General features: G+C 46.2%; 4 protein-coding genes across 5 annotated transcripts; all 4 read right to left on the reverse strand.

Moving 5' to 3' along the window:
- Positions 1–248: 248 nt before the first annotated feature.
- LOC146234271 (kinesin heavy chain-like) lies at positions 249–18771 on the reverse strand. The gene is made up of 24 exons (XM_084688782.1): positions 18646–18771; positions 12044–12131; positions 11634–11707; positions 10337–10441; positions 9079–9127; positions 8729–8872; positions 8514–8638; positions 8181–8285; positions 7840–7988; positions 7547–7695; positions 6061–6224; positions 5191–5259; positions 4211–4417; positions 3755–3901; positions 3417–3605; positions 3117–3234; positions 2922–2998; positions 2726–2835; positions 2076–2177; positions 1771–1831; positions 1613–1684; positions 1017–1121; positions 678–894; positions 249–388 (listed from the first exon to the last, which is right to left on the reverse strand). The coding sequence occupies exons 1-24, from the start codon at positions 18769–18771 to the stop codon at positions 249–251; spliced, it is 2892 nt and encodes a 963-aa protein (XP_084544908.1).
- Positions 18772–19698: 927 nt separating this feature from the next.
- epc2 (enhancer of polycomb 2) lies at positions 19699–28670 on the reverse strand. The gene is made up of 14 exons (XM_084689592.1): positions 28253–28670; positions 27460–27619; positions 27111–27256; positions 26711–26917; positions 26339–26487; positions 26002–26131; positions 25555–25764; positions 24212–24295; positions 23871–24019; positions 23101–23429; positions 22659–22789; positions 21909–22050; positions 21443–21701; positions 19699–20985 (listed from the first exon to the last, which is right to left on the reverse strand). The coding sequence occupies exons 1-14, from the start codon at positions 28403–28405 to the stop codon at positions 20913–20915; spliced, it is 2322 nt and encodes a 773-aa protein (XP_084545718.1). The 5' UTR covers positions 28406–28670; the 3' UTR covers positions 19699–20912.
- Positions 28671–29902: 1232 nt separating this feature from the next.
- Positions 29903–45308, reverse strand: LOC146234273 (methyl-CpG-binding domain protein 5-like). 2 transcript variants are annotated; one of them, XM_084689337.1, is made up of 12 exons: positions 45261–45308; positions 44926–45053; positions 41795–41947; positions 41185–41563; positions 40319–40421; positions 40030–40192; positions 37291–39438; positions 35006–35193; positions 33877–34887; positions 32678–32751; positions 32486–32561; positions 29903–32212 (listed from the first exon to the last, which is right to left on the reverse strand). In XM_084689337.1, exons 4-12 carry the CDS (start codon positions 41307–41309, stop codon positions 32150–32152), a joined length of 3951 nt encoding a protein of 1316 aa, XP_084545463.1. In that variant the 5' UTR covers positions 41310–41563; positions 41795–41947; positions 44926–45053; positions 45261–45308; the 3' UTR covers positions 29903–32149. The 2 variants fall into 2 exon arrangements, with proteins under 2 accessions (XP_084545463.1, XP_084545462.1); XM_084689336.1 differs by having other exon boundaries at positions 44926–45308.
- An 835-nt stretch (positions 45309–46143) lies between these two features.
- On the reverse strand, positions 46144–76309 carry acvr2aa (activin A receptor type 2Aa). The gene is made up of 11 exons (XM_084688648.1): positions 75091–76309; positions 66434–66650; positions 65095–65204; positions 60660–60814; positions 54047–54190; positions 53343–53486; positions 52783–52928; positions 52172–52286; positions 51502–51640; positions 50470–50600; positions 46144–49665 (listed from the first exon to the last, which is right to left on the reverse strand). The coding sequence occupies exons 1-11, from the start codon at positions 75143–75145 to the stop codon at positions 49471–49473; spliced, it is 1551 nt and encodes a 516-aa protein (XP_084544774.1). The 5' UTR covers positions 75146–76309; the 3' UTR covers positions 46144–49470.
- Between the last annotated feature and the right edge of the window lie 67870 nt (positions 76310–144179).

Here is a 144179-nt window from a genome sequence, read left to right on the forward strand (position 1 = left end):
ACAAGGACAAAATCTGAGTTTTGCTGGCAGCTGAGAGTAGGGGCTGGCTGGCTTTCCTCTGCAAACACAAAAACATTCCCAGACTTTCTTCAGAACTGATTACAGCTTGAAAGGCCTTGACATCTGAATTAGGCTTGAAGGATTTGAATGCCATTATGGGTATCCTGGCTAGCATTAATAACCTTATACTGGACCCAGAATTCATGCATGTTGTTGCTGGGTGGTGGGCGGAGCTACTGACCTGGTGGCTACTTGGTGCGCTGCTGCTGTGGCTGGCGCGGGCGGTGGTGGTGGGGACTGGACCCCCCCGCACCACCCCGCAGGGCGTGGCCCGTGGAGGAGGAGGATGAAGGCTGCTGCTGGTGATGTCCAGCACGGATGGGCTTGGCTGCAAACACAAAGGGGAAGCAAACATGGTTTAAAATCCTAGCAGCACTTTTTTTTTTTTTTTATCAACATTCCTGCACAATGAACTAACTCCAGTGTGAGCGATTCAAGGTCTTCTAGAAATAAGGAAACATGGTGAAACTCAGTACTGAGGTTTGTCTCTGTTCCCGCCACTCGTTGAGGTCATTTCACAGGACGGGAGAGCTCCTCCTCCTCCACAAGTGACCGAAGGGCACTTAAATCCCTCCCTCGCCAGCCCCCCACCCCTCTCCCACCGCCCTCAGCCCCACCTATTTGAGCAGTGTGGCTCCTCCTGGCTACGTTCTTGGCCCTCACGACCTCCTTGATGCGGTCCACCTCCTGCTGGTAGCGCTTGCGGTCCCTCATGGCGTTCTCCTTGGCCTCCCTCAGGGCGCTCTCCAGGGCCTTGACCCGCTCCGCCGTGGCCCGCAGGCGTTTCTCCAGCTTGGGCAGCTCGCAGCGCAGGTCGGCATTGTCACGCACCAGCTGTGTTCATACAGGAGGGGTGGTCAACATGAGTATGTGTGTTTGTATGTGGGTGTGTGTGTGTGTCACAGTTTTTTCAACAGTGTTCTTGTCTGTGTGTGGTTCAGTGTGAGAGGACCTACCTGCTTGTGGACCTTAGTGAGCTGCTCCAGGTTGTTCTCCAGGAAAGTGATCCTCTGTCTCTGGGCCAGGCTGCCTCCAGCCTCGTCAACATCCATCTCTGCACTCTGATTGGATGGACAGGATGTTCAAATCAATATAATGGAACTTGGACATGCATATACAAAAAAAACCTCAAGTGGCATCTATGAAGGAAATAGCAGTCAGCAGCCATGGTTCTGACAGAGTCTGAGATGCACATAGGCATGCGATGTCCTTACCCAGAAGATAGCTTATTTTCAGGCTCTGCTTAATGTTTGGCTTTGGATATGAATAAGGTTGAACGAACACACTAGCAACAATCTGGTGGGCAGCAAGGCCTGGGTGATTACACGTACACCCACAAATAAGACAGTATGTGACAGCGGAAATGTTACATTGGACACTAAAGGACCTTCCTCATAAAGACCTTGCGTGTCCAGGGACATACGGTACAGTTCTGATGGGTGGAAAGGGTGTGGAGTTAGGGTTCTGGGGTGGAAGGGGTGTGGGGTGAGGGTTAGGGTTCATGAGGGGTGGAAGGGGTGTTGGGTTAGGGTTTGGTGTGGAACCAGCTTACCATATTCACTCGTGAGGTCAGGTCCTGGATGAAGAGCGTGCGCAGGTTGTGCAGAGTCTGGAGCTCCTTGACCTATTTGAAAGAAAAATGAGCTCTCTGGATCTTCTCCAGGGGTATGTATCACGTCCAGGAGAAGGTCTGTGTCTGTCTTCACTCACCACAGTCTCCTCCAAACCCTTCAGGTCCTCCTTGGCCTGCTCCCTCTTCTCAGTCAGCAAACTGACATGGAAAGACCCACAGACTTAATGCACACTAGTTTATGCTACTAACACCAAATATGTGTTATGACATTACAGTAGCATCCTGAAACATACTGAAGAACTAGTACCTACAGGAACTGTACTGCCTGGTTACCTTATGGACATGGTTCTATATGGACTAAGTGATGTATGGACAAGGTTCTAAATGGACTATGTTCTGTTCTGTATAGGTCAAATACAGTACATGCAATAGCTTGTCTTACAGCAGTTTCTGCAGCTTGTTGTCCTTCTCCATCTCCTCAGTCTTCAATTTGTCATAGTCAGACTGTAGCTTGCTGTGTTCCAACCGCTGGGCCTGGTTCAGACTGGGGGTGGGGGGGTGGGGGGGTGGGTGGGAAGGGGTGTCAACACAACTGTATAGGCTGGTCCAGACTGGGAAATCAACACTACTGTATACAGGGAACAACACTGTGGATTTACAGTGGACATGCAGTGCTTATACACACTAAATATATAGCACTAGTTCTGGAGCAGGTTTACTAGTGTCTCTAGGGTGCATGGTTTAGAGTACTAGAGCAGGTCTACTAGTGTCTATAGGATGCATGGTTTAGGGTACTAGAGCAGGTCTACTAGTGTCTCTAGGGTGCATGGTTTAGGGTATTAGAGCAGGTGTACTAGTGTCTATAGGATGCATGGTTTAGGGTATTAGAGCAGGTCTACTAGTGTCTATAGGATGCATGGTTTAGGGTACTAGAGCAGGTGTACTAGTGTCTATAGGATGCATGGTTTAGGGTATTAGAGCAGGTGTACTAGTGTCTATAGGATGCATGGTTTAGGGTATTAGAGCAGGTCTACTAGTGTCTATAGGATGCATGGTTTAGGGTATTAGAGCAGGTGTACTAGTGTCTCTTACTCCCTGAGCTCGTCCAGGACTCTCTGTTTGAGGTCGATGTCGTCTCTCAGACGGGTCAGCTGCTTCTGGTGCACCTCTCTGTGGTTCTCCATCTGCTCCTCCAGAGTTTTCTACAGGGAGACAGAGGGAGGGATCAGGGAGGGTGGGGACAGAAAGAGAGATGATGAAAGAGGGTGTGAGCGAAGAGTGTGCATACCTTCATCTCCACAGCATCCAGCAGTCTGTTCATGTGCTCCTTCTCCTTGTCCATCACTGACACCTCTTGCATCTTCCCTGGAGACACAGCAAACATGTAGAATTGTCATTAAAAAATGACAGTGTGTCTCTGCGTGAGTGCCGCTTGATTTGTGTGTGTGTGCATATACAGTATGTCTGTGTGCTCTCCAGTCACCTTGAGCATTGAGCTTGGCCAGCTCCTCCATAAGAGAGTCCTGACTTTCCTCCAGCTGTCTCTTCTTCTGCTCCATACTCTGCATATAGTCAGTCAGAGACCTGATCTTAGCCTGGTGCTGGAGGGCAGACGAGAGAGGGAAAGGGAGAGAGGGAGGAGGGAAAGGAGAGAGAGAGTGAGAGAGAGAGGTTAATTACAGCATGGTAAACCAATAGCTAGGTTCGTCGTCATGGTCAAGCAACCTTTATTTGACTGACTTTAACAAAACCTGTGAGACGGTGCTTCTTCCTGTGTGGTTACCTGGGAGATGAGCATCTGACAGGAAGCCAGCTCCTTCTCGTTGGCCTGCATCTTGCGGCTCGTCTCTGACAGGTTGCTCTCCAGCTGCTTACTGCGGCTCACCAGGGTCTTGACCTCAGACTTCATCTTACTGATGTACAGACGAGCCATGGTGAACTCCTCCTCCATCACCCCACTGCCCTCCGCCATCTGACCACACACAGGACGACTGGGTCGGGGGGGGGCATGTGTATATTTATGTTTCAGTAAGTGTGTATGAGCATGTGTCTGTGTGTATGAGCATGTGTGTGTGTGTGTGTGTGAGCGAGTGTGTGTGTGTGTGTTTGTGTGTGTCTTACAGCCTTCAGGTCACTGGTGCCGAGGATGCCTCCGATGTCACTGAGGTCCCTGAGCAGCAGGCTGAGGATCTCTGCTGCCCTCCTCCTGTGGTGGCTACTGAGCTCCTGCAGGCTGGACAGCTCCCTCTGAACGCCCTCCAGAGAGGTCTGCACACACACACACACGCGCGCACACACAACCAGGCAAACAGTCAGACACACACACAAACACACACACACACAAGGACATATACACACGCACACACATATAAAGTAAAAATCACAATATTCTCCAAGTTCTCTTCTATGCCCTGGGTTGAGTGTTCCAAAATCCTGGACTGGGTGTCCTACTCTTGAGTGCACAGCATCATCTCCACCAGGTGGCGCTATCCTAAGGCAAGGGTCTTAGTACAAGCGAACATGGTATGTGTGTAAGACGGTTCAGCCCAGCCCCAGCCTCCCCCAACCCCCTCACACCGTCTTCTGGCTGAGCTCATCGCTGAGCTGCAGGTTGTGGCGGGTCTTGTTCTCGGCCTCCTGGCTCTTGTGGTCGTAGTTGACAGCCAGCTCCTCCAGGGCCTGCAGCACCTCCTTCACCTCCTCCTTGGACGCCCTGCTCTCCCTCTGCAGCTGGGACAGCTCCTCCTGCGCACGCTCCAGGTCCCGGCGCACGGATGACAGCAGCTGGGCAGAGGACAGGGAGAGATAGAAAGGCAGACAGACAGACAGACAGACAGACAGACAGACAGACAAGGCAGACAGATGGACGGACAGAAAAGATGTTTGCACTTTAGTTAAAATATTGTTATTGTTGTACTCTGTGCCTGGTAGCCAACATGTGGTTATTTTGCTCTGTGCCTGGCAAACCACAGCCATTCTTTGACCAAAAAACGAAACTTGATTTCCCACTGTATTTTCTGTATGCACCATTTGTACATCGGTTTGGATAAAGGTGTCTGCTAAACTAAGTCTAAATGCAGTATATGTAGCCAATGACATGTAGTTTACATTACAAAATCTTGTCCTCTTCTAGACTGAGACACTGTATTATAGAGAGAAAACATGAGGGTTTAACAGCAGCCCCAGTGTCTCTTTAATAGAGGACTGGAGCTGCCTTTGAATGCACCACAGAGAGGGAAATTGATTTGTTACCATGGCAATGGCATTTTCAATCGAAATCACTCTGGGTAACTGCCGCAATTGTCAGGTAATCTTTTGCCATACAAGGCGTTAGGAAGCTAAACTTCTGTCTTCCGGGACTCACCTAGTAAGCAAGGAAAGTCACTACTGTGATGGTCCATTGAACATGACACAAAGGACCCACTGGTAACCACCTTTAGTGCAGCCTACTGCTTATTCGCCACTAGATGGCAATACACACAAACTCAATTCCAGCAAACACGAAAAAAACGTGTGTCTGGTCAGTGACAGCTGTTTCCTAGGGGACGGCACCTCACCTCTTCCTGGTCCATCATCTGATCCTTCAGACTCTCCACCAACTGACTGCTCTGGTTGATCTCATCGTCCTGGAAACAGTTCAAAGGTCATACACACTGTCTGATTCAACATATCTTTATTTAATGGTTTTTTTTTCAGATTTTTGGGGACATTTTTCCTTAATTATTTATCCAGTGACATTATAGAGACAGGAAAGGCAGGGGAGAGAGAGGGGATGACATGAAGAGTGCCCATGGTCGGCACTCTTCTCCAGTGAGCAACCAGGGCAATCCATATCTTAGTTATTATTTATTGAACTATTAGCTGTTCATGTTATTAGAGCCTTTATCCACCTATATTATTAACATGTAACTTCTTACAAACCAACTTTTTTGGTAAAAATCCATAGTAATCCATTGCTAAACTAATGCCTTATAGAAAACGTTGCATTACAAATGTTTACTGTACTGTCTTATTGTCACGGTTGGTTGAGGACAGAGCTGGTGTAGTGCACTGGTCCAGTGACAGTCACACGCTGTCCCAGAGGTCATGCTGGGCAGAACAGGGAACTTGGCTGCCTGCCAAATTTGTTCTTTTTTTCCCAGCAGCTAATTGGGGAGATTCTAATGACCTTGGAAAATTAGCCTAATCACCCATCATTACGGACATTGGCACCGATTACGTACCATAATCTTTCAGAATGAGCTATTCATGTTTGGGTATTTACACATGATTAGTCAAATTAAGGGCTTGGTTACAGTATCTTAGGATCTATCGATGAATTAACAATTATATACACAAATGTAATATCTGCCAACCAATCACAACTCCCACAGCCCCACCTTCCCTCAGCCTATCATCCTAAACCCTTTCCCTTCGGCCCCGCCCACCTTGTCATCCAGCTGCTGGTATAGATCAGTGATGAGTCCCTCGTACCGGGTCTTCTCCTCGTCCAATAGCGGGGCAGAGGGCGGGGCAAGGGTCTCGATGACGGGCGTGGCCTCGCTGGTCTTCTCCTTACTGTTGAGCTGCTCCTCCACAGGCACCGCCTCTCCTGGGAGAGGCAAGAGGAGAGGAAGAGAGATAGAGAGAGACACAGATAGAGAAAGATGTAGAGAGAGTAAAAGACAAGTAGGGTTTAGTGAGAAAAATGTAAATGGGGAAAGAGAGAGTCAAGGAGAAAGAGAGATGAGGGGGAGAGGGATGGGTTAGAAGTGTGAATACAGCGACAGCAGGTATTTTCAGATTGAAACTTTTTTCCGCATACAAGTTAACTAAACTAGAAAACTCATATTAGCTGATGACCCCCTCCGCCCCAGGAAGCTCACAAAACACTTTTTGAAGCCATATTTCCATAGATAACTGTGTGTGTGTGTTTAAGGGGGGGGGGGGTCTCTATGGACAATCTGCCCACCCCCCTGGTGATAGACGTCTGAGCACCTCCAGATGAGGGTTCCTCAGGGGAGATGAGCTGAGCCTCTGTAGGATGGACCTCATGCAGACTGGGATAAGGCTTATGAAAGGACTACTTCAGAGGGCCAGACAGTGGTATCCTCAAGGACTGTCTAGGTGTTTGTAGCTGTAGATTATCTACTGTGCTGTGTTGGAGAGAGGGGGGGGGTAAAGGAGAGGGGGAGGCAAGGAAAGAGCATGAGGGACAGAGAGAGAGGGAGGCAGAACAAATTAGGAGTAACAGAGAGAGAGAGAGAGAGAGAGAGAGAGAGAGAGAGAGAGAGAGAGAGAGAGAGAGAGAGAGAGAGAGAGAGAGAGAGAGAGAGAGAGAAGAAGACAGAGACTACAGAGCATCTAACGACGTATCAGTCAAATGCACCAGGACAAAGTGAACATGCCTGAGTGTCCTTCGAGAAACTGTAAGGAAAGGACAACATAAGATGGAGGTTGTTTGTTTGTACACCCCTCCATCCAGGTCAACCAGAGAAGTCCACTTTGTGACATTAAAATTGAACCATTGCATTCGGACATAACGAGAGCGGTGAGGCTGGGATAAGCTGAGTTCACATAAGAGTCAGGGATGGCTCGATATACCCCCCTTATCTCTTCCTATTAGAGTTCTCCAGGGGTGTGTGTATGTGCATGTGTGTATGTGCATGTCCCCATGTTTTAGTGTGCATGCACCTCCCTTCTATTTGTAAAAACTTGTTGGTTTGTTTGTGTGTGTTTGTTTGTGAGCACGTGCGTATCTGTGAGTGTATGCGAGTGTGCGTGCGTAGGTCAGGGTTTGTGTGTGTGCCTTCCCGTTGAGATGTTCTCATCAGGATTCAGGTCTTGTTTCACCATGACGGCTACTGCTTGACAGCTTGTCTGTCGTGTCTTGGAAATCTTTATTATTATTTCCCTCCCTCCCTGCATCTCTACCTTTCCTCCAGCGTTTTAGTTCGTTCTCTAGTTTCTGGATCCTGATCTTCAGTCCTCTGCTCCTCTCCTTCTCCAGTTCATACTTCTTCTTCCACTCCTCAGCAGTCAACTCCAGGTTCACCGACACCGTGTTCTTGATGGTCTTAGCTCTGCGACACACACACACACGCAGCACCATCACACACACAGCAGCACGTTCACAAACACACAGAAGACCACCATCACAGGCACACACACACAGTTCAGTCTCGTGGGTTGCATTGCAGTATGATTGTAAGACCAGGGAGGCCCACCTCTGTCCGAACATGAGTGTGGACTTGGTCTCGGCCTCGTTGTAGACGGAGGGGGAGCAGCAGATGACGATGGTGGTCCTGCAGTTCCCCCCCAAGGAGTCCTGCAGGATGCGGGTCATCTTGCTGTCCCTGTACGGCACGTGAGTTTTCTACACAGAAGACAAGGACTGACTGAGGGAGAGAGGTACATGGCAATCCACTGGTTACACACATCTATAAACGTAAATGTGGGAGGATGAGAGAGCGAGACAAGAGGGGAGGTAGGAAGAGGAGGCTTTGAGAGCGAGAGGGACAGGGAGGGTGAGAGTGAAAATGAGAGAGAGGAGACAGAGATAACTTACAGTTCCCTCGGCCAGCGCTGAGATGACGTTCCCCAGGGCTGACAGAGACTTGTTGATGTTCTTAGCCTCGTCCAACACTGAGCCCTCTGCCCCAGTTTTACTGACCTGAGGGGGGAGGGAGGGGAGTATATACCATTGCTCAGGAAACCTCTCAGTGGAACCTTCAATTCAATTGATTAAAAACATCTGTGTACTCATAAGTCTTTGACAAGGGGGGGAGAAAGAAATAGAAGGAAAGAGAGAGATAAAGGTACAGAGAGATGGACAGAGAGATTGAAAGAGACAGAGAGACAGCGAAAGACAGAGACAGACAGCGCGCAAATGAGGTCAGACCTTCTCACTGCCAGCCAGGTCCACCAGGTAGAGCTTCCCTGACAGCTTCAGCTCTGTCTCCACGTTCTCCTGCTTGATGCTGATCAGGAAGATGCTGTGGCTGCGAGAGCTGTGCTCGTTCATGTCTGGAGGAGAGACAGGCTCACCGTTACCCAACACTCCATGCAGTTACCTGAACACTGGGTAGATGTAGAACAGGCTTTGAGGAGACACACTTGTGACAGCGACGTGACGATTGGTCTTCCCGTCGTCGATAACGTCCATCACCTCCTCTGGGCTGGAGACGAAGCGCTCAGTGCAGCCCTTCACGTACGGAACCCTGTTCTTGTCCTCGTGGACTGCCAAGTTGGTCTTGGATACTGGAGCAGGGAAACAGGTTTGTCTTAGATACTGAAGTTGGGAGACACATAGGTATTAGGGACTGGACCTGCGAGACAGACAGGCCTTAGACACTGGAGCAGGGAGACATTGAAGGCAGCAATCCAAAAAATGGGCTGCACTTAAAACCATAGACCAATGACAGATTTATTTGACATTTTGAAAGTAAGATTCGTAGTTGGCTCACCATCTAGCAGGTCTCTGATCTTATCTAAGTAAATTTCAAAGTAGGAGACCTGCAGAGAGAGAGAGAGAGGAGACACAGGAGACTGTGATTCTAAAGAAGGATGTGAACACTCAGCTGACTGAGCTGAGGGCTGGCAAATGTGCTGTACTTGGTGACTATCTGATCCACATGATAAGTAGTCAAACTCTTAAAAGCTTATTTAGTCTGACATTTGTTGGAGGCCAGACTACAGCTGGCCGATTTGGCCCAAAATGTTATCATGGTATGTTTTCTTTATATTGATATATGTCAATAATAATGCTCAATTTGCCGTTAAAGAGTATTCTTGTAAAGACAGAACATTAATAAAACCATATGGTTAATGCTTGCTACCTGCATCTCATTTCTTGTGTATTAGCAAGGCACACTATAATAGTAGTATTATCTAACAAACACTGTGTGTATTTATTACTATCATAGTCAGCACAAATCCTTTTTCCGTTTTTTGCAGTAGACTATGTAGACATAAAAGAAGCCAACGTGCGTTTTGTTGCCGTTTTTTCCCCCAAAGTTTTTGTGGCGAAATATGTGCATGCCACATCTGCAGCTATAGCCATGTTCATGTGCTGCCAAGTCCTGTTGACACCTGGCATCTTCAGCTATGATGTTGTAAGACGTCAGAAAACAACAATTGAGTCTTGAGGAACATTGGAGCTGGCAAGCTAATTGTGTGTGTTACTACACATACGAGTTAACCAGCTAGCTGTGTGTTGTCCAGTAGTAAGAGTTAGCTGGCTACAGCATCAGCTGTGAGTGTGTCAACTTCATTTGAAAGTGAGGTGAGTGGGGGAGGCCAGAAACATGCATCAACCACATGCACTTGTTTGTTTGCTAAACAATTAGCTGTTTGTGTAGTGTTTTTGTAGGTAGAGGAAAACAGATTCAAAGATAAATCGGAAATAAATCTCATGACTGTTATTGTGGAAGATTTTTTTTATGATAAAGTGTCCAGATGGCCGTGGGCCAGATACACACACACACACACACACACACACACACACACACGGTGGAGGCCCATATGGCAGCATTGGTCCATCCTGGATCTGGACCTCTGTGGGTTGCTGTCACAGGCCCAGATCGCACTACTCTATAGGGTCTTTTTTCACTCACTTTAACACCCTGGTAGCTTCATGCCTATAAGTATGGTCAGTGGTTGGCAAATTGTATTCCCTTTTAACAGCAACCTGATCCAAACAGACTGGCATGTGTGTTATGTTACCTTGATGTGGAACTCCAGGTTCTCATCCATGGAGTAGATGTGGTCAAAGATGTCCCTGGCTATACGAGGAATGATACCCATCAGCTGGGGGTCATGGAGCTTGCCCTGGAGGACACACACATTTCATCTTTGACAATCTGCTTGGCGCATGCGTCGTACACCTGCTCCTGGGCAGAGTTGGGCTGCAGGATGCGATCAAACACATAGGGCTTACCCTGCAGAGATAGTCACACTGTTATACTCAGCAAATATCCAATACATACCTAGCATACACCTAACACATACCCAAAACATACGCGCCCATACACACACATTGTTTAATGTAGGAATTACAAAGGATTGCAATAAAGAAACCAAAATCCACTTGTGAGGTATTTGGAACAAGTGCATCTAATAAGATACCCTGTTGTCTGCCAGCTTTAAAAACATTGGAAAGACAAAAGTTGGTACAATAATATTTTATAGAGGAGTGATAACAGGAGTGATGACAGTGATGTGATGACAGGGGGTCAGATGGCTGAGCGGAATAGGGCTATTAATCAAAAGGTTGCTGGTTCGATTCCTGGCCGTGCAAAATGACATTGTGTCCTTGGGCTAGGCACATTACCCTACTTGCCTCGGGGGGAATGTCCCTGTACTTACTGTAAGTCGCTCTGGATAAGAGCGTCTGCTAAATGACTAAATGTAAATAACATTTTTCCTTTCTTTTTGCAGAAGGGATATCATTACTGATCAACTTTGTGGAGATGTCGGCCTCCTAAAAGACACGTACAGTAAATCCCTGGAGCTTCCATCTCTGCTCTTCTCATCCTCATCAATCCCACCATCATGATCTCCACCCTTCACCTCATCAAGAATGCTCTACCCGTCATCATCTTCACTCTAATAACAAGAGACCCTAACCCTGACACTGGTGTAATAAATTCTCCTCAGGGCTGTGCCATCACTACACTGGTAGTGAATACTTTTTATCTGGGTGGGGAAAAAGAGTCTAGCCAAGAGCTCACTCCTCTCTCAAACCCTCCTCACCCTCTTTCTCCCCCCAATTCCGTCCTTCCTCCTCTCTCCTTCCACCTCCCCCTGCCTCATCACCCACTCTCCTCCCACCTGCCTAATCACCCCCTCCCACCTCAGTCCTCACCCCTTCCACCCCTCTCTCCTCACTACCCTAGGGTTTTGGGAATAAATTAGAAATGTACTTGAATATACATGCACAGGTTTAGCACAAATGGTATTTAATTGTATTGACTTCCCAGTGTTGTGTACAAATATAAGGTCAAATGTGTTGCTGTCCTACCTCCATGGTATGGGTCTTCCCTGAGGAAGTCTGGCCGTAGGCGAAGATGGTCCCATTGTATCCGCCCAGCACATCTGCAATCAACCAATCAGATCTTTGCAACAGTGTGGTTTTGAAAATGTGTCACATAATCAGAATCAGTTCACCTTATGTTCATGTCATGCTGAGTCAGAACCATCTGCTTCTTGGAGGAATAATAATAACAACATTCATCCTCTTGTAATAATCATCATCATGTGGTGTTTCTAAACCAAAAACTATAGACTGAGAAGTGTCATTTGAATGTGAGAATGTCCCAATAAATAGCATAATAAGTCAAGTCACTCCCTATCAGTCTCTCCTCCTCTCTCTCTCCCTCTATCACTCGGCCCCTTTTCATCTCTCTCCCCCCTCCGAGACAGAACACTCACCTTTGACAATCTGCTTGGCGCATGCGTCGTACACCTGCTCCTGGGCAGAGTTGGGCTGCAGGACCCGATCAAACACATAGGGCTTACCCTGCAGAGATAGTCACACTGTTATACTCAGCACATATCCAATACATACCTAGCATACACCTAACACATACCCAACACATACCTAACACATATAATAACACATAGGGCTTCTACTGGAAAATCAATAGAAGAGAAGAAAGCTCTTTATTACATAAATCCCCGGGCACGGACATTTGGGTGTTACAGCAGCAGGAAAAGGAATATAGAGATACTGTAATGAAGCCATGAATTACATTTTTGAATCCAAAATAAAAAACAATGGTCAACAACAAGAAGATAGACTTCTGAACAACATAGAACAACAACAAATGGAAACATAAGTACTGTCTTCCTCCCCCAAGTATACAACTAGCCTATGGATTTACTCTAGCTACCAGCTTCAGGAACAATAGATCCAATTACTGCTCAAAAATAGAAAAGATTTAATAAAACAGAAATGTGTTAATCTTGTAGGCAGATGCAGCAATCCTACTCTTACTTGTGTGTGAGAAAAGGCCTTTGGGAAACCAAGACTAAAATTCCAAGCAGTCCTGTGTAGCGGTGTGAAGCTTACATTACAGTAAACCCAGAATAGTAAATCCACAGGGAGTAGAGAGAGAGGGCAAGAGAAGGACAGAGAATAAGAGAGAGAGAGAGGGAGAGAGAGAGAAAGAAAGTGAGAGAGGAGGGAGATCTGGAGCAGACCCATGTCGATTCTTCTTGCTTTCCTTGCACGCTCACGCACGCATTGCATGCATGCATGAATGCACACAAAAGTCTTGAAGGTAAAGTCCTTTACTAAGACTCCATACAGACATGCATGTGAACAGGCCATGATCAGATAACCATGATCAGATAACACAGGACAAGAAAACATGCACAACTTCTGTTTTTCTAACATGTCTTGTTAACCATTTTGTTGTTGTCATACCCTGGGCAGCTGACTGGGCGGCTGGCCACTAACCAACAATACAGGGTTAGCATAGGACCGTCTGACTAATGAGCACACAAACATCAGACTGATACACACAGGCATACACACACAGCTTGACTCAGCCCTATCTTAAACTGGCCATTATCAGGCTTGTTTCGTTTTTTTCTCATTGTCCCAGTCAGCTTCTTACATGTCTTTGTTGAGCAGGCAGCGTTCAGAGAGACATACTTAAGGGAGTTCAGGGTTCAGAGGGGGCAGGGTTCCAGAGCACAGGCAGCGGGAGACAAAAAGCTGCTGCTGATGCAGCCACACGGTCGCCACGGAAACTGCATCTTACTGTGAGAGGCCTGCTCTGATTGGATGTCCGCTTGTTGCAGGTGTCCCTCGACAAATCAACGGGTACGGAAACAGGATGGCTGTCATGTGAGACAGGGTTTTTCCACTCCATTTATCTCTATCTCTCTCTCTCTCTCTGTCTGTCTGTCTGTCTGTCTGTCTGTCTGTCTGTCTGTCTCTGTCTCTGTCTCTGTCTCTGTCTCTGTCTCTGTCTCTGTCTCTGTCTCTGTCTCTGTCTCTTTCCGTCTCTCTCTTCATCTCTGTCTCTCTCCATTTCTCATTCCTCATTCTCTCTCACGGGTAATATAGCAGAATGGGGGGCAAGGTAAACACTGGCCTGCTTCTCACACAGCCAAGTCCAGAGCAGCCTGGGTGGTTCAGGAGCGAACACCCACACACACACAGACACACACAGCGAACATACACGCGGACCTCCCCCACATACACACACATGCACCCACACATGCAGACCCACTACTCAAGCAGACCCCAAGCACACGTGTAAACGCTACAGTGGTCCTTTCAATAATGGATGGGCCCTCCTTTGGGAGAATAAAACCGGCTCCTGCCTCTCTCAGTGTGAGCGCGGTCTATGTGTTCATGTCTCTTCCTGTCAACCATGGGAGGGATCAAGGCACTCACACACATATACCACACTCACATACTTTTCGTCTGTGCTTGTTCCCTCTTCAAGATAGAAACACAAGAGCAACTGCAGCAGAGAGAGAGAGAGAGAGAGAGAGAGAGAGAGAGAGAGAGAGAGAGAGAGAGAGAGAGAGAGAGAGAGAGAGAGAGAGAGGATTCTGGACAGTTCCAGAACAGTTCAGTTCCCCTGTCAATCATGTCTAACGACTGACAGCCATCGTCATGGAGACCACAAGACCCTAGAGACAGCAACCCCCCCACATACACACAAACATATACAGGCCTGGAACAAGGCAGAACCTGTCTGTTTACCAAACCAGATACTCACAGATGTACATTAACATAAACACGACTGCACGACAGCATTACACATACACAAAGGATCAATTCAATGACTTAATTCCCAACAAACCATATGAACACAATATCAAACTAAGTATGTTTAATATGTAGCTGTAGTTGTATTGTGTGCAGTCCAGCCCAGTTAAAACAAGGGGATTATGAAAGGGGCTGCTATTGGACCATGCAGCTTCACTGCAGTGCACCTGTAGGAACAGATGATACCTCCAACATGCTGTCCAGCACCACTAATGGCATTATGGAATTTCAGCTTGTGGTCTGACAACTAAAGATAGACCTCAGGAAAATAGATTTTTCAGGAATATAGACCTCAGAAAAATTGTCACCAGGGGAGGTTTTGCAATGCAGCTTTTGTCTTGTGTCTCGTTGTTAAAGCCTAGTAGCACCCCGGTCACTTGTCTGTCCCTTTCCCACAAGGTGACACTGTGTGGCAGAACCCTCAAAACAGGCCAGCCATACTGAATGGAAGCCTGCTAACACAACCAGGCATTAACAACATCCAGCGGGAGAGTTAATAACTCTTTTCTTTTTCCCTATGCAAAATTTCACAGTTGATTTTTTTTTTTCACTGAACACCCAAATAAATGTTCCTGCAGTTGAGCCCCAGTGTCTTGAAATGCCACGCTTCACAGATTTACATCAGAATGTTAGGAGTCTTTAGTTGATTCATAATATTAAATAATAATAATAATATTCATTTTAATAATAAATATAATTATTATTTAATAATGATATTTTTTATTTTTTTATTTAGTTTAATTTATTTTAGACTTCAGTTCCAATTGAATTAAAAATTAAACTTTAGGCTCTACTGTCAAAAGGGAGTGACCAGTCACAGACTCTCTGCTGTCAGACATTGTTGCAGATCAATATGCATTAAATGTCAGGCCGGGATCCAGAGGATCACATTCTGGATCCCTCTAACACACGTACATAGATCTGATGATCAGCTAATCTTTTATCTTTTTATTTAATCTGCTGTAACAATGAGAAAATATATCAGGGTGTGCACGTTGGTGCCTGTGTGTGGGTGTGTAAATTAATTGCCCTTCCACCATCCCCCACACTAATAACAAACGATCCAGGAATTCATTTTCGTCCATCTGGCCATATATAATCATTCCTGCCCCCCCCAACACACACACACACACCTCCCTCCCCCAGACAAACACTACTAAGCAACAGGACAGCACAAAGACAGGGTTACAAACTAATTCATTATTTAACAGCTCATAATAAGGGGAAGTTAAACTCAGGCACACTGCCAGATTGTCAGGCTCAAATTATGTGCATAATATAAATATATATACATACTGTGTCCCCAGATCAAGCCTGTGGCTCTGGGGCCTCAAATAGACCTTGGAGATAAAGCTGGTGATGACAGAACTACCCCAATAATGTGCTAATTAAACACTCCAGAAAAATGTTTTATATGGTGAGTTGTGGGTTGTTAAAGTACAGTTAAATGACTACACAACCCCTCACTCAATAGTTACACAAATCAGGTGTTGTAGGCTACAACCCATAACTCAGGACATGCACAGTGGACCTGAGAGATACCAGCAGTAACACTCAGACCCACAGTAACACTCAGTGATACCAGCAATAATACTCATAGATACCAGCAGTACACTCAGAGATACCAGCAGTAACACTCAGAGATACCAGCAGTAACACTCAAGGTAGGGTTGCCTCAACAGAAAACCATCCAGTCTCTACCTCAACTCCATAGCATAACATTTTATTACGTTAGCAGATACTTCTATCCAAAGCGATGCACAGGGGGATTTGAACCTGGGGCTTCTTGATCTGCAGTCCAATGTTCTACCCAATTCTCTGCCACTGAGCTTTATCCGTAGCTTTTGGCTGTACAGACAAAGATGGAGAATCTGATCCCTGATCCAGGTACGCAGCTCCCTCAGGATGTTGCCTCTCTGGGGGACAGGGAGGACACTGGGGATGGGACATATGGCAGAGGAGTGGCTTGACCGGAGGGTTACTGAACAATGCTATAGCACATAGCGCATGGGTTAGCATGGGTAGAGGACTCTGTCATCTGCTTTTTGTATACAGACAAGATGGCTGCCCTCTACATACAGTGGGACAGGCAGGAGAGGTAGTTCAACTTCGCTGCAGGTGTATGGATGCTATAACTGGGAAATCTGAGACACACAGATGCACACTGACAAACACGCTAAGTTTCAGTCTGTCTCTAATCAAGGTAAGTAGGTTCCTGTCTTCCTGTCACAATCATGACATCATCCGCCGCTTGTCCTGGGGTCGGGTCGCGGGGGCAGCAACCTAAGCAGGGAGGCCCAAACTTCCCTCTCCCCGGCCACTTCCACCAGCTCTTCCTGGGGGACCCCGAGGCGTTCCCAGGCCAGCCGAGAGACATAGTCCCTCCAGCGTGTCCTGGGTGTTTTCCGGGGCCTCTTCCCAGTGGGACGTGCCCGGAACACCTCACCAGGGAGGCGTCCAGGAGGCATCCTGATCAGATGCCCGAGCCAACTCAGCTGGCTCCTCTCGACGCGGAGGAGCAGCGGTTCTACTCTGAGCCCCTCCCGGATGACCGAGCTTCTCACCCTATCTCTAAGGGAGAGCCCGGACACCCTGGGAAGAAAGCTCATTTTGGCCGCTTGTATTCGCAATCTTGTTCTTTTGGTCACTACCCATAGTTCGTGACCATAGGTGAGGGTGGGAACGTAGATCGACTGGTAAATAGAGAGCTTCGCCTTTCGACTGAGCTCCTTCTTCACCACGAAGTGGGATGCAAATCAGCACCTCCAAATCTGAGACCATAGTTATCGACTGGAAAAGGGTGGATTGCCATCTCCAAGTCGGCGAGGAGATCTTGACCCAAGCGGAGGAGTTCAAGTATCTTGGGGTCTTGCTCACGAGTGAGGGAAGAATGGAGCGCGAGATCAACAGGCGGATCGGTGCGGCATCCGCAGTGATGCGGGCTCTGTATCGGTCCGTCGTGGTGAAGGAGCCTGTCTCCCTGTTATTGCTGAAAACAAGCCTTGTTTGTTCCACAGAAACATAGTCTGACGGACACTGATGGGCATGTTCTGCTGCACCCACTCTTCCTCAAAGACCATTTAAATCATCATTCAAGCATCAGTGATGTCTTCATGGGTTCAGCCATTTCAGACCAGGACAAGCAGGCCTATTCCCTTGCTAATGGTCTCCACTCAGGCAGAGCCCAGCTGCGAACCTCCTGCTGAGGTACATCACTCTGAAACACTGCTCTTGCTGGGGAAGGGGGAGGTGGAGGGAGGAAGGGAGAGTCTGATGTTAGACATATGGCAGTTTATTCTGCTGTGATGGAGTGACAATACAAAGACTACTTTCATGCCAGAGCTTCTTTTTATGGCAATTGACAAATGCATGTAAACCTGTGGATTATGTGCTTCATTCAGTATGACAGCAGCTACCTGACTGAAAGACAGCTGCTATTCAGCATTCACTGCATGCTGCCATTGACAGGGGACATTTTGTTTAGTTGTGTTATGATGTATAATGTGCCAATACACATACCATAGATCCAAATGTCTCAATTTACCATTTGAGACATTTGGAAAGACAAAGATGTGTACTGCAATGTGAAAAGCATTTTCAGTGTTATATATAATTGATATATCCATCAGTGTCCATCATCAACTGGGTGACTAATGCAAGGTGATGCTGTATTGTGCTTTTGAGTAGGCTACTAAGAACATTTCAGTAAGAAAGAGATTCATTTTCTCCAACAATCAATTATGATTATATTCAAATTTCCTCGGTAAAGTGATTACGAAGCTGATGTGATATCCTTAGTAGGCTACAGCATGTCTCGACTGCACGCCAGTCAGGGAAGATAGACGTTCTACTTCCAACACCATGACAGCACGGTCGGCTGTGCTATAGTGGTGTGCGGATAAGAGCTCGCTCATAGGCTATCCATTCTCGACCGTTTAATAGCTGGACAACATTAAATCAAGGTATGACCCCGAGAAGCAGGAACGTTGACAACTGACATTATGTCCAGCTGAGTACCAAAATGAAACGGGAAAAACATAACAAAGCCTCATGACTGCAAGATTGCCAAATTAAAGCAAATGTTAATAGCCTATCATAGGCATCTGAATTATTCACGATGTCTGTTGTCCAGACATTGTGGTCCAGACATTGTGGAGATGCAACTTATTCATGTTTGATTCAAATGTATCAAAAATAGAGACAACGCCGATTTTAAGTTGACTTCTGAAAAAAAACGACTTACCGTTATCACAACAGTATCTTCCCCCTTAAATTTTGGTATGTATTTGTCTCCTCTTGATTGTTCCGATTCATTTAAAGGCCTGAACCTACACATTACTTTTACTCCGCACTCAGACGCGTCCGCCATGACAAAAATATTGTATCCCCAAAAATATATAAATTTATTTTTTAGTTTTCTTTGTCAACACCAGCAAGCAAAAATATTAAGACTTGGCCGAAGTGGCATTCATTCTTTATTGTGCTTCGTTGAAGATTGAATGTCAATGTTCCATTAAGCCAATTAAAAAAGTGAATACCTTAATTGATGTTTATTTGCGAAAAGTCAAAACACAAATCAAGGATACAGCATCTGGGTGTGGTTGTGGTAACCGAGAGCGTGAATCAGAAATGTCCTCTTATGAAAAACAATCGTGTCGTCAAATCTTTGCTTCGGAATCTGTATTTCCCAGCGAGCGTCTGGCCATTCTTCACCTCAGACACCGACTAGTCAGCAGCTCGTTGCGCTGATGCTCGGTCCCACCTAGGTTCACACAGGATGCTGAGCCTGCGGTCACGTGCCCTATGCATCACCGAGCAAGCGCAAAAAGGCTAGTCTATCTTATCGATGAAATTCCCTGCCTGTCATACCTGGCTCTATAATCATCATACATCTGAATCTTGGTCATTAGGATCCAGGGAAAGACCATTAGAGAGAACAGTGAAATATTGATATAAGTTTAACCGTCTTTTGTTTTTTTCTCCTGTTTTTTTGTTTTACTTATTATGTTGCTGATTATTTTGTCATCCTACCCAGTTCAATGTGGATTTACCAAGCCCACACAAAACAATTGTGTAACTCGTTGATATTGTCTCTGCTGCTGACTCATGTGCTGCTCCACCTGCTGGTGAATACTGAAACTCCAGCTTGACCTCCGCCTCTCTTCCCGAATCTGATTAGTCCGAAAGATGCAGGAAACCCATGTACGCTTGTGCTGGATTGTCGGTACAGTGTACGGGGTAGTTTAATACATACCGGAATTACCAAGCGAGTCACACACGAGTCAGCACACTAATGTATAGATATATATTTTTTATTTCCCAGCATTTTTTTTTCAGAAACACTCCAAGAACAAGTAACAGGGAAAAATGTATGTCTGAAGAAATAGTGCATGAACACTATCACTGCGACTAATCTAAACACGTTTCTAATGCCCTGTACAGGAATCACTACAACTACACATAACTACAAGTGAGGCTTAGCACTGATCTCAGACACTCTTTCAACATGTTACTTGGCCCTTGACTAAAGGAGAAAAAAAATATACCAAAAATTATTTATTTATGCAACCCCCCCCCCCCTTCGGTCTAAAGGGGTAGACGTTCAGTTGGCCAGTATTCTGAAAGATTACATACATCACATGAAACATGGTCTGGTGCCATGTACCTTTTTACTGGCTCACACTCCCTACCCGTTTAAAAAGGCAAATATATTATAAAAACATTTTCCTGGTTTACATTTGCGGATTGATTCAAGGATGCATTTATTTGTTATTTCAATGTGAATTTAAATAAATATGTTCCTGTGGAGACAATGGCTCATTCTTCAATGTATTGGGAAAAAAATATGCATTGAATGAAATGTTTTCATCAAAAAGGAAATAAAAAATTAAAAAGACAAAATTCCTGTTGCACCTAACAAAGCAACAGGAAAACTTGTCTGTATGGAAAAAAATGCCACCAATCTAATTACAAAACATCAATATCTATTTAATTTGTGAAACCAAATCAAATTGGGCTAATTTTTCTAATTAGAAAAGAAAAAAGCACATAAGCGAATATGCTAGCAAGACCGATGTCCATCCCTGCAGACATATTTTGCTGATTTGTTTTCTGTGAGATACAAAAATGTAAACATTGCAAAATAAATAATGAAAAACGAGTGATGTAGGATCCATGCTCATGATCCCTAACACAAATGGGTGCATTGTTTTGTGTATACTAGTTGTTTGCATTTTCAAGTGCAAAAGCATGATGACAAAATCGCTTGAATTCAAGTAACAGAAAAAAGGAACACACTAATGATACAAATATACTATATTACACGGTAGTGATATTCCCAATTTACAAAATGTACATTTATAATATTGACAAATCTCTTATAATATTTTGATATGCCGGATTAAAGCACAGGTCCTTGTATTCTACCCCCTGGTGGCTGGGGCGTGCACTTGTCCTCTGGGAGGTTTCTGTTTGTCACATTCACCCGTCTGAGCTGGCGGGGTGAGAGGGTTATGTCACCTCCATGGCCACTGTGGTCTCTGATATACCGTTCAATGCTAGTCTCTCTGGTTCATGATTATCCCTGGGGGCACAAGGAGACAGCCAGTCAATTAACAATTACATTCAGAATACAAAACATTCAGAACACAAACATTCTTCACTTCACAGCATCAAAATCAAGATGATCTATCCATCTTATAATAAGCGGAAGACTGCAATTCACAAATAACCAAAGAGAAGACGATCAGTCAGAGGCAGCAGACACTGCTCGTGCATACTGTGTAGAACTAGTTAAGTCGTTTCGGATTCAGAACGTGTTTGTTGAGCCATCTGACACCAGTCACTAACATAAGCTATGTAGTGCATAGTACAGATGTTGGCTAGTTCAGCCAATGGTCAAACCTAAACCTGGACCGTTCCAAATGTGGTGTTCCCTTCACTACCCCCCCCCCCCCATCCCCTCTCCCCCCCCCTCATCCCCTCCCCCTCCACTGCCCCCCCCCCCCCCCCCCCCCCCCCCAATCCTCTCTCCAGCTCACCTGGCTATACTGCCCACAGGGCTGCCTGGAGTGACCCTGGGCCCGCGGTCCCTGCCGCTGGCTACGCTGGCCAGCTTCAAGGCGGAGGGCGAGGGGGCGGAGAGCCGGGCGCCGTGGTGGAGGTGCGCGGGGGACACCGCGCTGACGCTGCCCGGGTGGGCGTGCGCGTGTGACCTGTGGTTGGGCAGAGAGTGAGGCCTGACTGGCGAGCCTGTGTTGCTGTGGGATGTGCTGGTGGAGTGAGGAGGTCTGGGAGGTCCTGAGAAAGAAGCCATGTGACAGTGTTACTACACCCGCTACGACACAATTACAACGCAACCATTCAGATATAATATGACTGTTCTAACACAATCATTCAACTGTATAACCATTCAGACAGTGGATATGGCACATTCCACAGTATGACCGCTGTCCTGTGACTATGACGGTAGCCACTCGGGTACATATCACCCCGTGACTTCCTCACCTGGAGGGTGGACCAGGCCGTTGACGCTGGTCTTGTGGGGCTTGTTCTCGTTGTTCACTGGGGCGCTGACCACAGCGGAGGCAGCAAAGTGTGCGGTCGCCGAGTCCAGAGTCTTGGACATGCAGTCGGTGGTGTTGGCAGTCTGAAACCAAAAGGACAGTTTCTCAAAACACACAGCGGTTGAAGACCGAGGGTGTCGTGAGAGTGTGTATCTGTGTGCCTGTGTAGAGGGTGTTGTGAGAGTGTGTGCCTGTGTGCTTGTGTAGAGGGTGTCGTGAGAGTGTGTGCCTGTGTGCTTGTGTAGAGGGTGTCGTGAGAGTGTGTGCCTGTGTGCTTGTGTACAGGGTGTCGTGAGAGTGTGTGCCTGTGTGCTTGTGTAGAGGGTGTCGTGAGAGTGTGTGCCTGTGTGCTTGTGTACAGGGTGTCGTGAGAGTGTGTGCCTGTGTGCTTGTGTACAGGGTGTCGTGAGAGTGTGTGCCTGTGTAGAGGGTGTCGTGAGAGTGTGTGCCTGTGTGCTTGTGTAGAGGGTGTCGTGAGAGTGTGTACCTGTGTGCTTGTGTACAGGGTGTCGTGAGAGTGTGTGCCTGTGTAGAGGGTGTCGTGAGAGTGTGTATCTGTGTGCTTGTGTAGAGGGTGTCGTGAGAGTGTGTACCTGTGTGCTTGTGTACAGGGTGTCGTGAGAGTGTGTGCCTGTGTAGAGGGTGTCGTGAGAGTGTGTGCTTGTGTAGAGGGTGTCGTGAGAGTGTGTACCTGTGTGCTTTGGTGCTCGGGCAGTGAGGGATGTTGGGAGGGAGGGGTGTGCAGGAGTTGAGCCAGCTGCTGTTTCTGCATGTGGGCCAGCTGCTGCTGGTGAGTCTGATACTGCTGCTCTGTGATGCCAACTGCAGGAGACAGAGAGGGGTGCAGACATAGACAGGTCAAATGGGGTTTGGGGGAGGGAGCTGTACCCACATTAGAGGGCAGAGTGCAGTTCTCTTCTAACATTTAGAAATCACATCCGAGCTGTATATTGTAAACTATCTAATCTCAGTGTAAATATATACACTGTCTAATCCCAGTTGAGATACATGAAATATATTATGCTAGTTGATGTATATGCACCATGTACTCCCAGTTGAGATACACACAGAAAATAGTCCCTGCTGAATTCAAAGCACTGCTAGTTCCTGTTGAGGTGTGGATGGTGTCTGACCTGAGCTTTTGTTCTTGGTACTGAGTGCCAGTCCCCCAGCCAGCCTGCTGCAGAGGGAGTCTGTGCCCGGCCGGGCCCCCGCTCCAGACTCTTCCGGTCGGGGCCGCGGTGCGAAGCAACGCCACCTGAGGGTCTGGATGTTGCTGAGGATGTCAGCCAGGGAGGAGGCAGCGACGGAGCCCGCCGAGGGGGCATGTCTGTGGGACTGCGTGGTGGTGAGGCTGTCTGGAGGAGGTGGAGCCCCGGGCCTTGGTAGGGAGGTCAGGACGTGTTGGTCTAGCTGCTGCAGAACGCCGTCCATGTCTGATGACATGCGGTCCAACAACACCCTGAGGAAGGATGAGGGGGAGGGATGAAGGGGGGGGGGGGGGGGGTGAGAGGTAGAAACGGGGATGGGGGGGTGGGGTGCAGAGAGCGATGAGGGGTAGAGAGAAAGAGGAGCGGTGGAGAGAGAGAAGAGGGATGTAGAGAGATGAGGGGTGGAGAGAAAGAGGGATGTAGAGAGATGAGGGGTGGAGAGAAAGAGGGATGTAGAGAGATGAGGGGTGGAGAGAAAGGTGGAGAGAGAAAGTAGAGGGGAGAGACAGAAAAGAAGCAGGTAGACATCACAGGTTAGGGTGTGTTCACACATCTCAGTTGTATCAGAGACAGACTGACATTTGACATTTAAAATTTAAGAAAATCATGGTTTTTGGGGTGGAAGGGTGTGGGAGTGGAGGGGTATGGGGGTGAAGGGGTGTGGGGGTGGAGGGGTGTGGGGGCTGGCGTACCTGCCACCCCGGCCCAGCCTGCGACGAGCCAGACCCACACAGCGGGGGAATATGGAGAGGGCTGTGAGGGAGTGGCGATGCTGCAGGGTGTCCAGTCCAGCCAGCTCTGGGTGCTCCCACAACATCCCTCCACGCTGGTCCACAGGGGGCTGGGAGAGAGATGGGAGGCAGACAGGGGAAGAAGGGAGTGAGGGAGAGCAAGACAGATTGACAATGAGGGAGAGAATGATAGAGAAAAGGAGTGTGAAAGGTTATTTAGCAGCTACAGATGAAGCCCAAGTAACACAATACAGATCGTTAGAGAGGCTATTCCTGTTAGCAGCTGTGTGGTAGAGACTTACAGCCAGGTACTGACACCCTGCTTTCCTCCTGAAGGCAAACACCCCGTCTGGGTCATTCTCCTCGTCTGGCTCTGAGGGAGGAGACTGGACACACACACACACACACACACACACACAGATATCACCTGTAAATACAACCATCACGACACATCTGTAATGGCAGTATAGAACCCCCCCGCCCCTCCCAAATCCAGGAGGAAATACCTTTGTCTCATCAGCCATGTTGCCCTAGTATACCTACTCCCACCACCTAGAGCACACTAACCCGGCTACAACAACCACCACCAGGCTAGAGCAGGCTAACCTTGGGCTGTGCAATTCATCAAATTTTGATGGCGATTTCGATTTTTGGGTCAAACGATCTCCAAACTCCAGTTATAACCAGTTATTTTGGCATTTTTCGTTTTACAGTAGGCCTACTGTAAAACGCACGTGCAATTCGATCCTTCCCCCAAAAGCATTCAACGCAGCGAGAGGGAGTTCAATCTTTAACCTGCATGTGGCATCAGGAAGTATATGCCATTGGCAGGAGGAGGGACATGCCAGTGAGCCGCCAATCAGCAGCATCGACCGTTGACAGCCAATTGCACGAACGAATACAGAGCGTTTCGTTGTTAAAATGTAATTGATCTACAAGCTAATAAAAGTTGTAGTAGACCTACCGTGTGGAACAGACGTGTTATTAGTCTAATATGTAGACCTATAAATAAATATCAAGTGTTTAAAGACCTTGTGGCAGACCTACCATGTGTTGAATATAAAAATTTCAGTAACATTACAGTTTGATACTCAAGTCATTCGTCAGTATGTGTATTTTTTAAAGGGGAAATTTTAAAGTTCTCAGTAAAATAAATGCATGTTTTCAAACAAAAAAATTATGGTTTGAATAATCGTGATTTCAATATTGACCAAAATAATCGTGATTATGATTTTTCCCATAATCAAGCAGCCCTAGGCTAACCCAACTCCAACACACTATGCTATACCTACAACCACCACCGCGCTACACCTACTGGCAATACGCTACACCTACTACCACCATGCTACATCTCCTACTACCATCATGTAACCCTACGCTAAACAACCTTTACACCACCCTGACACTACATATTACTGAATGCAGCACCACCCCAGCCACCTCAGGGTTTCCCGCAGCACTTTTCAGTTAAGGCGGCCGCCTTAACAACGTTGTCAAAAACGTTGTCGTTTTTTTTTTCGATAATTGCGATATCCGCCGTATTACTCTGTCCTGTTTTCTCCCTTCCATTCCAAAACGCCAGTCACCCTTCTCTGCAGAATGCATTAGTCTATCGCACGAAATAGACCCCCCAGGAGCTACTGACCAGTGGGGGGTAGTCCTCCTCCCCGGAGCTGTGGAAGTCGTACTGCTTGATGTCGGCCTTGTTGATGGTATACTGGCTGGAAGGGCGTCCGGGCCTGCGCGGCGGGCAGAGCAGCTTCTCCCTCCTGGCGTACTTCTTCTTGGGTCGGACAAAGTCGAAGGGAGCCTCGTCCTTGACTGACACCTGGTAGGGGAGGGCGGACTTGTGTGTCTGAGAGGGAGACAGAGAGGAAGAGGGGCTTGAAAATCCCTCAGTCAAGTCTGGTTCCGATAGTGCTGCCCCTTAGCATTACACGCAGAATTCATGTTGGAACTGTGCACTTTGGGACCTCGATTATATACATGCACTATTTCTATGTCAGTTTCATAAAAATGTAATACATGGAAATGTGAACGTCACGTAATATAAAGTCATGAACCGATAGTGGAGGTCAGCACAGGCTCTTACCTTGGTCTTGATGTCAGCTTTGTGACGGTTGCCGTTGGTGAGGATGATGGGAGCTGTGTACAAGGGCTTCTCAGGCAGAGGGACCGTCACCTCGCTGAGCACTTCTCCTGTGTAGTCACCCATCTGATGCCTACACACACACACACACACAACAGGAACGTCAGAACAAAACACAGATTCATCATCACTCTGACCACTGTTAACGCTCCGGGGGGGGGACGGGGGTTAGGGTTAACGCTCCGGGGGGGGGGGGGGACGGACGCTGGAACAGCCCAGTCAGGAGAGGGGCTTGGTGAGGATATGTGTTTGCGCTCTGAGGAAGCGCGGCCCTTCTCACCGTTTCTCCACCACCTCCAGGGTGAGGTGCAGCATCTCCCTCTTGCTCTTCTCTCGCCTCTTGATCATCTCCAGGATGGTGACGGTGCGGCTGAACTCCCTCCGCAGCTTCAGCATCCTCTCGTACGACGCCTCGTCGTTCTTGCGGTTCTGGGTGGAGGAGCAGAGAGAACAGTCCGAATATGAGCACAAACTCTAACGCTGTGATGGGCTGTGATGGCTGATTTAGAGAAGGGGAGGGGGGTGATTCGAAGAGGGGAGGGGGCATGTTTGGGTTGCCATGTTTGGGGGGGGGGGGGAGGGGGAGTATGAGCTGTGTCAGTGTGTGTGTGTGTGTGTGCGTGTGGGGGGGCCAGCCAAGATGGTGTCTCACCTTCCTGGTCTGCATCTTCTCCGTGCGGCGTCTGAAGGCCACGTAGGCGTCGTTGTTGGTGGAGCCATCCCTCTTCTCCTGCTTGATGTGCGGGACGAGGCAGGGGCCACGGCAGTTCTTCCTCTTCCTCACCCAGTAGTCGTACACGGACTTGAGGAGGTAGTCATCCTCATTGAGCAGCAGCTTCGCCTCGGGGAGAGTGACCAGCTGAACATGACAACACACACACACACACACATTTGTCATTGGGATGGTGCCTCGGTTGAAATGCAACGTGTAAACATGTTTGTTAACCACCGATTAAAAGTCGTATGGTTCTATCTGGTTTAACAGCAACCTGAAAGTTGGAGGCAATATGGGCCTACAGTGTGCTACGCTGCTATTCTAGCTGTACGTGTACCTGGTTTGCACTGGCCTTCTCCAGCCGGTCCACCATGGTCTCAAACTGTATGGGCTTGATCTCCATCTTGCGGTTGAGCCTGTTGAGGAGGGTCTCGTCCTCGGAGTCCATGTCGTAGTCCGGCTGCTCATTGTCCAGGCCCAGGGCTGAGGGAGAGAACAGCTGGTCAGCACCAAACGCCTGCCACCACACAGACAGGCGGTCGCAGGAGGACTGCACTTGTGAATGTATGATCTCTGTGGTCCTTCGCATAGCATTTGATTTGTGTCTTTATTTGACTCTGTGTGTCTATGTGTCTATGTGAAGAGAATGAGCAGCACCAAGCGCAGAGAGAGGAGGTGCTACTCACACTGTATGTGGAAGAGCTGCTTGGGGATTTTCAGGTCTCCCTTGTAGAGGCGGTCGTAGTAGGTGATGTTGCTCTCTGCTTCAGGAACAGGGATAACCATGTTTTCCTTCTTCTCCCGAAACACCTGCTGTGCTGAGATGGCCCTCTGGAGATGGTGCTCCTGTTGGGAAAGGGGCAAGGAAGAGTTACTATATAGGAACTTTGAGTTGTGGTATGTGTGTGTAGGCAAATATGAATACATGTCAGAATACAGACCACAGACACATTTTGGTTCAACACTGTTGAAACATTAAATTGAACAAATTATTTTAAATATGTACAAATGATGTGAATCTCACGCATGGGTTTGACACATACTATTGACTAATGTGACAACTTATGTGCTGGCCACCACTATTAGATACATTTATCTGTGTTTAGAATACGTCACTTGCTAGTGTGTTCGCTACATAGCCTTATTATTTGCAGCATGCAGAAGCAATCTAGCTTGCTAGCGATGCCTCATACGCAACGACATGTTGCAAATCCGCAAACAATGTACGTAAAATTACCCACGTCACAAACTCAAACCCTTTGGGTAAAATCCTACGTAGAGCACATTTTTTACGTTATAGGAGTAGAAATAATCGTAAAACCCTCTATTTACTACGCAAGCTGCGTAACTAACGACACATAGCGTAAGCACAGCACACGCTACGCAGAAAGTAGTGCGTAAACACTTCTTGAATACCAGTGTACTCCAGCGGACCCGAGATACTTTTTAAGATTTCTTTATTTTAAATTATATACATACCGATTCTTCTTCTTTTTCCATCCCCGTTGGCATCTGTGGTACAGCCCGGTTGATTGATACGCAGTCATTTAAGTCTGGAAGGTCTCTGTTGCGGTATATTGGGAGAGGTTTGGCGGCGTCTAGCGCTCGCGCTCGGAACGATAATTTACTCATTGTTTGCGCCTATTACAATCACATAGACTGTAAAGGAAACATGAATCCCGCCAGAATTCGATCAAAAATTTGGTATTAATCCAAACGGGACTCGATTGTTTCCACAATAACAGAACTCATTAGTTTCCATTTGATTGAAATCCAGTGCGATAAGCCATTTCTGGTCGAGTTTAACTGGATTTAAAAGCTATTTTCCTCGGCTGATCCGCTCTCTGCGCCATGAAAAACATGGCGGACATGTCCACACAGCGGCTGAGCAATCCCGGCAGCCAGTGCGAGACATCTGAAAAACATGGGCCGTGGTGTTGCGTGCGCATCTCATACAACATGCATGAAGAACCCATGCAACGCTTTTTATCACTTTCTGTACAAATAAAGTGAAAACTAAAGTTGTACACGTTGAAATATGTCCACTGTCTCAGGTCCCACTGTCGTTCATGTAGAGTTCTCCTGAGTATTAATTGTAAGAAACCAGCTTTTCTCCCCATCATTTAAACCTGCGGCCACAAAAGCAACCAATTAACTTCCAAATAGGTCATTATCTTCAAAGTATTTATTTTAGTGTTAGTAATATGGAAATAATCTAAAGCAAGTTATAAATACAAATACCAAACAATTCATCCATCCTATAGGCCTATAGGTCTGATATCTACAATTTAAAAGAAACAATGAAACTGAAAGTCTGCCAGAATACTTAATTAGCCTACTAATACTAGGTGAACACTACTGTTCAGATTCGGATGGATTTAGTTAAAGGGACTGTAAGTTTTTCCCATTTTAAATTGCCATGTTGTATGAAGTGAAACAGACCAGTTGGAGAGAGTCAACAGCTATGAGTATGCCCTGTCTTTTCTATAGATTTGTCAAAATATAAAAATACCAGCTAATCATAATCCATGGCTGTTTAGGCCTATCATTTGGAATCTGTGCATCATGCCCTACTTCAGTGTTGTTTGAGGGAACAGGAGATATAATGGGTGAGCTTGAGAGGTCATGGCATTTCAGGACTGACAGTGAAGGCTTTGGTGCAGAGTTCAGCTAACTGAGCACACACATATTCCTTGTTCTAAAGGTAACCGGACTGATTGGGAGGGTTTAGACCCATCTCTGGCCCTGTGACTCACTCTATTGGATGCCAACCACCATTGACCTTCCAAATAGATGTGAGTCCTGTCCCTCATCTATCGTGAATGTGTACAGCCCCTCTCACAGTTTTGTTGCAAGACATTTTATTTGTATTTTATAAAAAACAAAAAACAAAGTACAGCTGTAAATTGTCAGCAAGTGCCTAGCACAGGGTTGTTGATTCTCATCACGTGGAAAACAGGACGGTTACTATCTACTTACTGTACTTTCTAGCTATTGAAATAGCGGTTAGCTCATTAAGACGTATAATGGGGGGCTGTTGCTATAATTTGACAAAATGTCAAAGTGAAAGTGTCTATGGCACCTTTAAGCATCTCAATTTAAAGAGAGAAGACCATTCAGCTCCACATCTTTGTTTGAATATTTTATTACAAAATTACCGGAATACTTTGATTTGAAATCCCTTTGGAATAGACATGAAAGCAACCCTTCACTGCCTGTTAGTTCAGGCATCGTTTGGAAATTATGCCAAGTAGAAACAGACCAATTAAATTCTACAACACATTTGATATTGTAGACTGTAGAGATGGACAAAAGAAGATGTTACCATACTGCTGTAACATTTCATAGATGTTACACTACCAAATTACTTACAAAGCATAACACATATTTCTTTACAAATAACAACCTCCAAATGCAAGTCTTTTTGAGATGAGAAAAAAAAGGTAATTCAACAAAAATATAAGTTATCATATATAATTTACAATTACTGAATATGTATATAGGCTGATATTGGTTACAGTTTGTCACTGTATGGGAAATGTTTATTAAGTCATGATCACCGCAATGAGACAAGAGGTCAGAGGGAAACATAAGACATTCATAACAGACATTTAATACAACAAACTGCTTTTTCATGATAAATACTTGATACTTTAGAGTAATGTGAGATTCTTATGTTACCTCAATTTAAATCCTGGAGTTTGTCATCATGACAGTGGGAGGTTTTTCACTCAAAATCCAACAAAACTAGCATTTTGCTTACAGCGTGTTGTAATGACCTCGGCAGTGTTCATGATTAAATCAATACCAAAACCAAATATACGTTCATAATGACAATTGTTAACACTGGACACTAGTATATAATCTTAAATTAGCATTTATTTTTATGTAGAAATATATTTAAATCAACACTAATCCAAATGGTCAAATGGACAAGTATAAAAAATGAAAAGAAGATTGACCATCTATTACTATGTAAAAATCAAATAAAACATATAAACAAACATCACAGATGTCCATAAATGTACACTTCCTATAAACACAATTGATTTAATATTACATTTACAGAATATACATTTTACTGTCCGTTTCTGTGTCCAGGAGAAAAATATAATACTCTAAGGCTTTTCAGAGTGTTAAACTCTTGTTAGTATTATTGCTAAACATCATTTCTCCAAATAAATATGGGATTCATTTATAAATAAATTACAAATGCAAAAAAAAAAGAAACTAACACCAAAACATTTTAAATAAGAAAAATAAGGCCACTAAAATAGACTCTAGAGATAATATAAACTAAAATGCCAAATCTGTGACACTGAGTAGCTTTGGCAGATATGAGTTTTGATATTGGCTGTAAGGCTCAAATCAAACTAAATTGTAATACTTTCTTGGGTCACTGAAACTCTGAAGAAGCAGAAAGCAAAGGTTTCACTGATGTCACTTTCTGCACCTACTGTATACGTGCAGGATATAATACTGTTAAGGCTTTTTGACCCGTCAAGTTACAAATAGTGTTTAACTATGTTTTTCAACATTATCGATTACATATTGAAAGCTTTCATACTTGTTCGTCTCATCATAACACTTTTGGCAAAACATGTATTTATTTAAGGGTTTGTTGAATTACTAATTTGAGAATGCTTTAACACCATAACACAGAGTTTTACATTAAGCTTTTTTTTGTTAGTTCGTTTTTTTGCAGATGTAACAGGAAATCTGTTTTATCAAAAATATTCTGAGAAAATAAATATTATTTTGGGAATACAAATAATTCCTTAATTTAATTTAAGAGGCATATTTTTGGCCCCTTCCCAAAATGGCTTTTTCTTTTCTTCAACAAAGTAGTTTTACAGTACATACATTCAAAATCAGCAAAGAAAACATGCAGGTTGAGTGGTTGGAGGTATTTGCATGCCTAATGCACAAAAGCAGTGAATGGGACAAGCCCAGGTCTTTCAACTTTACTTGGGATTTCATAGGCAGGGAGTGATGAAACACCCAGTCACACGGTTGACTGAAACCAAAGAACGGACCGTGTTGATATGTACATTGGACAATCCAACTGACTCACCGATGACAACACTGAACAATAATCACAATTAATTCAAGAATATGATAATGGATAAATTCCTATGTACACCAGTCTGAAACAGACGATTCTCATAAAAAGTTTTTTTTTTTTTTGAGAACTTTCCGATCCTAGTCTAAGAAGTATGTGAATACAATAACAGTTTTAAAGACAGGAACCCCGATTCTTGTTCTCTGACTGTCGTGCCGTGGGGATGGTGGCGGTGAAGGAGTGTTGTGTCAGGATCAGGAACTGCCAGAGCCAAGACAGGAACCGGCTGGAGGACCAGGCCCCAACATTCACTGTCATCTGGAGATTTTCCTCCTCTTGGGTTTGGGGGTTTTAGCCTGTCTGTCTCTCTGAGACAACTGGGGAAGGGAGGACAAGAGAACATCACTAGTTATATCACATACCTTTATACAAGTTGCTGATGCTAGTTATATGACATAACTTTACACATATAGCTGACGCTAGTAATATCACAGACTTAGTTAGTGAGAAGGGACCTCTCTAGAAAGTTCCATTTGACAGATATATCGGTATGTAATGCTGCATCCAAAAGAAATGACGACATCTAATGACATCTAGAAATGTAATAACTGAAATAATAAACACATGAATATAGATATTAGATTACTAACATTGCCCGTTAATTTGTCCAGCTCAGTCATTGCGTCTTGTATAGCAGCTTCTAGATGGTTGTTCAGTTCCATGCCACTGGGAGAAAAATGAATATAAATATAAATACCATAACCATGTCTCAGGGTATGTCTGGAAGATGCGGCAAATGTGACAATTTGAACAATAACTGTATCCCTTAAAAGGTTGCCTACTTCCTGTGCATCTTAGCTTTATGTAGGGCTTCAAGGTCTTCTGCCAGTGTCCTGTGGAACCTCTCTGCCTCTACCTGTGTTGGGTTAAACAACGCCAAAGCACAGGGAAGGTAGTAAGAATCTTCAACTAGAAGCATCACTACCCCCACATAGCACACCAGTGGAAGAGACAGCCACTTGGAAAAGTTTCCCATTAAACATTACATAGTGCAAACATAAGCAATATGGGGGGAGGTGAGGGAGATTTGAACCTGGAACCTTTTGATTTATTACAAACCTACACCTAATTGACATACATGTGCTGTATTTGGACTATATACAAATTGACAATTTAGCCTCCCTGAGCAGTGCAGGGGTAAAGCATAGACCTAAAAGGCGTGATTCTGGTTAGCCTAGCATGCTCGTGAAAACGTCTTATCAGAGGTTTACACAATGACTCAGGCCAATGTACACACTGACTCAGGTCAACACGACTACATTTCACTCTTCATAGTCCTTATAGCCTGACCAAATTTAAGTATACTTTAATTAACAGAAAAGAGGAGACTAAGAAATGTGCCTCAACTGCATATAATTCATTTCTAAATTTAAAGAGCAGCATCTTATGCTGCCCTTTTGACTTACTTCGAATCCCTCATTTACAGAAATCACTCCACCTCTTCATCACAGCCCATAGCAAAGCACCAAGCCGTAGCCAAATAAAACCTGGCCCAAAAGATGACTGTTATCTATTTATGTGGTGTTAGGAGGTAAAAAATGCACTCCTATCCTCTCAACATTTTAATTGCCTTGAGGATACCAGTGGACAAAAATAAGCACAAACTCAGTCAGCAGTGAATACATTTATCCAAGGGCTTTAGACACACAGGTGAAAGCAGAGTTGGATTGACCTCTGAGATGGTGTCAAATCCATTATACTGTTGCCCCAATGTTTTTTCTTCGGGGTATCTCTGAGGCCTTTGACAGTGCAGCCGAGCAAAATGTTGTTTTTGAAAGCAGAACACCGTGCATGTTTCTTCTCTGGTCCCTGCATTTTGTAATGAATGCCTTTCAAAAACGTACACAGCCTCAGCCATTTAAAACTCATTTCTTGTAAACATTATCTTTCCATCAGTGGAGCAGTGCATGACGCAAGAAGAAAAGTACAAAAACCAAATATCCAACCAAGGCTGATGTGAGAAGAAAGACGCAAGCCTCACCTTGTCCTGTATACTGTTCAGCACACCAGGGAGATAGATGTGGCCCTCCTCCCTGGGCTTCCCTGGCCAGGGAGGGAAGCCCTTGCCCTGGCCCCAGAGCAGGTCCCCAGCCGGGTGGCTCCTAGGCTTCTGGTGAAGCCCCCTGGTGGAGAAAAGAGGGTCAACAGGCCCTGGGTCCTCCTCGCTGCCACTACTCTGTATTCCTGGAGCACTGAGTGCACAGTGACCGTTTAGTTGGCCATTATAATGCCCATTGTAGTGTCCGTTCGGATGGCCATTCAAGTGACCGTTGTAGTGACTGTAGTCCTTGACAAAGTGGCCCTCTGGAGAAGAGAATCCTCTTGGGGGCTGGATGTGTTTGGGTTGGGCCCTTCCAGGGGACATGGCTCCACCATTCATGTGGGTCACCAGGCCGGGTCTGGAATACATGCCGTTGAACTGGGACAGGGCAGGGTCCCCGGGGTTGGGATAGCCCTTGGGCCTCTCCAAGTAGGAGCCGTTCCTGTGAAGGTCCAGGGAGCTCTGCTGGAGGAGCTCCTCGCTACACCACAGACCCTGACGGGCCTCAGCCTCCCGGGCCGCTGGCTTCCGCTGGGTGCCACGCCGGGGGGCTCGGAGCCGCACCGGGGCTCCCACAGCGGCCGGGGAGGTGCTGGTCTTGTCGGGGTTCTTGCGGGGCCGACCCACCCTGGATGGGCGTCGCTCGGCTTCCTGAGGGTAGGAGCGGAGCGGGCCGTGGATGACTGAGTGAGTAGCGCCCTGGGAAAGGTTGACGGGCTCGCCGGGAACAGAATCTGTGTACACACCGACGCGGGCCATCGACGTGATGACGCTGGAGGTGGTCTTGCTGGCCATGCCCGCTGGTGCCCGGTAGTTAGCCTCACTGCTAAGGAGACCCTGGGCAGACTGGTACTCCTGCTGGCTGTTCATTGGGGCGCCGGTGGAAAACATGACCCCAGGACGACTGATTACTGTTCTGTTGGGGAGCGGGACCCTCTCAGGCAAACCCACCTTGAAAAGACAATTAACAACAATTTCAATACACAGGAATTTTTTTTTATTATGAAGTTATTCCATGAACATATAAGATCATTCTTTATGAGATCTTTACTGAAGGTCAATGCCTGACCTGGAAGTTCTGAAGGAGGCTGTCCATAGGGTTAGAGGGATGGCCCTGAGCTGCAGACTGGCCCTGTGCTACAGGCTGGCCCTGTGCTGCAGGCTGGCCGAGCTGCAGTGTGTGGCTGGTCCTGAGGAGAGACTGCAGACTGTCCTCTTGAGCCTGTCTTAGATCACAGCTTAGAGAACGGGCCTCACCTGGGAGCAGGGAGAGGGGGATGGAAAGGAAACACAAACGGGAGGATTATCCAACGCTAGAATGGAGGAATAAGTAAGGGAAAAGAGAACGAGATCTTATCTGAGAACAATCTTCCTCCCAACTAAGAGTTTCTTAAGACACTGCTAATCATTAAAACCAGGTTTGCGTGGTTGGGAAAATCACCTAAAAGCATGTGAAATTTTCAAATAAGGCAATTATCAGTGCAAATAACAGGTTTATAGTTATGACTAGGGACAAGGTGGGTTGTGTGGGTGTAACTTAATGCAGTTTGTGAGGTGGTGTTGATTGGAAGAATGATGCATGGAAAAGACAATGTGAAATATGAAAAAAAACTAAAACTGCTTTAAAATAAGAAACTAACTGATTTGGGTTCTCCTGGTCCTCCCAGATACAGAGTCTGACACTAATAGTACAACTCTACCAACAAATAGCTCAGGATGGTGGACACTTCAAATTAAGAGAACTCAATGGGGAATAAAGCTTGAAACACCCCTAACAATACCAGTCGTAAAGGGGAAAACCGTGGCTTACCGTGACTCAATACAGTGGATGCCGGGGGACAAGAGTGAGGCAAGAACAAGAAGGGACAAGTTGCCGACAAAAGAGACAAAACAGAAGGGTGGACTAGCTCTAGTAAACAAAAAAAAAAAGGTTCATTTACAAAGCAGATGACAAACCTCGAACAAAGTAGCCACCATGATCCGCTAACTTGGTTTCGAAGGACATTTGCTGAATCCACAGAGCTTGGACACGAAGTGAATGTGATCATTTGTGTGGAGCTCCTGTATTGAAACAGAAATGCATCCCATGTTTATGAATGTGTGGTATATGTCTGTCATGTTGAGGGAACTGCATGTCCATACAGTTCAACCGGCCCTGACCAACTACCAATTGATACTAGATTTCAGCTGTGAAAACAAAAATTAGAGGAAAATCTCAGTTTCCATTATATCTTAGATATATACATACCAGTCAACCACTGATACATGCGTGTCAGACAATAATAATAGTAATCCAATGATGTTTTAGTTGGTTTTAATCCACGGAAAAAGGTTAAATCCCTGTCATGTTCCCTACTGTACCACCATAAAATGTTAGTCTTAAACCATCACCTCATTCCCTGGATCACTACAGCATGCCAGCTTGTTTACCAAAGCCAGTGCCTTGTCATTGTGTGTGACCCCTTTGCAACCCCATCTCTCCAGTCTCTTGCTTTCTGAGAACATGGAATGTAGGTTACTAGAGGCTAGCTCGAGGACACAGGGACAGCGACGTCAGCCAAGAGGACGCTGCCGTCTGACACATGAACCAGTGACGCGTGCCTAGTGGCTCCCTGGTTCTCCGTCACAGACTGTCACCCTTGGCAAAGCAGAGGCATGCAGACTTCAGAGGACATACCAAGGGTCTGCTTTCTCCAACACGGAATTCTCCTCACTCTCCACAATATAGATAGAAGCAGATATTGCGTCAGGCAGAAAAGCCATGGAACCATGGAACATATTTCTGATGTCTGATGCTTGGGCTATCATGTGATGAGTCTACTTTTCTAAAATCAGAATAAAATAAGATGGGGGGGGAAATAAATACTAAAAGTAAAAGAAAACATCACTCATTAATTTATAAAAGAGCAGAGACAAAAGGGTTAAAATGTCCAAGTATGATATTGTTCTTAAAAGCTACTTTTTGGCAAAAGCGTGTCAGAGATGAAAATGTAAAAAGATGATTACAATAAGCAAATGTAATCATATTTTAAAAAGATGTTAAAAAAGGTATTTTACGGGTTTAAAATATCTCAAATCGTTTATGCCACGTCTGGACACGGCCTTGCCTGATTGCTGCAGTGTTACGGATGATACTGGGAAAGCACAGAACCAGTAAAAGGATGTTGATAAAATGAACAAGAAATACAATAGTGAGATATGCACAGCAATGCAAAAATGATGATTATGTTAAGATGCAACCAAATGTAACTGGGGCCACATTTGTACCTAAAAAATTGAAGGGAACAAAACAAAAACAACAACCAACATACATTCTTTAGCTTTTTCATGTATCCTGAGGAAACACCAGCTTACCTGACTCAGGGAAGGTTTGGCCTCCATTGGACATCATGGGAGGCAGCCCTGTCCTGTCTCTGAAGTGGAGGTTGCCCTGGGACGGTTTCTGGAAATGTCCAAACTGCTGACGGTGAGGGACTGAACTGCCCACAGAGCTTACAGCCTCGTGTCCTCCGTACCCCAACGGCCCAAAGCTCCCAGCCATCGCAGGGTCGTGTATTTGGTTGATCAGGCCTGGGAAGTGTTCCATACCGGGATCCTGGCCTCCACTGTAACCTTCACTATTGAAGTTCTGACAGCTGGATATCTCAGTTCTGCCCTGGAGCTGATTAGGTCTCTGCAGCATTTGCAAAGCCGACATCTGAGGCACACTCTCCTCCATGAAGGGGGACTTGCCAGACCTGGCAGGGTGGTGCCCCACATGGTTGGCCCCTTTGTGGGCATTCTGGTTGCTCATAGACTGAAGCAGTTGGGCCATGGAGGTGTTAGGTGCCAGTCCTCCCGGCTGCAGAGCTCTCCTCATGGGCTCCGAGTAGCCAGAGGCACTGGAGCCAGCGCCACTCATCGGATGCTTTAACATGTTAAAAGACACGTCTTCGCCGCTGTCACTAGGCTGCTTCCGCTTGCGATGTGCCTCTCTCTGCTGGGCCATGAGTTTGTCTCTGAGAGCTGCTCTCCCACTTTGGACTTCGGTTGAAAGAGGGCCGGTGTTGGGTACATATCTAGGGTTTAAAGTGCCGTGTCCATCATGATTTCCCCCTCGCCCTCCACCAACCAGCCCCGGATGTCCCAAACCGCTGGGCCGCACCTCTGCCCCTGCCGTGCCGTCCGTGAGTTTGTTTTGATTTACTAGCTGTGCTTTGGCTGCTGCTGACAGTAGGCTGCTGGCTGGGAAGGAGGAGGGATTCTGCTGCTCGAGGAGCTGGTTGAGGGGCATTCCTCCTTGGTGGTTACTGTGAAGGGCACCTTCGGATCCAGACACCGGAGGGCACATGGAGCCAGGGTGTCTGCTTAGACTACTGTTCATCCCTCCCAGCAGCTGATTTGCACCGTCTTTCAAGTGATGGAGTTGGTCTTGCTTGTACGCAGAGCTCGGGGGCAAGGAAGGCCGAGGGGACCGGGGAGGAAGTTTAGAGCCTCCGCAAGACGCCTGGAGCCCCGAGGACAGGGCATAACCCCCGTGCTCAGAAGAAGCTGAGGAGCACCGTGACCGGTGAGGGGACTCCTCCACCCTCGCCAGGCCAGGCCCTGCCATGTGCACCGGAGACACGATGGGGGACGAAGACACCGAAGAGGCGGGTGGATGCTGGACCCTCTGACCGTGCACGACAGGTCCAGACTTTGCAGTAGGCAAAGGGAGGTTGCTTGGCAGAGGGACGATGGAAGGGGGGATGTTTACATTCATTGATGGTACCTGAGGTTGGGCACTGTGGACGCCAGGTGGGTTCAGCAGTGAGGGATCCCGGCTGGGGGCCTTGCTTGGAATGGGATCCAGAATACCCAGAGGGTCTTTCTCAGAGGTCACCTGATTCTTCTGTAGGATGCAGGGAGGGAGCTGAGACAAGGAGGGATGTGACTGGGGCTGATGCTGATAGTCCATGTTATGAGAGAAGCTGCAAGGTGACCTCTGCATATTAGGACTTTTGGCATTGATAGTAGGAGACAGGGGACCATTAGTCCTTCCAGCCATGGCGCACGAAGGCTGGACGGCTGAAGGTGAGCCGTGGAGCAGGATGCCGGGGGGTGAGAGAGGGGTGAAGCGCTCGCCATTCACGTGGGCAGAGCCTGGGCTCAGCGTGCCGTGGAAACCAAGTATGGATCGGTCGGGGCTCCTTAGAGAGTCAGTCCTCGGAGAGGGAGTCCCGTCTCCGTAATGCTGCGAGCCACATGAGGTGGAGGACGGAGGGCTCAGCAGCACACCCTGGCGGCTGCGGTAGGGGGACCTCTGGCTATTGTGGTCGCCGCCACCGCCGCCCAGCCTTGCCCTGCTATGGCACAAGTATGGATCCCTCTGAGGTGAAGAACCCAGTTCATGTTGATAGTACCGCTGACTAGACATCGACATTTTATAAGGATTCTTACTGTCCGCTGCTACAGAATTGGGTGGACCATTGTGCATATTATTCCTTATTGCTTGGTGGCTCATGGGACCCATGGGAGCAGTGCCTGGAAATCAGAGAAAAGAGATGCAGATAAAGACGTGTCGGATGGAAACCAGAAACCCTGCCCTTAGAAACCACAGGGGAAAAATCTGAAAATTTTGGGACAGAAGGGAAAGGAACAGAAAATCCAAAATATTAAAATATCTTAAATTTTTTCCAGATATGTGTGTTTGATAAGCATGTCTTTTTTCTGTGGTGTCAGATTTTTCACTTCTGTTATGAATGCATACAGAATGCTGACAGGGCAGAAAACCCAGCAGCAATACACAGTGAACACTCTACACCGACCACAACACTTCTGAGCTGGTCTCAATCTGTCATAAGGATACTGTCTATCAGTTTCATTTCTACATGGCATTGGAAAAACAAAAGGGAGAAAAGTGCTGAGGTTTCACAAGTCGTCGACACATCATCATTTATGGTCGTGTATACTAGAATTCCAGAAAGACATGGCTTCATGACCCCAAAATTGTTCAACAACATAAAAAATGAAAACTAGGCCTGTTATTTGAACTTATATGGATATTTCAAAATAACTTCAATGTCATAACTCGATAGGCTGTTGTATGGGTTGAATCATATAGTGTACACATACCAGTGCCACCACTGACAAGGTGAGGGGACTCCATGCTTCTGTGCAGGGTTGCCACGGCAATGATCTTCCTCTTGTGGATGCACAGCTTGGTGACGTCAGCGTCGGCTCTGGCGTCCTCTGCCGTTCTCTGCTTGACTGCAGCCCCAGGGTCAAAGTTGAAAATCTAACCGAGCCAAAGAGAGCCGTTAGCATCCGAGGAACACGTGTTAAACCTCTGGGTCACGTTTGAACTTTGAGAAGTTCCCGTCGCCAAGTATAATCCCTGTGGCATGAAAACAACAGGCCTCACCTTATGAATAATAAGAGGGCACTCCAGCCCACACTTGCAGGTGCCATCTGTCAACAGGTAGCTCTTCACTTGCTCCAGGCAGGCTAGCACTGAGCCACTGGGACTGAGAGGGAGGAATGGGAGAGACCTCTGTGAAGTCACATCACACCATATGACATGGCTTCTGTTGTCTTTCAATTCATTGTGAACTTTGAGGCCCAACTTAGCTGCCACACATGAACACCGCTGTGACTTTGGGGCTGACCTTCATGTGGGCAACAACCGTGTCGTTAGGTTACCAGGCGCATTAACGGGAGGAAATATCTAACATACTTCACAGAACAATCCTGTGGGGAAAGCAAGGTAGAGAGGTGGTGTCTGGTGGTGGCGAATTATAGCTCCATAAAACACAGGGCCCGGACAGACTTCCCCGGCTAAGCGGCAAAGACACGAATATTCCCCGTACGAGCTGGTCACCAACACATTCCTCCTCAAGGCCATGCTAGCCAGACCTGCCTAGCAGAGACGAATATACTTCATATAACAGGAATGTAATATTAGACTCCCTAGAAGGGGCTATGCCTGACTGATCTGGGTATTGTGCTTTTTTACAGCACACTTTTCATCCGTTCCTGCAGACGGAAAATGAACTGCTTTATGACTTGAAATAAAGGTCACCGTGATCTCAAACCCATCTGACTTACAAGTAAAAAGGCCAATTAAAGGGTAAAATGCTTTGGAAATGCTGTAAAAAGAGGAACCTTATGACAGTGTCATTTGGAAGCCATTGCAAGGATCTACAAAGAAATGGATAAAACGGGCACAGAGTGAAAATAAGAATCGTATTCCCGCCGAGCAGAAAAAGAAATATAGAAAGGAGTCTTTACCTTATGTAGACAACTCCATTGTGGTGGGTCTTCCGTTGCCAACCTATGGGGACTTGAGCTGGAGGTCGCCTTCCCTCGCCACACAGCCCCTCGTACTGGCCCTCGTACTTCATTGTTCTGTCCATTGTCCTTCGGCCCACACACAACCACACCTGCGTGAGGTTCTCACCAGGCGGTCGGACCGCTGGGGCCGCACGTCATCCTGGCGGTCTCGGAGGAGTGAACTGACCGACCAAGAGAGGATGTGCATCAGCCTTGCTGGAGGAAGCACAGCGCCCTGCGATCCGCTGCGGCCGCCCTCGTTCCTCTTGTCGCTCCGGGGTGGGTCGGTGGGCGGGTTCACTGTAGGATCAGACCTCGGAAGTCCATCATCTCCATCCTGCTGAGTGCGGTCATCATTTCAAAACACAGGCTGCACCAGTGTCCTTTGGAGGCCATGGTAGGATTTGGGGAGGGTGACTTGGGGAGGGGGGGAAGGGGGGGAGCTTCGGGGGTTGGATGTGGTGTGTGTGTGTGAGGTGGAGAGGGGGGAGGGGTGGGTGGGGGTGAGGTGAGGTGAACGAAGCACCAATGAGAGACTTGTGCAGTGGACAGGCCCAGGATATCGTACCTCTCTGCCGGATGTGTGGTCAGTTCTCAGACACTGCAGTTAAAACTGGTGGCCGTCATCACTGCATCACTACTCTCCTCATCCCTTCAGACAGGGTCAGTGTAACATCGTCCAGATACACTGAGCGTCACCTCAGGGTCGAAACACTGCCACCTGTACAAACATGAAGCGGGACGTGGTCTAACAACAGCAATCCATATCCTGCATCATAAGGAGTCTTGGTTCATATTCATTATCAAGCAAATGTTGAATAAGTGGAATGAAAGACTGAGAAAGCAACTGATCCTTTAAAAACCCATTTCCATTAGGCATTTTAAAATACCATATTTTGGAGCTGCAGTTCCCACTATCTAATGAGAGGAAGAGAGCACAGCATTCTGCTTCGGAGATTTCTACTGATGAGAGATCATACGATGGCAGATCTCACCGTCCAGATGGCAAAACACACGTTGTGTTGTTTAAATTGGACAATAAAAAGGAAAATATCTGAAAAAAATTCTCATATGTGCCCTTCAAATCCATCCACCCAGAGATTGCAGTAGCGAGGAGCAAACTAATAAAGAATACACAGGGGGAATATTACCATCTTGTTGCCACTGGTGATCTCATCGTAAGGTATTGGCCAGGGGCTTGATTAAAATGGGGGAGGGGGGGATATAGACAGGCCTTTTGCCGTGATGACTAACTATGTGCAAGCCCTATATATCTGTATTACAAATAACATGAGTGCGTTGCATATCGTTTCATTGCAGTCTCACTGCCACAAGTTCAGCATAACCTATATTATGAAACAGGCACTTCACAGTTAGAGAAGACAGATCTATGTGACTACCGACTGACTGACCTCCAGAAATGCACAAAACTAGCATTTTCTACAGTATGTGTTGGTTCAGAATCCCCACAATCAAGACTGTTTCATTCGAGCGTAGTCGGACCCATCCCTTCCCCTTCATGTTGAGATAGTGCGCCACCCAGCATGCTGGAACCCTCCCTCAGCTCTGTCTCTTTCCTGGACATTGTGTTGCTCGTCCCCAGTGCCTGTCAAACTACTTGTCCATAAACACGGGCACTCTGATATTGCATTTCAGAGTGTGAATCATGCTCGATGCTGTGCATTTCCTGTGACGGATGAGTCATCCAGGGCCAAGCGTGCACAGAAAATGCTGGGAATTAAAGCTAGGCGTCTTCCCTGAGGTATCGAATGTCCCGGTGTTAAATCACAGCAAAAGCATCCAAACAGGATTGTTGAATGAGAGGATCAGATCACAAATTTCAAGAAGCTCAACCAAGAAACATCTCCTGCGTACTGGCCAAGGCTTCTCCAAACAGCAGAGAGGCCTAGCGTGACTGAACTGAGGCACATTTGCAGAATAATTCCTTGTTACCTACACATGATCAACCGAGTCAGGAAGAAGAGCATGGGGTTCTCTCGTGTCTCTTCACTCACTGCTCTATAGCTTGGAGGGGAAACGAGTTGAAAAATAGGGCAGTCTGCCTTACATGCAAGGTAAAAAAAATCCTCCCAAAGGAGGATGGGAGGTTCACAGATTCAACGGCACTCCAAAATGTTGGCACAGTGGGCCACACTGATTCACAGGCAGCATAACTCTACTTGTGACACAGAACAAACAATCAACTGTGCCAGATGAAAGGACGGGAAAAAACATTCATGAATATGCTGTGCAATTAGGCTAAATGACAAAACAGTTCGCAAGACAGGTACAGACAGCACCTACTGAGAATCAAAATGACTACAAATTGATTCAACTGTACGCTCAGGATACACTAACAATAGCCTACAACAAGTCTACGGAGAGGCCTGTTCAATTGGGAGAACAGGTGAAATCAATCTTTTACCTAGATTAAGATGGGGCATACGTTTGGTCATTCCCAGAAGGGCATGTTTCATTGGGGACTGGTGTCCATACAGAAACATGGAGCTTGGAACATTGAGGAAAATAGAATTTTGAATGTAGGGAGACATAGAACTCTCCGTTCATCCTGCCATGTTGTAATTTGAATAGACTCTATCCAATGTACGACCTATTGAATTTTCATTTTGACAAACTAAATGCTTGCCATCTTCTCCAATCTACAATGAGACAACGGCCTGGCAACCCATTCCCTCCCGTCTCTCTCTCTCTCTTTTGAAAAAGAACGACTGCAGCAATGTCCTGTTGACTACATTCATAAATCTCTACTCAGATATAATTTGCTGTCAGGGAGCAATTTGCTGCTAGTGGGCTACATGCTGCAGGTAGGCAGGTAGGTGACCATTACAAAAAAGCCCTAGAGACCCATATCTGCTATTGAAGAGATACTGCAGGCTAGGAGGGAAATCAGAGTGACGTTCCATACAATATCATCACTAGCGCCAGGAGTCTACTGCCATCAGGAACCATAACATAATTATCTCAAGGAAACCTGCTGGGTAGCAACAGTTGCACAATTTTTGCAAACCTGCAGAATTTTACTGAATAAGAAATTACATTATTTCATGAACATCGTTTGACATGACACATTCAGGTGGTTTCCTTGACAACTGGGTAACAGGAACACATAATGTCAGGCCTAATTCATGGGTACAGGCAGGAAAGCCAAAGAGCTCCTCGCTCTATGCCTGACGCCAGGATACACCAGCTGACTTGTACTGTACGTAGACGGACACAACCTTCGCCACAAAAAAATGCTGGCTAAGTATGTGGGCAACATTTGTTGATACTTGGGGCCTCAAATTAGAAAGTGCTAACCTTACCTAGATAATAACTGCCAACTGTTTTGAAATCTCAGATTTCGTCTGTGTGCAAGGGTTCAGGACTAGCTACCCAGTTCAATAGCTATCAATAGCCTAGTACAGTAGCCAGCCGCTTGACAAATGTTGCACGAGCCAAAATATAATTCAATACAGTTTGATTTGAGATGACTGTCCGCTCTCAGAAGCTAATTAGCTAAGTAACTGCTAAAACATATTGGCTAGCAATTGTAAGGCTTCACTAAGCAACATGGCAAGCTGTAGCTTGTTAGCTAGCTAAGTGGCTAAACAGTTAGTTAGCTAGTTAGCTAGCTAACGTTAGTTAGCAAGCTAACGGTTCACATTTTTCTATCCTAAACATGGAAACTCGCCCTCTTACCTCTTTGCCCTTCCTTGCTGCAACACAGCAATGGAAAATCCTCGACACACAGTGCCGTTCGCTTCGTTTACGACAACCCTAACGATGCACCCCTCAAAATTGACAGTCGAGTCGAGCCAGGGCCAAAGCTGAGACAGACAGACCAAACAAGTCTGTTGAAACAGGCAGCAAAGAATGGCAATTCACGTCTGCTACCAGTAATATTACAATTAGTATCTTCTATGTCACATAGTCCATAGTAAAATGCGTGCGAGAGATTCTGCATGGAGAAATGCTTTAAATATAAATATTCCCAAATATATTCCTGGAAAATAATGCCGATTATGAGCTCCTACGTGATGCCTTGCTAGCCTGAAGGCTCTGCTACATTTCTCTTCTTGGCTGGGCGGTGGGATAGAACGATGGGAGAAGCGAATTGCGCCTGCGCAACAGCTGGAGCCTGGACAAGAGAACCCCAGAACCAAGGAGATTGACTGATTATGTTCCAGAGCACCAAATGAGCCATTATTTGCAATGTTCAGGACACAGGAGTAAGACTCCAAAGTTTAACTCGGAATATTATATAAAACATTTTCAATTCGATTGCATGCAATTAAATACATAATTTTGACTATATGAGAGATGTTCTGTGCACATTTAGTTAGCCCACTCAGAAATAATACTGGCCACCCCCCAAAAAACTAAAAAGATCCAGATTTAGTTAGAACCTCATTTTTGAAGCTGAAACGGATAGCGAATTGTTTGGAATAGCCAGTCATAGTAACCATTTCCAAAATGCCTATAGGGAAAATAATCGTATGTGATATGTAATGTAATTAATTATATAATTTGTGATAATAACAATACCTTGAAATATAGCTGTCTAGGTCAGCGGCATAGCTAGAATTTTATTTTTGAGGGTTCCCATCTTAAAATGATGGGGTCACAAAGAAAATAATTATTGTGAGCAATCAGAAATCTATACATGCATATGAGGGGGCCCAGGCCCCTTGTGGCTACACGACTGGTCCAGGCACAGGATGATATTGACGAGAAAAATGGTACATCTTTTCAAAATGCTTTGCCGCCATCTAGTGGTACACGAACAGTCATCCAGGTAATTGCTGGGATGAAAGCATACATAACAGATTTACTGGATAAATAAAAACCTGAGTTAAAATGATTCTAACTACTTAAAGAGAAGAAAAAATACACTCAATAAACAAAAACATGGGACACTTCAGCAGTCACTATACTTTATTTAGGGGGAGAAATAGCATACATAATTTCTTCTGTACAATATTCAACAATCACTTCCGACCAAGCCCTGAAACAGTTTGTTAAATTCTTGCAAAACAAAGGAACATGTGTCAGGTTTTAATAAGGGTGGTAGGATGCCTCGAATGAATATATCCGCAACATGTAACTCGCCTCAGTTTACAGAAACGTTCTACTGTGATGAAATATTGTGTCAGCATAGAGTGAAAATGAAAAGAAAAACCCGTTGCTGGTCTTATATCACAGGTGATGGTCACAGCGTCGTAATAACGTTGCGAGATCACTTGCCTGGAACACAGACCAATTTTGTGAGAATGACGTAGAGCACCAACAGAGATGTCTGAGGTAACGCATAAGCTGATCCTGGGAGTTTTGACTAGTGTAAAGACTTTCTCTTTCAAAGAGGAATTTTAGTGTTGCTTGGGCCTTGACATAAATTACTATTAAAACCATTTTTAAAATACAATTATATATAAAATAAACAACATAAAATCATTCTTTTTAAATATTAACATTATAAAGGATTTTTTTTTCTTTTATGTCTTGAGACCATAAAAAAACAACCTCATGCTAAGATCACAATCTAAAACAACATTCATATGTACATACTGTGCATCTTCCATCCAGTCGTCTGCAATTGTCATTGAAGGGGGTTTGGCTTTTTGTTAAAGGGGTAAATAAGCAGGCTAGATTTAACCCGCGCCTCTTAGAAGTACCGTGGAGCAGAAAGAACAGACAACTCTTGGCTCCACATGCTAAAAGACCTGGGCCTGTTTTGGTCAGAGACATCCCTCTCTCCGGGCACAGACCATCTGCACAGCAGCTGTTAAAACAACATCCTGCAAGGGTGGAACATGGAAATGAATGCCTGAGCTGACCTATGACCCCCCCTCAGCATCAGTGCTACACGCAATACAGGTGAGAAGTGTCAGAATGGCAGCCGTTGCATCAGTCAGCCAGTCTACTGGTTGTGGTCTTCTTGGCTAGCTGTGCCTCGTGTACAGTCATCGTCCAGACCTTCACAGCCTGGCTGAGGTTGTGTTGCTACAGTATGGACACCAATAACGCAAAGGAGAGACCCCGGGCGCTCAGGCTGCTACTGTGCATTAGACGGCCCCTTAAAAAAAAAAAAAACAGAAGCCTACAAGGTTGTGTTGCAGTCGTTATGAATCTAAAAACATACGTCCTTGCACCGTTGAGTTGGCAACCGTACGTGTTGTACTTTACCATGGCCAGAGGATTTCCTGGTTTTTAACAAGACATCAGATTCTTTTTTTTATAGCTAAAAACAAAACAAATAAACGCTACACTGAAATGTCAGTTGAGGCAATGGCGAACCAGTGTTTGCTCCAACGTGGATTGCATACAGTTAGCTGAGTAGAAACATAGTGTTATATCCCTGAATGTCTTTGTTGGTGAAGAGGCAGAAGCACAGACTGAAGCCACCAGTGTAGCATCCCCTCTCGAGAGAGGGCGTGCCAGAATACTGAACACATCACTGTGTTAAGATGCCAAAGCTACTCGTTGCTTCCCGCCTTGCCATCTCAATCAACCTACAAGATTCCATTAGCCTTTTGAGTTTATATTTATGTGTTTGCCATCTGAAAATAGGACGTATATCCAAAGAAGGGAACTTGTCTGTTGATGGCGGACAGGGTGACAAAGAAAGGACAAGGTTCGACTCCACGATGGCTACATTGTGAAACCTGTTGTCAGCCGCGATGATATCCACTACCTCATGATGTTCTCTCCCCTACATCGCAGTGCCATCTTCTACCTCGCGAAGTAGACTAAGTAGGCTCGAGCAGAACATGGCCTGCTTTCGAGACCTAACATTTGCATACGACCCTCCACTGAGACGTCACCACACAATGGCAGGAGGAAGTGACAGCCTGCAGACAGAGGGGTCCATAGATAGAGATGTGTTTCCTGAGCTATGGTGATACTGGGTACAAGTAGCAGACTATAATCAGAAAAAGAACACAGAGGGAAGGTAGAACTTGCAACTCCATATCAGAAAAAATTCTATATAAATCATAATCATCATTATCGGGGGGGGGGGGGGGGGGAGAAATTCCACAACCGACACCAGCGTCACTTTTAAACAAAGGCTTAAAACTTACAAAGGACAAAAAAAGAAAAATGAGGACAGGATGAAAACCAAACAGAAGGCATGCGCTTATGTGTGACACCGCAAACCTAACAAGGGAAGTGCTTTTAAATATTCTTTTCTTTGAACTCTGATATTCATATTTTCAGGGATATTCTTCTCAAAAAAGGTCTAGCATTTTCAGTAAAACAACAACGCTCACAGTCACATTTGAATCGCAGGGGCAACATAGGAACACAGAAGCTTACAAGGCAGAGACACTGGTTTTTGAATGGCCATTTTACGTTGGCATACTTAAAAGTCCCCCCCCCCCCACCCCCCACTTAAAAATGCTTCAATACCAAACACGGTCGTCTGAATATTCTGCAGTGGTCTTAGTGTTGCCATAGAAACTCACTATTTGTAGAATGTGAAACTGAGGTATACCTTGTTGAGAGGTTGATGGTAATTCTGAAGAAACGCTGCGGTGCAGGTCTGGATAAACAACCTTGATTACGCTGTTCTCTCCCTCTCACACACTCTCTCTGTTGATATATGTACAGCAGCAATACACAGACATTCAGAAGCTGTTTCTTATTGGCATTACAATAGTCATTCATAGAAACACAAAAACAGCAAATCGTGTTTTTAAAAACCAAGTTGCCCTTTTTTATACTGAAATGAAGTGAACTGTTTGTGTGGGCTCTATCCACGCCTGCTTTTCTTAAAAACAAAAAAAAAGAAGTCCAGGAAGTAATTTTCCTCATCTTTAATAAAAAATGAAAAAGAAAGAAGAAAAAAGAGAGAAAGATATCAGTCAAAGGGTCAACCTTAAAATGACTGAGTCATTGTCAAGGTCCTGGGCACCAGTTTGTCCAGATAGAAGTCTAGATGATTGCTTTTCTCCTGGCTTTGTTTCTCCCCCCACCTCCTGGATCCAAGGGGGGGAGAGGGGGGGGGAGGCAGTCTTCAGGCACACGTGTTGCTAACCGTCACACAACGCAGTCTAAACCGGGAATCCCCACATGTGAATCCAGATCCTCTCCGTGATTGGCTGACAACTCGTGGACAATCAGAGACGGGCACAGGCAAGAGTCACTGTAGCTCGTTGGCTGAGCCCATGCAGGGTCCGGCCCACCGGCCCCACCCTGACTGGTCCTCAGCCCAGTCAGCCCTGCTCTGACTGGTCCTCAGCCTAGTCATAGGCTGGACTCCTTTGGGGGGTAGTCCACGTTGGTGACCATGGTGACCACCGTGACGATCTCCTCAGGCGCGGTGACGTTGTTGAGACGCTGCATCTGAATGACGCGCTCCTCCACGCAGCCGGCCGACAGGCGCGCCTCCGCCTCGTGATCCCAGCACTCCTCTATGGTCTCACACAGCATGGTCAGACCCTGGGGGACACAGACGGGTTACTGCACAGTACACACACTAACTCAGGGACACACACACACACACACACAGGGACGCACACACACAGGGACGCACACTCAGGGACGAACACACACAGACACACACACAGACACACAGACACAGACACACACACACACACACACACAGGGATGCACACACAGGGACACATGCACACATACTCAGGGACACACACACTCAGGGACACACACACACACACACACACAGACAGGCACAGGCACAGACACACACACACACACAAACATGCCCTGGCAGCATTGTGGAGGTCTGACAGAGACTAGACTCCATCAGCTAGCTAGCTAAGCTAATCTCCAGCTCCAGAGAACAGGAGGCTGAGTGGCTGGAACAGATATGATAGCAGACACTGATAGGGCAGCGAGTAGCAGCAGCATGTTCAGACAAGAAAGGCCACTATCTTCCAGACTCGAGGGAGAGAAATCTGGCCACAAAGACACTATCGTTCTCCAAGCGATGGCGGTCTGGTATGGGGTCTGGTCTGCTCTAGGTGAACGTGGTGTAGCAGCCAGTGCTTGGGGAACGGGGTTAGGGGGATTTTGAGTTGGGTGGAGCATGAACAGGTGAGACTGGGCGTGGCCTACTGTGTCGGGGATGTAGCTGTGGAGATGTGCTCACAGACATTACCAACACAGTCTGATCCCAACTCCTCCTAAAAGCCTCATGATGAATTAATGTCCCCCCCATTTCCCCCTGTCACCTGACCACTGGGACTGCAAGGGATGATGGGATTCGTGGTGCGTGCCACTCACCGGGTGTTTCTGCCAGCACTCCCTGAGTGTGGGCCTGAGCTTCTTGTGGACGACCACGTCCTGCATGTCCTCCAGGGACGGGTGCTGGCCCACCTCCTCCTCGAAGGGCAGCATGTACTCATCCAGAGGGCCTGCATCGAGGACGACACACATTCCATGATCAAGCCCTGCCAAAGTATAGGAGGCGTGTGTGGTCTAGAGGCAAGGAGGCGTGTTTGGTCTAGAGGCGAGGAGGCGTGTGTGGTCGAGGAGGCGTGTGTGGTCTCCAGTCTAGGAGACGTGTGTGTGGTGTACAGTCTAGGAGGCGTGTGTGTGGTGTACAGTCTAGGAGGCGTGTGTGGTCTAGAGGCGAGGAGGCGTGTGTGGTCGAGGAGGCGTGTGTGGTCTCCAGTCTAGGAGACGTGTGTGTGGTCTCCAGTCTAGGAGACGTGTGTGTGGTGTACAGTCTAGGAGGCGTGTGTGTGGTGTACAGTCTAGGAGGCGTGTGTGGTCGACAGTCGAGGAGGCGTGTGTGGTCTACGGTCGAGGAGACGTGTGTGGTCAACAGTCTAAGAGGCGTGTGTGGTCTACTACAGTACAGGATGTGTGAAGGGGTTTGAGTGGTCTACAGTGCGAGGTATGTGCGGTCTACAGTAATAACCACTGAGGTCATCCAGAACGTTCTGCCTGATGAGACTTGTCACAATAACCCCGGGCCAGACCAGGTCAATACTGCGGCCAGACCAGACACAATCTATAGCTGTGTGGACAGGCTGGGAGGGTAGGACTCTGTGGACCAGGACCAGGACATGGCCTGCTGCAGGCCACCTCCTACACTGTGGGGGTGTGTCGGGGGGGATGGGCGTGTGTGTATGGGTGTTTGGGTGTGTGTGTAGGGGGGGATGGGTGTGTGTGTGTAGGGGGGGATGGGCGGGTGTGTAGGGGGATGGGCGTGTGTGTGTGTAGGGGGGGGATGGGCGTGTGTGTGTGTGTGTAGGGGGGGGATGGGCGCGTGTGTGCTTGTGTGTAGAAGTGTCTGGTGTGTGTGCTCACCGTCAGCTGCCTTGCAGCGCGAGGCCAGCTCCCAGAGCACCAGGCCCACAGCATACATGTCTATCCTCAGGAAGGAGTCTCTCTGGAAGTTGATGGCCCCCTCCAGGACCTCCGGAGCCATGTACCTACGGGTGCCCACCTGAGGCAGGGGGGGACACACGAGACGTATAAACACACGTACACAAATATAAATACATCCTGCTGTGTTGTTAGCTTCTAGACAGTCTCAGTAGATGATGCTTGCAGAGACCATGCCATTGCAATATACCAGTATTATGGATAGCTGTCCAAGTACGACTACCCCTGAATGCCTGGTCTACAGACACTCCCAGTATGCTCTACAGACAGCTTGGTCTACAGAGACACTCCCAGTATGCCCTACAGACAGCCTGGTCTACAGACACTCCCAGTATGCCCTACAGACAGCCTGGTCTACAGACACTCCCAGTATGCCCTACAGACAGCCTGGTCTACAGACACTCCCAGTATGCTCTACAGACAGCCTGGTCTACAGACACTCCCAGTATGCTCTACAGACAGCCTGGTCTACAGAGACACTCCCAGTATGCCCTACAGACAGCCTGGTCTACAGACACTCCCAGTATGCCCTACAGACAGCCTGGTCTACAGACACTCCCAGTATGCCCTACAGTAGCATCCTTGGTCTCACCTGTCCATGAGTGTCTCCAGCTGACTTCCCTGCCTCGAACCTCAGGGCCAGGCCAAAGTCAGCTATGCAGGCCGTCAGGTTGGTCTTCAGCAGAATGTTTTTGCTCTTGATGTCCCTGTGGAGGAAGGACAGCACCTTTAGAGCTGCATTCAGACACACAGAAGCTCTTGGGTCAGAGGGAGGTGGCCTAATAGATGGTACGACCAACAAGCAGACAGGCTGACAGACAGGATGACAGACAGGTTGACACACAGGTCGACACACAGGTCGACAGACAGGCCGACAGACAGGCCGACAGACAGGTTGACAGACAGGCTGACAGACAGGCCGACAGACAGGCCGACAGACAGGCCGACAGACAGGCCGACAGACAGTCCGACAGACAGGCAGGCTCTTTCTGTTGAGGAGTAGATGAAGAACAAGGCCTATTAGCAGACAGACAGGCAGGAGGTTGGTTACAAGGTAGTGTACCAAAGGGAGAGGCAGAGTAGCAGAGGGGGAGGCAGGGTAGCAGAGGGGGAGGCAGGGTAGCAGAGGGGGAGGCAGGGTCGCCGAGGGGGAGGCAGGGTAGCAGAGGGGGAGGCAGGGTAGCCGAGGGGGAGGCGGGTTACCTGTGAGCGATGGCAGGCTTGTGTCCATCCTTCAGCCCAGGGATGTCCTCGTGGAGGTAGGCCAGCCCTCGGGCCAGAGTCTGGGCGATGTGACAAAGCTCGCTCCACGACACCACGTTGGCCTTCAGATAGTCGGTAAGCGACCCCTGGGGGAGGTGTCACACAGGTCACACACACAGCCTCCTCTGGATATCCTAATAATGTATTCATCCAAAGCGACGCACATGGGGGGTTTTGAACCTGGGATCTTTTGATTTTTCTTGAGAGCTTAAGAGCTTCTCAAGAGCTACACTCTTAGTAGGGACATCACCGGTAACAAAACACACATACAAGACATGCACTCTCTGGAATCTATGGATTCATCCACTAGAGGGCAGGTTTCCCCCACACAGAGTAGCCAGACCCATTATAACGAACAGAGCTGCAGTCAGGTTCTAGAACCATCTTTAAATACAGTTCAGAGTCGTTCAGGCTCCGCGCGGAGGTGGAATGTCCTCAAGACGTCAATCATCTTCGAAAGAGGTGTGATGTGTTCCTTTGACCAGCAGGGGGAGCCCTACCTTCTCGTGGTAGGTGGTGATCAGCCACAGCTCGATGTCCATGTTGGAGCCCCTCTTCTCTGCGCCCAGGAAGTGGAGCAGGTTCTCGTGCCTCATGCCGCTCAGGTTGTAGATCTCATACTCGTTCTGCCACGACTGCTTGTCCTGTGAACGCCGCGCGGACAAGAAACGGTTGACACAACGGACTGTGTGCTTGACGTCCACAGATAAACAGGCTTTATGGGGTTCGGGGGCCTGCTTTCATCATATATTATATTACAGCTCAAACATGATTTACATATATTTACATAGCGGAAAGGGATTAGGGTAAGCCTGATGCAAATGACATTCCAGAAACTTCTCCACAGGTCTTAAGGCAGCAGCTGAACTGGTCTACACAGTGACTGGGCTTCCATAATGTTCTGTCATGTTGGGCTCAGTGGTCAATCGAGGCCACAAGAGGCTTAGTGATTGGCCTCAGTTAAGGGCCTTGGTCAGACTGGGGGGGGGGGATTAGTCCTAGGGCTTTAAGACTAAGACTAACGCTCCCCACCCCCCCCCCCCCCTGCACACACACACACCCCACCCGACACACAAGAAAACAGGGAAAGCCTGCGTCATAGTTCCGTGCTACCCTGCCTGATTCCTTGCTGCCTCCCTCCCTGGCTGCTTCTGTTTGCCTTTCTCCCTCCTTGCTAACTCTTGCTAGCCCGGTGAAGCCTCACCTGAATGGGGAAGATCTTCACGGCCACGTAGTCATTGAGCAGCTGAGCCTTCCACACGCAGCCAAAGCGCCCCCTGGCTTTAATCTCCAGCAACTGCAGCGGTTTCTGCCCCAGGATGGGGGATGGGGGCATGGGTCCGGGGTCCTGAACGAGATGGAAACACACAAGGAAAATGGAACAAAACCAATGACGGTGACTACCCCTTGAGCATTTGATGTCAGAGAGAGACCGAGCTTCGACTGTGTGGCTTAGTTTGTGAAAGTGGGGCTGTGAAGATCCAAAATGGCAGCCGAGGGGCAGGATCAGTGAGGCCCCAAGATGGAGGAAAGGGAAACTTGTGAGCAGCTGCCAAGGCATTGCTATGAAGCTTGGACAGACGGGGCTTATGAGGGGTTGGAGGGGGAGAGGGGGGGGGGGTTGGGGGAGGGAAGTCCTGAGCTTGTTACACTTAATCACCAACCTCTGTCTCTGGACTGCCGGGTGATGCTGACCTACATTGAGCGTGGCAGGGGACTGGAGAGTGTAATTACATGAAGATGCTAAAACTACCTCACAGCAGCCCAGGTGCTCACGCTGAAATGTTCCCTCCGGGAGGAAAACTTCCTCCAGGACAGGAGATCCCACCACCCCTGGCTGGTAAAACAAGCCTGCATATATGACTTATGGCCGACGTGGCTTGGATAGGCTACTCTGCTAAAGGCTTCCAACAACCTGAGGCCGAAGAAAAGCGCTGTGTTCTGGTGTTCATGTTGGTGGAGACTTCCATAGGTGTCCACCCTACTGCCTACTGTGAGGACTAGGTCTCTAAATAGTTTGTGTATGTGTGTATATGTGTGTGAGGGAGAGAGAGAGAGTTGACTCATAGGGGAGTAGGCCTATAGCTCGAAGGCCTAGCTATAATATAACACCAGTGTTCACCCTCAGGACATGTGCACACACCATACCATCCCACATGTAGCTACTGTACATGTGTGTAGCTACTGTGTGTGTGTGTGTGTGGTGGGTCAGGGGATAACAGCTCAACAGGGGAAGCAGGGGACAGTGTGTGCATGTGCACAGAGAGAGAGGGTAACCTAGCCAGACAGGTTGACATATAGGCCATTAGGCAGGGCTAAGGCTGTGTCCCCAGCCCAGCCCCTGCTCCACACCCAGCTCCTCTAACAGCGCCGTGTCCAAGGTCATGTTTACAATTCCATTTCTCCCACTGCCAGTCACTGAACAGGCGCTCGTAAAAAATAAAACAATGCTTTTTTGTTTTTATGGTACAGTTGTCCCTGTAGGCAAGGGCAGGATACGGGTGGGGTTTGTGTGCTGTGTCGACAGGGACAGAGGGGGCTCGCTATGCATTCATTATATTTATGAGCCACTCTTTTGCCCTCAAAGCAAGGATCAATACTGTCGTTTACAGGCCATTGAGAATGGTTGTGCTCATTCGAGCTATAAAAGGAAAAGGAGCTGGCACTGGACTTTAGAAAAGTGTCTTGATTGTTGGAAAAGGAAAAGAGGGATATGAAACAAAGAGATAGACAATAGATAAAGACAGATAGAATGAATATGAGAGAGAGAGAGAGAGAGAGAGAGAGAGAGAGAGAGAGAGAGAGAGAGAGAGAGAGAGAGAGAGAGAGAGAGAGAGAGAGAGAGAGAGAGAGAGAGAGAGAGAGAGAGAGAGAGAGAGAGAGAGAGAGAGAGAGAGAGAGAGAGAGAGAGAGAGAGAGAGAGAGAGAGAGAGAGAGAGAGAGAGAGAGGGGGGGCAGGAGAGTGAAACAGAGAGATAGTAGCTGAAGTGTATTTGGAGGTGAGGTTGTGTTGTGCGTGTGGTGTACGTCTCCCTGGCGACAGTTCTCCACCCCCCCATTGGTCTCATCACAGATCATCCATCAGTTCACCTAGATGCTATTGGCTGCATTCATGGCATGCTCAGTCTTGCATTCCAATCACTGAGTCACTTCCTCATTGGTCCATGCACTTGATTAGTCCGTGATTACGGGTCTGCTAACAAAGACCCAATCAGGACAGTGGATTTAATGCATACATGTCCGTGCACAACAACAAACCATCGAAGAGCATCACAAAATGAAAAGACTGCTTGGTACAACTCAAAACAGAAATGAACATTGTTGTACTTGAAGAGGTGAAAAAGCAGGCTTGAATAATGTGATCAACAACACAAACAAAAAAAGATGCAAAAATAAGCCAACAAACTAGAAACCCTGGGCTCAGTACGAGCCAACAGCTGAATGGAGCTCGAGTCTTACCTCAATCATTATGTGAAAGGCGTGCTAGTAGAGGAGAGAGAGGCATAAAACAAAGATCCAGCATGAGAGATATGGAGGCAGAGAGAGAGAGAGACGTGGAGGCAGAGAGACAGACATGGAGACAGAGAGAGACATGGAGGTAGAGAGAGAGAGAGAGAGACATGGAGGCAGAGAGAAAGAAAGACATGAAAGCAGAGAGAGACATGGAGGCAGAGAGAGACACGGAGGTAGAGAGAGAGAGAGAGAGAGACATGGAGGTAGAGAGAGAGAGACATGGAGGCAGAGTGAAAGAAAGACATGAAAGCAGAGAGAGACATGGAGGCAGAGAGAGACATGGAGGCAGAGAGAGACATGGAGGCAGAGAGAGACACGGAGGCAGAGGAGGGAAAGGGAGCGAGACGAGGAGAGAGCGACAACGGTAACAGCAAGGCTGATCCGATGACCTAAAGGTCAGACAACAGACCTACTCCTAAACGGGCTCCTCTGATTGGCTGCTAAGTGACCATTGCCTTCGCTGACCTCGCTTCAGTTTAGCACACAGTGGCGGGAGGGAGAGAGGGAGGGAGGGAGAGAGTGAACGAGCCCCCATTGTTACACTGTAACATCTGGAGAGGAGTGATCACTCAGCCCTGGGTTGGGCTCACCTGCAGCCAAGCGTGGGAGTCACGACAGCGATGGAAAGCACATTAAGCTGGAAGAGAGTTTAGGGCTTCTCCAACGCTCGCACGCAGACACACACACACACACTTTCTCTCCTCGCAAAACAATCCTATGGAAAGCCAGGACCATTTGTACATTATTCATCCACAACCAGCAATAGGCCTGAGTGATTAATAGTACTCTGTGGTAGGACACACACACACGAGGATGCTGGTGCTTGTGGAGCACCTCTTCTGTGTGTGTGTGTGTGCATTACAGTGTGTTCAGCCCGGGGATGCTATCAAAATGACAAGCTGACGGTGAGCATTTCAGCCCCTGCCAACAACTCCCCCAGATTCTTGCAACGCCTGTTAAGAGAGTGTGATTACGCTCCAGGTACCTAACCCTCCCCTGACACCCACTGTCAGGCAGCATACACTGTACACACACACACACACACACACACACACACACACACACACACACACACACACACACACACACACACACACACACACACACACACACACACACACACACACACACACACACACACACACACACACACACACACACTTTCTTACCCACAAGCACAGTCTCCCCCACACCTGCACAACACAGTCCACTCCATTTGCATATATGCTAGTCTCCATATGTGCACGCCTAAATCCCTCCGAGCTTCCGGCAATGCAGCAGTTGAATGAGACAGTGTGTCCTGTGCACGGTGGAGCAGAGCAGGGCCTTGAGGCGGTGGTGATGATGTTGGTGTGGGGATGATGGTGTGGGGATGGTGGTAATAATGGTGGTGGGGGTGATTGTGGTGGTGGGGGTGATGGTGGTGGTGATAATGATGGTGGTGGTGGTAATGGTGGTGGTAACGGTGGTAATGGTGGGGGTGATAGTGATGGTGGTAATGGTGGGGGTGATAGTGGTGGTGGTGGTGGTAATGCTGGGGGTGATAGTGATGGTGGTAGTAATGGTGGGGGTGATAGTGGTGGTAATGGTGGCGGAGATAGTGGTGGTGGTGTTAATGGTGGGGGTGATAGTTGTGGTGGTGGTAATGTTGGGGGTGATAGTGATGGTGGTGTTAATGGTGGGGGTGATAGTGGTGATGGTAATGGTGGGGGTGATAGTGATGGTGGTAATGGTGGGGGTGATAGTGGTGGTGGTGTTAATGGTGGGGGTGATAGTGGTGGTGGTGTTAATGGTGGGGGTGATAGTGGTGATGGTAATGGTGGGGGTGATAGTGATGGTGGTGTTAATGGTGGTGGTGATAGTGATGGTGGTGTTAATGGTGGTGGTGATAGTGATGGTGGTGTTAATGGTGGTGGTGATAGTGGTGGTGGTGTTAATGGTGGTGGTGATAGTGGTGGTGGTGTTAATGGTGGTGGTGATAGTGGTGGTGGGGCAAGGAGGGTGTGCACCGCCCCACTCCCCCTCCAGGCTGAAGGACATGCTGACTCAGACGGGGTGTTTAGAAATCTGGTAAATAATAGAGCAGCTCTTTCCTGCCTCTCGAGATCACGTTGCATTCTGGGATGGAGGTCAGGGAGGGTGGCCACACACATAAACACACTGGGACTGAGCTTGGTCATCCACAAACGCACGCCGGGACTGAGCCTGCCCTTACAAACACACACGGACGGACACTGGTCATACAAACCATGAAGGGAGATTTATACTAAGTGCCTGCCTGCGTGAGTGTGTGTGTGCATGCGAGTGTGTGCCTGTGCATCATGTGTATTAAGTGTAATCCTTGTGTGTGTGCGTGTGTGTGTGTGTGTGTGTGTGTGTGCATGCATTTAGCCAGAGATTTATCAACTTAACCCCAATTCTCCTTTTTCACAGCTGATGAGACAGCTCTATGAACATAAAATACCTGCCTACTGTACTGTACTTCAAAATGTGTGTGTGTGTGTATGCGTCTGTGTATATGAGTGTGTGGTCTGTGTGTGTGTGTGTGTGTGTGTGTTTGTGTACACTCCAGTAGGAAGTGCCAGGCTGTACAGAAGCAAGCGCTGCATGTGGGAGGAGGGGAGGGATTCATGAAAATCACGGCCTGTTATCGATCAGACCTGGCATGTCTCATTGACCTGGGAAATTCTGCCTTTTATAGCCTGGAGGGAGGGGGGGGACAGAGTAGGGGGTAGGTGGGTAGAACAAAAGAGAAAGAGAGAGAGAGGGAGAGAGAGATGGAGAGAGAGAGAGGGCATGCATTATTAACCCGCCCCCTCCCCCACTTCGGAGCTGCGCTTGCCTGTGCTCTGTGGTGCGAGGATGAGTGGGCGAGGACCACACACACACACACACATACTGTAGTTTGCACAAGAGGGCACACACACACAACAACAAGCCCACACAAATACATATACACACACCTACAAGAACTACCACCCCTGCACGGACGCACCCACACACACACACACCACCCACATACTCCTACAAGCTCTCATAACTAAGATGCTTGTTCATTGGCTGCTGGTGCCTGGAGGCCCCCGCCCCCCTCAGCTGTATCCAGCCCCTGTTCTGCTCCGCCAGGCATATCACCGGCCGCCCGCTGTCCCCAAACAGGACCCCACATGCCCAGCAGGTGACTGCTGACGGTGCGATGTTGGGAGCGCTGCCAGGTTGAGTGTCCTAGCGGGTCACCATGACCTCTGACCTCCCAAGAGATGGAGCACAGTGGAGGACGCCTTTGCTGAACTGACCAATCATGAACACACCAGACTCTTCTGAACTGTAAACATCAGATGGACAGACTGACAGAAAGCCAGACGGATAAATAGACAGACATATATATACGTAGACATATAGGCAGACAGATGTATGAGACAGACATATATAGACAGAAGTATGGATGGCCAGAGATATATGTATATAGACAAATAACAACAACAATAGAATACAGGCATGGTGAGAGACAGAAACACAACTCAATGATAAAGTCACCTTTTATACAGCGCCACCAGGCACAAGGGCCTTCTGATCTGATTCCGCTAAATGCAACGCTTCTATAGGCACTGTGGAGGTAGGCCCCACCTGCCAGGTAGTGTGATGCCTCACTTAGCTGTGGTGGAGGCTTCCTGCTGTTCACAGCATTCATGTGGCAGGCTGGTGCATGCGTGTTTGTGTGTGCGCGTGTGTGTGTGTGTGTGTGTGTGGAGAGGGGGTGGTGGTACATTGGCTCAGTCAAGGTTTCGTCACACCCCATCAAGCAGAGCAGAGGTAACACAGCTGCGGGGAAGAGAGGCCCTGTCTGTCCATCTCCAGAGCTGACAGCCTCTCTCCCAAACAAGACGCGTATGAAAAAGGAGAGAGTGGCATTTAAACAGACGGGAAAAGAAAGAGGTGTGTGTGTGCGTGTGTGTGCGCGTATGTGTGAGGAGACAGATGTTTGTATGTGAGGTGATGTATTGGTGTGTGAGGAGAGATAGCTGCGTGTGTGTGTGTGTGTGTGCGCGCGAGGAGAAGGTGTGAGAGGTGAGCGGGTGGGAGAGAGAGATGATTGCGAGAAGTGGGTGACGTTCACAGGAAGAGGCTGCTCAACTCGACTGTGACGGCCACGACGACAGGACACAGGTCTCGAGCCTTGCGCCGTCGAGCCGAGTCTGACACGAACGATGTTTCACATCGCACACTCACCCCGCCCCAGCCCCCCTCCCCCATACTACTGGTAGCGTCTGGCCTGATATGACAAGCTCTCGCCTTGCCTGTCTTACCTGGGTGGGCACCAGCACGGGTGGGTACGCCAGCTTGTGGTGGCGGTACATCCAGAAGGAGAACAGGACGATGGCTGTGATCCCCATGATGGGAACCAGGGAGTACATGAGGGTGGTCACCATCGCTGGCTTCGGGGTGACGGGGTTCGACGTTGCTGGGCGGAGAGAAGGAGATGGAGAGAGAAAGAGAGATATAGAGAGAGAAGGGGTTGGGGGGGGAGAGAGGAAATATTAAATGGCATCAAATTATATCAAGGCAATAAAGTGCCTCAAAATCAAGTTGTTGAGGAGCCGTTTAGCTTAGCACTATGCTAGGAATATCCATTTAGCACAATGCTAGTTAGCTACTAGATCAGCGCTAGCAATTGCTACTTAGCACAGATCTAGGCTAGCGTTAGCCACTATTGTGCTATCATCAGCAACTCAGCTAGTTAGCCACAGGGGGAATGTTTTGGGTCTCTAATCACCTGCACCAGAAGGCTGGCAACTACACAGTGCCGGTCTACGTGGGCCTGGTGCTACTAGTGTGGTAGTGTTGTCCCTCCTGTCCTCCTTCCCTCCCCACCTTTCTTTCTACTCCTCCTGACAGTATAGCAGGAAGTGGCCAGTTTTTCAGAGTCCCAGCTTGGTGTCGGACACCACGACAGCGAGTGTTGAAATGGATAGGAGATAGAAATATAGGGAGATGGAAAGCAAAAGGGTGAGAAAGATGAGAAGAGAGGGACAGGGTCAGCAAAGGAGCAGAGAGAGATAGCGGACAGAGAGGGAGAAAGGGAATTAAGAGAGATGAAGAGACGCAAAATAGTGCCCTTTGTCAGAGAAGCAACTGTGTCTCAATAATAGTCCATGCAGCGCAGTAACTGCTGTGATGGGTTTCTCTCTGCTGGCCTGCCAGCCTGACATCCAGTGTGCGCTTCCAGTTCCATCCCTCCACCTCTCTCTCTCTCTCTGTCTCTCTCTATACCCCTCTCTCTCAATCGGATTTCATCTCTCTTCTTCTCCCCCTTCCGCCAATCCGTATCCCTCTCTCTCTCTTTCTTTTTCATCCCCCTCTCTGAATCTCTTTCCCTCCCCACATCCCCCCTCTCTGGAAGGGGCTGACCTAAGATAAACTGGCATTGCTCATAACTGACATGGTTACAGTGGTTAGCTAGTAACTGTTGTGGTTACAGTGGTTAGCTAATGACTGACGTGATTACAGTGGTTAGTTAATGACTGACGTGTTTACAGTGGTTAGCTAGTGACTGACATGGTTACAGTGGTTAGCTAACTGACGTGGTTACAGTGGTTAGCTCGTGACTGATGTGGTTACAGTGGTTAGCTCGTGACTGATGTGGTTACAGTGGTCAGCTAGTACAGTTGCCAACCTTGTCACAATGAAATAAGGGACAAAAGGTGGCCTGCCGCTTCAGTACGGGGTAATCCCTATTTCCACATGCCAAATCGACTGAATAGCGTCACACATTGCCCCAATTTTCTTTTTGTGAAGGAATTGGCACATTTACTTAACGTACACTGACGCGAGTGCGGGGGGCTGTGATTGGATGATGACCGGTGTCTGTGCTTATTTTAAAGTGTAGAGATAAGCACTGCTGCTGTTGCTGTTGTATCAGTCAGTGGTTAGATCGGCGTAGCAGTCAATAAACGGGACAAGGGAGATCATATATGGGACAAATCAATCAGGTTAGCTAGTGACTGACATGGTTACAGTGGTTAGCTAGTGACTGACGTGGTTACAGTGGTTACCTAGTGACTGACGTGGTTACAGTGGTTACCTAGTGACTGACGTGGTTACAGTGGTTAGCTAGTGACTGATATGGTTACAGTGGTTAGCTAGTGACTGACGTGGTTACAGTGGTTAGCTAGCGACTGACATGGTTACAGTAGTTAGTTAGTGATTGATATGGTTACAGTGGTTAGCTAGTGACTGACGTGGTTACAGTGGTTAGCTAGCGACTGACATGGTTACAGTGGTTAGTTAGTGACTGATGTGGTTACAGTGGGGCACTGTGCTTTTTGTCATGCCACCACAGCCCAACCCCCAATCTCTGCTCTGCCCCTCCCCCACGCCTCCCCCTCTCTCAGCCCGCCTCTCTCCTCTCTCCCTTCCCCCTCTCTGCTCAGAGCTCAATTTTAGCTACGAGCGGGATAAGAACCCGGATTAGCCTCTTTGAGCTGAAAAACACGGCAGCACCACCCCCCTCCAGCCCATTTACTCTCTGAGTACTGCATACTTCCTGCCTTAACCCCCCTCCCCCTACCAACCCTCAGGCATCAGGATCACCGCACGGCACACACAACTCTGCCATGGAGGCACTCTCTGGTCAGCGGGTCATGCTTTCTCTCCCTGCTCTCTCCCTCACCTCCCTCCCTCCCTCTCTCTCTCCCTCCCTCTCTCTCTCCTTATTTTCTTGCTCTCTCTCCCTCCTCCATACCCTGCTCTCTTGCTCCATCCTCCCCTCCACGCTCTCTTTACCTCTCTGCTACTCCCTCTCTTCCATGTCCCCGTCCTCCCTTTTCTCGCTCTCCATCTCCCTCTATTTCATGCCCCTCCCCCATCCCCAGCTCTCCTCTATCCTTTTCGTGGCTCCCCAGATAGGCCCTGTTGCTAGGTTTTAAAAAAAGCAGCGATGCGTGCGTGCATGCATGCATGCGTGCGTGTGTGGTGCGAGAGAGAGCATCATGCATGCGTGTCTGAGCGTGTGTGTGGCGTGAGAGAGAGAACGTCACAGCTTGGATCGCTCAATGCTACACTAAGCGGCCACAGTGCTTTCCTCTTGTAAATGCCGGCATTCCACATCTAGTTAGTTCCTAATGCCGCTGCCTGCCTGCCTGCCTTTGTACCTCCCTGCCTTTCTGGCTCTCTTGGCTTCCTGTGTCTCCGTCTGCCGTCCTGTCTCTCTCTCTGTCTGCTTATCAGTCTGCCTGCCTGCCTCTCAGCCTGCTTGTGTCTTTCCCTGCCTGCCCGTCAGTCTCTTTCTCTGCCTGACTGTTTGTCCCTCTGCTTGCCTTTCTCTCTGCCTACCTGCCCCTTTGTCTCGCTGCCTGCCTCTCAGCCTCGCTGCCTGCCTCTCGGCCTCCCTCTCTGAGGCTGGCAGGCAGGCAGAGAAAGAGGCAGGTTCTGCCTGCCTGTTCCTCTGCCTGCCTGCCAGCCTCAGATCCACACAGGGTTGCGTAAGCAGCCGAGTGGCTCCATCTACAGAGCCATCTCCTCCTCCAAGCCATAACACACCCCTATTGTGTAACGCAAAGAACACACGGCCACATTTGGACCCTTGATATCACTCGCTCGACGAGATCTAGCAGTTTCGACGAGCCAAAACAACAACAGGACGACTTCCCACAAACTGAGTGTGGGGGGAGATTTCTCTGAGCAGATAGACAGGATAGGATCTGCAGAGGAAGTGCTCTCCACAGAGACCTGGGTTGTGGTTCAGACCGAGGGCCCCTGGTCTCTGGCCGAACCCCCGCAGGCCCTGGCTGACCTCGATCCCGCAAGCCCCTGAGACCAGCCTCACTGTCCTGACGAGGACATCCCAACAGGTTTCTAGCACTGAACGATGGACAAAGGGCAGCTTTTTAAACGTGAAGGTCTAGCTATAGCCTATAACTGCACAGAAGCAAACAGTCGTCATTCCAGTTCCAGAACATCCAGACTGGTCTGGCCCCAGCCCAGGGCTAGAGAGCCCTCCCCCCCTCTGCTGAGAGGGAGGCCTGGTAGCTCCACAGGAGGACAGATCAGCCCCTGTAATCTGAAACACAGCAATCCCTGAAGCGCCGAGACACAGGGCACGCCACACGCCTCTCCCAGCCCACTCTTCCCCTGCCCAAAGGGCCCAATGACGGGGTCGATCTCACACAGCCCAGGTTTGAATGATCAATCACACTAATCGACGGAGCGGCAGTTTGGATGCAAAGATGGAGCTGGTGTGCGTGATTCTACCATCTAGCTGCTGTCATACCAGCGGTACGTTTAGGTGAGCATTCTCCATTGAGACACATTGGGCTCATTCAGACATACTACATATCAAGGGCTTGGCGCAAAAGGGGCACAAGTGGCATATTCAGAATGTTCTGATTGATTGTAATTATTTCATTAAAAACGACATATTTAAGCAATCTGTACTTTTTGTAAAGATTAGGCTTCAAGTAATTGACGTTACACAAAAGAAATATCAACGATTACAATGACTCATTTTGCTCCAAACTCAATTGAACGATTTCACTTTCGCCTTTATGTTTTCAGCTTTCGTCACATAAGTATTCCATTTTCTTTTGACATTTTGATAGAACTCATCAAGACCTTTAAAATATGATATAAAACTATTTTTCGCCAAATATGTCTGTTACACCCCTTTTGCTCCAAGCCCTCGATATTGTCCCCGTGAACGCAAACACAGCTTAAATCTACTGCTTTTGGGTCTGGGTCACTTACTTTGTACGGTTTGTGGGTCGGGGTTGAAGAAGAACTTCTCATTGCACATGTTGCCTTCACAGCAGCAGAAGAACACCTCCGGAGCTTCTTTCTTCTCAACACATTCAGCACTGCAGAGGAGAGCAGAGGATGACGTTAACATGGCAGCCTTCCCGACCATGGCCGTTTGGCTGAAAGGAACTCTCTTTTTGTCCTCTCTCTGTCCCCCTCTTTCATCCCCCCCTATCGTTCTGCCCTCCTCTCCCTCTCCTCCCCCTTATATCTTTTAGCGTCTCACCCCCTCTCTCTTTTTACTTGCTTTGGAAGACTGTCATACTTGCACTTTTCAAATGAGTTTGAAGTTACTCTACTGACCTTGGGAGCTAAGCACCATCTGTACATTAGGTATCTTTGTGTGCTACATTTCAGTTGACAAACCATTACGCTACCATGTAGCTTTCTGCCGCAGAGTCCCATTCTCTGCTTTAAAACCTTGCCAAGACGTAGAGAGCCGTAAAAGAATATAACAATAAAGTTGACAAAAATAAGAGAGGAGGAGAAGATCTATTGTCAGTTGACTATGTTCACTTTTAGGATTGCTGGCTGACCTTTGGTGGTGTGTGGTAAACAGAAGGCAAACCATTTGTTTGTAAAAGGAGAAGCGAGGGGGAGCGTGCCGGTTGGAGCCTGTTTACATGTCGGGCACGAAGACACGCTGCTCTGCTGCCAGGCTACCTGCTGTACTTAGTTGAGTAATAACGTGGCGGCATGCCACGCTTCAAAAACAAATCGATCCGGTTACTGCAGGTGGGGGGTTAACGGGTTTCCGTACGTGCCGAGACAAGAGCGGCCAGGTAACTGAGACAAGAGCCCTCCTGTCTCTCAAACGCTAGCGCAGAGACGCACTCTGGCAGCTCCCTCGCACGCCACGGAGGGACGCCGAGCGTTTTTGAGAATGGTGTGAGGAGGGGGAGGGGGCAGGACAGCCCGGCTTAATAACATGTTTTCACAACTAAAGAGGGCTGAAGTTGAAGCACTTGAAAGCGCTGCGTGTGCAGTGGATATCAACGTGCCAAACCACATAACCCACCCCACATTACATTTACATATAGTCATTTAGCAGACGCGCTCATCCAGAGCGACTTACAGTAAGTACAGGGACATTCCCCCGAGGCAAGTAGGGTGAAGTGCCTTGCCCAAGGACACAACGTCATTTGGTGTGGCCGTGAATCGAACTGGCGACCTTCAGATTACTAGCCCGATTCCCTCACCGCTCAGCCACCTGACTCCAGTACACTGATACTCCCATGACAAATACACATCGTCCTGACAACCTCCCAGCACCAGGCTCCAGCAGTACCTGTCATAGCAGCTGATGTCGTCCAGCCAGCAGCCCTGCTTGACCACCTCCACCACGCCCGACACGTTGCGCCAGGTGGCAAAGCAATGCCGCCGCTTGTCCTTCTCGCCGTGGCACGTCTCGATGGCGCTGCGGTTCCCCCGGAGGTCGGCGGAGTCCGTGGGGTTGTAGCTGTAGTGGACGCACTCCTGGGTCTCCGACCGGCCCAAGATGGCGCCTGAGGAAGACGAGGCAGGTTCTGGGTCAGAGATCATGGTCGAGGATCCAAACATTCCCCCCACCCCCCCCCCCAAGCAAACTGTCAGGTAGGATAAATAGCTTCAGGTTGGATTACAGATCCTTTTTCACAAAGAGATTTTCAATGCAAAACATATCCAGTGACCAAGCGTACCACAGGAGGGACACTTTGTGCATGATCAACACTGTTCACTGGCCCGTTGCTCTGCAGTACATCCACCATTAGACCCAGACAGCTCTACAGGATGGCATAGTGTTCAAGATTATTCTACTACAGGACTCACAATAGTACAGGCCTACTCCTTGCGTCCCTGACTATGGTGAAGGATAAAGAAGGGGAAGGGGAGTTGTGAGGGGAGCCTCAAAGGTCTCAGTAGTGATCACTAACAGAGATGTCTGTCACCAGTGTAATAGCCCCGACAGACAGTAGTCCTGTAATTAACCAGTGGTGATGAGAGCCACTGGAGGGAACGAGGCTGGGGGGAAAGACAGAAAGGGAGTGAGACAGAGAGAGCAAGACATAGAAAGGGGGGGGGGGAGAGAGACAGAACACAAGATAGAGGGAGGAAGGGAGAAGGAGATGGAGGGAGGGAGAGGCAGTCTTCAAACAGCAGGCTGTGCTGTGTAGGAAAACGGCTTATCGTGATATGATTTATTAACTATTTGCCCAGGTCCAGAGGTAACCTGATAGCATTCTCCCTGTTGGATTCCCAGCGCTGTTGAATCTTGTTTTAGGTTCAGGTGTGGAACAGTAGTTCCATGAGTTATGCAAATGGCTCAAAGTAGAAGCACATCAAATCCCCTATGTCCCTCTTACTGTCACCAAGGTTTAGATACACATTATGGGTGGGGGGGGAAAATGATTCACATATGAATCTCGATTCAGTCAGACAAATATAATAATTGTGAATTGAATCGCGACTCCAAGAATCAATTTGAATCGAGTCGTGAGGTCCCAAAAGATTCCCACCCTTAATACACATGGGGATGAACTGGCCCAGGAGCCAACATAAACACCCTCAGAACTGAAACAGTGAAAAGAGCAAACAGCTGAGGGTGAAATAACATTCTCCAAGCTTATTACAAGTTACTCAAACAACTCTGTCAAACCCTAACCTATTCATCCATGACTGAGGGCCTAACTACTGCTTACAGAAAACTTAGACGCCTTATATCCAACACCAAAAAGGCCAAACAAAATCATTTCTCTTATGGAGTATAATCCTTGAGACTTAATACTTATCTAAACAAAATGAGAGGATTTTACATTTCAGAAGCAAAACATCGCCTGGAGGCACCATATGGTTTAAGAACAACAAGAGCTGGTTTTGTGGTTAAACCCTCTCAAAAACTCAAGTGGTGACACTGACCAACAAAACAGGCTTACTTAGTCAAAGGATGAGGCGGGTGGGGTTTGACAATGACAACACTTGTAAAAGCAAAGCCGCAGATATGCAACTACACACAGGCAACTGGCACACACAGTTCACACACACACAGTTCACACACTCAGTTCACACACTCACACAGATAGTTCAACTGTTGTGGACATCTGATGAGTGATTTTTGTGCATGCGTGGTCAAATTATTCTATCCAGCCTAGTACCATTTGTTATTGGGGGTGGGGAGGGTAAAAGGTGACTGTCAGTTACTTGACTCAGGGTTATAATACTCCTACATAAAAAAAACTGAAAACTAGAGTTCCTCATTCCACAAGTGTACGACAAGGAGGAAGACCTACAACCATGCTTGTGCTGACTATCAATTATGAGCTACGCAGTGCCAGCATAGGACTATCCAAGCCCCAGGCCAGGGCTCTAGAACTGGTCATGCAGGTTGAGATGAGACAGTTGGCGCCAAGGAAACGAGCGAGGGAGGGAGGATGAAGCTCTTTAATATTGCTGCACGTGCCAGACCAACCGGACTGGGGGATACGATGACTCCCATTAGCATTTCCAAGGGCTCCCAGGGGCTGGCGTGTTCATCATGCGGTGTTAACTACCAGCTCACTGATGAGCTTCGATAGAAGTAACTGAGCCTGAAGAGAGATTGTTTTGTCCAAGCTAATGGTTCAGAGCTAAATCCTTGTGCAGCAGCACATTGTAAACATGCTCAGAACATCTGAAGGCACCAGAGCAGTGTAGTAGATATATGCACTGGAACAGCCCGGAAGCTGCGTTCTGCAAGGATAAGTGCATTTAGACTCATTCTCTATCACTCGTGGACCCGGTCCAAATCAGCCCTCGCATTTTCATTCATATTCATTTCAGCGAAACACAAACAAAGACAAAAGGAACGCCTCGTTAGGAAACAAATGGTGCAGTGGAGTGCATAGCGGCACGGAGGAAGAAAATTATTTTGGGGGGAATTAATTTGCTAATTGCCCCTCAGTGGGTATAAATCCAAAGGATTAGTTCTGGAGACACAAGTCGCTATTATCAGGATTACAGAGTATCTGCTGGAATTCCTGTCACTGCCAGGCCAGGGTGCAAGGAAGACGGCTCTCAAGATGCAGCATCAGGCATTGAGATCTCCTTAACAGGATAACAGATCTGGGCCAACAAATCAAAAGAGACAAATTGACCCAGACGCTAAAACATAACTCACAAAAGGGGCCCTTGTTCAAATGTCACAATTCATGTATTTATCATTGTGGAATTGTGAGACGTGGTTGGTTGACAGACATCACACATTCTGAGGTGAATAAGGGATGAATACAACTACTTTCCAATTTGCTCCAAAATAACTCAGCTGTTTGCCAATTGAAATGAAAGATTTTGTCAAAAGAACCAGAGCTTCTCGCAAAATTCATTAAGCGCTGTTTTCTGAGCCAGCTTCATAATTGGGGATGAAAACTAAAAATGCCAAAATTATTTAACCAGAGGACAAACCAGGATTTTGTGTGAGTGCTTTGACTGAAGACTGTCTCCTGCTTTTTTATTTTTGTGATTGTAGCACAACGGGCCTGACCAAAGACAGCTTAAAGCCCCACTTTGCCAGCTCATCAAGTCTGTTGCAGACTCTGATTATCTTGTCCAGCCCTGGCCAGGATTAGATGAAGGGGGGTGAGGGGGAGCAATACACTTTCTCTTGTTCTGCACCCCACAGTGCATGAAGCACTCCCCAACAAGTGAAATGTTAAAAATAGCACCACTACTCACAACACATTTGATTACAGACATGGTTGAGCACATCTACTGTAAAGTCTATTTTCTCCACTGCAAAGTCCCATTCCAACACATACAGTGCAGCAATGGTACATGGCACCAAACAGCCAAGAATCTCAATTTTTGACCGGCTTGAAATTTGATGACGTGAAAGGAGTTGGAAACGTGAGGCTACACGTGCACACTGGAGGGAAGTAGACACCCAAGGGTTCAGGTAGACCAGGTCTCCAGAAAGATCCCGTTGAACTTTTGCCTGTCATTTATCTCTCTCAGTACTTTGACCTCCAGATTACCTCGATTCAGCATACCTTGCTTCAAGGGAATTCTACTGAACCGCTATGACGCATGTTGGCTGCTCGACACTGACAGAGTAAAATCCTACTTTCTGAGTTGCTCATAGGCCCCAACGGGCTCAACGTTCACTGTAAAATATGCTGCAGGAGGGCTGGACTAGGAAGGGGGTTCCAGCTGAAGCTGGTCATGTTTACTACCTAGTTGCTAATGGAGGACCTGGTGGTGCTTGCTGGTGGAGGTTCCACGTGAAGCTGGGCATGTTTACCACCTAGTTGCTGGTGGAGGTAAGTAGGCGTTCCAGCAGTGCTACGGACAGATGAGCGGTGTAACTGGAGCTGAGTCTGAGAGGCCGCTGGACATTCCAGTCAAGATTAAGATCTCTCCAAATTCATCTCCACGTTGGGCCATTTCTGAGAACAGACAAAGGCCTGGCGGTCTAAGGGACTCTCCGGAGTGGCTCGTCAGCAGCAGGGCAAAAAATGTCACATAGCCAACATCTGGTCGTCCTTTGGAGTAGTTCAGCTTTAACGGTTTTCCATTTAGAAGGTACATCGCTCATCTCCTCTCGTGGATGTTTATCAATCCACAGAACCCTTCCATATGCTTTTCCTGCATTGGCCTGGTTGGTGGAAGTGGATCTGCTGAGCGCTTAAAATTCCATGCTAGCTCTGGCCAAAAGCCTTTGAGCCAACAAGGCCTAAAAATGAACAGAATGTTCTCACAGACCTGAGGAATGAAACGAGTATTGAGTAAATCACCTGAGAACAATCTGCGCATGTATTTTCTAAGGCGAACTCGGCACCAACTGGGTAATATAAATAATTCATGTATTCATGATGCTAGGACTTGCAACACTATATTGGCTGTTGAAAAACAAGTGGAGCTGGTTCATGCAGGAGACGTGAGACTTAGCGTGTCATTAGCAACTCGTCATATCACGCAGTTGGGGCACAACTTCTTAGCAGGGCGGGCTATTTCATCAGGTTATCGTTGCACTCCGCATTGCTTAGTGCGACACGGGAAGCTCTGTTCAATCCGCTGCCTCCGCCTCCCAGGCCTCCACTCTTGGTTCTGTGTTTACTTTCGCAGGTGGGAATGCGCCGCTGCTCGGATGTCGAGACGGTGTCTCCATTGGGTGCAGCAGGGAGCCGCGGCGAGCAGAACCGTTATGCCAAATTAAGTATTACAATCATGTATTTGCACCGTTGAAGTAAAGTATCAAGTAAATACTATACTGAGTCCTCCTGCCTGAACCATCATTGAGCCACAAGACACAGAAGAGGAAAAAAAACAGTCCTGAGATGAGGTTGGCACTTTAAACCCAAAGGTGTGCCATTAAAAGGCCAGACTCACAGCTCATTCATACAATTACATTTGATGGCTTTCCATCTGTGAAACCAGTTCAGACTAACACTTTCATCAAACACATTCTTGGACTCCTGATAACGATCCTAAAACAACAACAAAAAAGCCCTCTGTACTGCTGCTTGTGTTGTTGTGGCAACTCTTTCGCATGCAAGTAGTGGAATGGTGGTTCAGTTGTCAACATAACCAGGTATTTTTCCGGTCAAGCGATCCTACTCTCAGACATAGGGGTGGACCCTTACAGCTTGTGGGCGAGAAAACACACCCCAGGAAACTACCTGACCATGAGATGAGGGCTTGGTGCAGGTGGCTACATAATGCAGACGGGGCTACAGCAGAGTCCCATTAATGAATCTTGTTGAGGCATGTTCACCCGCTGATATAAGACAGGATGAAAGAAGAAGGATCCTGAGCATGAATAAAATGTATCAACATATGTGGAAAAATCCCTATATCCACCAAGGAATACACCTGTCTTAAGAACCCGTCACACCATAACGTTCTGGTCAACGTTCTCTGAAAGTTCTAATCGTTCAATTTCGAGCGTTCTAGGGCGAGGTGGACACATCTGGCGTATGACTAACGTGTGACAATAACGCATGACTAGCGTAGGACTGACGCATGATGAGCGTGTAACAGCGACTAAGTAAGACACCCCTGAAAACTATTAGCGTATGATGACGTGTCACTAGGTCGCAACAACGTGTGACGAAAGCAAACGATGAAAACGAAGCAAACAATGAATAACAACCAAGTAACGCTTGGGTAACGACTAGCAACGACTGACAAACGATAGCCAAATGCGTGCAACGTTAGTCAAACGTTCCACAAACGTTCTTCAGCTTGTTCAGCGTTTAAAATTAAACGTTGAAGAACTCTGGTCTCCATGAGAACTTTTGTGCATGTTCAAAACTTTTTTTTTGGACCAGCACCGCCAATCACCGACGATTACCAACGTCACCAGCGTCCACACAACGCTCTTCTGGCGCTATACCAGCGACCATGGACAATTAGCAACATTTCCTCTAACGTCATAGAACGTCGAACAGAACATTATGGTGTGACGGGGCCTTAAGCAGTTAAGGGAGGGCAGTTAGGAAGCAGAACTCAAATCACAACAGGACCTGACTTCACCCTGCTCCCTGACTGGTGTCATTTACTCAATTAACAGAAGTCAACAACATGAAGAATAGACCATGGCGCCACTGCTCTGCTCAGTTTATAAGGTTAGGGTGTTATAATGAAGGGCGTCTTCACCCAATTTGACCAAGAAACCCCTCGGTAATGAGCAATACACATTCTAATTGTGTTCTTCTAAAAGCCCCACTTGTAAAAGCCACCAAGGTAATGCGATAATTATAGCTTTAGAGAGGGACTGCTTAAAATTCAGAAGGATAGGAGGCGAGGGCGGGATGGTGGGCTTTTGTTGTGCGATGTGTGGGGAAATTTACATGTGAAACAGCTAAGGTCCTGCGAGCAAATTCAGCTGGAAAACCAGCTGGTCCTGGCCCCTTCAGAATACAACTACCACCTTGACATCCAGGCTCATCTTGGCTTGTCTGTTGAGTAATGGTATTCATTTGTGTTGATGACACTAGGAAAAACAACAGGGGTATCAACTCAATAAAAACAAAAGCTCCCCTCAGCCACCCCAAAAAATATCAATTATGTTTTTCAAAAAAGATTAATGACACCCCCTTTGTTATGCCACTGACAGATAAGAACATATGTAGCCCCCTTGAGAATTACATCACGGTCCTATGCATTGTACAAATCACCCTAATCCCTCATAAATGTGCAGTTCAACTAATGCATTAAAGGGTTTCTAAGCTACCATCAGTATGGATTGCTTTGTGAGTGAACCAAAAGATGGAAATGGGGTTTAGTACGCTATTATCTTTCTGCTACATAAAAAAAAAGATGTATATTTGTTTTGGGGGGTGGGAGGATTTGTGACAGACGTGGAGTGGCTCTCTAATGGTCTCCAGCTGGGAAGTCTGATTAAAGACCCTGCCTGGACACTGGTGGGGATGAAGATGACCCTGGTCTTCTCGTGCTGAGGCAGAGAGGACAGACAAATCCAGGCCTGACCTTTGGGAACACGCTTCATAAGGTTGGAAATCTCAGATGAACACATCAAGACCTCAAATGCCTCGGTAAGGTGTTAAACCTTCTTTTGGAGCCACAAAGGGTGCATATGGAAAGGAAAGAAATGATAAACTTGCTCGGGTGCATACAGCAGTCACCACGCTTTAATATCTGAAGGACACATCTTGCCTTTCTCCCCAAGTATGTTAGTCTTTAAAACTGCAGATCATAGCTACCCATTCCTTCATGTGGAGTATTTTCAGGACAGCCAACTACCTCTCCTCTTTCCTCCTGCTAAGAACCCATGTGGATCTTTTTGTCAGTCTTCATGTGCACGCACACACAAACCTCCTCCTACGATGCCACAAACTCCAAAGGCCAGGCTTATCAACAACGGCCTAAACAACCTCCAAACTGCCGACGCGCTAGCTCTGAATAATGGCCACTTCCTCAAAATAACCCCGGCGTCGATCCACTACAGTAACACAGAGGGGAGGAATGTGACATTCATTCTCTGCTGAGGTCAAACCCCAGCACTGGAAGGGAGGTTGTGCCTAGGGGGAAACCAGCAGATTGATCAAATCTTCCGTGCAGATTATTGGGCCCAGTTCACAATCCACTTTCATTAATGATAAGTAAAGGGAGCTCTGAATCCGAGGACATGTCTCAAGTCTTTGAACCCTGTGCAAAAAAATTAGTATGGTGTGAAGAGTGATAAGCACAGATGGAAGACTTTCTATAAGGGCAGGCTCCACTGACACAGAAACTGACAACGTATAGCTTTGACTGCAAGACCATGCATTCTTTTTGTTGTTGTTGATTCGGTACAGTTGTGGGGGGACTTTTTTAGACTGATAGTTATAGATCAAGAAAAAAAGCTTCTCAAAGCTATAAGAAGAGGGGGAATTTTGTTTTGAGGTAATCACCAATAGAGAAATCACTGTTAGCACATGTCAACATTTACATTTGTCATCTGTGTGATATAGTGTCCAGTTACAGGGTTTTAAAGTGAATAGACAAGTGTCCGATCCCCGATTTTTTGTACTGGAATCTTATGCATCTTATACTTATGAGAATCTAAGAGTGGCCGAGATGAGTTGCATTTAGAATCATCCTGTTTAAATATGCATCACCTTTGACATCGCATGCAAAGCCCACAATGCATTAATCATAGCGCCGTATGCATTATATATACTCTCCCTCTCCCCCATTGAATGAACACGCTGCTTGGGCTTTGCATAGGCCTCGGTCTACTATATGAAGAGATCAGTATGCGACCCTTTGTTAGTTTACAGACAAGACAGGTTGTATAAAACAGGATTAAAACATTATACATAAATAGTAGTGCGCATCATTCATACAATAAACCATTTTAAATTAAAGGGCAATGCATTTGAACGAACTGTCCCCGCCCCCTAGGAAATAATCAGTACAGCGTTATAGGTGGAATGACTGAAGCATGCAATCAACGTTTTAAAATTGTAAAGTACATATCTGACGACCCACCTGAAGAACACGAGATGAGAAAAACGCCGAATGCCAGTTTTGTTGCTGATCCCATTGTCGATCAAATACAAAAACTCTTTATTTAGATTAAATCCTGGAGCCGCGATTCCCTGGGATTAAAGTCCAACCTATCAAGAGCACCTTTTTATAGCAGTAGCATTAGATGACTGATTGAGAGATCAGCCAGCCACATGGAGCTTTTGAAAACATCCTCGTTGCGATTCTTGGCGTGTTGAACTCAGTTTGTGGCAATGAATCGTGTCTCTGTGATTCAAAATATCCCCAGAGAAAGAAAAAAAACTGTAGATAATGCCGATGTCCAGTTGGTAGCTAACCAGTTACCTAGTATACTTTCTAACTCTGTGGTTCCCTACACACAATGCAACGTTGTACTCATATTCATAATTCATTCAAAGTTTCGGGATGGCCTAAAAAATGTACAACGCCTGGCGGGTGAAGTTGCTTTACTGTCTTATGCAATGTATTGAGTGGATGTATCCAGGTCACTCAACAACATACAAGCCTCGTCCGACTGGACATTGATAGCATCACCGTTACCATTACTCGTATTTGCATAGGTCCAGGATTATTGGCATTGCTTACTGATTACGATTTTCTACCTGCATTTAGTAATTTACAATTTAGCAGGACACCCGAGTTGCTTGAATGCTGAAATTTCCACTCGCTTGTTTCATGCAATCAACATTCCACTTTTCCCAAATCACGCGCGATCAATCTGAAGAGAAGCTGACAGACGGTTGCCTGAATTCCACACTCCAACACTGTCCAGAACACACAGATCTGACCGTGTTCAAAATAAATTGCACATCAAAAAATCATAGTCTACAGTTAGCGCCCCTCAGTGAACATACACCACAGTCCATCCTCCTGATAGGGTTGTGTGGCTAAGGAGATAGCTACGCTGATGATGGCAGCCACGAATCCATCGCTTTCCAGCTAGCTTCCATGCTAGTGAACGGGCTTGTTTGGAGTCGGTTTCCTAGCGCGCTTAAACAGGAGATGTGGATAAAAATTAACAACTGCGTCAGCTAAATGACTTGCCACAAATATCTTCAGTTACGGTGTCGTATAATCGAGTATCCTTGAAAAAAAGGAATAGATTTTCCTTAAACTGTTCCAGCGGATATCTCATTCCCTCGCCTTGTGCAGACTGTACGTAAGATGGCTGCTAGCACGGATTGTTTTTGTTTTTTCCACACTCATCTGTTACTACGTTGCCAAAAACTGTGATTGGCGTGAATGCTGTCCTATCGAGAACGAGAAAAGATTAAAGTCTTTACCATTCTACCAATACTGTGAGGAATGTGTGTACCCTGTGACACATGAATGACAGGTCATTTTAACGCCCACTGTTACTGTAGAATTTGTGTGTATTTAGATTACAGTGACCTGTGGGCTACAGTAGAGTTGATCATAACCACCCGCGCAGTTTATTTGTATCGATTTATTATGATAATCAAGCTTAGCATGTTTTTGGAATTTGAAACCTCAATTTTTGATTTTCTCCAAAAGAGTCCTTAATGAACACCTTTTTTTTTTTCACGATTTGGGCAAAAATAAACTAACGTCGCCTATAATGGTTTTATATAAGGTAACATGACCTTTGTTTTCAATATGCTTAGGTGAATCATATTCCGACTTCCACAAATGTCCTGTGATCTAAAAACCCCCAAAATCTGAGTATGCAATGATGTCTAATATTTTTTTCTATTCACAGCTGCTGCGATATATGCCATTTGAAAACAAAAGTCGTAGCTAATCATGATTATTATTATTTTGGGCATATCAGGTAACCTAATGTATGTTTAGGCATGTCTATAGGTGCTTTGGAATTCCCCGGATAGAAAGTAGGGAATTGGTCCAAGAGATTGGAATTTAAGCCCATCCAAAATGCCTGACAGCCTTTGTAAACGGATTAAAAATATGAAAAGCAATCTTCTGTTAATTTGAAGATTGCTGCATTACTGTAGAAATTCAGTTGGCATTATAAGTAGTCCAGAATGCATTAAGCACTGAGGATCATATTTACCAATCATTTAGTTTATTTGACTGTGGAGAGGTACAAACTGCTTCTTCTAAAGAAAGCCAATACAAGTTTGGAACTTGCGACTATCTGCAGAAACCTTAAACATAACTTAGAAGTGAGATAACTTGTTCCTGGATGTTGCTGGGTTGTCAGATTCTTACATCTTTTGAACAATGACCTCATTGTCACAAGATTACTGCCTCTGTGGCTGTAGCTGACCTTGGGACAGGTAAAAGCAACAATGGAAAATATTCACAAAAGACAAAGGACAGGATATTCAACACAAACAAACATGCTGTATATGTCTATCACTTAATATGTGCTAAACTGTTGGTCTTCAGGTCCAGTCACTTGCTTAAATGTATGAATTAAATGGCTTTAATAGCCTGTAGAATGACGATAATAATCTCCAGGAAACGGCAGACCCTGAGTCGACATTCACTAATTGAGGACATACATACTGGACACTTATCGTAAACCAGAAGGACTTTAGACCATCCTTCACACCTGTCATTCCTTACTGGGCCACCCACTCACTAGTAAGTCCACCCACTAAACACCACTCAAACACTTTACTGAAACACGTGCAGTATTTAGCTGAGGGGATGTTTGGTAGGCATTCCCATCATGCTTCGCATTCTCCTCCTTGTGAGCTCATTAACTTTTAATCAAAGTTCGAAAAGTGCAAGAGATTATCCAGATGGATTTCAAAGAGTTCGTGAGAGATGTCAGGCAGATGTCAGCAGACTGGCAATGCATCTGTTGGAGTGTGTCTTTCCTGTCAAGGGGAACGTCCTTGAACGGGCAAAGGAAGCTTCTACCATGAAGTTAATTACCATTTCCCAGCAATAACCTCTCTTAGCCATCATAACACTCAGTACAGCATTTAATTCATTTCCAAAGGACTGGAACACCTTGAATGAGAACAATATCAGCCAGGTCACCTTAATACTGAAATGGACGTTCTTGTCCCTTCTCTTTAGAGGAATTGTCCTTTTGAAGTCCATGTAAATGTAACCTCTAACCAATGTTATACTTAGGGCTAAGCCTGCATACTTGTACCAAGTTGTTCTTCTCCTTGTGCACAGGTAATTACTTGGCTTAAGCACTGGTAAATCACATTACATGCTGTCCTCTTAAATCAATGTTGAGCCTTGGCACACGGCAAGGATATCCTTTTCTCATAGTAAGACAAACATGGCATTGTCAAAGAGCTTTCCGTCTTTATCTCACTGGCACAGTTAACATGGTACAGACAATCACTGTATCAAACACGGCTTCTCATCGTTTTAGCAAATGATTGGAGTACACACAGTCCTTAAGGACAACACGTAACCTATTCCCTTGGGACAGCAATGCCTCTGAACTTTGACCTGTTGACTTTTAGGATGGCACTATGGGATGTCGCCATGGTTATGAGGAGACGTGAGGAGCATGACACTAGATGCGAGGAGCGAGGAGCATGATACTAGAGGAGAGGAGAGAGACGAGGAACGTGACACTGGATGAGAGGAGAGAGGAGAGGAGAGAGGAGAGGAATGTGATACCTGAGGAGAGGAGTATGATACTGGATGAGAGGAGAGGAGAGAGGAGAGAGGAGAGGAATGTGATACCTGAGGAGAGGAGTATGATACTGGATGAGAGGAGAGGAGAGAGGAGAGGAATGTGATACCTGAGGAGAGGAGCATGATACTGGATGAGAGGAAAAGGAGCGGGATTCTGTATGGGAGGAGAGAGAATGTGAGGAGCGTGATACTGGATGTCACAAAGAGGAGCTAGCAGATTAGGCTTGTAACCTGGGCAGCAATGACACATCTGCTCCTCTAATCTTCATCCTCCCTGACGTTAGCTACTGCAGTCTTTATACCTGCAAGTGTGTGTGTGTGTGTGCGTGTGTGGTAATAGCCATATCATCTAATTACATGGTAGCCTAATTGTTGATGGCAGCAAATTTGGAAGCCAATAGTGGCTAATAATAGATTTTAAATCATTCAATGCAACTGTTTAAAATCATCTGAATTAACTGGCATCTCTTGGGCATATCCCTCCACCTAGTTCCCATAGCTTTCTGTAAATAGGCATGCAAAATCAATACAGTGTGTAATGTTGGAAGTCATAACTGCAATAAACTGAGCATTTTCGTGTGGGTTTCCCCCATAGATTAGAATAGGATAGAATAGGGTTGGGTTGTATTTTATAATTTATTTTGTATAATTTGAATTTGAACAATTTGAACAAATTACAAAATAAACAACATGAACCTCAAAAGTGCAGAAGTGTACCTGTAGGAAAGCAAGCAACAATAATATAATTTACAACATGTACAAGTAGTGCAATTGGTTGGTTAAATATTACAACTAACCCTCAAGTGCAACAAGTCCCTCAATAAGTGTCATTGTGTTCCTGGAGGAAATAAACTAACATTGGATCCAACAAATCTTTTTTAAGTATCGTTGTACTTCCGGAACAAGTGTGTCTTTTGCCTTTTTTTGAAGGTGGGGAGACAGTCAGTTTCTCTGATGGAGGTGGGGAGATGATTCCACCATTGGGGGGCCAGACAGGAGAAGAGCTTGGATTGGGAGCGGGCACTCTTGAGTGGTGGGGGACCACCAGACGATTGTTAGAAGAAGACCGATGGTGGCAGGTGGGGGTGTATGGCTGGAGGAGAGACTGGATGTAGGCAGGTGCAGTCTCGTTCACCGCTCGGAAAGTCAGTACCAGGGTTTTGAATATGATACGGGCCGTGATGGGTGCAAGTGAAGGGAAATGAGGAGCGGGGTAACATGGGAGCGATTTATTGAATTGTCTACATCCGAACCAACATTTCTAGAGCTCCACTTTAGTCTCTGACTTCAGCAGCACAGTTCTTTCATATGTTATGCAACCCACAGTAACAAGGACTCCTGCAGGGATAGACATCATGCTAAGACGTTGAGCCTGTGGGGAGTTATTCTGTATGCCGCAAGGGAAGGAGGAGTTCCGGAGAGGGAATTGGGTGGGCGATGGGACTTGTACTTCAGGCAGACAGTGCTTGAGGGGTTATTGCAGGAACAGCATTTGAAATGAAGACTGTCCTCACAAGCTGTTTCTTGTTGCTCAAAAGGCTGCTTTTACGTAACCTTCGAGTGCTCTTCGCCCGCTGTAGCAAATTGTGCGCTTACGTGTACATGTGTGTGAGTAACAGAAAGAGAGAGAGTGAAACAGAGAAAGGGAGAGAAAGTGTATGTCTGCAGTTGTGTATGTCTGTGTGTGTGAGAGAGAGAGAGAGAGAGAGAGAGAGAGAGAGAGAGAGAGAGAGAGAGAGAGAGAGAGAGAGAGAGAGAGAGAGAGAGAGAGAGAGAGAGAGAGAGAGAGGGAGAGAGAGAGATGGCGTGTGTATGCAGTACTGTGCAGTGCCAATGTCTGTAACAGGTTAGGGGCTCCCATAATAGACAGATGAGTGTAAGCACAAGCCTGGCTCACACAGTTTAGCCTAAAGGACGCCGGGGAGACCCTGAAGGACTCTGGGAGCTTGTAGTGTGACCACATCCAGTCGTGTCCTCAGAGGAGGCCCTCTGATGTTAAAGGTAAGTTGTGCTGCTAGCCACAGATCCGACCAGACCTGTTGTCCCTGCTGCTTGTCCGTGGCTGAAAAAGAAAACTGGGAGCTTATGCCAAGTGGGGCAGTGGCCAAGGACCGTGGACTTGGCACTGGGCAGACACAGCACTGCCATGGTGATAAATTCCTCACAACAGGCATTCAACTGCTGGTGGACATACTTGTCCAACACCCCCCTGGCCTCCAGCTCACCTCATATGGGACCTGTTTGTATGAGAGATTAGACTCAGTTGCACTGCTATTGTGCCCCAGAGCCAGAAATGGCCTCAGTCGTTAACACAGCTGCTAACACAGATTCTTGTAGATCTGCAATCTGCTTGCATAGAAAAGTGTCATCCCTCACAACCTAAATGAAATATGCAAAGCGGGTTTTGTAAGGTGTACGTACATTTTTGAAAGCTTTATATTTTCTTTTTGAAAGAGTTATAATGGGGAGTTCAAAAAGCTAATTCCACTGAGGAAGCAGGTGTGCCTGTAACATCTGTAGGTACCCTCTTTACTCGCCGGCAACTGACACTTGTCTTTTGAAGTTTGGCCTGGTTGTTCGAAGTTTCAGTCGTTCACCTTTTAACTCCTCTTCAGAAAGACTTCCGCCGCCCTTAAAGACTTCACTGAGTATGAAAAATGGTTCTGACAGGATGGCCTGGGTAAAGTAAGACAAGTGTGTTGTCTTTTGCCCTTGAAAGGTCAACCCATGGCCCCCTGTGGTGTTGTCGCCCCACACCTCGCTAGGCTGTCTACGTCTCTTGCCGTTTGTGTATTTATCTTCACCATTGCCCATCAAACAGCCCGACAAGGTTGCCTGCCCACTGTGGGTGAGAGTTGCTGTTCAGGCGTGGTGACACTCGCTAGGCCCAACACTGCTAAACTCATGTGATGCTAAGAAAGTCTTACGCCTACCTACGCCCCACGAACCCGTCCATCATTCGCAATTTTCCTTTGTTAAACAACCCCTCGGTGCGACGACACTGGCCTTTTGTAAGAACAAAGTGTTTACTTTCCCCTGATGTATTTACCACGTGTCTGCATAGAGAGGACTTACGTGTCAGTTGAACTTAAAAAACAAGGTCAGCTGCAGTTTATGTCAAAAAGTAATGCTGGAAGGAACGGAATGCAAAAGTATAGCTAAACCTGTCAAGCCCATCAAACATGAAACACAAGCACTACCAAGAAACACCACAAGTTAATATTTAAATGTTCAAAGAAGAAAAAGATGGATTTGAAAAAAAGAAATATTTGAAAGGATTTAGAACAGAGAAAAGGGTGTGCATCCATGAAGGCTGTAAAGTCTGAGAACCAACCAAATAACTCAGACACCTTAATGGCTATGAAATTCCCAGGAAAAGGAGCTTAAGCAAATTGCTTTTGTTGTTTATGGTCTTCTTTCCTGTTTGCTCCATTTAAGCCCCACAATTGAGTGGATGTTAAACACCAATATATGAACTACATATGGAGGAACAGGTGAAGTGAATCTGAAATCGTTTGTAAAAAACAATGTGCTAACGAGAATCTCCTCCCACCCCCCCCCCCCCTCCCCCCCCCTCTCTCTCTCTCTCTCTCTCTCTATCCATTTCAACTTCTCTTGTCCTCTCCTGGTGTCTGCTAGATGGGCTCCCTGGTTGTTGCTGCTCCACTGTAGAGCTGTTGGCTCCAGCTAGAGTGGACTGAATGGGCTAAGGGTTGCTAATGGCCTCTCTCCAGTAATTAAAAAGCCACTTTATTTCACTGAGCCCAACTGAAACTTTTAACTCGGATAACTCTCTGATGTATACTTCGCTGCCAGTCTGGGGGGCAGGGGGAGTGTTTGGTGGCAAGGGGGGGGGGGGGGGGGGGTGGCGGTGGAGTGGCAGAGGGCTAGGGTTTGGTCTTTGTTTTGGGTCTGTGGAGAGGTAGAGGATGTGGGGAGGGAGAGGTAGATGGTGAGGGAGAGGAAGAAGAAGAGAGTGAGGAGGAGATTGAAGGTCGGGGAAGGGTTGTTCCTCATCATGTCCTGTGTACCTCACCACTGAAATACATAAAGACAACATTTTTGTAAATGTTACAATTTGGTCTTAGCCTCTTACTCCTAACACACAACGGTGTTTATGTACTTCTGAAGAAGAGACATACACATAACTTGTTGGACTTCTGACACCTTGACTGATCAGTGCTCTGTAACCTATGAACGTCAGAAGTTAGTACTGTCCTCTTACCAGGCTTCCCCTCCTCCGTGAAGTAGAGACAAACACCTTCACCTTGACCTGGGCCTCCACAGGGCGGGGTTATGAGAACGAGTTGGAACTGGCCCAGGGTAGCCCCTCCCCTTGCCCTTCTCCCTAATCTCATTAGCCAAAGATCTGGCAGAAGATCCAATCAGTGAAGGTTAGCCATTTAGTTTGCAGTGATGTAGAGGTGATTTGTTAGCTGAGCGTGGTTCACCCAGAGGTCTTCAAAGGCTAAACTGGGTGCGGAGTAAGAGTTAACTAAGAGTACTGGATCCAAATGAGGATGACCGTGACTGTGACCCAGTCAAAGAGGTAATACAGTTTGACCTTCAATGATGCCACACATAGGATTAACAAGCTAATTTGACAACTTTGGTCCCAGGAGTAATAATCATTTGTGTTTTATTTGAAAGCGTGATCACCAGTTAGAATGACTCGTAACCACATAACATTAGTTTGATGTATCATATATAAAAATTGGCAGCCATTTTTCATATGGATGCATATTACACATTAGCTGTCCTGCTTGTTAGCCTGCAGGCGAGACCAGATGGAGAAGTTAGCTGTAACAGAGGACAGGGACATTGCACTGAAATGACCCTAGGGTTGCCTTTATAAAGGGCTGCAAGGTATACTTTTTTGAGTCCCTGCAATTTGATTGCTGAAATATTACTTTACACTGGTTCCTGATTGAAGGTTTTTTTTGTTACTGAATTGGTAAGATAGTGAGAATGAGAGAGAGAGAGAACGAGAGAGAGCAGCTTGTTTTAGCTGTAAGTCTATAATTAGAGGGGAATTTGGAACTTTACTGGTAGCATCACACAGCAACGGCTAATACGGCCCCTCCTGAATCTATTTTGGAAACTCCTCAGCAAGAAGTGTATTAATTCAGATTTATACAGAAGTTTGGCAGCAGAAAGGTTAAAAAAAGATAAAAGAATAAGGTAATTTTCCTTCTTGAAGTAGACCTGGCAACCTCCAGTGCCTCACACAAAATCATCTCTGTCCCTGAGGTGTTTCTGGTGAAGAGTGAGCTAACCCAGCCACCTCTGTTTCTGTCCTGAGCTGAACCTGGACACCAGATCTGTGGGAGCTTCAACACACTGAAAAGCCATTCTGCCAAGTCCCCCCAGGTCTCTCAGGCGTAGCCAGCGTCGGCGCCTGTTTAATCTCGCCTCATCGATCACTAGCCACTTTAGTGCTGATAAAAGAGTCATTTCTCCAACCATGCTCCACCTGTAGCTCCACCTACACCAAGCCTCCTCTTTTTAACGACCGTTTTATCACAGCGGTGACGGGGCCCCGATGAGAATGAAATTACTCGCTGCATATCAAAGCGCTTCCTGTCTGCAGCAGTGCAGCTTGCCAGTGAGAGCCGAATGAACATGTTCCACTCCTTCTGTGGTTAAAGCGCCATGGAAGGCTGATAAATAAGCCTGCAAGAGTTGTGTAACTTTATCTGAATAAACATCATCACAGGCAAATGGCACACTGGTTTTTGATTACCTATCGGCCTCTTTGTGTGGAGAGAAGAGAAAACACCTGATGTGCAAATACGTTCTGTGGAAGGTTCCAGTAGAATTCTGTAGAGGAAGGTGTGTCAGACCACCACAGCGAGGGAAAAATATGTTGAAAAGGTTGAAGGAGGTCAAGTCCTGCTATTTCAGGGAGGTCTACAACCCAAAAAGGAAAATCCAGTATCCGTGACTCAACCATCCATCTTTAACTCCTATGAGAGAATCATCTATGTCTTGAGCAGCTTTATAACTGCGTGCATCAGCATGAAATAAAGTGCATGAGCCCCCTGGCTTCGTTGAAGGCCTAAGCGACAGCCCAGACCACACTTTGACAGCTCTTTCATGTTCAGAATAAACACCCACACTGCCCTGCTCTTCTTTTATGACCACTTCTCTGTTTTTACGAGTCCCTCGGTATCACATTCTCCATCGATGTGCTATCAAACGGACCCATTTCGGGTGAGATGGCGTCTGCAAATAGTCAAGCGGTTAGATCACGATTAGAAATGCAAATGAAATGTGACGCCCAGGGTTAGGCATCCTATCACCGCTCTGGGCCAGCCAGCCAATCGCCATAGGGGGACAGGCAACATGAGTTGCCTGAGTGTGTCCTGAAACATATAAGGTGTGATGTGGGGACTAAGCCAGGGAAAACAATCCCCAAACTGGCAAGCTCTATTATTGCTGCTGTATTAAGGTCAAATAATTCACAAATACTGGTGACAGATTCCCATGTTTCCCTTGCAGTTCCCCTGCCAATTCAAGACACCCCTGCTTTCACCCGTCGAATCTACATGAATACACTGCTTAATGTATTTGAATATCCACCTATTCAAATTTGCAAAATTATTCAAATCAGGCCGCTACTTTCAGTATCTCTGCCGGTGTTTTGAAAATGGAAGGGCGCCATGGCGACAGCTGCCATGGTGCTTTGAGGCGTTGGCGGCAGGATGGTCTGATGGACAGGTCTTTTTGTGCCTCATCCCTGGGAACGCTTTTCATCCCTCTGGAGCAAAAGGCTCCTTCCCCGCGCTCAGTCTCGGCCCCGTCGCTGTTGAGGACTCTTCAATGGGCTGCCGCTAAACGGCCCGCGCGACCAGCCTGCATCAGCACGCCTTTCACCCAGCTCTTGAGGCCTCTCACTGTAGCACTGTTTGTGAACGACGGGCGGTGGAACAGAGTCAACAGCAGTAAAGGGACAGGCAGTCCATCTGCTAATGACCATGGACTGCCACTGAGGCTTGTGCAGGGCGGGGGGGGCAGGGATGGCCCGAACCTTTCCGCAGAATTCATCTTAACCCTAACCGTCAGCCAAGAGAGAGTTTGTTATTGTAGCACCAATGCTGTTCCGTAAACATGAAAACAGATCATGGTTGATGCACAGCACATTTGGCATTACTGTGTCTTGTGTGTGGCCCTGGGACGTTTGTGACGAGAGCACATTGTCTGAAGGTGTTCTGTCACACCATTCCGGGGAGTGATTTACACACAAGCACAAACACACAATTTACACACAAGCACAAACACACACAAATAACCATCAGGGCTTTGGGGAAATGACCAGGCATTCCTATACTGGATGCATGAGCAGCCCACTAGAACGGACCAAGCTGATCTGCAGGCCTAAGTGAACATCTGTGGGAGTCACTCGTGACTCTGTATGATCCTGATTAGACTGAATCTCACATTCTGACACTCCATCATCATCCTCCCCCCAACAAGCAGCAGGACGATAGATGATTCCTCACTTTCGAAACATCAAGCTTAAGTGTCATGGCGGTCATGTCTGGTGCACCCCGACTCCTCTGAGACCACCACGTCTTCTATTGTCCAATGAGATGAGAGGAGTCACGTGTGCTGATCACATGCGGTGATGCACTCACGAAAAATTGGCCACCCTGCCAGTCAACCAAGCCCCCTCCCCCCAATGTGCCGCCCCCACCGTGCGTCACTACTCTCTGCAGTGGAGACGTGGGAGATCATTGTGGACACACAGCTCACGTAGACCCCGCCACGGATCGTTGTGACCCTCGTCGGTCACAGAGTCGGCCTGTCAGGAGCGAGCCCACTCAGCAGCTCTGTTGCTCATCTCTTTCACGGATGCACACGTTCAAATGGGAGAGGAAACACACATCCCCGTTAAATCCAGCGTTGTGTTTTGTGGGTCTGAGGAGGAGGACTGGAGTCATGAGAAAGGAAGGGAGAAGAGAGATGATGGATTACAGGGGTTTTGCGAACAAAGAGAATGCTGGCTGGTCATTAACATTGAGAGGACCTGATGATGGATCTCTGGTGGCGAGCAGGTTAATGATGTTTACCAGAGTGCTGAGAGCTTGGGTTGCTAAAGGCCCTCTCAGGCCTGTTGCTTACTAGCGCCCCTTTGTCAGTACGGCTGTTTCCATGAACCTCTGGAACCTGGTAAACAAACTCTGTTTCAGGTTCAATTTCAACTACAACATTAATTATACTTACATTTACATTTCTTAATTTAGTTTAGCATACGCTTTTATCCAATGCGACTTCCATGAGCCAGCATCACAAAAAAAAACATATTTTAAGAAATGCACTATAAGTATAGACACGGTTGATCTCTCTGAATCTGTGGTATTACATTTTCAACGATATACAAAAAATGAAGTTGTCGTTGATGTTGTGTTTCAACAGGCACAAGCTCATTGGTATAGGAGTGTACAATTACTGTATACCATCAGGACTGTTCTTAGTAAGAGTTGTTGACAAACTGCTAATTTAGAATGAACCTTAATGGCAGTCTCCTTCTGCCTCATTGTTCTGCAGGACACCCCGAACTGGGGATTGCAAGGACTTGCCGTCAGTCAAAATCAGACACAAACCAAAGACAAAAGGCTTTGTGTAACTCTGGATTCATGTCAGTGAGCAGCCAAGGATGCATCCTCTTCCCTGGGGTCGGGAGAGGACGGCTGATCAGCACGTAGCACCGTGACAGTAGCTCCATCATGTCCACACAGGAGGAAGAAGAACACGTGGGAAGGCAGTAAATCCTCCTGAGAAGGACAGGATTAAAACATATTACTCCAGTGACACGCTTGAAAGGGACAGACACGTTTAGTGTCAAGGGCTTAAGAGGACTAATGTAGAGGTAGAGGTAGGAGATTATGACAACTAGGGTAGAGGTAATAATTGCATTCATCTGTAGCATCTCCAACTACATGGGTTCAAATCCCGAATAATGTCTGTATATAGATGGGTTCGAATCCTAAGTCATTTCCATTGATGCTTGGGTTTGAATTCTGAGTAATTTCTTCGCTAATGACCCCTCTTCTCCCTCTTCTCCCTCCTGTCCCATTTAAAGATGTGCTCCCTCAATTTTTCTTTCGTAAAATTGGAATATGGTGCATTTTCCCCCCCAAAAGGAAAAAGGCAATTACACAAATGCAACATTATTGTAACAAACTTCCAGTGTGCTTGGAGATGCCACAGGGAGCTAAAGCCAACACTGAGTACCTGCTGTCTGCAGATCTGTTACCCTGATTGTTTTTTTATGTCCACAGTTGCAAGGATTGTTTGTTTTGAATCAAATACAAACACAATCAGAAGGGATACTTCCAGATAAACTAGTCCGATTGTTTTACCCCCAACGCCAGCTGTTGTTCACTGACAATCTGTGCTTGTGATTCCCTTGCCTGACGACAGGAGTGTCTGTTCACAAGAGTGGACCCTTTGTCTCGTAATTTTAATACACTGAAGGCTGTAGAATCCTTTAGGGTCTGTTTATTAAAGACACTGATAATGAGTTGTTATACAGAGTAAAGTTATGAGCATATTTCCAGAATCTGACCTGGTTGCCTTTATAGCTCATTTTTGTATACTATTTGAGTCTTACCATCTCCACCATGTAGCCAAGTACTATTCGATGTGAGTCGCCAATGATTCAGTTTCAGTGTTAGTGTACGGCCCTGGGTCATGATGTAACAGATTGGCTTACACGTTAATAATGACCACAGTGATCATCCTCTTCCCAACCTCCTCTCCTCGCTTCTGTCACCCCTCTCTCCCTGCAAGGACCCCACTAGAAACACTGAAAATGCCCTCTCTTCCAAATAAACCCCCTCACATTAGCATTCGAGCTAACGTTGCCAACAGGTTCAGCCCTTGAAGGCATGGGCCTATCTGCATCTCCCGGCCTCCCTTTCTGTTTGTTTGGCAAGTGCTTATCAGCTGTAATGCTGGTGGCTCACTGTGTAATTAGATTTCCAGGGCGGCACAGAACCATTTGTCGCTGATTAGGAGGGAGACTCCCCTGGCACCCGAGTATTGTTAGGTTGGTATAATTAAAAAGGCAATTTATGCACCAATTACTTTAATTAGCTGATTAGCTGATAATTTGTAATGTGAGAACACTGCAGCAGAGGCCATTACATCACACAGAGGTTCCTGCTCCTAGAGGAACCGATCATACCTCCTTGTGAAGGAATCTGAAACACAGGGGGTAGGCTGCCTGAGAGCGGGAAGGCTACGGCTGGCCTGAAATGCAATACTGTTCAATTTGGTACACATTAAAGATGTTTGACTGGGATAATATTGAGTGAGAAAAAACATTTGAGCAATGCTATAAAGTTGTAGTCTTTAACTGATTGAAATGTTCCAATTCTAATTCACTAATCAAATTTTCAATTACATTATAAATAAAATCTTATTTAAAATTGAAATGTAAAGTGGCGCATCATATTGACTTTTCAGGCAAAAAGAGACTGTCCTATCTAAGATAACCTCATGTAGCCTATCAAATACTGTCTCCTTGTCTTCTGTTGTCATGGCATCCCCTCACCGTGGTGACAGGGTACAAGCTGCAAGGCCTCGCGTGGGCCTCAAGGGCTACCGACGTTTTCCCATCCTCATGTCGTCCACAAGCGCACACACACACACGAACACACATACACAGAAGTCCTCTCCATCTATATCTATAATTAAAGACATACGTACATCTGTGACAGCCTGAAATATATCATTGAGGTCACCACATAATTTAGTATGGTGAGGGATGGCACTACTGCTGGTTAAACAAACTAAGTAGAGTATTGAAAGCACAAGATGGATGCAGCCCCTTCCCCCCCATACACCACCTTGCACAGCCAATACAGCAGAGTAGGCCATCAGAGAACTTCGATCTTTAGAGGCTGACTCTGGTTGCAGTTCGCCGGGAACACAATGACCTGCACAGTATCTGAACAGACTGCCTTCCAGAGGGATGCCAGTCAACATCCAGAGAAGCCATGCAGAGAGCCATGTTTGTCATGTTCTGAAGTGCCACAAAGGGGAGTCTCGCTGTGTGTTTGGAACACAGTGAGACTCCTCCAGGAAGCCATGACTCAGACCTCCATACTCAGGGGATACACTGTTCTGTTACCTAAACAGTGGCACACACGTTTTTATAAAACGTATGAATTTTGCAACGCAATATACTGTATTTTTCATGGTTAGAAATAGCCTACAAGACTTCTATCCACGGTACATTAATTACCCAGAACATGGACGACAGTAGATTTTAAAGATCGTGATGAACATGCAGTTGTCTTCTTTATGCTATGCAGTCCTTCTCATATTTAATCACTTGAAGTGTGGAGTTTTTTTGTCTAAGTGAGGTGGAGGACTGGTGGAGAAAGAAGTGGAGGAGGTGGAGGAGGCGGTGGAGAAGGAGGTGGAGATGGTGGAGGAGGATGACGTCGAGGAGAGCTGTAGGCGGTGGAGGAGGTGGAGGAGAGCTGGAGGAGGTGGGGGAGGAGGTGCAGGAGAGCTGGAGGAGGTGGAAGGCTGGAAGAGGGTTGCAGCTGGAGTAAAGTTAGAGCTGATCACAGGCTGAAGGCAGACGGGCCCAGGGCTGCCAGGGAGACTGGGCACCCAGACCCGTCTCTTGGCACCGGTGGTGTTTCCACAAAAGCAGCTACAATGTGGGAGGTGGAGAGGTATTAGTGGCCACTAAACACACCCACCACAGACTTGGCACCCTAGAATAGCAGGGAGGAAAACTACATGTAATGTTTTCTCTTCCTTCCTTCCTTCCTTCCTTCCTTCCTTCCTTCCTTCCTTCCTTCCTTCCTTCCTTCCTTCCTTCCTTCCTTCCTTCCTTCCTTCCTTCCTTCCTTCCTTCCTTCCTTCCTTCCTTCCTTCCTTCCTTCCTTCCTTCCTTCCTTCCTTCCTTCCTTCCTTCCTTCCTCTCTTGCTTCCTTCCTTCCTTCCTCCCTTTCTCTCTTTCTTATTTCTCTCGTTATCTCTGCCTCTTTCTCTCTTGGTGTTTTGGGATATATCTCCATCTCTTTTGCCAAGCCTACTGGTTCTCCCTCTGTCTCTTTGTATAGGGAGACTCATCCCCCAACCCAGTAAAAAAGCGGAAAAAATATGTACAAATGATATTGACACAAAATACTGTGACCTCCACGACCACTCCTGATTGCTGAGTTCCCAAATGGTTGTACATGCTTGTAACCAGGACGGTACATGCATGAGGAGGGCTTAAGTTATGGACAATCCCTTCATGCACAAGCAGTGATCTTGTTCGTAAAAGCTATATGGGGTGTCAGATATGGGGGAGGAGGGGGCCTAATGAAACTCAACCTGCCCCCCACAAATCCCCATGCAGCACCATCTGCCATAGATCCACACGACAGGGATGGGAGGATTAAATGCAACACAGTAAGAACTGATCGTGTGAGTGGGAACGCTAAAGAAAGAACCTTCATCCAGTAGAGCAAAAAGAAAAAAATCTGTGAAACATTTATTTAAGAGATTATCAAGACTACATGAAGAAGTAATTCCCATAACCCTCTCATGGAGTTGTGGTCATGTTGTTTTGAGAATGTGTTTCTGTACATGGCATTGGGTCTATGTAAAGATGGAAAGCTATTCTGCATACTAGTTTCATCCTGTGGCCAATAACACCATATCATTTAAAAAAAATAGGAACAGGAAATTATAGCAGTGATGTAGCAGTGATTAATTGTTCTCTCAACACTGAGAGAAACATCTAAAATCCCTTGGCTCCCCTTTTTTCAAAGTTTGTGCCAACATTTTACAACAGGTGTTTGAAAGTTACCAGGGTTAATGAGTTGTGCACTTTATGGGGATTTTTGCTAACAACAGGCCTCACTCAACCTTCCATGGTCTTCTGTCTATAAGGATCAGCTGGGCTGCTTTCAGAGCAAACATCTTAATCAACTTAATTCTGTCAGGCCTGAATACTTCATTTCACAAAATATGAAAGCAAGCATAAAATTGTTGCTAATGAATTATACTTTTGTCTTATTATGAAGAATGACTTCCTCGAGGCCAGCAGTAGCACACACAAAGTGTATTTAATGTGAAGTGAATGCTCTACTGAGTGTATTTGGACAAACCATTTAGACGGATTATGATCCAAGATTTACAACCTGCTCAACTATGTTCTATTTAATTCCCAGAATGATAGTAAATACAATTTCACTTAAAACAAAACAAATGTAAATACACTCTGGAACCCACCACATGAATAGGTTTAATTTTTTATGTTATAATGTTGTTAATTGTACCACTACATTTCACTGTGTCCCTAGCAGTTCTCTTGGGAACAGGGAGATCAGGGTATTGTGTTCCAACAGACCCACACTGCCTGGCGGGCCACTGTCATCACCTGGCTCTTTTTAATCCCTTACTCTGGCTCCACATCTGACCATGTCTGACAGCCTGCCACACAGACGCCAGGCCCCTCCCCCATGCCCCTCCCCCCAGACTGTGCTGGAATGTACCAGGCGTACTATTTGCTCAATCCCTACCCCCCCTTAAACACACACACACACTCACACACCACACACACACAACACACATGCCACATCAATCCTTAGAAACCCTAACTACTCAATCACCACACACCCACACCCACACCCACACCCACACACCCACACACACAGACACACACACACAGACACACACACACACACACACCACATTCAAAACCACGCAATCACCACACACACCCCATGCACCCCCTCACACACCATAAACATGCCACAATAACACACACACACACACACACCATATATACAACTACTCAATCACCTCACTCGCACACAACAAATAACAGTAATTCCCCACCATACACCCCCCCCCCACACACACATACCCTTTATCCCCCCACACACTACTTAAACCACACACCATCACCTACACACACTACTCATAAACACACCTCACAGACATACCTGGCCCACACAAACTGTAAACAGAGCCCATACACCACCACACACACACACACACATGCCACCCCCACCCACAGTGAGATCTTCCAGTTTACTGAACACCTTCACTGGTCTATCGTTTACATTTGGTATGTGGCAGAGATGACACCTTGACATCTGCAGATCCAGGGAAGTGTCCACAGCAAAGGGTTGAAGTGACAAATCTTGACATAAGAATGGAATTTATTTGTAATGCTTTTATGTTGATGAGTCAGTATGAAACTACAGAAATAACCGATAATTGTATTCAATCACTTAAATTACTTTAAAGTGTATTTAACGTAACATTACTGAGCATGAATGGACCTTTTCATAAAAATATGAAAGTCCTATCCCTAAGAGAGGCCCTTTCCATGTTCCTGTCATATGAAACAGATTAAGAAATGACCTTTCCTAGATATTTTATGCACTGAATGTTTTGCCCTCTATGACTGAACTTTACGTAATGCTTTTCGGAGAAAGAGAATAGGGTTTGATGGAAATAAAACCTATGAAAAAGCTTAAACCATGTTAACACACTTGCATGTAGCATAAAACCTATGAAAAAGCTTAAACCATGTCACTGTAACACACTTGCATGTAGTTCCTGTAATTATGCCAATATAAATCTTAACAGCTCTCAGAATTTATGCTATTCAACATTTCTTCAACATCACTTTGTTCATCACAGGCGTACAAAGAGATGAAAATGTAATTAAACATGAAATGACAGGTCTTGCTATCTGAAGATGAACCATACATTTGCTTCCACTGGTGAAATTATTATTTTTAGTTCCAGACGTGTGTTGCGTTTCGATTACCCTAAGTGTTTGAACAGGGCTTCACAGCATCGTTTTTCGTATCATTAATGTCACCGTCCACATCAAGGTCCATCACTTCAGCTCGCTCTGACAGATCTAATCTCACTGTTTTGGTACCTGGGGGGTGAAATAGCAGTTTTGGACCCTGCCAAGATATCTTCCCTGCCTAAGCTTCACAACAATGGATCTTCTGAACACCTGTCAGAGTCAAGGGGAAGACAAGCAGAGGGCTTTTTCCCAAACATGAGGTAATAATGCCTGAAGAGTGACACCCTGCATCCAACCACAGGCGTGACCTTGCCTGGGCTTGTTATTGGAAAGAGTGAAGAAGGTTAACTAGCTCGTAAACCACTTGTAACACCTTATAGTTTGTTAGACAGTCTTTCAAACACTGCCTCGCACACAATGAACTGCGTTTTGTTCTCCTCGTTTATGGATAAGCACATATGCTTTTTTTACATGTATTTCCTGGGCTAGGTGGTTGAAATCCTGTTGGCACAGAGTAGATATTGCATAATCAGCCAGTGAATAAAGTGTTTGGGAGACTGAGAGCATGCCCTATGGGCGATGGAGGACTTTCTGAACAACACGGTTGAATCTGGGCCTTGAACGTCAGACCAAGGTCACTGGGACCCATCCTGTGGCATGAACGCACTGGGGTCATTTCAGTGAGGTCAACGTGGCCTGAACTGGGAAAGCCGGCAGGGATGTTCACAAGAGGGGAGTTCTGACGTTGAGAAAGGTGTGGGACACGTTGAGGCAGGTGTGCTTGCGTTGTGTTTGAAGAGGAGCTGGAGCGATGCTGGGGAGATTCTATATCAACGATATTCACGTTCTCATATCTATGATTCACACAAATCGTTTCCACAGAGAGTAAGACTTGGAATTGATCACCTTGTCTTCTAAAATATATAAAAGGACAACCACCTTGCTATATAAATTATGTTATTTTAGGAAGACGATTACACATTAGTACTTCAAAAGGAGAACCCAAGGTGACTTTTTTATAATAACTACATCACATGTTTTGAGCCTCAGATGACAGGTTCTCTTTACTGGGGTGACTTGAAATGTAAAATTCTGGTCAGAAGTTATCAGAACCGATGAGATGGAAAAGCATTGCATTTAACTGTAGGTAAAAAATCACAATGGAAATGTTCATAATGCTGTGATCCACAATGACATTTGAGATAATTGGTGCTGGTTACAACCTTCACCAACAAATCACATTGCCTAAGCTGAAGATAGAAGCACATGCGACCTTCTATACTAATTGGTCCTTTAATGGGTTGTACTTGTTCTGTGTCTAAGGTCAGCCGGTCAGCTATAAGTCTTGTGTGACTGTGGTAGCAATGATACACTATTAGGCTTGCAATCAACTGAACTGGTCGACCAGAGCATGGGAGAGAGAGAGAGAGAGAGAGAGAGAGAGAGAGAGAGAGAGAGAGAGAGAGAGAGAGAGAGAGAGAGAGAGAGAGAGAGGATTCTGGACAGTTCCAGAACAGTTCAGTTCCCCTGTCAATCATGTTTAACGTCTGACAGCCATCGTCATGGAGACCACAAGACCCTAGAGACAGCAACCCCCCCACATAGAGAGAGAGAGAGAGAGAGAGAGAGAGAGAGAGAGAGAGAGAGAGAGAGAGAGAGAGAGAGAGAGAGAGAGAGAAAGAGAGAAAGAGAGAAAGAGAGAAAGAGAGAAAGAGAGAAAGAGAGAGAGAGAGACATTCACACATTGAACAACACACTGCTGTGGTTGCCCCTGTGGTTCACTGGTTAAGTGCGTGTATTATTTGGGCTAAGGGCTTAAAGCTAAGGGCTTAAGGTAAGAGAGATGGCCAGTTGGGCTTACCCATAAAAAATGAAACAAAATACATGTGACCCTGTTTCTTAGGAGGATGGGGGACCCAGGATAAATATCCCCACTAAACAGTTCCACCCCAGTTTCATGTTTACCCCCTGCAACAACAATTCTTGACTGACTGAGTCTAAGTAGGTAGCAGTTGGTCCCAGGGCCCCGTGAACCACTGTCTATTGCAGGTCTCCAGTCCTTTTAAGTATGGGGGGCTTCCACACACATCAAGTTTCTCACCTTGACACAGGCTGCTTATAGTGCCTTCTCCTTTATCTAAATCAGTTCCCCCAGGCTCAGGGTGCTTCAAGTCATGAAACAGGGGGAGAGAGGGAGAGAGAGCGAAGGAGGGTGAGAGGGAGGGAGGGAGAGACAATGGGTGATAAAGACAGAGAGACAGAAATAGCGAGAGACAGAAAGGACAGAGAAATAGAGAATGGTTGGGTAGGAGAGAGGGTGGGTAAGTGTGTGTGTGTTAGAGAGAAAAGAGCGAGGGAGAGAGAGAGAGAAAGAGAGAGAGTGAAAGAGAGAGAGCGAGAGGGGAGTGTGAGAAAGAGGTGTCAAGAATAGAAAGAGGAAGAAGAGAAAGCCACGAGAGGTCAGGAGGACAGGTTACTCATGCCTGTTTTCCAGCGTTTCTAAGCAGGAGCCCGGAGGCACTGGCATCTCTCCAAAGATCACATCCCAGATTTGGTGTCAGAGTTTGGGGTTAACGGCACCTCTGTTCAGCTGGAGTGGATGGTTGGAAGTTGTGTGGGTAGTACTGGTGCCCTGATGCTCAGATTAGGGTCTGCACGCTGGCTGTAGCAGGTATGCCATGTTCATGTCCACACCTCTCCCCTGGACCAATGAGAACAACAGCCTCTGTGTGTGGTATTAGAATCACTCATTTGTTTAAGTGCTTGTTTTACAGATGTGCTCTAAATACACAATGTTCTGGAGCTGAGGCCAAATAATCACTACTACACAGTCTGTGTCGATAGATGGATAAGTGGGTGATGGATATTGACTTTTCTGGACCACTAAACCAGAGCTATGATATAGATGCAGAGTGACCCTGGTGGAGGTGACAGAGGCAAGGACACTGTCCAATCTGCCATGGGGACCTCCTCCTTGACATGGCGGCTGAAACTGTCCAATTGTGCATCGTGTACATCTGTGGCATCCTCCACTCCACTGTAGGTGGCTCTTTATCTCTCTATCTCTGTGTCTTTCTATCCAACCATTCATTCATCCATCCATCCATCAAGAGTGGGTTTTTACCAACATGGGATCCATGGTAGTGTAACCGAGTATGCCTACCCGGCCCCTTGTCTCACTCTCTGATTCACGCTCTGGAAATTGTCTCAGCTTCGGCCATGTGCCTAAGAGCAAATTGTTTTTCTTTGAAACTGTCGTCAGAGCTGACCTGGCTCTCCTGCTTGGCTTTTTGTCGCTCACGCCATCCCTTTATTGCTGCGCCTGTGTAATTAACCGACGACGTTCCGTGACCGAGCTCACTGGAGCGAACCGATGCTGCGGTCTGAAGTAGGCTAACCCTTTCCTCACAGCCGACAATGAGGCAGCTGTAGCCCCGGTGCGCTAGCTAACCCAAACCCAATGCTGTTTGACCAGCACAGACACGTCCAGGGTCCAAGCCGCTTGTCATGAACTCACATCTCACTGTTCACGCGGTCGGGACCGAGGCCTCCCCCCCCCCTCCATGCTGCGGTCGGGATTACCCGTTTTAACTCTGTGTGAGAGCACGCCGATGCGTGTCCCCGGACTCCCATGCTACATTACCCAGCGCGTGCCTGGGGTATGAGATGCAGCCCAGCTGATTCTGTGTGAGCATACACCCACGCAGACCCCTTCTCCCCAGCCCCACATCTCTCTTATACAGCTGGTCACGCTACTCCATTGAGACCCACCCCCTCCCTGGAGCAACACAAGGCTGCAATGAACACACACACTTGCATGCTTGCCCGCCCGCCCGCGCACACACACACAGGCTTGTGTCAGAGCATCCTGCCTCTGTGCAGCCAGATATAGAGCTAGGGACACCCCGTGTTGTGATTCCATTCAATGAACTCTCTTTACACATACTACTGACACACACAGGCAAACACGCTCGCATGCACGCACACAAACCCTACTCCCCATATGGTCCAATGCGTGTATGATCCCTCTCTCTCCCTCTCTCTCTCTCTCTCTCTCTCTCTCTCTCTCTCTCTCTCTCTCTCTCTCTCTCTCTCTCTCTCTCACACACACACGCACACACACACTCTCACACACAGTAGTTTGGCTGGCGTGGAGTTCGCCATGCCAGAAGCAGGTAGCATTAGTGTCAGGATAGATGCTCATCCAGAATATGCTACCCAGCCTCCACCCTGCCCCCAGCCTCCATCTTGCTCCTAGACTCCACCCTACCCCTACCACTGCCTCCACCCTTCCCCCTGCCTCCAGACTCTTCCCTGCCCCAGCCTCCCCCCTGTGCCCAGCCTCCACCCTGCCCCCAGCCTCCACCCTGTCCCCAGCACCCACCCTCCAGCCTCCACCCTGCCCCCAGCCTCCATCCTACTCCCAGCCTCTGCTACGTTGGACCCACACCACATGCCAGGGTCCTGATGAACTAGTGGACCAACAACCGGCCCCTCACACATGTCCTTTGTGAAGTTAGCGTGCATTCTCACTTGTAAAAATAGCCCTGGCCATCACATGTGCTCAAATTTAGAGCACTTTAATCCCTTGACCCTGCCTTCACCGGACAGTATGCACAAACAGCCCCTGTTTCCAATTTGGAAACGTAACATTTTCACAGTTCTGAAATAGAACCGATGCTGAAGATATAAATGGTTTCCTACTACATGTCGTAAACATCTCTTGTGGAGGTCACAGTGTGTTCTGGGTGTAACCTCAATGTGTCTTCTGCTAAAACCTGCTCTTTGAAGCTTTTTGGTTTGGCACGATGATTCTCAATCGTGTCCTATGAAGCGAGAGTACATTTCCAATACATTTGATCAATTCAGCAGGTGCTGAACTATGCGCCCAGATAGAACTGTACCTACACTCAAATGGGCTTGTGAAAGATCTCTTTTCATGTTTTTACCCCCAAGTACAGAAAAGAACTCCTTGCTGGTTAGGTGGCAAACATGAAGGTAGGAGTGGTAGGTTGTGAGATGGAGAGAGAGAGAGGTTGGAGTGATAGGACGTAGGGATAGAGAAAGCGAGAGAGAGGGGACAGTAGTGGTACACTGCAGAGGGAGACACAGAGGGGCAGGAGGGGGGGAGAGAGAGAGAGGGTAGGAGGGATAGACTAGGGTGAGGGGGGCTGTTCGATGAGCGGAGAATGCCCGAGCCCACAGCTGAATGTCACGTTCCTTTAACGGAGTGAAAGGTGAAACCAGAATAGCATCGTCCTTTTGCTGTCCGGAAGGAAGATGCCATGCGGAGAACATCCCCCACTGAACCAGAACCCAACACCTGGATGCGAGTCTATGACAGACATGTTCCATCCTAGCACAGGGTTCAACACTTCATCAACCTAACCCACCCCCTAGCAAGAGCACAGGAAAGGATAATAATCCCATGGTGTTTACGAAACATAAAATCTGTACAAGTGCTATTTGTGAGTTTAAAGTTGAATGTAGTCCATTACACAACACCACAGCTATATATACAGATGTATTATCTAAGTCCTAGATTTGCGAGTGAATCAGAGGCTGCACCCCAATTATAGAGGAAGTTACGTAACTCATATTAGAAATTCTCTTGGATAAAAAGCAGGTTTAAAGCACATAACTCAAGACCCTGTTCTCCTAATAGAAATAATTTGGAGAACTTGCATATTGTTGCATCATACATTATATCACTTCTTTGGCAGTAGCAGACTGCATTGGCAGAAGCCAAGGTTTTTTTTGTGTGAGGAACAAAGGTGCCTCTGAGAATTCTCTGACTACTGGTAAAGTGCTTCATGTGATCAATGTGGGACTGCCCCCTAGTGGCTATTTGGGTCCATAACCTCTTGGAGCGCATGCCTGATAAAAGGCTTATGTGTCGTAAGTAACAAGAATCCTGGTAGCCTGCTGCTTTGGCTGGCAAGCATCCATATATTATCTCATCGAATACAACCTGTTTAAAGCAAAGTCCACAATCCAAGAATGTGTCAATCTTAAACTGTAATAAACCTTTATATGATGCATGTGCACTTGCCTTCAACATGAAGTTGAAACTGAGGACATCAGGTTTTTGATTTGTAGTCGAGGTTGTTGACAAACTTGCAACCACAGTACCCATTTTGCTTTTCTTCTTGCAGTGTTAAAACCACACAGTGAGAGATTTACACACTTCAGCGCACGCACACAAGCATCCACAGACATTGACAGAGACACAGACACAGACACACATATGCAAACATGCACTGATAGCACACTGAGACAACAGTCAGATGTTATTCAGTGGAGATATTTGTAAGACAAGACAACATAAGACAAGACCGTTGTTTATAATCGAGTAAGATAAAGATCTTTGTCCTTACTTAGGACAAGATCATTCTCCCCTTGTAAGTGCTTCTTAACTTAATTTTAGCAATGAATACAATGCTGGAGGACTGTGTTTGTAAACATTAAGTGTACGCAGTGAAGGTAACTAGACATGGATGAATGGTTGTGTTCAAGTGAATGGTGCCATGGGCTTCCATTATGGACAAACAGCTCCATTTAGGGAACTGCAGCACTTCAGAAAGCCTTTTAGCATGATCCCCCACTAATGTTGGTTCCAACCATGGTAGTTACCCCGCAAATGCACTACAAGGAAGAGGATCCCAGCATCCTTTTCAACGTCACTTTATTTAGGAAAAGAAAATGGCATTCTTTTTTTGTTTTAAAATGATCTAACATATAAAACAAGCAGTTTGTAACTGGTTCCGATTGAAACGTTCTTGAAACGTGTATCCCTTTAAAGTGTAAGTAAACTCCAAACTTTTTTTCCGTTCAACCCTCATGGTTAAAACTCAAGCATGGCTCAACTCAACAATTCTAGACTTGATTCCAATGATTCTTGTGAAAATGTGCTATGTTTTCATTTTTGAGTAGCATTTTTTTTTTCGTGGACAAAACAAAATTTGTCACGTGAGAGCCTATTACAATATTGGAATATCACCCCTCCCCCCAACCACACACACACACACACACACAAGTTTCTACAGGGTCAAATAGGGCAGACCGGACACTGCCATGGCTCTGCAGGAGGTGGAACAAGCAGCAGTTCCCCTCCTACTACACTAGAGGGAGCCATATCACTGAATCTCCTTGTGTGTCAAAATACTTCAATTTACACTCAAACACTCAAAGACTTACACAACTTAACCAGTTTGCGACTCTTGCAGAACTTGTAACTTCCAAATTGTATTCTTACAGAACCACAAAAATAACTTAGCTGACTCTGATTCTGGGCTTGGCTTCAGCTTCAGTTAATTTCAGTCCGGGAATGTGCAAGTTTGTGTATTTATGGGGTCAAATGATTCATTAACTTAAACACATATACCGGTCTGAATACAAAAATCTGGCTGAAGATGCCCTGCTCCTACACAGTTCCGTGCTGGGGAGATGCAAATGTACTGTAGAGATGAGAAAACGACTACAACTGGAATGTTCCTGTGTTTCTGTATGACTGAAGCAGTGTGCACATGAGCCCGCCCAAACACCCCATATTGACTGTAGCCATCCAAACAATGTGAAAACACGCCTGTTAGCTGGATGTCCCATGACTTCATGCAGTGTGACGACTGATCAAAAGTTCCTGCGAGTCACCAGCTGACACTCCCAGCTCGGCCGTCCTTCTTCATCGTCGTCATCCTCCTCAACAATAATTACCTGGAAGAAAAAAAAAATCTATATATGTGAGTGTCAATCAACTGAGTCAAATAATGATCAATATCTAATGTCTGGTTTTATTCTGACTGTAGTGGGAAGGCTTCCATTGAGGTGAGGTAATTTATTGATGGGGTTTGCTGTGTTCTGTGCCAAACATGAAGGTAACCAAGTCATCACTGGAGTGTGATTTCTACAGGGCTAGCCAGTGCTCAGTTTAACGTCTACGTGGCCGATAGGTTAAGCAATTGTTCTACATTAACAAATGAACATACTGTTGGGTGCTTTTTCCTTATTCATATCTGTCAGACGAGTCAGTTCAGACATTAAAGATCGGTAGATGGTCGGTTGCACAGAAACATCACCACAAGCCCACAAGAAGGAAAGGGGTTAGAATCTGGGGGATAATGATAGGTGTTCTATCAGTACCCTCAACTCCAGCCCCAGTCCCAACCCCGACCCCTGATCTCCAGCCCCAGCCCCAGTCCCAACCCCGACCCCTGATATCCAGCCCCAGCCCCAACCCCAACCCCTGATCTCCAGCCCCAGCCCCAGTCCCAACCCCGACCCCTGATATCCAGCCCCAGCCCCAGCCCCAACCCCAACCCCTGATCTCCAGTCCCAAGCCCTAACCCCAGCCCCAGCTCCAGGGATAGGCAGGGCTGGGGCTGGGGATAATCCACATTCTCCCCTCCCTGCCAGTGTTGTAATACCTTGTCTCCTGTGTGCCATGTCCTGTCCACAACGATAACGCAGACGAGACTCTGTCCTTGTCTGTTTTCAGCTCTGAATCCGAAAAAGTATGGACACCACCACGTAGTACTCTGCAGAGAAAGTATCAAGAGGACATCCATCTCTGCATCCATGTTGTGTTCCCGAGCAAAAGCCCTTCTGCGTAATCACATCAGCCCAGTAGGACCAAGGGATATCAGGAAATGGATTCAACCCAAGCACCCAGCATGTCTGGTCCACAAGTCTTTCACCGGGCCCTGGTGCTGAGAGACATGAAGGGCTGTGTAATGACAGGTTGTCACGGCTAGGAGGGGAGACCCCCGCTGGGTGAAACACTCAGTCCTACACTGGAGACAGACTGGCAACCCGTAATTCCCCCTTTCGGTTCCCACCCTACCAGGGACTGCTTAAACAGAGCCGAGAACGAGGAGGCTGATGAACAATTGTGTTGATTTTTACTGGGACAGATAATGGACAAAGTCAAGCAGTCTCTGTGTCTGTCCTCTCAAGGGCTCTCTGCCTGTTTACGTGTAAGCAGCTGAGTGCAGCCCAGTTGAGATGTTCCACGTATTGGAGCTGAATTGCTGCCTGAACACCATGGAAAGGATGGTAGAATCACGCGCACGCACGCAGGTATACGCACACCCCCACACACACGCCGAAGCACTCCAGTGCAGTGCCAGATACAACAGTAAACAGAAACATATTTCACCCTCTCAGTCATGGTCATGACGCCCAGCATACAACATGATCATATCCGAATATCTAGAGTTGAATTCAGCACCACCGGGAAATGTGCCCAGAACAAACCCTGCACATTTGCACAACAAATCAATAAAACATAATGTTACCTTCTCTACGTAATCTGTAGGAGTCTGTCAGTGAGTCAGGGAAACAGTAGATGGAAGAGGCGCTGTATAAGTGTGTGGGCGTGTGCCTGTGTGTGTGAGTGTTTGTTAGTGGATGGGTGGGTGGGGGGGAATATTACAGTAGTAACACAGCAGGGGGCAGGGTTTAAGACACAGAAACATATGGGAGGGTACAGATGTTAGCACGACAGGGTGCATCCCTGACTTTATCACAGGGAGTAACCCTCCATCATCAGGATTTAAAGGGTGATTCTCATTTTGGAAACAGGAGGAATCAAACAGACATCTCAATCAGCACAGCACTAAAACCCACTCCAAGCCCTGCACCCTCACACCCACACACCCCAACACAGACACTCAAAAACACGCACTAACACACACACAGACATGCACTCCCTCTTTCTCGCACTCACATGCACGCTCGCACACACACACACACACACACACACACACACACACACACACACACACACACACACACACGCGCACACATACACACCAAACACACACACACACACACACACACACAGACACACACAAGAACACCCATACCCCTCCAGCCAACGAGACACCATGATGTTTGTGTCATTTACACTTCCTTCGGATTGAGAAGCAACAACTTTGCTGCCACACAGTAAAAAATCAGTCATGGGACGGAGTTTGGATTCTGACATTTAGTGAAGAATCCCCCTGCAGCTGGCTCTTTTTATTGTGTGAAGGCGATTAGAGGCTGAGGACACTGCAGTGTTGAGTGAGTAAGGATCTCTGCTGTACTGGGAGCTCAGTGTCTGAGTCTCTGTCTGAGGCTTAGCCCTAATACCAGAGATGTTACAGGAGAGTTGACATGTGTCTCAGAACATAAGACAATAAAACAAAACGTCAGTGAGGATGTGGTTAAATGTCAGCAGTCAATCAACTGTGGCAAGGGCACCAGGATCCAGGATATGGTGATGTTACAGCTATTGCATCTGAAGTTGGATGCAGTCATTGTGTTGCAGCGGACAATCCTATTCTCTTCCTCTGTGAAGACATGGAGACTGGATCAGTCACTGACTTCGGAAATCTCAATAATAAGATCCCATTGTCTATTTAAAGCCTTCTGACCTCCTCCGGATCCATGAGCTCACTCTTAGATAAAACCTGAGGTAAAAAAAAGAGGTTTATGAGGAACAATACATTGTTATTGCTAAAGCTAAACAGTAGCCACGCACCCGTAGAAATGTAGAGTCACTGCCAAGAACAGCTCATTTGAGTTTTTCGTCCGGTACAATGCAATCGTTCCCAAACACGAGGATGCAGGAGTGCAGAGAATATACAGAGGCCAGACATTGAGGCATCTGCGCATTTAATCACTCCTCTACATTACCACAATTACTCCACCAAGATTTTGTTGCTTTTGTGCACAAAAACGTCTACAAATCGATTTTTATTCGGGCAACATTTCAACGTTTATTACAGTCAAGTCATGGGGTAAAGTGACAGTAAACGAACAAACCTTTGAAAGTTATATGAAAGTGACCTTGACCTCACACACTTACTGACCAATCAATACCTTCATGTAGACAGGATGTGGCTTCTGATTGGCCTCTGAATGCTCCTTTAGCAGATAAACAGCAGGTGTTCTGTGTGTGTGCTAATGTGTTTAGTCTGTGAGGAATCCAAACATTTGTGTATCGTCTTCAGGCACAATGAGACAGGATGGGAATCAACCAATAAGAACTCATCAACTCTGAACCTCCAGGCTCCTCTCTCTGCTCTGTATACATGCAGGCAGGGACACCACCCCTCCCCCCCCCACACACAGGAATGCCTCACACACACACACACACACACACACACACACACACACACACACATACACACACCACCTCTAGAGGAACATATTGTGGATGAGTCCTGGGAAAACTCAACATCTGAGGACCTACAGTTATTCTGTCATCATTAGAGGAAATACATGAATAATCAGATGAGACTACTTGTAGACCCTATTCTGTAGCATTGTGGACTAGCAATGCAACCAGTTATTTGGTCCTGAGGCACTGGTTGTAGCATGGCAGGTAGAGGAGAGTTCTATGTCTGTGACATTGTTATGATACGGTTGGCCAGGCTGCCTTACTATAGACCTTATAGGCCATACGGTACAGAACTATCCTACCATGATCTTGGAGCACTATCCACTTGGAGATCTTTACTCCAACCCCAGCTACAACTTAGTTGATTCAGCTCAGTCAGCTTCCTGTCCCTACCAGGTGAGCTAGTCTGGGGTTGGGGTAAAACACAGCCGGACAGTTGCCCACCAGCAGGGTTAGAGAGCCTAGCAGTGGGCTTTTGTTTCTTACACAAAGCCCTGGGAATGACTTCAGCAGATGACCTCAGTGTTTTAAGGCTGCAGGATGTAACTCAGCGATGTCAGTGGTAATTAGGTTCGGTGCTAGTGAGTCTCTGCTTCTACCCGGCGTTTCCCCCACATCGGCCCTAGCCCCGAGGTGGGGTTGCAACCCGCTGAGGCAGGGTACTCAGGAGATGGAGCCCATCATGCTGGCCCAGATACAGATCTGTGTGGTTCTGGGTCTCTCACAGTGACTCATGGTCTTATCGGGTTCATGTCCTGACGGCCTGTAATATCTTCGAGTTACAAAGCCATAAAATAACACCAGAATACGATAAACATTGGTCATTTATTAATTATCCCTGAAGATCGATGGGAGAAAGAGTCCATACAGAAGCCAGATGGCTTCCTGAGGGTCCTGAAGGCAGTCTTCTTCAAGGGAAGGAAAACATGAAGTAACTACTTAAAAGTAGACTGGTTAAAATGGATGTCTTCCAAATCACCAACACAAGCCTGAGAGTCAGATATTGGGAAGTCATTAGATATACTGAAAAAAAGGAAGTTGAGTCAAAATGAATCTGATAAATAAGGAGCTGTTTGTTATCTACAATATCTCTAAGGCTTTTTCGTGGAATTTTGTATTAATGCTTTTTTCCTGCTAGTCTAACACGTTTTTTGCACAGCACAAATCACTCAAGGAGCGCTTCCATATTCAACCCCCTGTAGGACAAACTCTGGAACAACCGACACTTCAGACTTTAGGCTCCAGTAGTTTTGAGTCTGGGTCAGACTGAGAGCAGTTGGCTACAGGAAAGAATACCATATCGCTACACCAATTATGTAATTTCCTGTTCTGTTTCCTGTTGAAGAAAAAAGGAAAAGCAATTTGCCAGAAATCATGGGGATTTGTATATGTTCTTGACTGGACATGAAAGACAAACACACCTCATAATCACGTTATATTGAAAATGTATTGTAGACCAAAACAATATGTTGGACTCTCATGACAGTTAGTCTTCAACTGGCATATACTTCAGACTTCTGAAAGAATTAGATTTTGTTTACGAAGCTTGACGACTTATAAGAAGTGAAGGGTGTGAATAAAAATGTGGAGACAATTATCTAAATGTGGCCAATGTTATTTTTGCAATTCAAAAATTCACTTTCAGCAGGAAAACATGCAATTTTATCCCAACTGGTGAAGGCCTCTGTTCTCCTTGGAAAAGTTAATCGCTCTTATCACCTCGTCTTTCACACTGAAAGAGACGTAATTTCATAGGCATTTGCCATTTCAGATATAAAAAGATTCACTTTTGATTAATTATTGGGACTCATGCTTTTAATTAATCACATTCATAGAGAACCAGCACTTTGACATTGTTAAGAATGAAAGCATTTTCTATTTCACACTCGGTTCCCTGCTCCACTACTTTCACAGACATCTGAGAACATGCCTCAGTAGCTCATGAACTTGAGGAAAAACACACATCAAAGAACACAAGAAATGGAAATCAGAAATGGCAGGGCCATCTTAACGATGCTGATGCCCAATTCACACATTTCAGTGGCTATATTTACATACAGTGTAGGCATGTAGGCCCAAGTGTGTATCTGAATAAATATTTCATCAAAGCCATCTATTCCCCTGGCCCTCGCAGGTTACCAATGCTCCACAACTGAGCCTGGTTCAAATTGAATCCTCATGATCAACATGAGGAAAGGAAGATGTTTTTGCATCATTGTTAGTCAGATACTTAATTATGAACCAGACAGCTCTTGCAGAAAGCGCCTGTGACGGTACCAAGGTTTGTCCTTTAGACTCTCAGATCACTCAAAAACTCAATTGAATTCAAACCTTAAAGACAAATTCTTAGAAACATTCTTACTAACTCTAAACATCTGTGTGCCTTCGAAATGTCTACCTTGATGTGGAAAACACAACCATTCTGCATGAGTGTAGCCATGACAACGTTCCAACAATGTTTATTTAGTTGACACCGCTAACGACGTCAAGTGTGTGTTTGATTAGTTTTTGGCATCACTATCGCTATTCAGTTCCTTCTCTTTAATCAATAAAGCAATGACACTTCGAAGTAGAGTTCCTGGTCGTTTCAAGGTTCTTGTTCATGAGCCTAGGTGGGCGATTTCTCTATCCACACCCCGTTGGCCCAGAACACAGGAAGAAGCTGAGTCATCTGACCCTGATTGGACGTTCCATGGCCCAGATATGGAAGACCCCCCAAAAAATAAACAATGTTTAAACCAAGCTTGGCTCCTCACTAGTTTAATAATATGAAACACCTTGAGCACAGTCCTACCACGTTTGCCTTGGTGTGCTGCCATTCTAGAATGTACAGATCTTTCTACGCAGTTACAGGACAGAGGCTGTTGAATAAACATGTTGTGCTCCTATTCAGCATTCAGGTACAAGGCAGAGGACTTTGTGTCAGGGAGTTGGCATGTAATCATGATACATTTTTAATCCAACTTACATTTGTAAATAATTATGAGGGACTGTAGGAGAAAGGCATCTCCTCCCATATACGGTACACGCTACGCTTGGTTCTTTACTCTCCTAGGAATCATACAGTTCCACACCTCTGAAATTAATAATCTATGATGAGTTGGGTGAGAGGGAGAGGAATATCCATTTCAGGGGAGCGAACGTTAAGAAGTTCTTCCCCTAATCAGGCGGGAGCTGCAGAGTTCCTCAGGGAGCATCCAAGAATTCCTACAACATCCCTGCCAGCTTCACTGTGTTCCTTTGATTTCCCAAAACCAAATGGAACATCTTCTGCTTTCACACCTTCGAGTTTTAGTTATGTTTTTGTTGTTGCATTTTCAGGAATAAAGATTTGCAATGTACTAAACACGGTGGACATTCAAGTTCATTACACTTGATGAATAAAAAACTAATAAACACGATTTAAGGGCAAATCAATCCACTCATAATGACAAACTAATATGTTTCAGTCAATATAATCCTCATGTGAAGGCCAACAACTACAAATGATGTACTCTGAGAATTCTTACTAAGTGTAAGAAATCCAGCACCACACCTAGCTCACTCTATCCTGAGTCACACCGATGTTAAGTCCAAAAACCTCTCCCAGCTTAAGTCTGCTTCCCATTGACCCATCTCCACACGTCACAAGCGCTGTTACAACAAAGGATAATAACTGGACACTTCTTAAAAGAGTACGCCTTTCACAGACATGAAAATGTAATATTCAAGACGTCCTTTTACAGGAACTATTGGCCTAATGCCACCACAGGACTCAAACACAAGGAGTAAGACACAATGGAGACCCCAGCAATCTCTCTTCTCTCTGTCAGGGCATGTGCCTTCTAATGATCCGAGACGAGGCCCAAACATTTGCTCATCTCCCCCAGGGAGCGGGGCCTTCTGGCTAACGGGAGCACCCGAGTGGGTGAGGTGTGGTGAGGCGTTTCTCACGACGTTCTCCCTGTACGGTTGGTGAACTTCCTCTTCCTTGCCTTCGCGTGCTCCTCGTCTGCACAGCGCAGTGCAGTCTGCTTGACATTGCGTCCATTCAGTTCAATGGTTAGTAATGCTGGGAATGATCACTGTGCTGCCAAATAAATACTATTAAAGTATTGTTTCCTTTATCATCTTTGTCATATATTTGATCAAGACCATAAATAGATATGAAACCGAGTGGATTGTGGGTCTGACCACCTGGATGCAGGACTCAGATGTGTGAATGACTTCTTGGATGACTGTAGGGAAATGACGGCGGTCTACAACCATCTGGAGCATAATGTGCATCACTGACGTGGACAACCATGATGCAGGTTCTTCACCGGGATTTAGGAGTTGTGCCTGCTGGGAACGCTCTCTCTCTCTCTCTCTCTCTCTCTCTCTCTCTCTCTCTCTCTCTCTCTCTCACACACACTGGTGTCTGAGTACACAAACACACACACAGATTCTATTTAATCTGGCATGAAAATAGCTGGAATAACTGGCTGAGCTGTGTGAGCTCATCGAGGTTTAGTGGTCATGACAGGGCTTCCAGGCTGGTCACACACACACATACACATCATTCTCTTTCCCTTTTCCCTCACACACCCTGAAACACAGTCTTAGACCAAATCAGCCGAGCTGCACCCCTGTTTTCTGTCCAGCTGTTTGTAGCTAATGGCGGTCCTTCACATGTTCCTCCTGTAGCGACACCAAGCAGAAAGGCTGTCCTTCACATACTCCTCCTGATGGTGCCCTGCATCTGGAAAGTTTATAACGTTTTATTGTTTAGTTGTATTGGGAAAGTACATTTATTTTCATTCCACTCATTCCGATGTAATTGGTTAGAAAATCATCAATTGGCGTTATGGAACATGTTTACAGTGGGGAACTGTGTTGTGAACTGTCTCAGTTAACCAGTGTATGAGCTTATCCCATCATGGTAAAACTCGAGCAAAAGTTTTCCTGGAAATTACCCGGAGTATTTGCTTCACAGTCAAGAGTTGAGATGAACTTTGTTTGCATGAAGTGCATGGTGATTAAAAAAGACCCTGACCCACAACAAGATACAACTCAGTCCACAGAGACACACACACAATAAAACATACACACTCACACTGTGGAACCCACATGCTCTCGCACACAACACAATCTGTTCTTTAAATATTGTAGAGATGAGACAAGGGCTCTTGTTCCCACCCTGCCCTGAGAGAAGCTGCTGTCTCCATTACAGATTAGAAAGCCTCTTTCTGCCTCTTTTGTTCAGAGGAGAGTAAAGGATCATACAAGACTGGCCAGCGTATTGGCTGAGTAGCTGTATAATCCTGGTTGGGAATGACAGAGTAGACATAACAAGCTTGGGCCCTTTTATTTCTGTGTGGATGTTCCTCTCTGTCCTGGGTCTAAAACACAGACCCTCTGATGTCTGTGCGGTGGTCACAAATAATGGTGCATCATGGGACATCATGTTAGCTACTGTGCCAACAAAATGGCTACAGGGAGTTTGATTGGAGCGTCTTTGTAGCAGCGGCAGGGACGGTGGATCCAGGACCCACTGGGTGAGCTGCAGTCCCTCATCCTCAACACTCCGCCTCGCCGGTCTCAAATTAATCTTAGTTTGTGTCTGAGTGTTAGCGTTGGGCTTGTAGTGGGGCTCACTTTATACCATTCATGTATTTACAATGTAAAACAAAAGCCCTCTTTCTGTGTCAGCGCTCTGGGCTTTGGAGTTGGATTTAATACGACTGCAACGTCGTCTTTGATGTAGCAGAAGCCTATAGGGAGATCATGTTCCTCAGCAAGCGGCGTTGTCTGAGAGGGTCTGATGTTAGAACTTCTTAGAGGGCTCTTGTTGAAAACAAATTGACATGAAGGACCTTCACTGTTGGCAACCCAGTGTCATCTTCTCTGACACCAAGCACAGGACTGCCAGGGAATAGAATGAAGGACATTGATACAGGGTTCCAGAAGCAAACGGAAGACAGTCAACAGGCACCTCTAGATGTGCCAGTACCCATGTTATTTTGCTAGGTGCAAAGCGATACGCAGTCTGATGAATATTCAGATAGTGTTCCATGTTGTTGTGCATGTTAGGTTTCTGTGTTTGTTTACCTGGAGCAAGGAGCAGAACAAAACTATTCTCCCAGGTCAACATCAACAAACAAGTGAGAAAAAAAATAAGGTTTTTATGGATTGAGTTTATATCGTTTTCTCGCATCTCATCACGAGGATTTACAGTATTTCCTGACAGTCTGCTAAGCTACTGTGGAATATGTTGAGAATGGTGAAGGGTTGACGAATGTAGAGACTGCCTCATATTAATATTTTGATAAGAGTAGCTCTCACCATTCACATTTTTCTTTTCTGTTTGCAAAGATTATTGTTACAGTACTGAGTTACAGTTCGGCCACAATGTACACAGCCTATCGTGACACCTACACAATATATCCTGGTCTGGGCATGGTTGAAATCATTACCTTTGTATGGAAGACTTTGCCCAACATTTCAGGACAGGAGCCAGGATGATGCCTAGCAGCTATGGAGACTTCCAACAGCTCCTCCTTGATCCGCTTTACGGATGAAACGGTGAAAAACAAAACCTTACAGATGGAGACTGATGTTCTGAGAAGACTCGCTCAGTTCCAACATCTGGTATCTGACAGCTTACCGAGTTTGCTTGCTCTGATGAAATGGTGTGTATACCATCATGCACGGTCTTGCCTGGTTTAATAAACATTTCTGCAGCTTTATTTGACAAAAGCCTTTCTGGCATTTTCTTGAAAATGTCAAGCTTTCACAATCTCCTGTAGACCGGTTCAGAGGCGTGTGCGGAACTACAATGAAACCGAGCCAAGTGTATGCACAGAACTAAACAGATGAAGGAGGTCCTTTGGGATTGGTCAAGTTAAATATTAATAAACATTCCAGTAGAAACTCATTCACATAGATGAAATGGAATTTTATTTGCAATTAGCAACTCTCTGAACTGACTGGGTCTCGGTTCACTGCAAGGATAGTCATGCAATTAGGGGCTGGTCTTATAAGTTATTATAACTTTTTATATAATTAAAGATCCAGTTGATGTAAGATGTGCTGGCCAGATAGTGCCATAAACTACCGTGGTGAAGGAAAATGACAATATTTTCCAGCGTTCAAGGGGAACAACCCATCACATATTTCTACCAGAACTTGTTGGTATCAAGTTATGAAGTGAAAGTTGACCTCTGATGTTTTCTAACATTTTAAAAACGGAGGAAGACCACATACATAAAAAAGTTGCGCTCATGATTGACCTGGCAAATACGATGTGTGAGTAAATGTCAGCCTTTCACAGTCACTTCATAAGGAAAACCTCAGACTGTTCCATGCCAAACAAAACAACTGACATCATGCGTTTTAACTTCTCTCTGAACCAGAGGTCCTCAGTACTACAGATTACCACGACATAAGAACAGGCAAGGTGACAGGCCACAGAGCCAATCTCTTGACTTGGAGCACATTAACTTCTGTCTTTTGAACATGCTATTGTGTTCCCTCCTGTCTCAACAAAACACAATCTGTCAGACCAGATCTTCACCATCTACAGCTCAATTTAGTGACCTCCTGAGAAGGCCCTGAGGGTAGATAACAGCATAATGATGACATAATTACCTGCATGTCACCCTCCATTGGGAAGAGGGTGCCCGGTCAAGGCCCCTAATTATTAGAAGAGATTCTGATCACTTGATTGGTCTGCCCACGAGATAAGCTACGTCTTTGAAAAGAAGTGACAAATGGTCATTAGCTCAAAAATGAGGAGTTGGCAAATTGTGTCCACCAAGGACAATGGTGTTAAAGATGGCGGGAGGTGACACGCCGAAGGGGCCAGAAGGTCAGTGATAAACTCCATCCATTAGTCAGACATCTGTGGACATTGTAATTAGGTATGTAGGAAGTTATCATGGACAGAAAGTTTGGAGACAAATTGAAAGTCAAATTTGTGACACTGGAAAACACTGATACTGATCAGCTTGAAGGCAAATTCCAGCCTTTGAAGTGGACCTTCTTCACAGGTGTTGTAAAGAAGCTGGCACTGGACAAAAAAACCAACTAGGCTACAGTTTTGGAAAATTATTCATATTTCTTTTTAAATGAATGGAATTTCTTAACATACTTGGTTTAGATTATTCCTAAACTATGCTAATACAGAATATTCAGAATGTCTGTTCGCTCTCCTGTTGGTTCACTCTGGATGATGAAGGCAGATGAAACTGTAGGATTTGTGGCTGAAAGTTTGTTCCAAGGACGAGTCAGGTTAATTGCTTTAAACGAGCACCAAACACATTTGAATACAATGAACACGTATTTAATGACACTCATTTTTATTAGATTAACTGGTGAATACAGAGTCCCTGTGAAGATGACATCCACACAGTTGTTCTATGACATAATGTGCAACACAGCACAAGTAAACCTCCCGTATCCTCTTCCTTACTTCTGTATTAGAGCTGACGAGTAAAACAATTTTTCCTCTTTTCTGTGAGCTACAGAATAGCACATGCAGCCCTCTGTCACATGTCCCTGTTACATTTGCCATTAAGAGAGACGGATGAATCTGCTTTCTTTGTTTGTTTACTTGAATCACCATGTGTCTTAAGGGAGATGTACTTTCACAGTCCTCTTCAATGATAGTCACTTTGTCAATGCCACTTCAAACAAAGCGATAATTTACTATATAAGACACATCCAGATTGATTTTAGAAGGCAGAAAACACACGCTGTGTTTTTTCATCAGCTTTGTGTGTGTGTGTGTGTTTTATAGTTTTATTGTCATTGCATCGTTGACCTTCTGCCAGAACAACCCACTGCTGTGGACATTGGAACACCATCAGTGCCAATTTGCAGATAATGAAAATGGCATGATGTCCCAATCCGAGCCAACAGCTTTCAGATGCATCAAATGGTCACCAGGTCAGTTTTGTCACTGCCTTTTTTCTCTCCATACTTGCTAAAAGACCATTGAACAGAAAGCAAGCAGAATGGCTTAAATGATGGCCAAAACAAAGCAGTCATTGAGGGAGTCCTCTATCAAAGCAGGTTTACATGAAGAAGCAGTGTTTCTAAAGAGCGAAAAGAGAAAGCAAACGGGAGGTTCCCCTCTGTGTTTGGACGACACGACAGGAAATGTTGATGAGAGGGAATAAATAAAACGTTAGTTTTGTTTGGAGGCCCTTGTGTATGGTGTGTTTTAAGTTGTGCTAGCAGGGAGGCCAGTAGGACACAGAGGCTTCCAGCGTTGGAGACCGGTCACTTAGCAACATCACCTAACTCCGGCTTTGGAATGAACAGGAAGTTTCCCGTGGGCAGGATATGGGTTTCAAATCAAAATAAAACACTCATAATAGTGTTTGATATTGATTAAGACAATGTAAACAGTCTGGCATAGGACAATACCGTACATTGCAGTTTAAAACTTGTAGGCATAGATTGAGCTACTGTTGCTCAATCACAGTCACTGTGCTGTACAGCGTCCTTAAAGGGCGCCTGCTGGAGTGGTTGTATTTTGTGTCAGTGCATTGGCAAGGAAAGCTTTTCATCCTTTATTCAGGGTTTATTAACATGATGGAAGGCAGCTTTCATGGCAGGAGTGCTCCATCCTTCCTCCCACCATTTTGAGAGCTGTTTAAGATGTCATCAGTATCACTGAGTAGTTCATACAGTGGAGCTGGCACCCTGTCTGCCGTCACAGTGGGCCGGAAACACTTCACAATAACATGCCCGGAGTTCCTGTTCCCATATCAAGACTCCTTATGAGAGCGGGAGACCATCGGAGAGGTTTTGACACCAAACATTATGCTAATCAACCTCCTGAATTACTGGCCTTCCTAATCACTTCCCTCTGGGCCAACCGGTACATGAAGAAATACACCCATACAGCCAGACACCATCTTGTGTTTCAAGAATAAAATTTGACTGTGTTTAAGATAATATTCTACAGTGTGCCTTAAGGCTTGGCCATGACCAAAAATTAGGTTGTTTAATAATTTGTGAAAAGAATGCTTCCAAACCATGAAATCAACATAATGAGTTGTGTCCATAGGATGGCTTAGGCTATAGTAGAAATGTGTCTTCAGAAGGTAATTGGAAAGGCTTATAATTTTCAAAGAACTCTCTGTTTAAAAAGTCCCTTCACACTGCCTCAAGAAACTTCAAGTGCCACTATTCCCATAATTAGATATAGTAGACAAATGGTCTCTACGCTACGCCATTAGCAAGAGGTCAATCTCTCCTCCTAAAGAGACTACTGTTCTTCCCTGTTAGAGCTTTGCTGACTCAAAACCGCCATGTGATTGTCTGGCATGTAAGTTCCTTTATAAAGGAGAAGGTCCCAAAGGAACATCAGAACATGAGCCTAAAGGGCTGTTGCAGCTCCTGGATAGTTATTTTTAAGGCACTTGTAAGTTATGAAAATTAAATCTGGCATGTAGCCTTTTATTAAAACAAGTATTCAATGCTCTCTATTTTCTTTTCTTTTTTTCACATACTGTAGATACAGAGATGCCGTCATTGGGAAACAGATACTGACCCCAAAATGGCCTCACAGAGGATGGGAATATTCTTGTAACAGGCCAAACCAACATCCTAAGCCTTCATGACAAAAAAATTGCAGCAGTAATTGTCGTCAATCAGTTCGAAAGTTATCAAGATTCTTATCAACGGTGCAATTTTCCACCGCTCAAAGGCGGCCACAAACCTTCTCATTAAGGGCTAGACTACACGTGGGAACATGTGCTAGCCATTTCTTCATTTTTCCTTTAGTGTACCACACGTGTGTGTTCACCCAATAGTTACCAGTCCCGTCCCTACCACCCTGGATAGGGCTTCTCAACCTCGTACGTGGCCTGAAGACTTCCTGTCTGCAGCCGAGCCACCCTGGTGACGATGGGTTCATTTCCTGACCAGATGAAGTACATTGGAGGTAATGGAGCCCTCCACTGTAGATCAAACAGTGATATTTCAGCCTGGCAGTAAAGGAGATGACTCTTTGATAGCGACTGATTATGTAGTCTTTGATTAATCGCTAATGAAAATTGATGGTGTGTGTGTCTCTAAAAAGCTACTTCTGAGGCTGTCACTTTGTTGTGGTACCGTACAACTTTAGGCCATTCTGCTTGAGTGTCTGATAATTGGAGTTTTACTTAAGTTTGTTTCAGTAACTTGGACTAAGAAGAGGACTAAGAAGAGATCTATAAAAAGAAAGAAATTACCTAGCAACAATATGCTAATTAAATTTGGTGGAGAGAGCTGAAATACTTTTTTCGATTGTAATTCTTAACAGAAATCTGTTCGGTTTTTATTCTGCGCAGTCCTCCAATCCTGTTGCCTGGCCCTCCACACAAATATCCCACTCGTCTTCTGCCAATATTTCCAGCGGTTTGGCGTGGGCCTTGCATGTGGGACCATATCTAAATAACAGCAGACACTTCGAACATTTGAAGGGCGCATTCTCTGATTGGCTGCAGCCAGAGCGGCGGGTGTTCTGTTTTGCGCTGAGCGGTGATAAGGCTATTACAGTGTTTTTTCTGAGGCTATTTCTGACAGACAAATTCGCCCGGCTGGGTGCAACAGAAAGGGGTCTGGAGTGAAGATGGAGGGGCGTACAGGCCCCTGGCGCTGGGCTGAGCGCCGCCAGGATTCAGAGGATAATCAGCTGGGGAGAAGCTCACCACAGTCGGAGGAATGGCGGTGGAGATCAGAGTAGCTTCATGATACGCGCTGGCACCAACACACTATACTGCAGCACAGGCAATGTTTGGAGCAACCTAATCTCTGTCTGACTGTGTTTCTTTGCATGAATATGACCTATTCCACTAGGACTGGTGAACTCGTTACGTTGGGGGTAAATCCTCCTCAGAGTGAGGAGAGAACTGATGGAGGGGTAGCTCATCGTTTTGATTAAAGGGACAGACAGTTCATGGCGTTCTGATGAATGCAGGCTTCAGGAAGGATGCCAGAGATTTGCAGGGCACACTCTTCATAGACTTCAAGACCCCAGGACCTACTACCCACAAGCCCTGATTGTGGAGTCTCCAAGGGCAGTGACTGGGCACCAATATGAAGCACCACCACAAGATGATCATCACACAGCAGATAACTGTCCTCAGTGGGTATCAAGTGCTCAGCGCATGACAGCAAAGCAGTTAAAGAAGTCAACTTTGATCACTGACCGACTCTTTAAAGACCTTTTCTATGTCTCTCATCCAGGTTTTTTTTAATATTAGACTTCAGCCTAATGTGGTTTGAATCGGGACATTTCAGAGGACATTCTTTATGTGACTGTTAAAACAAAAATGCAACTAAGACCTACGCTCATGAAATATGTTTTTAAAAGCAGATTTTTAATGAATTACTTTTAATTCATCAATAGTCCAGTTTGTAAGGGGTTTAATGACTTTTGAACTCATGCCATGATTTGGAACCGTAATATCAATTACAGTTCCAACCGTGGAACTGTAATATCAATCACTTCAAACACTTTTTTAATAGAACAATACTTAATGTACGTCTCTGCTATTGACCTAGATAAATCTCTTCTTTGACCACCAACATGTTCTCCAGTTGTGTTGTGTGTATGTGTGTGCGTGTGTGTACGGTGTGTGTTTTGCAGTGTGGCCCTGATCTAACCAAAGCTTGCAAAAACACATTTGAATTTTGTTGTAACAGAAATCCTACCATGTTCCTTGTACACCATCGTTTTTAGAGTGGATCTGGAAAAATACATTCAAACGATTCTTGCAGTCAGCCATCATAAAATGAATCCATTAAACCAAAACACAGCACATCAGGACCTAAGTATCTTATGACACCTTGATTTTGTTTATCAGATAAAGATTTCAGCATGTTATTGCTTTCAACAGCAGCCTCGTTGTCAGCGTTTGAGTAGAGATAGATTGTGCAGAAGTTACCCTCCTGATACGCTTGGAAGCGATGAAGGAGGCTTTTGTTCTGTTGGTGGGTTTCCCCTCCCTCAGGCTGCATCGACAGAGCCATCTCACAGGGGAGAAACCCAGCCCACACGGTGCAGAACATCTCCCATCTCCTGGCTCCCCTCGGGCGCTTCTCCATCCAGATGTTCTAGAATCAAGGTTATGTTCTCTTCTATCCCCTGGGGACACCCTCTAGTCCCAAACATTTAGAACCTGTCTTCGACTGCTGATGTTCCCTGCTGTGCCACACGCAAAAACGATTACGGATCTTGTGTGTGTTTTTCCATCCCTCTGTTTTGAAGGATGCTTCTGTGGTTGCCCCGTCTGTTGCCGCTGTTGTAATAATTGCAAGAGAGGAAAACTGCGTCAGGTTTTTACTGCGTCTGGTGATGAATGGTTGAGATTTTAATTGCGATCTGATTATCTTTTGCCATCTGTTATTGGCTGTTTTTAAATCTCCTCAACAAACCTGTGAATCCAACAATCCTAATACACATAATGTAGATGTGTTTGTTTTGTCTATATTGATATCAACAACGTCAACAACAATCCTTAATAGACCAATCTTATGCATCAACCATCAGTACATTCCTATTCAACCCTCAAATTGTGTCTTGCTTTATCATGTACAGTCTGAAACCTGTAACTATCAAAAATAAAAGAAAGCTAAAGAAGAAAGAAAGTCAAACTTGAATCAGGGCACAATGTGCTTTCACAAACAACCTTTTTCAAAGTGGGGATTTTACAGCTCACACAGCAAGTGGCAGGGCAAACTCCTTCTAGACATGGCCTGGACATTCAGCAGTCAGAAATATGTGCATGTGATGCTGAAGCCTGTTCCTGGGTGTCCCCAGAGGGTGCATGAATGGAGATATTCAGCAGGCTTACGGATGTCATCAGGCAGTCAACTCCCAGAGGGCGTGGCGCTCGTTGGGGCTATACACCAATTCAGCTAAAAGTCAGGACGCTACACAAGTCACATGACCTGACTGGAAGGCCCTGAACCAGAGGATTCAGAGGGTGAACACCTCCAGGCTATCGTCCATCCACTGTAGCATACTGTGCGTAGAAAACAACCCTGGAGTGGAGTACACCCTCCAACTATCAAGTACATAATGAGGCTAGTTTGCCCAGAGCTTTCCAACACCTGAGGCGATCATACACACACTTATCATCAACAAATAGAAGATGAATCTTTTTCATGCTCTCGTAAATGACAGTCCCACTGTAATCACCGCTTGCTAGCGATATGCAATGATTCTAAACGCAGTAGAGCGTGGTGCAAACCCTTTCTACTTGAGCAGTCGGTCAGCTTTGAAAGGATAAACATTCTGTTCTACAATAGGACAAGGTGTAAATATAGCGCTACGCTAGTGGGGTATCTCCCCCCTGCACACATCTGAACACACCCTCCTCACCGGACCAGAGGGGCTCCAGATGTTGTGGTAGGAAGTGGTAGAACTCCAATAAATAAATTTCCACTTTAAAAAACTTGGGAGGAGGGGAAAAAGCCGGTTTTGGATCAAAGGAGGCATTTGAGTCAGGTATCAATTAAAGCCAGGATACGTTCTGGCGTCAAGTGTTTACTGAGAGTTGATCTCTTGACTTGTGTCGGTTTCATGTCATTACGTTGTGTAAGACACAAGTTTTCAGCAGGTTGTCCGTTCTCTAAACACTCCAGTCCGACGAGCAGACTCACAGACGAAGTCTGGCGTGACCACATCTGCTGATAGAAAATAACCAATTGGAGCAGAGTGCCTTTTTGCAGTTCATGTTTGCAGGTTTTAAACGACACCAGGGAAAAGGAGGCCAGAAGGAAATACATTGGTAAAACGTTTCCCTCCTGCTCATCCAAATGACGTTCTCTGGTGGGTCCATCTCTGGCGTAATCTGATTTGACCTCCCTTGACCTCTCTTTGACCTCCTTTGACCCCTCCTTGCCCCTCACTGCCCTCCACCTCCAGCACCCCCACCTCCCTCTCCGCCCAGATGACAACAATCCTAATCCTGACATTCTGAACAGTTATCAGCTCTGTAATGTCTCGGTTTGCTCTGTAATCTGGCCCTTTTATCAGATTAAAAAAGATTTATCACTCTCACTCCCTCTCTCTCTCAGTTTTGGCTTTGGCATGGCACCGACTCTTAGCCTCAGAGTGGACACTTTTTTTGTTCCATGTGGCCAGGTTAATGGCCTTCATCTATCAACAACATCCTCAATCTGAGACAGAGTTTATACTGGGTTTAAGTTGGATTTGAGGGCTCATTCCTATAAGTGGGATTTATAATCGGATGGGAGCAACCGATTTACGATAAATCCATTTGACACGCAGGTACATACAAGACCAGATGTACCACTTGGACTTACGGAGTTCACTTAAAATGGAAACACACTAGTGTCCATCTCCAAACATCATCCTTGCTCTGAAGGGACGAGAGCCTCGTGATCAGAGCCAGACAACCAACCGTTTGAAGGGACATGCTGTAAAGACATGGCATGATTGTTTTTCCATGTAGGGTACAAATAGTCGCTCTACAACGCGTACATACAGTAGCCAAGGGACCCCATTTGGTGGTGCTCTCCAACCATTTTCCTGGGGGTGGACTTTTAGCCTTCCAGATCCCTGAGTAAGTGTGGAGCCCTGGGGAGCCGGCCCCCTCCCTCGCTCTCCGCCATCTGTGCCTTCCTCCCCCATCATGCATCTCAGAGAGCGTTAACACAGCCTTGCTCATAGACCCTCCAAAAGTGGGGTTCCATGGGGGGGGGGGGGGGCAGCGGACTGCGGGGAAAACACAGAAGATTGTACCAGTTGGCTGCACCCGTGTCATGTAGTTCCCCTACTAAGAAACCCATAGAAGAAGATGCAGGAGTTGACCATGACTTTACTTTGAGAGAACAGGAACCATACGTCCTCACACACAACGACATATCTATGCCATTCTTACGGCAACCCAACATCCAGAGCTGTTATCCCTATTTCAAACTGCTTGCCCTACAATGAAAGACATGACAGGGCAGCCTCATCAGTGGCCTGTCAGTGGGCCGGCCATGACAGTCACAGGAGAAGCAGGAAGGGTAAATATTTGCTTCTCTGTGGTGGGCACACTTCACTGAGGTCAACCGTCTGGATCCCCTCAGCCTCTGGGATCATCTGTTGTTATAGTTGGGGGAGAGAGAGAGAGAGAGAGAGAGAGAGAGAGAGAGAGAGAGAGAGAGAGAGAGAGAGAGAAGAGAGAGAGAGAGAGAGAGAGAGAGAGAGAGAGAGAGAGAGAGAGAGAGAGAGAGAGAGAGAGAGAAAGAGAGAGAGAGAGAGAGAGAGAGAGAGAGAGAGAGAGAGAGAGAGAGAGAGAAAGAGAGAGGGAGAGCAGTGCTTAAGATGCTGTAAGTGCTTAAGATGCTCTTAAGCACTTAAGATGCTCTTAAGCACTAAGACATACATTTATGTTGGATTCGTATCTTCCTCAAGTTCAGCTTGAAAAATTGTGTGTCTACGTCGTGAAGCTGATGTTGGTGCATATGTGTGTGTGTGTGTGCGCACATGAGCTGTTGTACATGTGTGTGAGTGTGTGCGTGAGACTCTAGGAACTTGCCCAGCCAGGACTCCCCCACCCATGTTGAAGTGTCACAGAGAATTTCCTGGTTGGCTAAATCATGTAGGTGGGGGTACTGTGTAAACTGAAGCCAGCGGGGAGGAGGCACAGCCAAGTCCTGGAGAGGGGGGCGAGGTCCTCAAGCTGAGGTGATGACAGACCTTCAACATCATTTTCAGAACAGGAACATTGCACTGAAATGCATTATCCAAAGTCATTACTGGCTGATGGAATCAAGGGAAGGATACGTCAGTTAAAAAATGTTTTTAGATGTTCTTCGTTGATCTGTTTTGCTTGTACTACGCTCATCTTTGTGTCCCCCTCAATTGGTTTGGAATGAGTCGGTACGGTTTCTTCATATGCAACCAGGTGTCGCCTTTAGGTGGTGCTGTTCTCTGCAGATCTATCTCTCTGACGGGTCCCTTCTCCTTTCTCTCCCTCTCTTCCTGTGACTCTCTTTCTCTCCTCTCTTCCGAGCCACACAATAAGCTCATTGTCCCCTCCTCTTTCAGCCTCAGTCTCTCTCTCTCTTCTGGATCACTGTCTCTTTTGGTGTCACTGCCACTTTTTTCTCTCCCTCTCTCTTTCTCTCTCCCTTTCCTTCTTTCTATTTCTGCCAGATTATTGTTTCCCTGCCCCCTCTATTTGTAAAGATCTCAGCCTCTCTTTTTCTCCCGTTCTCTTTCTCTCTGCCATCAGTAAAAATCTTTCTTTCTCTATCCGAGTCTACCTCTCTTCCCTCCTCACTTTCTCCACTCATTCTTTTCTATCAAATGATCTTTCTCTCTCTTTCTCTCTCTTTGTCTTCTCTCTCTCAGTTGGCATGCTATGTTGATTGCAGTGTGTGTGGACACTCTGTCTAGGGCTGCATACCAACACTGTTTGTAACTGTTCGCTTGTGTGACAGGGGCCAGTAGAAAGAGAGAGGGAGAGAGAGAGAGAGACAGTGGGAGGGAAGGAGAGGGAGGGAGAGAAATGAAGACAGAGGGGGAGAGAGGGAGAAAGGGAGAGGGAGGGCAAGATAGAGGGAGTGAGATTGAGGGAGGGTGGAAGGGAGAGGGCAGAAGGGGAGAGGGTATGGGGATGGTGGGGCATTCACCATTCCCAAGGCACTCTGGGGGAGGCGCCAAGACATCTTTGTTCCTTGGAACACCTAATCCTTGGGCAGGGGCCAAGGACCACAGTCTCCATGCACAACTGACACCAGCCACCAGGGACAACTCAGGGTTTTAGGCGTGTCCTGTTCTGTTTCTGCATGACCACAGCCAAGGCAGGGGAGAAAAGAGCCAAGAGTAGGAAGGGGGGGGGGGGGGTTGTGAGCGTGGTTTTCATGTTCTCTGAGGTGTTATTTAGCCTGTAAACTAAATGTCCCGTTGGGATGGTATCACTCCCCAGGTGAATACGCATAGTCCTGGTGTTTCACAGGAATGATCGGGACACACAAATTGTGACAAACATCTGTTTATTTTATCATGTACCATGGAAAATTTGGACAAAGTATGGAGGTAAGAGTTTAATAAACATGACCAATGTCATGTTTATCCTTTGGTGAAAACCACCACCATTCCATCGTGACCACATGACTAACACTCGCTACTCCTTCAGCCTCGCATGTCTCTCCAGAGACAGCATGGAATTTGCTCTAACCAGGCAGTGAGAATGGGCCCTGAAAATCCTAAGTACCCACTATGTAGTCAAATCAAAACAAACACAACCGCCCGGGTCAATGCTGTTTATTCATCTTTCTAAATATCAGCGGAAACTGAGGTAATAACAGCCAATCAGCTGTGAGAGAAAACAGGGACCCTGCCATGTGACAGGGGTTCATGTCACACAGGTAAACGTTCCACAGCTGCAGCATCCTGTATGGCTCTGGAGGTTTACACTGCATAAACGCCACACTTCCCCTGCCCGCCGGCCCTGGTGTAAACCCAGGATATGGCCGATTACAGCCGGCAACAGCAGGAAGTGACAGGTGCTTACCTTGGGCCCTGGGAGGGTGAGTTAAGATCACGTATCGTGCTGCGATGCTAAAGGCATCCACGCTGCCCGCCGTGTTCGGGAGAAGGGTTGAGAGGGAGGAAAAAAGGTCAAGTCAAAAAGCAAAGATGGAAAGGATGGAGGAAATAGAGACGATAAACCAAGAGAGCCAGATGGAGGAAAGGACTTTGACTTGTTCAAGTGTTCAGACTCAGGGAGCCATGACCAAGTCACAAATCAAGACCCCAGTCAGTGTTGACTCTCATATTAGATACCCTCAGTTGGACTCAATAAAATCAAATATAATAATAAAACACATAGTTATACATCGTAACTCCTCTTTGGGCTTTTGTCAGAAGGACCTTTTAGGACACATCTTAAATACACTCTCTTGAGGGTTCATGGGGACATGCAGAGTCTCCCAGCATAGTGAAGGCCCAGAAACATCTCTTTCCTGGGAGAGGATTGAAGTCAAGGTTGGTTGCCTGGCCATTGGAAATAAAGCTAGTTTCCATCTTGTTGAAAGCCATGATTTGCAGCATATTATTTGACCCTGGAGGTAGTGAGGGTCTGACCTGCGGTTTGTGTGTTGAAGACTAGGAATGATGAATGCTGTGTTCTTTCATAAACACTCTCTGGAACAATGCCCAGGACCTGGCTATGCACTCACATGACCCCATTCAGCCTCTCAACCTGGGACACAAAACCTCACACTCAGATCGGCTTCCGTGAATGCACTTCGGGCTACTGACATGCCATTAGGAAATTCAGACAGTTATAAGATTCATAAAAGTCAACTTGAGCAAGAACTTTAGCGTCTTGAGAGTCTGGTGTGAATAATAAGACTAACATTCCACCTCATTAACATTTCTATCACAATGTCTTCCCTGACTGTTTGGAGAATGGTTGGATTGCTTATGTTGTACAGTGGTTCTACTGCACGCCCCAGTCAAGGACAGTGTAGAAATGTTACCCCACTGTGTGACTCACTGATCTGTCACACATCCTGATATTGTGATCGTGACCCCGGAGACCTAAAGCATGAACTGTCTTCACAGAGAGCTACTGGACATCCCTCCTCTCTCCACTGTGTGTGACGGATATGTTGAGTGGAAATGAGGATGGTTTGAGGAATCAGTGTGGGATTTGAAGTGTGCATTCAATAAAAACACAATCTCCAATCTCCAACGGACAAAAACATTTTTTAGAGTGTACTGTAACATGAGTAACAATACTGCTTTTGGTACTCCAAGCTGAATAGTCACAAATGACTGCATAACCTCACATTTTCACTCCTCATCCTTATGTGGTAAACAGCTGTTAGTGCCATCTCAATCTGAGCATTAAACAGCAGTTATAGTGTCTAAACCTCTCTGGGAGCCAGTATACATGTGTTTATACACATACAAAACAAGATTCCTTGGTTTTTCTCTGGCCGGCCCAGTGGTGACGCGGCTGGGTCAAACTCCGTCAACGTCCCTGGTGAGTCTTCCAGAGCGCGGAAGCTCCTCTCCTGGATGGGGGAAGGCTGGCAACACGGCTGTGGCTGCCAGAGCTGGTTAGGGAAGAGAAAAGGATTCTCCCTGAGCAAGAGTGGGCAGCGGACCAACTGCCCTGCCTAAACCTGTGAATCACCGTCTGACACACACACACAGACACACACGCACACACGCACGCACGTACTCCATGCAATAAACACACCGACACAGAAGCCCCCACACAGGCACACGCACACACACACACACAGGAAATGTCAGGTGTTGTTAGCTCAGCTCAGGTCCTGTGGGGCCTGCTCGTGGGTAAGGTAATCTGCCACAGACCTGATTGCTCACTTCAGCCGCTAAGTGCTAAACAGACGCTTCCTGTTCCAACACCAGCTACCTCCAGCCCGCAGGGACAGGCCAGCGAAGCAGCTTCTCCACCCAGTGGAAGCACCCAGCACACTGGGCTCTTCGCAAATGTTAAACTTGAACCCTCCAAAATTACGCTAAGAGGGTAACCAAAAGGTTAGCTGAAAAAAGGTCATTCAATTATAACCAAGTCAGGCAATAAAATAAAAATATAAAAAACAAATAAACAAAGTGTCTGTTTTAGCATGATGCCTAATATTTAGTATGCAAATTGTACCTTAATAGAATGCCCTGACACAGAGGTGTAATGATTTATGGCAGCTCTTTATACGATGCAATTACAACATGAGACCATATAATGCGTGCTTACTTACTAACTTTACTTACATAAACCTTACTATGTAATTACTGTGTTCCGTAGACAGTAGTATTTCAGAAAACAAATTGCCCTGTTTGTGGCATAATTGCTGAGAGGAGAACATTAGAGGAGCTGAATCCAGGCCTCAGGGCTCTCTAACCTAGCTGGTGGAAAACCTTGTTCTTCAGCCCGACACAAAATGATGTGCAATGGCAGGAACAACACAAATACTGAATATTTAGATAGGAGCCTGCAGATACGGAAAGAGGACATTGTAGTAATGTAGATTCATATATTCAGACTGCCGTCAAAGCTGTAACATCATTTCTGGGCCTGTGGAGATGCCCTGAGCTGTCATTTGAAGAAGCACACTGGGATTGTTGCATTCCAAGGTGCATCCCAATAACTTACACAGTCACAATGATTAGGATCATAAATGTTGGTGTGAAGGCACCAGAATAGTGGTGTGTTGAAGGTGCGTCACATCACGCATGGACGAAGAGAATACTAACACTGAAATGGAAGAATAACGCAGCAATGTGTTGCCATGGCTCCAGAGCGTACAACATCTGCGTGAATGCATTACCATGTCTTCATAACTCATCAGAGTAACTGACATTCTTTCTCTCTCTCTGTCTCTCTCTCTCTTGTCTCTCTCTTTGTCTCTCTCTTTCCCTCTCTCCCCTTCTCTCTCTCTCTTTCCCTCTCTCCCTCTCTCTCTCTCTCTCTCTCTCTCTCTCTCTCTCTCTCTCTCTCTCTCTCTCTCTCTTTCTCCAAATCAGACTTTTGAATTCAGGCTGTGCTATAAACATGGGTGGAGTTCCAGCCCTCAACTGAGCCCAGCCACATCAAAGTGTCCTGCCTTGGCAGATTCCCACAATGCCTTTTGTGCCCATGTGAGTGACAGGAGAAGCATGCTCCTGTCAGGGCCCATCACTCTGTGGATGTGGAATATCAGCTTCACATGGTGATAAACCACCACGGTTCAGACTGGTGGCTGAGAACTGAACAAACAAATATCAAGAGCAAAAACGTTGCGTGTCTGTTTGTGGTACGGTTTCCCATGGACGCTTCGGTGTAAGGAATTCCCTCCCACACGCAACGCCGTCAAACCCCCGTCCTTCACTTGATGAGTTGGTGCAATTAAGAATAACAAATATGAGCCAAACGTTTGGTTTATCAGAAGTAGCCCTTGGCTCTACCTTAATCACTCCTAATAGAAAATAAAGTGTTTCAAGTACCTCATCTGTTTTTAATCAGGGGATAAAGGGTTACCTTGGAGGCTCCTAATTGTAGCCTGTAATTCTCTGTAATGATGGTGATGCAGCACAGATTGCTGTTGAGATAGGGTCAAGTTGAAGTCTGTTAGCAATTGATGCTACACTTTAAGGCATCTGCCATCCACCACTTTACATTTCCTGTCTCTATATATTCGCGTGCTTGGGCAACTGTGTCCATGGATTTTATCTACAGTGATCATGACATGTCAAAAAAAGCAAGTAATCCAAAAGATCTCCCGATGTCCTCCTGTTTGTCTGTTATTGAGATTGCTCGCTTAACTTGAACACTAAGGTCACAAAACAATCATCCCAGAATGTAACCTCTGTGTTCATCATTGTCGCTCAGGGCCAAGTGTCCTTAAAATGCGAAAGGTGAAAGTTTACAAAACGTCTACAGTTAGAATCACCTCTTCCCCTTTTTCTCTCTGATGAAACTGTGGGAGAGGAAATCTGTGTGAGTCAGGTCAGCTCTTGTTGCAACACTTCTGACTTTTAGACGTACCTGGCAATGTCCTCACAGAGGATTGGGTGGTGAAATCAGCAGAGGTTGCATTTCACATTCACCGGAGTACAAACTTGGTCTGACAACTTTCCTGATGTTGCCCAACTCCTGAACACGAGGCTAGTTTCACCTTCCCTTTCACCTACTTCTTCTTTCTAGAGGAGGTAAGAGGTGGGAGTTATATGGAGGCCGGATTACTCACTCTGTTTAATCTTCTGTTGCCTAAAACATTTTACTAAAGGAAACATTCAGGGAACAATGCTGGTAGGTAGATGACGGTGTTGTGTAAACACTCTGATTAACTGTAGGGTGTCGTATTCCCTATAATTCTCATACATGACAACTGATTGCATTTAACCAGTGGTCATATGTCACTGTATTGTATACAGAGTCACAGCATTGTAAACCTTCCCAGTAAATGTGATACTGACATGAGGAAGACGACTGACAGACAGAAGATTCCGGAAAACGGTTTCAGTTTAAACAGTGGAAAGAGCTCTTTGAGACATGGCCGTGAGAGAGATAAATAAACATGATTGGTGTTGTACTGGTTTGACACTGGGTGCTACAGGGTTGTGCTGCAGTATGATGTTGAAGGGTTTAGACTCAATATGAAACATTTCACTGGGGCGTTATAGTAGGGAAATCTGGGGCACTATGAGTAAAGCACAGTATGCAGTTTCATCTTAGAGATGTAAAAATGAAAAAAGAAAGAAGAGGAGATATGTGTCATCAAATTTTAAATGGAATCTGATATTCGCATATTTCATTCAGCCTGGTCCATCTCTCTAACTCTGTCTCTTTTGACTCACACACACTGATCCCTGTCAGTCGGACTTCAAACAAATATTTTCTGATTCCCTTTTCCAGAGACGTGCCTGCTGCATGTTTTGAGTGACAGGTGCGTGCTGGTGATCAGACACAGAAGTCAGCTGTGAGGATTCATTACCGTCAGCCAATCACGTTGGCTTCAACACCCCGATGTATTTCTTACCTTATGGGAGTACCAAACTGTGTGTGTATTTGTTTGTGTACATGTATTTGCATTTCTGTGCATGTCTTTTTGTGCGTGCGTGTGTGTTTGTGTGCCTGTGTGTGTATGTGTGTGTTAGAGTGTGAAATTGTGTGTTTTTTCACATTTTAGGAATTAGGAATGATATTCAATCCCCTCCCATGCAGTGTATTTTATTGGCCTCGGACATGAACAGCATCTTGCATAGCTTCATCTTGGCAGGACTCCAGGGGATTGTAACGCAGACCAGCAAAGCTACAACCTACTTGCTGTTATAACACATGTAACAATACCTGTAATAACATGGCGGTAATAATGCTCCTGCTGTAGCACAGGAACTCCTCAATCACATCAAACACAACAGGTGCCAATCCAGAACAGTGCTGTTGCACCTGCGCTCAGAGGTCGGAGGTCAGGGGTAAGGGAGCGCAGGTGGCCTGGATCCTGGGTGGCTCTGGAAGTTTGAATTACCCCACTTCACAATCCCATTGGCTTAGCCATTTCCTCCATATGTTCCTAGTTAGAGGACTCCTATTCTCGTCCAGCTTCTCAAGGCCGACCAGCTACCAGCTGCCAGAAACCTCTGGCTACATGCTAGCATACAGCCCTGTTGCTTTATCTGGAAAACTCTACCTTACTCAACCCTCTAACCTTCCACTCAACTTTACATTCCTCTCCCTAATGTCCTATGCTCCCTCTAAGTAGGAAGTTGTGAACCTGCTCCACTTTTTGAGGACCCATCACTCATCTCCACTCTTTCCCTGCTGTTGTCAGGTGACCTGCCATTTGCCTGGGGCAGCGTTCACTCTGCTGATCGCAGGCATGCTGATCCAGAGAGGGTCTTGCTCGCGCTCCCTGTGGCCGTCCGTCAGGGGAGCGCACCGCTCCATCGCGGGACTGCCGGGGGGATGTGTAATCATAAGAATCTGATGTAAATCCTGCCTTTGATCACGGTGACAGCTGCTTACACCAGGGGCCCGAGGTTCCTGGTTGGTTCCCTAGGATGGGGGTGGAGGTGATGGGGAGGGGGGGTGGGAGGAGGTTGCTGTGGAGATGGAGGGGCCCTGTTTCAGACACAGTGGAGAAACACGGCTCATAGGAGAGCATTTAGTTTAGCATGAGGCATCTTTGTCAGGGACACACTAGAGCCACCTCTCCTTTTACTTGAACGAAATACAGAACAAAAGGATTTATCAAAGCATTTCCTAGTCATAAAGAGAAATGTTGTTACAAGATAGATAGCAATGTTTTATTGTTGATGTTATGTTGACGATTGATGAAACTGAGTTCTTGGTTATTTGAGACAACCTTCTGAGAAAAGGGACCTTAACCCAAGCCTACAGAACTCTGTTTCTCAGCAGTACCTGAACATGTGAACGCTCCCAAGATCGACCAGGTTTGCCCTGTCATGGTTAGAAAGCAGGGATCCATGGATTATCTAAAAGTATTCAAACACAGGATCGAGCTTTTTGTTGAAGCAGTTGGTGTTATTTCCAAATGAGTGTATCACTTCCTGGTGACTCATTTGAAGAGATCCAGAGTTGGTGTTCTGCAGGCTGTGGTGCCTAGCGTGAAGGCGAGCAGATGCTGGTCAGAATGTAGAAGTAGGAGTGAAACCACACAAGGGCTAGAATGCCCCCTCGTTTCCTATGCACAGCTGTGAAAACACTGAATGCTTGAGCACCTTTGAAGAAGTGTCAACAGCAAGACCTACCTGTGGAGGGTGTGTTCCTGCACTGTGTGTAACGCTGTGGGTCTCCTCACATACAGGTCATGTGATAAGAAGTCCAGGTTCTGAGAAGCAAATGATTGTACATTCCAGGAGTTTTACATCTGTGCTGTGTTTTTTACCATCGCTGTGGCAGAGGCCCAGATTACGCTTTACACAATCCAGAGAAAAATTACAGAGAATCTCAAACGTCCCCTATGTTATCCGGATGTCACTGTGTGGTTTCCACAGAAATGCCTGCTATAAATTTGACTCCTCTAATTTTGGATTAAGGCCAGTGACTTGCTCAATGGAAGCCCACAAGTTCAGTTCTGAGCCTCAGCACTGCAAGGATCTGCAATACCTTACACCTCCCCTAGCGGCAGAAACACACCACCTAACTGAAACACATCTCCTCAGTTGAAACACATCACCCAGTTGAAACACCTTTCCTCAGTTAAAAAACATCACCCAGCTGAAACACAAAACCCAGCTAAAACACTTCACCCAGCAGAAACACAAAACCCAGCTAAAACACCTCACCCAGCTGAAACACATCACCCAGCTGAAACACATCACCCAGCTGAAAAACCTTGCCTTAGTTGAAACACATCAACCAGCTGAATCACGTCATCCAGCAGAAACACATCACCCAGCTGACACACAAAACCCAGATGAAACACATCACCCAGTTGAAACACCTCCCCTCAGTTGAAAAACATCACCCAGTCAAAACACTTCACCCAGCTAAAACACTTCACCCAGCAGAACCACATCACCCAGCTGAAACACCTCATCCAGCTGAAACACCTTCCCAGCTGAAACACATCACCCAGCTAAAAAACCTCCCCTCAGATGAAACCCATCACCCAGCTGAAACACTTCACCCAGCAGAAACACTTACACCTCCATCAGCTGAAACACCTCCCCCAGTAGAAACACATCTCCCAGATAAAACACCTCACCCAGCTGATACACCTCCCCCGCTGAAACACATCACCTAGCTGAAAAACATCCCCTCAGCTGAAACATCCCCCCAGCTGAAACACCTCACCCAGTTGAAACACTGGAACATCACCCAGCTGGAACACCTCCCTCAGCTGAAACACCTCCCCCAGCAGAAATGCTTGCTTACAATTCAAGTACTGGTTTAACACTAAGAGTTAGCAGTTTTGTTTGCTAGCTTGAATTACACACCTTCTCTCTTTGTACACAGCTCCACCTTTATCACAGGACACGATCTGGCTCATCAGACATCTCCATATCCAAAATCGTTCATTTCATCCCCTTTTGTTTTGATGGTTTGTTTTGATGGCTTCAGATTCTATAAATGTACACTGAAGTATTTATTTAGTGTGTGATACAAATCTATATGACATGGAAAATAGAGTTAGACAGATTAAGACTTAATTAAGTCTTTACCTGCTGTGTTTACTTCAATGCTATCAAACGAAATATTGATGGTACGGTTTGGAAGTTTAGGCATTCATACTTCCTTTTTCAGATACCTAGTTAACATTTGATGCGTTACTTACAACATAGTAGTAGGACAGTTGGAATGCACTGCTGACAGATGTTATCCTCATCCTTAAGAACAAATTGTCTGCAACACTGTCAGCTTGTAAGGTTTGTGTTGGAAGGGTGGTGTAAAAAAACGAAATAAAATATAATTATACAGTATAACGAGACACAACAGATACTTCCAAACAACCTGAAAAAAACCTGAGGCCTGGACTTCAAAAAAGTGAAGGTTTTCTGTCTTTGTTCATTCAAATTACAGTTCAAAGAATGACTCATTCAGAATGAGACACACCTCACCATTGAGACCGGGGTAGTCTGTTACACAAGTGGGAGAAAGTAGTCACCCTCACCCTCATAATGTTGACCGAGACTGTATGTGATTACTGAAATGAAATCAAGTTTTTGATCTTGTTATGACAGCTCAGCATTGCTCTAGAGTAACTGCTCTACTGCTCTCTTTTTTTTATTTTTCCCCTAACAAACCAAAGGGCATATTTAGTCTCGTAGCAGTACTGGTTACGATCTTCTGTTGCATGTCAACATACAGTACATGGCATGCTACGGTGAGCTGCGGGGAGATTCAGCATGCCATAACAATGCCAGCTAGTTCTCCCTCCCACAAAAGGGTTATGTCACATTTCCTCGATTACGTTTCACCTGCTCCAGTGACTCTGGTTGTCACAGCAGGTAAAGCCCTACGGGTGACTCCTGCCTCCCTCAGTTATGTAGGTCACACAAACACACATACATAGAGATATACACACACAGACACATACGTACACACAGTGTCTCTCCCTATCCGTATTTATCTGTCTCTTTTTTTTCCGTCTCCCTCCCTCCCTTTATGTATCTCTCTCTTTCTCTCCTCCTTTCTCTTCATCCCCCCCTCCATGTCTTGGGTCACGGACTTGTAATCCTCTTGACAGCACACAACACCTGGTACACTATTGCTCCTGAGGGCCAGATTCAGGGTGATGCAGCCAACCTGGACCCCCCCACTCCCCACCACTACTGCCCCCTTCTGCTCCCTCCCTCCCTCCCTCCCTCCCTCCCTCCCTCCCTCCCTCCCTCCCTCCCTCCCTCCCTCCCTCCCTCCCTCCCTCCCTCCCTCCCTCCCTCCCTCCCTCCCTCCCTCCCTCCCTACCTCCCATCCACCCACCCACCCATCCACCCACCCACCCCCCTTCTGGACAATGCTGGGACTACAAGATTAGCGCCGGAAGCCTTGACTGAATGAGTTAGCTTGCACATGTTTGGTCTGGTAACCTCACACACGAGACCCCACTAAGGGAGGTTAGGGCCTGCCACACTAAGGGCCTTCCTTGCTAGGCAGGCTGCCCCACCAGGTCTCCCTCTGCACAAAGCCCTCCAGCTATGCCTGAAAGCAGCCCTGGATGAAAGATGCCTAGTCTGAGTGTATTAGTGCATGTGTGGATGTGCTGTGTGTGTGTGTGTGCGTTTTATCAAGATGTGTGTGAGTGTGCTTCATGTGTCTTCATGGTAGACAGTGTGTAGTTTGCGTGTGAGAGAAAAAGTTTGGGCTTGTTTGTACATTGCTAAAGGGTGTATGTGCTCAAAGCCGTCATCTCCTCTCTGACCAGATCACGGACATGCCCTCAGACTGGCAGTCAGAGTGAAACTACCAAGTCAACAACTCTTAGTGTGAGTAAGAACATCGCTGCTTTGTGCTTCCAGCGTGGAGCTGAGAATAAATGAGTATGTGAACTCCAGAAACAATCAATACTTAACTCCACAATTATATCTCTGATACTGAATTACAACTTAGCTTGGGGATAACCACATTGTGGTTGCCGTGTGTGGGTGGAGACCTCACAATAACAAGACAATATCATTGTAAAGAGTGTTTTTCCATTCAAATTTTCCACTCTCCACATAGAAAAACAAAATGTTCTCATTCTGTTGAACGCTAAAGGTAAAAAGAACATGTGAGTCCTAACAGAGATGAGGTCGATGTACTTGTTGAGCCTGCACCACGTGACAGACAGGGACACTTAATCTGGCTGTAGCATCTTCTGTTGCATCTGCTCTCTCAGGGACACCTGCCTGGCCCTCCACACCAGCGCAGATGGCATAGCTGAGAAGGCAGGCATGCCTGGGCATGTCTGAGCATGCCCGCCGCCATCTGTGCTGGGCAGGTGCCCTCGTCTTCGCTTCTCATGGAGAGGGGCGGGAGGGGGAAGGGGGGTCATTTCTGGGTTTAGGGGGAGGGACTGGGACAGACCCAGTTTTACCTGACTAGGGACAAACTCAGTGATTTACCCCTCCCTAACCTCACGTGTTCTCTGGAGAGCTCCGACCCAGCCCCCAAGGTCTGCTGAGGGGCCTGTCCCCACCGCCCAACGCCCCGGCATCACAAGCACGGCATTGTGGGAAAAGAGAGAGACGACCACTGTCTGCAGCTTCTGGTCCCAGCTGCACGGTGAGGAACCAGGGACGACTGACAACGTATATCAATGCGGACGCTGTAAGGATGTGCTCGGGGCGACAGGCTTGAAGAGGCTCACTGTTTAAGGTTGTATGTCTCTTAAAAAGTCAAGACCTCAAGACCATGAATCAATCCAGGGGGGTGAGCAGGGAGACACACACAGCTCACTGCTAAACAGACACCTCATTAGGATCAATGGGGTGCATAGACAAACCCAAAACTGTTGTAGATACACGCTTTCTAATGAGTAATCATTCCTGTGCATTAATACTTCATCCTTTGCACTTTACAAATGCATCTCTGTTTACGCATTTAAAACACATTATCAACAGGGTTTTTCAAATTGGAAACGAGTGCTTTACCTGGCAGATGAACATAAAGACAAGAATATACAGATATGAAGGAATTTTACATATGGAATATACTTGTATTTGTATATTGTATTTGTGAAATCTCTGACAAAAAATCTTTACAAAATGTTTAAAGTCTATCCTCTATGTGCTAACAGTTATCTCAGTACTTGTCTCCTTTTGGTTACGCTTAGGATACATTTTGAAATCCAATTCTGGAGTTTATACAAATATCTAGATGGCGACTTATCTGATGCTAACACCAATGCTGAGGTCAGCTAGGAAGCTAAAAGAAGACATCTTGACATCTGGGCTCCCAGAGAGACAGTGTGCCCCCAGCCCCAGACACATCTTAGAGGTTTGGAGAGAACTGACATACATGAACATTGGCCTCCCAAGGTGCACCCTCGGATGGGCCTGGAACTAGTCTGGAGCCGCTGTCTCCCCCAACATCTGCCTGCCGTTCCTCTGCTACGGAGCGTTAAACAAGCCTCCCATCCTCCCGTCTCTACTCTCGCTGTCAGCGCTGTACACATCCTTCTGGGGATCTCAGAAGGCTAACACTGGGCAAGAGAAGCTTCCGAAAACTAATTAAAAGAGCAAAGTTTGAACAGATTTAATCTGAGGTGGCAGGTCTTGTTTACAAAATGTTATTCTTGAAATGATAAAAGTAAAGTAAAACAGTAAAACAGAAGAAAGAAAAAATAACAAAATAGGCGAATCATACTTGTTTTGTTTTTTTTCCTGAGGTAGTAAGTATCAAATGAAGCTTACATTTTTGTCCGTTTTTTTCTCCTCGTCACCTGATTCGAAGAGGACAAAAAAACTCATAGTGATCTTTCGAACCAGCCTCGGGATGCCTTTGGACACTGAACCGGGACATTACGGCTGTGGCACAAGTGCCGAGGCTTGTAACAGGAAACTGGATTGTCCGCAAGCCTCCCCTGTCGCTTAAACAGCCACCTCGTTGTCACACACCCTTACGCTGGAGCAGCAGAGGAAAAAGAAGATGTCTCAAGGAGACAAACAAACATGTTTTTCAAAAAGCGAACAGATAATGATTTGATCCAGTGCTCAGGGCGCACGGAGGAGGGGGTTTGGATGTGAAAGGAAGGGAACTGGGGACAGAGGAGAACCACAGTTATGAATGTGCGTTTGATTTCATAAGCGAAGAGCGATCTGCGACGCACAGAGGTCTGCTTGTTGAGGGGTCGCCCAGATGTGGGTCTGTTCAGATAGGGCTGATCAATGGCACCCTGTTTCTCTGGGTGGATGGCCCTTGTTTTAGGAGACACTGAGGGGCCCTGATCCCCAGCGTGCCCCGGGGGCCACACTGCCCCAAGAGGCTAGTCTCTAGACTACAACTAGAGAGATGGAGCGGCAAAGCCCACACAACGCTCTGCACCGAGGGATTTCTCGCTCTGTATCTGGAAACGTGGCTGCTTCAGACTATGAGTTTATGACTCGTGAGTCTATGAGTTTCCATCAAGCCTGGTTTTGTGTTTTGAATGATGTCACATTTCTGCATTGTTACGTGAAGTATATGAGATGTGAAAATAAATCCGGAAATATGTAATTTAACAGATACTTTTCCAAATGCCAGGTGACAGATGTTTAGTTTCATTAGGCTGCTTAAAGTGAGCTAGTGATACCAATCCCAGGGTGTAAACAGAAAGAGTTCTTGTAAACAGACAATATTCATCCGATACTTCTGGTAAAACAGTAAGTTTGGGCACACATGTATCCAGTCTTCTTTTCAACAAACCAGCAGTTAGACCAGCCAATGGGACTCATTACGTTAGCATCTGGGGGTGTGCCAGATCATAACAGAGCCACTTTAGCAAAACCTAAAACCAGCATGGGCGCTAGCCTACAAATTACCTCTTGAAATTGGCCACAATGGCCGTAACATGTGGGAGAAGCATGGCTAATATGTCTGTGTGAGCACCCCATCCCGCTGAGCCTTAAAGGTAGCATTGTTAACCAGATTCAAGCTCTTATGATCCCATGACAGGCCATAGGTATTAAATGAGGGGAACTTTCTCTGTGAGATCACATGGCTGTCATTGACAACAGCAGGAAACACATCACGTCTCTCAGTGGGCTGGTTGCATGTGATGATCTGCTCTTCTACTCTTCTTCTTGAATCCTCCCCTCCAGATCTGGATTAAATTCAATCTCTTCTTTTCTCTCCCTCCTCTCCTCTCCTCTCTCCCCTACCATTCGAGATCACTACCATCATTGCCTTGGTAATCTTTGGTAGTACATGCTTATGCAGAAACACCTGTCACAGAAGCGAGCCCACATGCAGTAATGTCTATGTAAGCAGATTACATTCTCTAATGCCAGGTATTTGAGGAATATTCATGTAGCTAAGTGCTTATGTAAGGTCCCGAAGCTTTTCTGCCTTTTTGTTTTCAACGTCCCCCTCCTCCACCTCCCCTCTACCTCCTCTTCCTCTTATGACAGAAGCCTTAGGCGTTGTCGTAAACATCAAAGACCCAACAACCCTGATAAGACTCACATGCTTCAACTGTGTGGACTAATCAATGTTTGTATTCTTTGAATGTAGATGCTGTACATGTTTATCTAGATGGAGGTTTTCAGGCTGCACTACATGCTGCATCTGAACACGTCTAGATAATCTGTGGCGTTGGTTTTTGCTCTGCACATAATGCTTTTTTTTTCATTTGACTGACAGAGCAAGGACAGCTAATCTGAAGCTATACAATTCTGCTCCTGCATAAAACCGCCAGTACAATGACCCACTGCAAAAAGGTTTATTGAAGTATGACATGCTTTTGAAACAACGCAATCTATAAGTCTCCTATATGTGCACCGCACCCCCAACAAAGCTCCCTCCCTCCCTCCCTCCCTCCCTCCCTCCCTCCCTCCCTCCCTCCCTCCCTCCCTCCCTCCCTCCCTCCCTCCCTCCCTCCCTCCCTCCCTCCCTCCATCCCTCCCTCCCTCCCTCCCTCCCTCCCTCCCTCCCTCACACACACACACACACACACACACACACAAACAAACATAAAGACACACCCATCTAGCAAACTCTGGTAACATAAAAGAAACAATTTGTCCAAAATAAATACATTTCCATGGACTGTGTTGATATTCCTCCCATCCAGGGCAGGTTCCGCTAAGTGTGTTTGGTTTGTTAGTAATTCGCTTGACAGGTAGGGACCCAGGAAGCGTCCTAGTCACCGCAGTGCCCCTGGGGAAGAGAGTCTTTACTCAGCAGGCTGTCTATACCATGCCTGCTAACAGGAGGGAAAAGAGATCAAGGAAACACACAATTATGTCTAACAACTGGAACAGATTTGATCAAATTACCCTAATTAGAGCATTACGGTGAGCGCTCGCTCGCTCATTTGCATCCAGGCTGTGTCGCTCCGGTCGATTGCGTCGTTTAATTAGAGGAAAAGATTAGGATCGTTCAGGAGGCTGCTCCACCTTGCCTGGTCTGAGGCAGGTTAAAAACTACACAGATGTTTATTCAACAACTGTTGAATCACCATCGCAGATGAGCTAAGCCTGACAGGCCTCCCTGGAAAAGCTGAGGGTGGCACGATGAGAAAGGGGGAATTATGGATGTGTTTACGTTGGCGACCAATGAATACCTACGTCATACAAGTAGTTTGGCATATTGATACAGAAAAAAATGAATACGCATGATGAATATGAAATTGTTTCTGGAGATTGTGCTGAACCAGCACTCCTGTGAGAAGCCAGGGATATCCACAATGCCATGATTACCATCCAGCTAACAGATAATGATAGCTCACCTGAACCTCCACTTGGGAAAGAACAGGTTTACGTATCAGGACAATTCATACCCATGTTGTAAATTATCTTGGGAAAAATCCCGAGTGCCAGGGGTTACTATGACCTAGTTTTAGACAATAACTCAGTTTTTGTATCGCACTCTGGCTGCGCCCACCCATTGTCATGCTAGATGTGCATTTGGACAAGTTTAATTTGAGGACAGCACTTGTTTACATATCTGAGCTGAGGTTACAGTAAACACTGATGTAGAAGGTGGTGTGACTTAATGTTTGGAATGTGAAGCTTCCGTTCTTTTTGTCCCTCCTCGTGTTCCATTGTGTCAGATATGAGATGAGGTCATGGAATTGAAGGTGTGTATTGTCGTGTTTTCTGTTTCTTTATTTCCAGCTTTTGTACTGCACACACAAGCATGCACGCTACACACACACACTCACCTCTTGCACACACACATATGCACACACGCTCACGGAAAGTAGCACACACACATACAGTCCGCTCACGCACACCCATACACACACACACATACACACATTCACGCACAGGCATTGTTTAACCAGTGTGGTGCTGTTATCCACTTTGCTCAGCTGTTTGACATGATGCCATGTTGATGAGACTCCTCAGATACGTGAGGGCTGGAGCATCTCTGCTGCTTGTTCTCATTTGTAGTCATGAAAATATCACTCAGCTTGTGCAGTTCTGGAAAATTCTGTAACAGGTTGAGTTCTTGTGATGTGAATGCCTTCCATTTATATGAAGTTACAGTCTATGTTTGAATATATTGTATTATAGGTGTATAGTATTCTAAAATATATGATAATAGCATTGTGAAAGCAGTATTATGGTTAATATGGTATTTTAGTGAGTTAGTATTATGTTATATATGGTATTGTGTTGAGGTAGTATTGTAGTACTTATGGTGTTGTAATGGTATAGTATTATGTTTTACATGGCACTGTAGTAAATATTGTAGTACTAGTATTACAGTATTGTATAAATGTTATTGTAGTGGCTGTGCTGGATTTTAATGAAAGTAAGTGGAGACCTACAAGAAAAAAACATAATTCAAGCAACAACAAAAAATAAAAAGTATGTGTGTGCATTCTCTGAGTTGTGTATGTGTGTTCTGTTTATGTGTGTGTGTTCTGTATGTGTGTGTGTACTGTGTGAGGCTCCACGTGTTTTCCCAGGGGCCCAGATAAAGACATTCTGCAGAGTTCATGCAGCTGTCAGCGGGAAACAGCAGGACTGGAAGAGAGATGGAGAGACGCGCTCTGGACCGATGACCCCAGAGGGGAGGCAGGGAGAGTGGCTCCTTTCCTGCAAGGTAATTATCACTAATGATAGAGTGGGCGGGCAGGGTCTACATCCCACATAACTCATTGGTCACTGGAGAAAGTGAGAACCAATCCGGGCTGTCGGTGAGCTGGTATTGAAACTGGTCTCTGTGCTTTCCTACACTGATAAAGCAGAGGAGGGAACTAAGGCTGTGTTTTGTCCCTGGTCTTCGTCTGCCACCCCCCCCTCCTCACCCCCCTCCTCATCCCCCCACCCCCCTTGGACGCTTTTCAGAAACGTTCAAGACACCTTAAGTGCTATTAAGCCATGTGAGGGGGAGCTTGCGAGGGGTAGCGTAATTTAGAATGAAGAAGTGTGAGAAGGGGGACATTTTGTTTGAGATAATGGGTTTGTAAATGCAGGGCATTACTCTGCAGAAACATTCGTCACATTTCTGTCCACCGGCGGATGTACAACAGCAGAGAGGTTGTGGCTTGAAGTTAGAAAGAGAAAAGGCTGTTTATCTTTTCCTGTGAGAGGAGACAGTTGTGAGATATCTGCCAGTGCTATGCTAGTTGTCAGTCAAAACTAGGCGTCCACGGTCGACCACTGTCTAAACACTTTTCTCCCGACTGTAACATGATACTCATTGTAAAGAAGTCGAAGAACGGTTCTGTGTCAAAGCAAAAGTAAACATATTACTGTAACACAGCAAGTGTGATTCAAAGCTCCAATTCTCCTACTCTAATAGGGCCTTTGATGATATGTTTTAGACAAAGACTTGGAGGAAAGAGGGGTTTCTCTCTGAGTTGAACGCTGAGGTCAAACAGTCAGGCTGTAATTACTACAAAGTGGGAGTCTGTCCACGATTAGCCACTTGAACCCTGTGGGTTGTGTGTGTGTGTGTGAGTTTGTGTGTATGTGCATGTATTTATATGTGTGTTTGTACAGTACATGTGTGTGTGTGTGGGGGGGGGTGGTTAGCAGTATATTTTAGTAAATGTGTGCTGATAAACATAAAGATTTGTTTTTTATACTAACACAAGAACCCAGAAGTTGACGAGTTGCTGAGCTACAGCTAAAGCTAAAGCTATGTCCTTTCATGTTAAGTAACCTCCATGCTGGCTAACGTAAACCCCTACGATTCATTCAAAGATGACATGGAACATGCATACGTGGACCACACAGCACTGTAAGGCATGTTCATTTATGTCACAAAGAAGTACTACACATACAACTAACACCTTCAACTAATGCAACTACCGTAATTTATAATAAGACGCGGCTTGTACTCCGATTTTACAGTTTTCTTGAGCGGCTTATATTTCGAAGCTAGCCTGGCTCTGCCCTCCTACGTACTTCCGCTCAATTTTCATTTTGCTCCTGTTCTAGGTCTGGCCATGAGGTACGTAAGTCAGATGTCTCAGGTTAATTTTCTACCGGCCAATCAGCGAACAGAGGTAGTGGCTGAGAACGATGACGTTGATGTTGTGGACTAATTTGTGTCAGAGCCTGTCTCTCTGGTTTGTGTTGTAGTTCCGCAATGGCGGCGGAGAAAGATGCGGCCCGTTGTGGCAACGCTGCCGAATATCCATAAGCTTAAGCCGGAGCAAGAACAAGTTTTGTTGGTTACCATGATGTTGAGGCCCTCCTCCCCACGGGGTTTGGGAACAGTTTGATTTTCCTGCTACGGCAGCTAGCTCTCTTACAGTAGTGGTGAAGGAATTGGCTAAGGCGAACGCTAGCGATTGGTTATGGCAGATCAGAGTGGCTCTAGGCAGATCCAATAGTTTTAACCTTCAACAGAGTACCCGCCTACAAGGAAGTCAACGCTTGTCAATGGAGCGAGCCCAGACTCTCTGTACAAGTCTGGTTAGGACCAGGCTATTTCGAAGCGGCTTTAGAACAAAAAAGTTCAAAAAATCTCTATAGACCATGCAGCTAATTTAATGCTCAACACTTGAACGGGAGCTTATTACTTGAAAGAGGAATTATTTACTGTGTATTTTACCATTGCTCTTCTTGACATTGCCATTCGCACAGCCCTCACCAGAGAATGTGTAATATGGGGAGAACTGCCACTCTCGGAAAACTTCCGGGTTCTGAACTGGTTGCAGTTTCACTCTAGTTCTATATGAGGACACTAACGAGCGAGTGCAGAATGAATTAAAGTCTATGGAGCTATACCCCTCAAAATCCACTTTTCTCAGGATTACATTTTTTGTCTAGTAATTTGAATTCTGAATTCTAAAGGGGAGGCAAAACAAAATACACACTTATGGGTGTTGGATAAAAAAAAATCGCCTTTCTGTTCTAAAAAGCCTTTTAAAATGTAAATGACGTCGTACACATCGTACGACCAGAGATACTGCTTTACGGCAAGCTCTGGTCTCTTCCTTTTTTCTCTCGAGGCATCGACAACACAACTGACAGGTTAGGCTGTCCCTGTCAATACACATTCTAGAAAGAGTTTTGGCTTTCTAATGTTGTCGCTAATGTTGCTAATGCTCTGACATTCCGATTCTGCTTTGGATGCCATCAAGCGGGATCTCTGGTCGTAGTCAGTCCTTCACTAACCAATCAGCATTCATTAGCAGAATGTGTGTTATGGGCAACAACGACTCATCCTGAAGAAAGTACTTGTGACCTATAATCCATGTTGAACATGCAAAAACTACAATCAAATCTGAGATTTCTCAACAACAATCAGGCGAAAGAGACAAATGTAACCGTTTAGCTTCACAGACTCCCATTCAGCATGGACTCGCTCACGATCACCCCCAGTGGAACTCTGGTGGAACTGCAACCAAATTCAGTACAATGGGGCTTAATAGTGGATAGGCTCTCCTTAAACAGGCTCTGCCCTCACTGATTTCATGTAATGCTTTCAGCATCAGGCCTACGGCAACTCCCGAGTGACAAAACACCTGTGTCCGTTGTCACATAGAAAGGTCCGCCACTGTAGCCTATCCTCAGGATTTGCAAGATAGCTAAACTTATACTATATCTAAAATAATTTTGTAGACAACAATGGATTCTGCCACTAAATGAGTTACTTGGCTTTATTTCTGGACATACTATCCACAACCAAAGTGTGTTACAAAATGCTGTAAGATCGCCTATACTCGTGCATTGCTCCTGGTACCCAGGATACCCTGCGGCAAGCTGAAAAGCTACTATAGGGCATTAGCTCAATTAAATAAGCATTGTTTGGAGTTCCATTGTTGTGTTCATTTTGTTTTGATATGTGTTCTGCTATGGTCTATAGTTTAGATAATTTGAGTCTTCACCCTGATTGGGAATGTTGTCTAGTTAGATGGCAATCCAAGCTGTCAGCTGCTAGAAGGTGCCTGGGCAAGCAATCAATCGTGGACATTGGTCTACTCAACGATAGCCGGCGCAACGGTAACAATGATTGTTCTCAAAGTGCGGTTTATACTCCAGTGCTGCTAACACTCCGATTAACAAACACGAAGTGCTCATTCTGGGGTAAGGCTTCATCATCTGTTGCGAGTGTCATCCTTGGTGACACACTGGGGATGGTACAGACTACAATCACACTACAGTCAGACTGCTACAGTCCAAATTATGTGACATAACTGCAGTCAGACCGTCACAATGTGTCAAGGATACAGAAATACTCTACAGTCCTAATATCCTAATGTGACAGGACTACTGTAGTCAGACAGTCCTAACAATGTGACAGGACTACAGTCAGACAGTGCTAACAATGTGACAGGACTACAGTCAGATAGTCCTAATGATGTGACAGAACTACAGTCAGACAGTCCTAACGATGTGACAGGACTACAGTCAGACAGTCCTAACGATGTGACAGGACTACAGTCAGACAGTCCTTACAACGTGACAGAACTACAGTCAGATAGTCCTAACGATGTGACAGGACTACAGTCAGACAATCCTAACGATGTGACGGGACTACAGTCAGATAGTCCTAATGATGTGACAGAACTACAGTCAGACAGTCCTAACGATGTGACAGGACTACAGTCAGACAGTCCTAACGATGTGACAGGACTACAGTCAGACAGTCCTAACGATGTGACAGGACTACAGTCAGACAGTCCTAATGATGTGGCTGGGCTATTGTCAGAATCTAATACAGTCCTAACAATGTCATACTGAAATTGCACTGCAGTCTACCACCGTCATCCATACGTTTCCGCTGAAACAGGATCTTGGTTTACATCAGGAACTACATCCGAGCACATTAATCAATTGGTGTGAGGATTACAGTGAAATGAGCTTCCACAGGGTCATGACACAGGTAATATTTTTCTTTTGCTTGAAAAGTGAAATCCCCAGGGCTGCTTGTAAGTAGAGTTCTCTATGTGCTCTGCAGAATGCCCACAGGAAGCAGGACAGCTGATTTGAACTGGCATGCTTTCATTTCGCCGTCCCGAGGGAATGTATCATTGGTATCTAGTCGGTATGAGGTGTTTAAGGCTGCTCAGAGAGCCAGAAACTGATTTCATGCTATATTTCACCACCACACATTATTTTACCTCCAACTGGACCGATCACAGGGATACAGAACCATTCGTGTCTACTGCACTCTGACTGAGGTCAACACTAGTTGCCTTGACACAGGGAGATGGATGGTCCATCCTAAAGACAAGGGAAAAGCCTATTAACAAAGGGCAACATTTGGATTTTTCATGTCTCAAACAAACATTTGTAAACAGCCAGACATATAAGGTGTCGGCTTAGCCTCTGTAGGGACATGAGAAGCATTAAACTGCACTTAACATGTGCTGTTAATACAGCCCCGTAGCCTTTGTCAAATAAACAAATATTTCAATAACAATGAAGATTAAAGATAAAAATAATATACTTTTGTCGGTGGACTGAAATCCTGAAAAGGTGACATCTGTGCACCCTCATGTTGGAAATGTGAGAGACGCAGGTTGCAGGGCGATATA

This window comes from Hypomesus nipponensis, chromosome 23, assembly GCF_054491055.1.
Source record: "Hypomesus nipponensis isolate SF chromosome 23, ASM5449105v1, whole genome shotgun sequence".
Classification (NCBI taxonomy): Eukaryota; Metazoa; Chordata; class Actinopteri; order Osmeriformes; family Osmeridae; genus Hypomesus; species Hypomesus nipponensis.

Bases quoted from the DNA above. Each gene is read 5' to 3' on its own strand.
- LOC146234271 (XM_084688782.1), bottom strand. From the start codon at position 18,771: ATGGCGGACGCGTCTGAGTGCGGAGTAAAAGTAATGTGTAGGTTCAGG. The intron at 8,286-8,513 runs GTCTGACCTCAT...CTCCCCCCTCAG, and splicing joins ACCTGGCTGGCAGTGAGAAG to GTCAGTAAAACTGGGGCAGA. The intron at 5,260-6,060 runs GTGGGCGGGGCC...AACTGTTTCCAG, and splicing joins ACCAGCAGCTGGATGACAAG to GACGATGAGATCAACCAGAG.
- epc2 (XM_084689592.1), bottom strand. From the start codon at position 28,405: ATGAGTAAATTATCGTTCCGAGCGCGAGCGCTAGACGCCGCCAAACCT. The intron at 27,257-27,459 runs GTGAGTAGCACC...TCTCTCCCTCAG, and splicing joins GCAGCTCTTCCACATACAGT to CCCTGGGCCTGGACAATGAG. The intron at 21,702-21,908 runs GTGAGGAAGTCA...CTTCTTTCTCAG, and splicing joins CGGCCTGGTCCACCCTCCAG to GACCTCCCAGACCTCCTCAC.
- LOC146234273 (XM_084689337.1), bottom strand. From the start codon at position 41,309: ATGGACAGAACAATGAAGTACGAGGGCCAGTACGAGGGGCTGTGTGGC. The intron at 34,888-35,005 runs GTCAGGCATTGA...TGTCTTTTCAAG, and splicing joins GCCTCCTTCAGAACTTCCAG to GTGGGTTTGCCTGAGAGGGT. The intron at 32,752-33,876 runs GTGAGGCTTGCG...AACCCAACACAG, and splicing joins TGAACAGTATACAGGACAAG to GTAGAGGCAGAGAGGTTCCA.
- acvr2aa (XM_084688648.1), bottom strand. From the start codon at position 75,145: ATGGGATCAGCAACAAAACTGGCATTCGGCGTTTTTCTCATCTCGTGT. The intron at 53,487-54,046 runs GTGAGGCTTCAC...CGGCGTTCACAG, and splicing joins TGAAGATCTTCCCCATTCAG to GACAAGCAGTCGTGGCAGAA. The intron at 50,601-51,501 runs GTGAGCACACAC...TCCTCGATGCAG, and splicing joins GCGCTGCAAGGCAGCTGACG to GCCCTCTGGATGAGTACATG.